This window comes from Cheilinus undulatus, linkage group 18 (assembly GCF_018320785.1).
Source record: "Cheilinus undulatus linkage group 18, ASM1832078v1, whole genome shotgun sequence".
Classification (NCBI taxonomy): domain Eukaryota; kingdom Metazoa; phylum Chordata; class Actinopteri; order Labriformes; family Labridae; genus Cheilinus; species Cheilinus undulatus.
Window position 1 is genome coordinate 37,836,616 of NC_054882.1, and position 134,002 is coordinate 37,970,617.

The 134,002-nt window shown below is 38.8% G+C and overlaps 4 protein-coding genes across 4 annotated transcripts; 3 read left to right on the forward strand and 1 right to left on the reverse strand.

Annotated features, from left to right (window-relative positions):
- Nucleotides 1–218: 218 nt before the first annotated feature.
- On the forward strand, nucleotides 219–8,668 carry ldah (lipid droplet associated hydrolase). Its single transcript, XM_041812180.1, has 7 exons — nucleotides 219–300; nucleotides 3,001–3,147; nucleotides 4,667–4,801; nucleotides 4,887–5,056; nucleotides 6,871–7,111; nucleotides 7,816–7,898; nucleotides 8,035–8,668. Exons 2-7 carry the CDS (start codon nucleotides 3,009–3,011, stop codon nucleotides 8,221–8,223), a joined length of 957 nt encoding a protein of 318 aa, XP_041668114.1. The 5' UTR covers nucleotides 219–300; nucleotides 3,001–3,008; the 3' UTR covers nucleotides 8,224–8,668.
- Nucleotides 8,669–10,103: 1,435 nt separating this feature from the next.
- On the reverse strand, nucleotides 10,104–53,022 carry apoba (apolipoprotein Ba). The gene is made up of 29 exons (XM_041812323.1): nucleotides 52,906–53,022; nucleotides 47,642–47,683; nucleotides 46,951–47,063; nucleotides 46,692–46,837; nucleotides 42,292–42,439; nucleotides 41,874–42,026; nucleotides 38,677–38,801; nucleotides 36,856–36,932; nucleotides 35,977–36,433; nucleotides 35,027–35,171; nucleotides 33,748–33,894; nucleotides 33,445–33,656; nucleotides 32,751–32,943; nucleotides 32,482–32,652; nucleotides 30,073–30,276; nucleotides 29,424–29,597; nucleotides 29,127–29,332; nucleotides 28,867–29,046; nucleotides 28,270–28,400; nucleotides 26,787–26,997; nucleotides 26,484–26,656; nucleotides 25,920–26,095; nucleotides 24,921–25,042; nucleotides 24,423–24,796; nucleotides 14,539–22,107; nucleotides 14,325–14,436; nucleotides 11,900–11,932; nucleotides 11,611–11,797; nucleotides 10,104–11,520 (listed from the first exon to the last, which is right to left on the reverse strand). The coding sequence occupies exons 1-29, from the start codon at nucleotides 52,961–52,963 to the stop codon at nucleotides 10,336–10,338; spliced, it is 13,224 nt and encodes a 4,407-aa protein (XP_041668257.1). The 5' UTR covers nucleotides 52,964–53,022; the 3' UTR covers nucleotides 10,104–10,335.
- A 4,159-nt stretch (nucleotides 53,023–57,181) lies between these two features.
- Nucleotides 57,182–78,920, forward strand: LOC121526683 (D-glutamate cyclase, mitochondrial-like). Its single transcript, XM_041813367.1, has 15 exons — nucleotides 57,182–57,305; nucleotides 58,051–58,133; nucleotides 61,487–61,640; nucleotides 62,304–62,390; nucleotides 65,481–65,631; nucleotides 66,008–66,158; nucleotides 66,235–66,357; nucleotides 66,442–66,684; nucleotides 67,521–67,638; nucleotides 70,648–70,790; nucleotides 70,893–70,992; nucleotides 72,614–72,762; nucleotides 73,012–73,131; nucleotides 73,468–73,622; nucleotides 77,582–78,920. Exons 2-15 carry the CDS (start codon nucleotides 58,058–58,060, stop codon nucleotides 77,741–77,743), a joined length of 1,932 nt encoding a protein of 643 aa, XP_041669301.1. The 5' UTR covers nucleotides 57,182–57,305; nucleotides 58,051–58,057; the 3' UTR covers nucleotides 77,744–78,920.
- Nucleotides 78,921–96,237: 17,317 nt separating this feature from the next.
- On the forward strand, nucleotides 96,238–114,325 carry LOC121526235 (D-glutamate cyclase, mitochondrial-like). Its single transcript, XM_041812717.1, is given in 15 exon segments — nucleotides 96,238–96,464; nucleotides 98,299–98,452; nucleotides 99,105–99,191; nucleotides 102,107–102,257; nucleotides 102,621–102,771; nucleotides 102,848–102,970; nucleotides 103,055–103,297; nucleotides 104,132–104,249; nucleotides 107,560–107,669; nucleotides 107,672–107,701; nucleotides 107,804–107,903; nucleotides 109,525–109,673; nucleotides 109,922–110,041; nucleotides 110,378–110,532; nucleotides 113,188–114,325. Coding segments are annotated over 15 exon segments (1,956 nt in total). The 5' UTR covers nucleotides 96,238–96,361; the 3' UTR covers nucleotides 113,350–114,325.
- Nucleotides 114,326–134,002: the final 19,677 nt, after the last annotated feature.

Consider the following 134,002-nt stretch of genomic DNA (forward strand, 5'->3'; position numbering starts at 1 on the left):
TGTTAGTTTAATTAATACAGATGTTGATATTAGTGCGCATTGTAGTGAGTTTGTTTCGTAAAATATTGAACTTCTACAATTTATTCCTACACATTTCCGCCACTTTGATAGTATCTAAATACCCTCATGTCGTTAGGGGGCAGTATTGGGGCGTTCAGTCGAATTCTAAGCCTCTTTTTAATAATGAAGAAGTAATGACCAATCAGAATCGAGGTGGAGCCGAAGCAGGAAGTCACGCCGTGAGGACAGGAGAAATAAATACATGGGAGATGTCTTCTTAATCTTTATCGTTAGATAAAGGTAAGGTGTTTTAGACCGAATTAGTTCACTGACATTGTTTGAAAAATGACCATTAGCACTCAAGCCAAGCCACTCTGGTACACTGTTATTCTAGATGAATTAAGGGCCGAATAACGTTTGCTCCGCTGTCCTACCAAACTACGTTGATAAATAACCAAATTTAATATTTTTACGGGTGCATACCTCATCAAAATTGCTCTGTATAAAAACTGAAAGTTTAAAAGCACCCTTTCTTCTATTCGGCATCGTCACACTGATAATAAATGTGAATTTGAAATGCCAACTAAATAACATTATTCACCTTTTCACAGTTATCTTTCTTAGATTGCTGCTTCAGACGTTAAGTGTTTTGAAATGTAAGGATTTTAACCCCTTAAATATGGATTTAAAAGCAGCACCTGCACAACCTGCTCTTTATCCTCTGACAGACATGTTTTACCTTTGGACCCTGCTGATAGTCTGTATCACCTGTTGGAGCCATCTGAAATACATGATTACATCAGTGTAACACAGTGTTACAGCTGACTGTAACAGCAGTTCACAGCAGGGAAAACAGTTACTAAAAAATAGTAACTAACTAATAAACCAGGTAACAAGTAACTAACTGCTACATAATCTACATTAAAGTTGGTGTATTTATTTCTATACTATACTAAAAATAGTACATTTGCAAAATATCAAACAACAAATTGCTAGTTAACCAGGTGACAGTCAAGTACCTAACTGCAAGTAAAGCAAAACTAAAATGAGCAAATATACAAGGTAATGAATGAGTAACTAACTTCCAATCAACAAGGTAACAAATGAACTAATTGCTGGTTAACTAGGAAAATAATGAGTAGCCTAACTAGCTGCTAGTTAGCCAGGTATTGAAAATGCATCAGTTAGGTAATCTACACCAAAAATGGTAATTTTACGAGTAACTAGCTCCTTGTCAACCGGGTAACAAATAAGTAACGTCTTTTTAACCAGGAAATAAGTTTGTAACTATCTGCTGATCAACAAGGATGAGTATAAGTAACTAACTGCCAAGTCACAGGCTAACTTCTAGTTACAAACTGCTAGTTAATCTGCAAAAACGGACATATTTACAATACAATAAATCAGTGGTTCCCAAAGTGGGGGTCGCGAGACAGTGAAGGGGGGTCGTGGGATGCTTTCCAAAAAAACAGAAAAATGATTCAAAATCCTAAATTTTATTATTTATTGAAAAAACATTGTTAAAATGAGTTCAATTTAAAATAAAAACAGTTATCAAGTGATATTTGTGCCTAAATGTCAGTAAAAGTTTTTAAAACTACCTAAAATACAAGTTTTGTGCATGAGGCTTTGTGCAACATCGTGAACTTTATCTCCCTCCAGGGAAGGTGGGGGCCCCCAATCTCTGACGCTGTTATTTTGGGGTTCACAGGCTTAAAAGTTTGGGAACCCCTGCAATAAATGAGCAACTAACCCCATGTTAACCAGGTAACATATGGGTGACTAACTGCTAGTAAATTAGGCATCAATCAAGTAATTAACTCATACTTAATCTACACTAGGATTGGTGTATTTACTTGGTAACCAATGAGTAACTAACTGCTGGTTAACCAGCACTAAAGTTGGTACATTTGGTAACAAAGAGGCAACAAACTGCTAGTTAATCTACATAACATTGTCATACTTACAAGGTAATGAATGAGCAAATTACCCCAAAGTCACCTGGTAACTAATGAGAACATGATTCCTGGTTAACTAGGTAAAGAATGAGTAACTTGCTGTGAAAAAGTGTTTGCCATCTTCCTGATTTCGTATTTTTTGCATATTTGTCACACTTCGGATCATCAGACAAATTTTAATATTAGACAAAAATAACTAGAAAATACAAAATACAGTTTTTGAAATATGATTTTGTTTATTAATGGAAATAAAGCCATCCAAACCTGCCTGGCTCTATGTGAAAACGTAATGGAAAGGGTTACAAAGCCTCTAAGGCTATGGGACTCTTGCAAGCTATGGTGAGAGCCATTGCCCACAAATGGAGAAAACTTTAACATTGGTGAACCTTCCCAAGAGTGGTAGGCCTACCATAATCATTCAAAGAGCACACCAATGACTCATCCAGGAGGTCACAAAAAAATCCAGAATAGCATCAAAAGACCTGCAGCCTTCCCTTGTCTCAGATAAGGTCAGTGTTCATGATTCAACACAAGAAAGACACTGGGCTGCTTTGCTGCTTTAGGATGGACGACTTGCTATAATTCTGCTCTCTACCAGAAAATCCTGTGGGAGAATGTCCAGCCACTAGTTCATAATCTCAAGTTCAAGAGCATTTGGGTTATGCAGCAGGATAATGATCCAAAACACACCGGCAAGTCAACCTTTGATTGGCTTATAATAAAACAAAATGAAGGTTTTGGAGTGGCCTAGTCAAAGCCTGGACTTCAATCCGATTTAAATGCATGCCCTTAACAGGCTCTCCAGTGTGGCCGAATTTAAACAATTCTGCAAGAAGAATGGGCAAAAATTACTCCATAGCAACGTGAAAGATTCATTGCCAGTTATTCCAAACGCTTGCTTGCAGGTGTTGCCTCTTCATTTAACATGTAGTAACTCATTCATTTTCTGGTAACTATGCCAAGTTTTGTGTATCTTATGGTTAAGTGTTTCCATATTAGAGTTACTAACAAAAAACTTTTGTTTCTCCTTTGTTTCTCAAAGCTAAAGAGATGGAAAACATGGTGACAGACAGGAGAGATGAGCCACAGACGGACTTCATCTACTGCTGTGGAGCTGCCACTGAGGTTCTTAAATTTGGCTCCTGTCAGTTACACTCAGGACACAAGGTGCTTTTTCTCATCATTCCAGGTGAGTCGGACCAATGCGTGGATATAATGTAGAGGGTTCATGGGTCAAAGAACCCGATATAAGACGTGCAGTATTTAGCTTGTAATGTGCTTTCTTGGTGCATATTTCTGAGTAAACTCACCCAAAGGCTTTGTAGCAAAAATGCTGTGACTCTTTTTAAGTTAGGTTGTATTTCTAGAGCATATTAGAATCAGTGGGCTGCAAGGTGGAGCTGCGGTTAATGCTGTTGCCTCACATCACAAGAAAGTGTGTGGTTTGAATCCAGATACAGGGCCTATCTGTGTGGAGTTTGCATGCTCTGCTTGTGCATGCATATGTTCTCCCTCCCACAGCCAAAAGACATCCTCGTTAGGTTAATTGGAGACTCTTAATTGTCAGAATCAGAAGGCTCTGTGGGTAGTGGGTTAGAGTCAGTAGGAACACTTGCCAAATTTAATCTCAGAATTTGTTCACATTTTGGCTGAAAATAGTCTGTTCTGGCAGGTTATTTTATTTTAGAGTATTTTCATATGGAATCGGTCAATGTATTTCACAGTATATCACGTTTTCCCCCTGATATTATGTTGAAGTTAACATTGGGAAGGATGTGTAAGAATTTAACATGTAGTCAAAGCTGAACATCAAAACCCTTTTCGTCCTACAATACAAGTCTGCCAGAGCATATCTCTTCATTTTTACATACTGCAGTGCCATTTTTTGGAGTACTTGGATTGGCTATACATCAATACAACCCTTAAAACCCAAATTTTAATGATATGTATGATATAAGTCCATAGTAACCAATTAAATTGCTCAAAAGTGCAAAAAACCACAAGAAAAATGAAAAGTGTTTTTTTTTTTTTACACATTTTCCCTAAATGTCATAGCTGTATCCCTTAAAATTGTGATTGTAAAAAAGCTGCACAAGATCATTTCAACCCATAAAAAAGTTATTTTGAGTATGTTCAGAACTTCATTTTTGAAATACACTCATTTTTATAAACTGGCAAAACGAAAATAAAATGAAATTGTACTCAATTTGCAAATATACAGCATCTTTTTCAAAAATAAACTATTTACAGTAGTGAAATCAAATCTCGAGGGTGCCAGATACTTTTGAGCATACATGTGTTTGCAGAAGACCATGCTGAATCAATAACAAGTGGGACTCATGACTTGCAAGAAATTAACACATTTATAGCCCAGATTATTTTATATTATATTATTTTTGATGTGTGCGCTTCATACTAAATTTCTGCAAAAGAAGGAAGGATATTTCTAGAAGTGTTACTCCTCTGGTTTTATATGCAAAAAGAATTATTGCTCTATCTCATTTGGTTACAATTCTACTCGCAGTTAAAATAGATATGTAAATGGGAGCACCGGCGATCCCGTAGGTTTTAAATGGTTAAAGGAAGGTACATTTGTCAGCTGAAGATCCTTGGATTAGCGGTTTTTCTAAGGAATCCATGTGTTTAATATTGAATATCACTTTTCCCTACTTTACTGTCATGCTAAACTTTTATTTCCCCCCAAACAGGTAACCCAGGTGTGGTTGGTTTCTACAGAACCTTCATGCAGACCATTCACAGTATGTTTGGATACCAGCACCCAGTGTGGGCCGTCAGCCACGCTGGCCACTGTGTGCCACCAGACTCTATGGACATGGTGGAAGGTATGGAAACCCTAAAACACACAGGCATGGAGGGAAAACTGATTAAATCACTGCAGAGATTGTTTTCTTCTTTTCTTTAATACAGATAGCTCCTCAGCAACAGAGGGTGATGTGTTCGGTCTTAATGGTCAGATTGAACACAAGCTGGCATTCCTCAGGAAACATGTTCCCAGAGAAACCAGTCTGGTACTGGTGGGACACTCCATCGGCTGCTACATTATACTGGATATGATGAAGAGAGATCCTGAGCTCAAGGTTGGAGCTGATGTCTCTTTTGATATTGTAAATTGTTTACTTGCAGCATAATCCTTAGGTAAAATAACGGTGAGTTTGAATTTGCATAACACATGAGTTCTTCGCGTAGCACTTTCTCATTTTCACCATGTTTTTACAAGGTATTAATAGGGACTTATATCTTTGGTATTTAGAGTGGTTGTGGTAATCCTTAAAAGGAACATCATCATAGATATTTGTATTTCTCATATGTATATTGAACTAAAAAAAACACTAGATATCTGCATTTTGAGTAATTTGAGTTTACACACTCACCAGGAGACCGCCATGTTTTGGTCCGCACTGTGACGCCACTTAACCACAGCACTCCTCGCCATTTCTATGCAGTAACCGCTGTTTACAGACTAGTAGGCAGTGTTGGAGCTGATCTCACACCCTGTAGAGACGCTGCAAATCTTGCAGAGAATTTTGACAATTGAGGTGTTGTCTTTTATAGTCCTGGCACCATGAGCGGTTATCGGTCAAACTAGACAGGAAAATGATAAATACAGAGCCATATTTACCTTGTTGTAGCAAATATGTTCGTCCACATCGGTGGAATATGTTTAAAATCTGTTTCCCGATGAACCAGATGAAGGCCACGAGCTAAGATGTGTCTGATTAATAAAGTTGTTCCCCAAACTTCAACTATTTATGAAGCTTTTTGTTTCCACATTGTTCAAAATTTGCAGGTAATGATAAACACAGTACAAAAACACTTCTGGCTTGAGCTTTCAAAGTAAAAGCTCACTTGGGCATTTCTTTGGAGAAACTCCCTTGTATGTACACAATGCTTTTATTTTGAAAAGCTCCAATGCAGATATCTAGTGAGTTTTTTGTCCAATATGCATATGAGAGCTACAAATATCTATCCAACAAGATGAACTTGTCTGATCATGCAGAGTTTCTTTAAAAGCTTTGTGTACTCAGTATACACTGAAAACAGAAATATACAAAAGCCCAGTCTACATACAGAGATGGTCTAGGATCCCTTTGTCCAGATTTGTTTGGCTATAGAGACACAGTAAGTACTAAAGCATGTGTTAAAGACTGCACTTAACTGGCATGATCAACAGTATATGCCTGTGAACAAAAGTTATGGCTATATTAATGTTTGTCCAGTGTCACTGATGGGAACTGAGGCTTGTTTTAAAGATTTAGATGTTATGGCTCAGCTCAGAGCCAGTCGTTCAGTTACCTAATGGCTCCTCATGTGGTACCATCTCACCATTTTTATATCTAACAAATACGGCTGCCAAGATTAATTGCATTAACTGCAGTTAATGCCCAAATTTTGCATTTTGTAGTTTTAAGTCGTAATTAATCACATGCTTTGTTCTCCCTCTCAGGACAGTGTAGTTAAGCCACAGGGATGTAAAATAATTCCACCACTGCTCCTTAAATTCTCATTTCACTTTGAAAAACTCCACACCACTCCCCTCTCGTTACTCATTGTCCTGAGTGGAGTTGTCATTTCAGTCTAAACAGTTTAGATGTGTATAAACAATTAGAACATATCTAAAACTTTCTTTACCTCCTAGTCACTGAGACCCATTAATAACAAAGCCAGAATTAAAGAATACCAAAATTGGCTGTACCTACTCATCACGCTTTAGAAAGGATTGCATTCTTTATCTTGGTGTCATGCATAAAAGTAGCAGATTATACAACAATGAAAACTCTCTTTATAAATGCTGTTTCCAGGATTGACTTACCCTTAACTCAGTGTTTCTGATGTGTTTTTTTTTTCTTTTTACCCGATTCCTTTGTGTGTTTATCGAAATTTTCTTATCCAGGTTTTAAAGGCTGTCATGCTGTTTCCCACCATCGAGCGTATGGCTCAGACTCCTCAGGGGAAGGTCATGACCCCGGTGCTGTGTCAGATGCGTTACATTGCCTACCTGCCTGTCTTCCTGCTCTCTCTGCTGCCAGAGAAACTCAAAACCAGTTTGATCAAACTGGTGTTTAGTGGGATCATATCTTTAGACCAAACTGTGGTCCAGCCCACTGTTGGACTTCTCAGTGGAGACTGTGCAGGTGAGGAATGCTTTATACTTAAATCCATGTAATGTATACCTCATTATAAAAATGAGTGATATAATAGAATAAATAAGATTATAATAATGATAGTAACAATAGAATATGAAGTGTGTTTTGATTTACTAATAAATAGAAAGATTTGTTTTTTACACAACATCCCAGATTGTGTGGCCTTTAAATTCCCACAATGGATGGACTGGGGAAATGGGTTTCAAACCACGTTACTCTGTTGTTGTCTGACTCCGCCCCTCACTCCGCCCATCTCAGGAAATGGATGTGGCTCCCCTGATCCTCCTCTCAGCTGGAATCTGAGAGGAGGATCAAAGAGGAGGGTGGAACCTTCTTCCAAGCAGGGAGGGCCAACCCAACCGGGGGGTGGGGCTAACTCCCCACATGACATCATAAGGGGAAAATCTGAGAACTGCTCCTATCAGCACACATTTTCTGAATGGTGGAGAAAGACGGGGGGAAGGGAATAGATTTTTCTGATTCTTGGAGAGATTGGGGACAGACCAGGGGCACATATTTTGTTAGATAAGCCTAAAGAAGTGTATTTTGCATAATATGTGACCTTTTAGTAAAAGTTTCATATGTTTTATAGTAGAAGGTAAAATGATAAATTGTACTTTTTTGAATCTTGATAATGAAGCCTGTAATTCTAGTATCTTAAATTAGTTTCAGTGCAATGTGTTTCTCTACAGCCAATGCTATGTATATGGGAGGCCAAGAAATGAGGAAAGTTCTGGAAAGAGACAATGTAACCATCAAGAACAATCTAGAAAAGGTGAGTAAAAGAAGACCTACATTATCACAGAGTAAAACTTCTTTTAATAGACAGATTCTAGTCTTACTTGATGATATTAAAGCTTTAAATGTCGTACTTCATTTATAATGTTTTAAAATGGTTGTTTTTGTTCTAGCTGATATTTTATTATGGAGCAACAGACCACTGGTGTCCAGTTCAGTATTATCATGACATCAAACACGACTTCCCATGTGGCGATTTCAGACTGTGTGAAAACGGGTACAGACACGCCTTCGTCCTCGACACTGGAAGAGAAGTTGCTGAAATGGTGGTGGAATGGATCCGCAGAGATTTAAGGACATGAGTTTAAGTCCTCCTGTTGTCTGATATAAACACTGAAGAAGAATCTTAACGCTCTGAGGCAGAGAGAGGGCTTTTTTTATCAGTGGTCAGACAGTTAAATTAAGGATGAGAGCATGGTGCTACGAAAATAAAAGATATTAATTTGCTAATATATTTTTATTGTTATGATATCAAGGTCATAAAAAGCACAATGAAAGCGATTATTTGAACTCGTATCAAGAGGTTTTTATTTATCATTCTACACACCACAAGCAGCATGGTAGCACTTCTCATGTTGGTGCCTGGCAATGCAGGTTTTCATCTTTGCCAAATAAACTCTACATTCCTCCTTACAATAATGTTTACAGTTTGAGTTTTTAAATGCTCATATAGGATGACTTTAGCAGCACATGCTGTTAAGATTATAAAAATGTTCAATACCTCATAATCTATATGTTTTAAAATGATACAGTCTCTGTTATTTTGATAATAAATGACATCACTTGGGTATGACGTACTTGGCAGCAGTGGTGGCATTAGCCTCCAACGGTTTCAGTGTGTTTCCCCTTTAGGAAGGACTCACTAGTTGTACCGACAGGGAGGCTAGGCTATACAGCATAACAGATGGATACAGTACAGTCCCTCCACATAATTAGGCAAATTTTGTTCATTGTTTGTCAACCCTTTAATCAGATTGTGTTAGGAGAGGCTGGGCTATACGGCCCTACATACGCCTAGATCAGGCATATGGCAGTCAGGAAGGAAAATCCTTTGGTCTAATGAGACCAAAATGGTGCCTTTTGTCCATTGACACCAAACACTGCACTTCACCACAAACACACCATAACCACTGTGAAGCACAATGGTGGCAGCATCATGCTGTGGGGATCCTTTCCAGCAGCCAGCCCTGGAAGGCTTGTAAAGGTAGAGGGTAAAATAAATGCGACAAAATAAAGGAAAATCCTGGGTGACAATCTTGTTCAGTCTGCAAGAGAACTACGGCTTGGGCAAAGATTTATTTTCTAGCAAGACAATGACCTGAAGCATGCAGAGAAAGCTACACAGAAATGGTTTAAAGACAACAAGGGGAATGTTCTGGAGTGGCCAAGTCAAAGCCCAGACCTTAATCCAGTGGAGAGTTTGTGGCTGGACTCGAAAAGGGCTGTTCACGCCTGATCCCCGTGCAACCTGACAGAGCTTAAGCAAAGAAGTATGGTGTAAGATTGCGGTGTCCAGATGTGTGAGACCAATCCACACGGACTCAGTGCTGTGATTGCAGCCAGAGGTGTGTTTACTAAACACTGACTTGAAGGGGGTAAATATTTATGCAGTCACTTATTTTACATTGTGTATTCATAATTGACATTACTCTGTAGAAAATGTGTTCTCTATGACATTAAAGAGGATTTTTTGTACTTTGTTTGTTCAAAAAAGCCCAAAAAATATGGACAATAATTGTTTTATTCAAAGCAATAAAAGGCTAAAATATCCAAGAGGTGTACCACTTCTTGTAGGTACTGTTCGCATGCCGTTGATATTAATTTTCATTATTTCAACTCAATTTTCCTGTGATAACATTTTCATTTTGGCAATTTTTCTCAAGTCTTGATAAATTACCTAGTTATCAAAGGGAAACCAGCTTTTTTATCCACATCATAGGAGATAAATTAGTTGAGATCTCAAGAAAACAACCAAAAAATAGTCTATCAGAAGAAGGCAGAGTTAAACAAAATATGCCCTCTTAGGGCTCCTGTAAAACAGACCACACGTTTTCAGCTCTCCATTCACAGCCCATTAAAAATGTATCAACCCAGGTTGATTCTGCCGACCTTCATTTGTTGATCTTTGAGTGTCACATTAAAGTGACAAGTAAAATGACACAAGTACTATGACACAAAAACATGCGTTCAACTTTGTTTTATTGAACTTCGTCATGAACAATTTACATGCAAAACATTTGTTGGTCATAATTGAATGAATTGTCAAATTTAAATAAATCTTACATAAAACAAGCTGCATTTCATGCTGGTTAAACACATTTAAACTGGTTTCATTGGCATCAAAAAATGATATTTTTTTCACAAAGACTGTAAATTTGGTCAGACAAACTGAAAACACTCATGAGCAGCCTGTTTCACTGCCTAGATTGTGTTGGCCACTCGTTGAAAGACTTCCAAAAGAAGGGTAAAGGAACTTCAACGTCTATCTTTTTGTTGCTCACTCTGATATATGGTGCTGTGCTTTGAGATGCTTCTCTCATTAGATCTGCGCCTTCACCAAGTCTTTTGTAGAGGTTTATCTGCAGAATACTGATATACTCTACAGCACCATTATATACTCGCTCCCTACTTAAAGCACTGTAAGCCTGATGAATCTTTGTTTTGGTTAGATCTTTATAATCAGCTACAAATCCCTTTGCCTCCTCTATACGTTGTTTTGAAAACTGCAGGGCTTTAGTGTGCAAGGCTTCAATTTGAGGACCAATTTCCACAATTTCATCTCTTAGATTAATGATGAAATTCTCCCCTTTTTCAGTAATGACCTCCATGAGGTTATTAACTATCCTTTGAAGCCATTCAAACCCCCTCTGCACTGCATGTCTCAGCCGATCATACAAAGACGCCACAAAAGACTCCAGATTATCCATGAGGTCATTTCCACTAACAACAACCTCAGTTCCAGGTATAGTGAACTCTATTTCCCTGATGTGTGTAAAAACATTCTGCATGAGGTTGAAGAACCTTTTCTTTGCCCTGGTAGTGGCCTGTGAAACAGAGCGTCGAGCTCGCTGAAACATCTCCAGGCCTGAGAGCTTCTCTTCGGAGCCCGGCACTGGAAACTTTAACTCACTTAAGAACACTGCAGCTGCATCTATCAACGCACCGATCTTGTCTTCACTGCGTTTCAGGACTTTCATCACGTCACGAGCCAACCCCTCCATAAAATCCTGCATGTTTAAGGACATCAAGCCGTCAGATGCCCTCCTGTATGCATCTGCACCTTGGTCAAAAATGCTTTCAACTGAATTCTGCAGTGTGTCAAAAGATAAAGGGACCTCGTGATAGGCTCTTTCTATGAGATTGGAAAGTGTGTTTTTCAGCTTCATGCCACCACGGTTGATATCGAAACCAAAGTGTGCCATGTGATACTTGTTTATGAACTTAATAACAGGGTCAGTCATTTCAGGAATCTTCTGCTTTATGCCCTCAATCAAATCATGGAAGAATTCCCAATTCCATGATGTTTGGAGGATCAACTTCTGGGAGTTTTTCAGAGTTACTTTGGCAGTCAAAACATCCGTGTCCTTTTCAGGAGTCGACTGGGTAAGATGGAAATGATAAATACAGTTAAAACAGCATAAAAGTGCAGATTTTAAAGTAGAGAGCAAGAGTAAAGAGCTTTATCTCACCAGGTAACGACTGAACAGTTTCCCAAACAGCTGTGACGCAGACCGCCGCTGTAGATGCAATCCAAGGAAACCCGCTGACGGTGAAGACACTGATGCAGTGAGGCCGTCTCTCCGGGAAGCAAAGCGGAAGTTCACATCAGCAAATGTTTGGCTGGTGATGTCGACATTGAGAGTGTGACGAGGCTCCCTTTAAAACAGGGAAACAATCATTAGTAAAGGTAACCCATGGTGTATTTTGCAGTGATTTATTTAAAGGAACATTTTCAATGCAAAAATTTGATCCACTTACATTGAATCAGGCGAGGGGGCTTGTCGCTTCATTCTGAGGGACAAAATATGTGGTATCATGTTATTTATCTTGTTTTTATAGAGCATTAGAGCTAATAAAACCCAAAATTCCAAAAAAATTGGTACACTGTAGAATGTAAATAAAAACAGAATGCATGATTGTCAAATCTCTTAAACCCATATTTTACTCAGAGTAGAACATAAACAACATATCAGATGTTGGAACGCAGACTTTTTACCATTTCATGGAAAATATTAGCTCATTTTGAATTTGATGGCAGCAGCACAACTCAAATAGTGGTGATTGAGAAACAAAAGGCTGGAAAAGTAAGTGGCACTAATGGAAAAAAGCTGGAAGAACATTTTGCAGTAATTAGGTTAGTTAGCTACAGGTCAGTAACATGTTTGGGTATTAAATACGCATTTTAGATAGGTAAAGAACAATGGAGATTCACCTATCTGAGAAAAACTGTAAAAAATCTGCAGACATTTCAGAAAAATGTTCCTCAGTGTAAAGCTGTAAAGACTTTGCATATCCAACCATCTACAGAACATAATATCTTCAAAAGATTCTGAGACTCTGCAGAAATCTCGTTGAGCTGTGGCAAGGCCAAAGACTGCACTTCATTCAAAACAGGCATGATTCTGTCCTGGATGTCATCAAAATCACTGCATCCAGAGATCACTGTCTGCCAACACAACTGGCTGTTGGGGTTTAATTAGTGCCTATGGTGTGAGCAGCTGACTCATCAGAAAGGCACTATCAATGCTGAAAAGTAGAGAGAGGTTTTAGAGCAATATATGCTCTCATCCAGTCAATGGCTCTTTCAGGGAAGGCCTTGCATATTTCAGCAAGACAATGCTAAACCACATACCACATCTATCACAACATCATGGCCTCACAGTGGAAGAGTCTAAGTGCTGAACTGGCCTGCCTGCAGTCCAGACCTTTCACCAACAGAAAATATTTGGAGCATCATAAAACACAAAATCCAGCAAAGAAGACCCAGAGCTGTTGTGCAACTAAAATGTTACATCAAACAAGAATGGGACATCATTCCTCTCCCAAAACTGAGACCAGTTGGGCTTTTTAAATGTGTTTTAAGCAGTTAGCCTCTAAGCTCAGTACAAGACTCCTCCAGACTTCATCTGGATATGCGATGCTAGACACAAGGAGGTCTGCAGGAATGTGTAACTACCTCTGCCAAGGAGGTTAGGTGATTGGGTGGGTTTGTTTGTTCGTTTGTTAGTTTGTTAGCAACATAATTTTAAAAGTCATGGATGGATTTTCATGAAATTTTCAGGAAATGTCAGAAATGGCATAAGGAAGAACTGATTAGATTTTGGGAGTGATCCGGATCACCGTCTGGATCCAGGAATTTTTGAAAGGATTCTGTACTATTGGGAGATAGGGCTGCACTGTTACCACTTTACACCAGGAGATGGCAGACATGAGGAACTTATCCAAAGTTTTGGAGTTTCTAGAGTTTGAAAGATGCACGCCTGGTCAAGGAGACGAGTCAGAGCATAACAGAGAGAAAGACAGCAAATTGTAGCAAGAATACTCACAATGCTGGGAGGAATAGAGGAATATTCACCCTCTGTCATGACTTTCACACATAGCGAAGCCAGTGCTTTGCCTCACTGTGTCTCCACCCCACCAGGGCGGGAGTAATCGGCCAATTAGATTTTGGGAGTGATCCGGATCACCGTCTGGATCCAGGAATGTTTTTAAAGGATTCTTCACTGTTGGGAGATAGGGCTAATGGCAGAGATCTACGTTCTCTGAGTGCTTTCCTAGTTTGTAATGATCACTTCCACAGCAGGTTAAGTGGTTAAACCATGGGAAGAATCACTATTTTGAAAAATGTAGGGATCGTACTCAGCGTATATAGAAATTTCCTGATGACAATTGCAGCATACAGGTCCATTAAGAGCTTTAATGTACTCTTTTTCTTCCATTTCTACTCATATTCATTCCTAACAGATGTTCTTCATTTCCGGTCCCCCATCAGGCATTTGCATGTTACTGACTTCAAACAATCTATTGCTGGGCTGAGCTAGATGATCCGGATCTCTAAAAATAGCTGGACTTCCCATCACTATGAGTGAGGCCAGGCAGACTTATTTTGTTTGCTAATGGCCTACCACAGACTACTTCAGTTTATGGGGCTGTTGTTAATGTAGGCCAGGACATGCATCACATACACTACCAATCCAATATGGCTGAAACCATCCCAGACCACCTCTGTATGCACACGGAGTCTCTAAAATCAAGTTGCCTTAAGTGTGCATTAAGACACATCCACATCTAGCATCAAGGACTGCCATTTGGTATCCAAATGCCCAAAATGGATGTTAATCCACATTAATATAATGCAAGGTGAGGAAAGTGAAGGAGTACAAAATATTCAGTAAATATTTACCTCAGGTTATGAGTCAAAACATGTTGCCAGTCAACATCCACATCGCTGTGAATCAAGTTTCCCTTCCCATTTAGGCTGAAAAGTCCATTTTCGAATCCAAGGTTTGCAGTAGCTGAGGAGAGAGAGAAAATATATTGAGTATTTCCTAACATCTCAGAGCCTGTGTAATACAAAAATGACAAATCAAATAAACTAGGGTGTTATCTAGTCTTACCAGAGAGATCATACTCCAGGAAGACCATGGTAGAAGTACAGACTGAAGTCAGTGAAGTCAAAAGGCTGGAGTCCTTGTTCTCCAAATTGGCAGTTGTTGAAATGTTGTAAATGGGGGTTGAAATCTTGAAATTGGCATGGAGGGCTCCAAAAACTGGGATAAACACACCTGAGGGCAGGTGTAGGGAAAACTCAGGGATTTCAATTTTTTGTTCTGGAATGACAATGGTAGGGAGCTCAAAGTCTGAAATCTGGGTTGTAATTTCATTCAAGTTGATACTGTGGTCTCCAATAGTTAAAGACTTTGGTAGTGTGAAAGAGGACACCATGATTTCATATTGTGGTATCTTGAATGACAGGGATGGCATTTTTCCTTGTAGATACTCCGTGTTAATTTGGTAGCTTGGCACGTACATGACTGGCAAGCCAGGCAGCATAATATCAAAAGCTGTCGTGGTGATCACTTTTGGGATGTTGATATTTTTTGGATCAATTGTAAAGGACTCCACTTGCAAGTTTGTAAATGGAACAGTAAAGGCAGGGACTGAGATAGCAGGAGGGAAAGTCACATGATTGGGGACTTCAGGGTTTTCAAGTCGATTATCGATTTCTCTTAAGGAGTCAGGAATTTCTTTAACCCAAGAAGGCACAGCAATATGAATCTCAGGGATGCTTAAAATGACACCATCATCAAATATCATGTTTGGTATTTCATATTTAAAGCCATCCATGCTCTTTGTGTATACAATGCTGGAAGAGATGTTAAGGAATTGTAAGTCATCCATATTTGTGGCCTGATCAAACTTGAGTACATCCCAGAGGGTCTTCTGATACACAGGAAGCTTAACTGACTTCAAGAAAGCTAGGTGGCCTTCTACTGAACTAGTCAACTCCAAGCGTACTTCAGATTCATCATTGGACACGACTAAATCACAAGCATGGATTGCAGACACTATCTGTTCCTTTCCACTCCATGTAAATGACTGCTTCTCTGAGCTGATGGAGAGGTCGATGTTCTGAACGAGTCCAGCATAGCCCATACTGCTCGGCTGAGTTGCATCAATGTTCAACACCATCTTTAGGTTTGTAAGTGGAACAAATTCTAGTTCTCCTTTCACAACGTGCTTTCCAATGGTTTTAAAAGAGTCTAAATCAACTTTGTTATTGCTTGTGTAATCTAGCCTAGCAAATATACGACGTAAGGAGACTTCAAGAGCCAAGTTTTCATTCAAGTCAAGCTGGAATATGTTGTTAGAACTTCGTTTGAGTTTCGCCACTTTGTCAATGGTTGAGTCTAAGGCAGTCCTGATAACTGAACGCAGGCCGTTAGCACTAAGGTATAAACTGGCCTCATTACCTAGGTCTCCAGCAAAGTTATAATTATCCAATAATGTTATGTCTGACTTTCCTTTGGCAGAGGTCTCCAGTGATATGTAAGAAGTAAGTGCTTCCAAAGCCCAGTTTACATCAAGTGTTCCTTTTCCCATGGTGTCAATCAGAGGAATGTGAAACATGTAACTTATCATTTTCTTGGACACAACATTTGGCTTGGTGTTGGTATTTCCAGTGAGTTCCTGCTTCAATTCTAGATTAAGGAAGGGTAGACTGATTTTTGCATTGTTAGCTACAGTAGCTTCCATGCTCCTTTTGGTGAGGCTAAGAGTGCATTCATGGTTTGCTTCCACATTTCTGTGATCCAGGGTCACAGTGGTGGCCAGTTTAATTCCTCTCGTCTTTGTCAAACTGGTGGTGCCATCCAGTTTTCCGCTTAAAATGTCAAACACAGATGAAGAGGTGGCGCTAAAACGAGCAACAATGTCAGGCTCGTTGAGAAGGTCAGCATTAGCATTCACAGTAATCACAGGGGATTTGAAGACAAATGAAGAAGTGATTTTGCCCATGGCTGGAATCTCAATTTTGTTCTGAATAGCCGGTAGAGTGAAAGTGGGGAGCTGTATGTTATTTAAAGATTCTGGAACATGCACAACAGGAAGCTCCAGGGATGGCAACACAAGCGTATACGATGGCACAGAGAAACCAAGTGCTGGAATTTTGAAGCTGGGAGTGCTGACCTCTTTGGGAACAAAATAGCTAAAGGCGGGCATCTCCGCACTGAAAGAAGATACTTCAATATTTAATATTGGTATTTTGTATCCTGGCACGGTAAAGATTCTCGGAGGCATGCCAGATGTGTCAATTTTGTGTTTGATATACTGTGTCTTTGCTTGGTTGTATGAATCTTTCAGGATTTCCAATACTTTGTCTCTGCGGTCTTCAAACTGAACCTGGATGGCTCGGGCATTATCACTGATTGCGTTGTATAATGGCTCGAGGTGTAATTCAAAGCTGTGCACATCTGGATTCTTCTCGTAATTAAGCTTCAGGATCATATCGAATGTCTGCTGAGGAGTAGTTAGCAAAGTTTGTAATCCAGCGTGTTCCCACAGTGAGAAATCGCTAACCTCAGGCGTCGTCATTTCAAGATAAGGTATAGTTGTCTCAGGGATGCAAAGAGGAATAGTCAAAAAGTCCAGATTAGCCTCTCCACTAGCTGATGCATCTAAGAAGATGTTCATTTCATTGTTTTCCACAGTTAAGTCATGCTTGTACTTGTACTGATTGAACCTTGCCAAAGCAATCCAACTAGATCGCTGCTTTTCAGAGTTTAATGTGATGCCATAATCGTTCTGGAGATCCACCTTACCCGTAAGTCTTAGGGGCAAGAAAACCTTTGTGTTGGCTTTGTTCTTAATGTCAAGCTCAAGTTCAAATGGCTGGGCCATGAATGTCAATGAGTTGGTCATGGTTCCAATCAGGTTTCCAATGAATTCAGCATCATGTGAAGCAATCACTGCAACCTTCAAGTCCCCAACATTAGCCTCTCCGTTTAAAGTCATTATGCTCATGATGGAAGGAGTTTCAGTTTCACATCTTGCTTCGACAGTGATGTGGCTTAAGATAACTGATTCAGCTGTCAGTGTTTTCTTTGATTTCAATGCCCCGCACTGTGTTTCTCCATTAAAAGTCAATTTGGCAGTGTTAAAATCAACACTGAACTCTACATTGCTTTTGTGTGTACCTTCATCAGAGTAATCCCAAATGGACCACTTTCCAAATCCAGTTGTTTCACCAAACACAAGAACTTTGCCGGATTCAACTGTGGCTGTTATATTCTGAGTCACTGATGCCTGACTCAAGGTTTCAAAAGAGGGAATCTCCAAGACATGGTTGTAGACTGTGTCTGCAGATGCAGATATTCCACTGCTGAGTGAAAGCGCCATACTGTTGACTAAATTGGCTGTGTATATTGCAGTTGTAGCTTTGGTAGTCGTCTTCGCAGAGGCCTCAACAGAGGAGCCCGTGAGCATCAAAGATCCTTCGTGATCAACAGAGAAGGCCATATGTGAAGCTTTCATTCGCTCTGTGAATTGCAGTTTCTTCATTCTGGGAGCTTCCAATACAGCAGTGGCTTCAAAGGTGTATTCAAGGGGCTCAATGGCTGATTTGGCATTGGAAGTGATGGAGGCTGTGAACTGAGGGTTTTTTGGTGTTGTTGTTGAGTTCTCAATCTTTGCTGTGGTGACAAGAGTGTATATTGGAGAGGTCACCATAAATTCTCCGTGGAGTCTGCCAAAAACTGGGATGCAAATTTCACTGGGAACCTCAGGCAGTTGGATGTCTGGAATTTGAAGCATTGTGATCTCAAAGTCCTGTAGGTTCAATTTAGGGATTACAATAGTTGGGACTCTTATTTCTGAGAGTGTTATTTCTGGGATGGTGAAATCTGGTAGTTCAGATAGGTAGAGAACTTTCAAGTCACCAAAGATTTCCTCAGGGTCAGGCCACTGGATCTTAAAGTCCCTGAGGTTTTCAATGATCTCAATTATCTTTGCCTTGATATTTTCAAAGTCTATGTTAAAGCCCTGGATGGTGTAAATGTTAAGGATGGTGAAGTCAGGAAGGGAAATCTGAGGTGGGATGCTGATCTCCTGAAGCTTGTTCAGGTTCATTGTAAATCCTGGAATGACAAGGTCAGTGAGAGGTACAGTAAAAGTGGGGACTTTGATCTCAGCTTTCTTCAGTGCATCCATGACAGTATCTACAGTTTGTTGAATCTGGTTGACAATCTCGCTGTCATCAGCAGCTTTTCTGATCTTTTCTATTAGTTGGTTTATCTGGGCAGAAATATAGGCAACAATATTGGTGTAGGACTTGCTTGCTCTTTGAAGGTGAATGTAAATTTCATTTCTGATATCCATGTCAAGGATTCGTTGTCTCATGTCGTCAAGGACATCCAATATTTTCATATGGACATCATTGATAAATGTAGTATCAAGCACATTTTTCAGTTTCTTTAGTGCGTCGGCCACCCTTGTGTTTTTTAATCCTTCCAGGTATGCAAAAACGGAACTTTGGAACTCTCTGAGAAATTCACGAACAGCCTCAATTTTTTGCACAATCTCATATCTTTTGATTTGCTCGTTGATGTAGTTTGTTAGTTCAGCAATCTTCTCATTGGTCAGATCAACAAATGCATTGTAGTCAAACTCCTTCATTGACTTAAGCAGTGAAGAAATGCTTTCATTAAGGTCCTCAATGCTCTTCTTAAAGTCAACAGCTCTGAGCTGGTTTGTCAGGTTTTGTAACATCTGCATGATTTTTTCATAAACAAATTCAAAGTTAATAGATTTCAGGGCATCAACCACTGACTGCAGAGTCTCATCAATTTTGAATTCATTGATGAGAACCAATGCCTGATCCATCAAGTCTTTAAATTTATCATCCAGCTTGTACTTTACAAGGACGTCCCTTATGAAAGTATACACTGCATTTAATTTGTTGGGGATTTCATATTCATCAATCCAATTTACGATCACATCATTCATTGAATCGATCACCTGTGCTATCTCCAAAGAAGAGAGTTTAGAGGAAATCTGCTCGGCATACGCAGCAAAGTCAATGGAGAGGAGGAAATTCTTCACGTCTTCAAAAAACACGTTGATGTCGAAGTTTTCAATGAGCTGTTTCACTTCGGCCAGTTTCTCCTTTATTTTCTCCAAAACTCCATATTTAGAGTCAAGCTCCTTCAGCCACTCTGCGCTGTTTTCTGACAGCTTCTGTAAATCGATCTTGCTGATTATGTCGTTAACGGCTTCGAGTACTTTGACAAGAGACTGCTTGATGTTATACATGTCATCGAATTCCTGAAGCTTGTTTTCAATCTGCATAAGAATTTTTGTTATCATCTGCTCAAGCCGGCCGTCGTTGGCAAAATCTTTGACATCAGAAATGAAGCTCTTGATATGATCGACTACGTCCATCACTGTATTTTCTATATTTTTCTTCAAATTGTACATTGCAACCTCCAAGTCATCCATTGTTATCAAAAACTCATTGATCAAATAGTCAAGTCGTGCTTTGACTCTGTTCACTTTATTCTCCAGATCTAAATCCCGGATGAAGTCATTCACTTGCATTGGTAGCTGTTCTAACTTGGCTCTAAAATCAGCGATGACCCGATCAATATCCAAGTTATTGATGTTCTGTTGAAGCCATTCTAATGCGTGTACCAGTGTGTTCTTGAGCTGCTCAAAGGCGGCAGGAAAGCTTTCAATGAATGGGATCTCAATGATATGACAGTCGCTGTTCTTGTCATACTTCAGGAGAGCAGCCATGCTGAATTCTTGCCGTTCTGGCAGTGATCTCTTTGCTCTCCTTAATTTGCTAAAAATGTCTGTGGACAGTACTCCTGAAAACTCAAATCCATTTTTCTCAGGATTATTGAAAGCATTGATATCCTGACTATAAGAATGATCATTTAGATTAGATTTTAATTTCCATGTCAGAAACTGGTCACTTGGTGTCAGAAGACCTTCAAATTTGTTGTCTAAACTTGTGGAAGTTGGCAACCCCCTTGGAATTTTGTGTGTGGTCGATAACCGGCTGTCATGAGAGTACCCGAAAGCAAGGGGCTCGGCTTTTACCAACAACTTGCTGTACAGTTGACCAGTGTGTTTTCCGTGGAGCTTGAACTCCCAGTCACTGTTGACGAGAGCATTGATAGCAAGGCTAAAAGGCTGTGCCATTGTGCGAACACTGCTGTCAAAACGCAGAGGCTCAGAATTTATTCTTGTTTCACAGACTGCTTTGGCGGAAAGTCCAGCAATTTCAATTTCGCAGTTGTGACTCAACTGTGCATCCATTATATCTCCAGAGAGGGTGTTTTTCATCATACCAGCCAGGTTGTCATAGCTGAATTCATACGTGTTTTTGATGTTGTTGTCTCCATAGGCTCCCTTTAGAGTTCCACTCAGATCCACTTTAGTCGGCTCAAGCTTCATGTGGCCTTCATTGATCACACTGGCTTCATAAAACTTCAAATCATTTATCATATCAAATGACATTACAAAAGGCTTCATATCCAACTTGATGTCTTGTTTGTAGTAAGCATCTTCACAGATGAAGTTGTTAGTCTTAGATTGAATGGCGAGGGTCCAAAGAGTGAGGGTCAGTGAGTGACTATTTTCTGTGCTCATCTGATTCATTGTTCCCACTGAATTGCTTTTAAATGTGAGCCCCCTTCTGTCCAGTAAAACATTCATGTCGTTTCTCGTGGTTGCATCATGAACATGGCCCTTCAGGACTCCATTCAAAGAGGCTTCGGCAGGCGTGATTTTACCCTCGATGTTGAGCTCTCCTCTGCTCTCCTCAGCCATAGCTTTAGTTGTGGAGGACAGAGATGCCCCATTGATGTTAATAGCCCCATTGTAGACATTCTCCACTGTAACCGGACTGCACTGGATGCCATTTGTTCCACTGGTGGTCAGGCCTTTCCTGGTTATTGTAACTGAAGCTTTATGCAGTCCACGACCCATGTCAGAGGTAAGGGAGCCCTCAGAGTTTACCTCAAGTCCATTTGAGTCCAGAGATCCTGTTACAAGTGAGTAGACTCTGTTTTGGTCATCATCTGCCTGTGATTCAATCCTTAGGATGGCCATTTCACTGGATGCACCAAACTCGACCTTGTTATTAAGGGATTTACCCATTGCACTGGCGACAGAATTGCATTTCAGAGTAAGTTGTGAATCTTTGTACTTGAGCTCTGCCACATGTTTGAGGATATCATCTTGGGCGTTGGTTTTAGACACAATATTCAATTCAGAGTTTGCATAGACTCCTTGGATCTTGTTGTGGACTTGGATGAATGGAGCATTGAAGTGTAGTGTGGACTCTCCTCTTCCCTCTCCAACAACAGGACGCACAATGTAGCTGTTGCTGTAGGTGGCATTGGCGAAATATGAGCCTATTTCAAGTAATAAATCATAAGTGCCATCTCCTGAGACTTCTTCTGCATCTAGATCTGACGCTGCCTGAGCAGAGTAGTGGTAGTGGGCTTTCATGCCGAGAGGACTAGAGACATCAAGCTTATAGTTGGCCCTTGCATTCATGTTGTCTGTCACTCTTGCGGTTTCTATGGCACTTAAGCTTGAGGTGATGAGACTGTGGGTAAAGGAACTTTCCAGAACATACTTCACATGTTCACTAGCCATTCCAGATATCATCCCAGTTCCTTTAAAGAAAAAGAGAGAAAATGCACTTTTAGCATCAAACTGCATCTTTAACAGACAAAACAAAGACCTAAGGTAGTAAATGCTGAACTTTATGAACAGCTCTATGAACTTAAAACTTTGTGCTCCTGCTGGGCAAGGTACTGTTTACTCAGCAGTGGTTCTAAACCTTGGGGTTGGGACCCCCTTGGGAGTTGCAAGACACTGAGAGGGGGTCTCCAGATGCCACGAAAAAACTAAGAATATTTTTAAATAACACTGTTGCCACTTTACACCAGTTTTGTCAAAATGTTACCCCTTTTCATAATTTTTCCCACAAATCTTAAGACATTTTTGCCATTCAACACCTATTTTTGTCAGTTTTAAACAATTTCCACCACCTTTTTTTGCCTGTTTTTGCCACTTCTAAACCAATTCTTGCCACTTAAGCTTAACGTTGCCTTTGTTGACCCGTTATTGCTACTATTAACCCCTTAAAACCACTTTATATGCACATTTTTCTCATTTAAACCCCATTTTACTATCTGATATTCCCATTTTTGCTAGTTTAACCAATTTCTGCCAACATCTGCCTATTTTTTCTTTTCAAGTTAACCATTTTTTGCCAGTTAATAGTAATTTTTAATCCCATTTCATCAAATTTCCACCCCTTTTTGCCAATTTAAAGCAATTTCAGCCACATTTTAACTCCTCTAGCCACTATTTATTCCCATTTTTGCCACTTTAACCCATTTTTGCCTTTTTTTGCCATTTCTATCTAAGTTTTGCCACTTCTAACCCATATCTGCTACTTTTAAAATGTAATAAAAAAGATTGGGTATAGAGGAGCTGGGGGTGCATGGCAGGGACACTCTGGACATGGCAGCTGGCGAGCTTGAGGTTTGCGCTCCATTTTAGCTTATAGGTTTTTTTTTTGTTATAAAAGCCTTTTTTTATTCTTTCCTCAGTTCAACATGTTAAGATAGCTGGGTTTTGTTTCAGTTTGGGCTGTACGTCCTGTTTTCACTATTTCTTTTCACTTTTGGTTAGTTAGCTTTTTGGTTAGGCAGCCGTAATGGGAGGTGGGGTGCTTCGATGGCCCATTGCAAGGTTGGCCACGTCTGTCTCCCTCTTTTGTTCATTTTGGCCAGCGCCTACAGCCCCTTTTTGCTCTATAAGTTTATTTTATGAGTTGACTACATTTTTCATTAATAAAGCTTGGATTTTTGTTAAAACCTTAAAGTCTGTGTTGGTGTCCGTTTATATGTTACTGGTCTCTTTGTGTGTTTGAGCCATTGTTGTTTAGAGTAATTTGAAGAGGCCATAACAGAGAATCTGGAGATACCTCTCTGCGCAAGGGACAAGGCCGAAGGTAAATATTGGATGCTCATGATCTTTGGCCCTCAGATGGAATTGGATTAAAATAAGGAATAATTCTGTTTTCTTGAAATTACTACATGGGCAATGCAAGTTAAAGCTGCATCATGCAAAGAAAAGACACTGACGTTGTGTCCTGCAAACTAAAGAGGAGAGGGAACATCCAATTTGTCATCATACACAGTTCAAAAGAATGCATCTCTGATGGTATGGGGTTGCATTAGTGTCTATGGCGTGGTCAGGTTAAACACCTGGAAAGGCACTATCAATGCTGTAAGGTATATAGAGGTTTCAGAGGAGCATTATGCTCATATCCAGACAACATCTCTGTCAGGGAGGGCCTTGCATATTTCAGCAAGACAATGTTAAAGCATATACCGCATCTATCACAATATCATGGCTTCACAGTAGAAGAGTCTGGGTCCTTTCACCAATAGAAAACATTTGGCGTAACATAAATTGAAAATCTGGCAAAAAAGACCCAGGACTGTTGAGCAGCTTCATCAGAGAAGAATGGGACAACATTCCTCTCCCAAAACTCCAGCCACTGGTCTCCTCACTTCCCAGACATTTACAGAGAGTTGTTAAAAGAAGAGGGGATGCTACACAGTGGTAAACATGGCCCTGTCCCTACTTTTTTGAGATGTGTTGCTGCCATCAAATTTAAAATGAGCTAGTATTTTTTATGAAAAGGTAAAATATATATGGTTTATGTTCTACTGTGGATAAAGTATGGGTTTATGAAAGTTGCAAATCGCTGCACTCTGATTTTTATTTTCTGTTTATTTGTTTTCACACCGCACCCCAACTTTTTTGGAATAAGGGTTGTACTTAAAGCCACTGGCCATTAACTCTTACATTGCCAGTTGGACAGATTTTGACTCTTAAATCAACGGATCACATCTTGTGCCGTTTCATGAATTACCATTCTTTAAAGCTGAAAACTAAAGCTAAAACTCACCTTCAAGCTCGTAAGACAGAAGATTGAAAGGTGATTGGGCTTTGGCCTTGTACTGTGCAACATAGCTAGGTCCATCAGCGGTGTTGTTGCCCCCGGAGATGGAGCCCTCCCAGCTGTAGAAGTTGCTGTTTATCTTGGAGGATACTTCTGCCAGGCCGAGTAGGGGGACAGTGAAATCCAGAGTGAGTGGTATGGTGAATGATGGTATTGGGATGTTATTGGCAGGGACATAGAGGCCTATCTCTGGTACATTGATGGCAGGCATGGATAAAGTTGTTGGGATATTCAATTCTTCTGATGTTTTGCCTCCGTGTGGAAGAGGAAGCGAGACGGGGATCCTGTCCTTATTGAACTGGTATCGGAACAAGCTGTCACTGTGGAGGTACAAACAAAGGAGCATCAATATTTGTCCATCTGCAGACTTTGCAACAAATAATTTATTTGTAAATAATACTGAGATGTGAATTCAGTTTCTAGATCTCTTAACACCACACTTACATCTGCAGAAACAGTTTCTCAGGCAGAGCTGGCAAGGTGAGATCGGAGATGCTCCTCTTACTTCGTAAGTTTGCAAGATAGGGGATGTGATCTGTCAGTTTTCCCAGCCATATATCACCTGCCTTTAGGGCGACATTAAGATAAACATTAATTATTTTCTGAACCCAGCCGTCTGTGACAACCTCAATCAGAGGTAACTACACCAGACGGCTCGGTTCTGCAGCCGTACTGTACATGTGCGTTTTCAGAAATTGTCGTTTTCCCTGTTTACACGGAGACAGAGGCGGGGCATTTTGAAAAACTCTACTCTTGAGCCCATTTCCAAATTGTTACGTTTTCAGGCACCAAAACACTGTTCTTATATAAACGGACAGCCAAAAAAAAGATTTGCATTTTCACCTGAAAACGTCATGTAAATAGGGCTTTAATTTGCAAGAATGTTCCGTCCCTGCACGAGTTACCTTCAGAGGGACATAAAATAACATGAGAAACCCCCTAAAGTTGATGATTGCGGACGCGCAGCTGGTCTAGTGGTTTAAGGCGTGCACCATGTACGCGGTCAGCCTGGATTCGAATCTGGCCTGTGGCTCCTTACAGCACGTCTCTCCTCACACTTTTCCCTGTTTCCGAGTCTATCTACTGTCCTCCTCTATCTAATAAAGGCATAAAAAGGCTCAAAAATAAATCTTAAAAAAAAAAAAAAAAAAAAAAACGTTAACGATTGCAAGTGCATTCTGCCCTTTTACTTTAATGACCAGACTCCTAACCTCAATCCAGCTGTTACTGAGGGCCAGACATGTCATGTCCATTCATTCTTGTGGAGCTGTAGTGTTTTAGGACTTTTAAAGCAAGTTTTCGGTAAATTTTTGTCTCATTCACTTTTGCTGATCGAATTGATTTTGGTTTAATCTGCACTTAGGTCCTCTCTTCATATTTTAGTTTTTTACATATCATGACAGCTATGAAGTGTGGTGATACTTTAACAAGTTAAAGCCCCACCTCAATTCCTTTGGTGACGATGTGACGCAGTTTCATATCAGTCTTGGCCACTTTTTGGTCCAGGATGTGATCGATGAGCTGCTGCAGCTGCCTGTGATGATCCTCTATATTTGGGATCAGTTTCTGGATCTCTGAATTTAGGTCTGACTTCAGTTCCAGTTCCATTTTGTCTTCATCTACAAAAAGAAACACCCAATTTACTCACATTTGGCTGTAATAGCTATTAATATTAACTTTATAAGTAGGGCACTTTTGAAAAAAAAGGCTCAATTCCTTTGACATGTGGAGAAGCAAACATAAGACTAAAGCTACAGGGTCGCTTCCCCAACAACAACAACAACAGAAGACCAAGACAACAAAACAACCAACAAGAGAGGCACCCAAACAACATCGACAACACCCTAACCATATAAAAACCAAAACAGAAACCCGACCGACAGATTTTATTCTAACACAATATAAGACATCACTAACACAAGAGCCCAGCTGCATAAGTAGAGACCAAGATGATCAAGATTTAAGAAGATATGAGCAATTAATGAAAGATAGATCGCTAACAGTTACCGTATTTAAGTGTTGCTTTTTGTTGAGAGGAAGTTTCGGGCAGGTTGACAGCTGTCTCTAAGTCCAGGATTATTCCCTCTTCGCTCCTTAGGTTTGCAGTAAAGGAGGCATCACTCTTCAGAGAGGGGATGGTCATCTCTAGTTGCAGCATGGCGTCCTTCATCATGTTGAGCCTGAAATTTAAACAAATAGTCATAAATGGTAGGGCTTGACTTATGTTAAGTATTACCTTCTTTTCTATATACTTAAGATAAACTGTCTAAAGAAAAACAAACATCCTATTGGCAAATAAACAGCAAGTACCTTGTTCGTGCAACCAGACTCAGCTGTGGGATGTTCTTGTTGGTGACATCGATGGTGATGCCTCGCATCTTCTTTCCTTTAGCCTCACTGTCGGTCACAGCCAGCTTTATTCCTGCTTCCACATCATAATCAGGAATAACAACCTCTGTAGTGACAGTGTTCTTATTGTGGTTGTATTTCACAGTCGCAGTGGCCTCTGTTGAATCATCTCCTGGAAACCGAAGAGATTTTATTCAGACATTTCAGTTCAAGAAACAGCAACAACAAATGCATGTAAATGTAGCTCAGGTATTCAGGACAGACCTTAAAAATCTGTTGAATGTATTTTCCTTTGACTATATAAAGATAAAAGTGTCAAAAAGTCTTAAAATTAATTAAAAGATGCAAAAAACAGTTTAAAAAAAGTTAAGAAACATTGAAGATCATTGTATGTATATTTTCTCTAAGATAAAAAAACAGTTTTAAAAGGAGTTAAAGTAAAAAAAAAAAGACCAGTTGTCAGAACAAATACTTTTGTTCATGTAGTTGAGCACAGCACCCCCTGCTGGTGTAACTTAGTAAAGAGGATGAGTGTGCAGCTCATTAGTTTTACTTTTCCTTATGAGCTTGATGAGAGGGCAAGTTATGCACGTGGTGGATTCTTTAGAGAGATATTTAGTTTCTAAAAAGTGATAAACTGCTTATTTCAGTCATAAGCAACCTTAGACAACCTCTGCAGGTTAAGAAAGACGTTAGAAGGAGCGAAACGCAACGCCTCACGGAGGAGTTCTTTGTTTGAGTGTTTTGCACGCTGATTTTCCCGGTGAGTAAGCTAAACTAGCTAAACTGCATGTTAGCCTAGACAATGTGCTGGCTTTATAATGATTTTAGCTTGAATATGTTTAACAAAAATCAGTCGGGAAGAGCTAAAACTAAGATTTATTTAGAAAGGAGAATAAATAACTGGTAATGCATTTCATTTAATTGAGTTTAGAGTAGCCCAAGAGTGCAGATGTAACGGTAAGCTAACCAAGCCAGCTGGTGATAATTCAAGATACAGTTTTTCCTCAATATAATCTTAACCATTGTGGTACAAAACAATTCACCCATGTACAGTGAGAGCACATAAGACATTAGCTAATGAGACCCACTTTTTGAACCAGACTGTCAACCATTTTTTTTCTAGTGCAGAAAACAGCTTTTTAAAATGTGCTGTGTACATGATTTTTGGTGTTCCTGCAGCCAGCCTCAAGTGGACACTCGCCGTATTGCAGTTTTTGCACTTCCGCATTGGCTTCATTTTTCAGGACTGTAGGTTGCCGGTTGGGTGCAACCCAACAATGACACAGCTTAAGTTAGAGCTTGACTATTCTTGACATAGAGTTTGCATTATGGATAAGAAACATAAAATAGTTCCAACATGGATACATCCCACATATACTGGACTGATTGACACACTTACAAACAAACACACACATACAAAGGTACTTCTGAAAATACAAACCTTCTGCTTTTAAGGTTAGCTTCAGAGAGTCAACTTTATTACGACCCTTTCTACCCTCTCTGAGTGTTTCTTGAGTGATGATGGCAGTGTACTCAGACACTTGTCCTGTGGGCTGGATTTCAATCGCAAACCTGAGAAAACAACACAAGTTTCAATCCTGCATTCTGGTTAAAGGTGCGATATGTGGAGTTTTTGCACTGATATTTCTACATGAATCAAAGGACACTGCCCTTTAGGTTTTGTGTTCTTTAGGTTAGCTGATACTAGAAGGGTTGTATAATGGCATAAGAAGCACAATGCAGTTTTACTTCAGTGCTTAGGCAGGCCATCTACTTTTAATTAATTTACATTTTGTGACATAACAGGGGAAATACTCGTAACAGCCTCAAATTGACCAGTAAGGGTAACCTTCTGCATGTGTAGTAAATAAAACTCAGTTTTTTTGTGTTTTCTGTCTTTTCATTGCTGTTTCATTACTGCACTTCTTCAGCAGATTGATACTATAACACAGAGTTAAGTCCTCAATTAAAAACAAGAAGTAAGCAGTAAAGGTGGGCAGAGCTGCAGTTCTGCCGATGAGCTGTGGTCTCATTTTACCTGGCCTCTCCAGTCAGAGGGAAATAAGGAGCCTGGTCGGTGGAGGAAGCGCTGGGGTATCGTGTTACTGTGCAGAGATTAAGACCGCTTATTAGAGGCTGGCAGTCAGTAGAGTGAGTGCGGTCGTCCATCAGAGGAAGCGCCTCAGTCTGACCAGAGGAGACTGACAGAACTTTGTTGCTGTATTTGTAAAAGAGAGAGGAAGCATGCTGTTAACAAGTCTGATGCTAAGTTGAGTAATGTGAGGAAATGCTACCAACCTTAAACTAAGCAGCTGTGTGTTTGACTTTGGAGCAGGGATAGACAGCTTCATCTGGTTTCTGCTAAAGCTGACTTTTACATTGAGGGAGCTCTCGTGATACATGTTAGTGTGCATCTCCAGCCCTGCATCCGCAAAGTCTGGGACGTGAACACCCATTTGTGTGATGAATTCAAGTCCAACCGATGGCATGAAGGACAATTCAGACTAAAAGACAAAGGAGACAGAAATGCTGTAATTAAAGATTCATATGGGGAAAACGTGTGAAATCACAGTTTTATTTTAAAAGCTAACTTACCATTCCGTTAGCCTGTGAGTGACTCAGGCCTCCTTTGGCACCAGGCGCGAACACTCCTGCCAGGGAGAACTTCAGAGGGAAGCCAGAGGCGGTGGGCAGAGAGAAGGAGTTCTCCATGAAGATGTAGTGCGCAAAGAGTTCATTGTCAGAGCTGGATGTTAGAGCAGAGAGGACCTGTTGGAAAGAAAACAAACAAGATGGATGGAAATATCAGCTGTTCAGCTGTAAACCTCTTTAACCATGACCAGTGATCACAGACTGTAAAATACAGAAGTAGTCTCACAAGCAACAGTTTCTGAGGAGGCTTAATTAAGCTCAACATTTAGGAAAAGCCAGTTCTAACTACAACCCAATTCCCAAAAACTGGATGCAAAAAATAAATGCAGTGATTTTCAAATCTTATAAACCCATATTTCAATCACAATGGCACAAAAACAACATAAAAGATGTTGAAATTAAGACTTTTTACCATTTCATTGAAAATATAAGCTCATTTTGAATCTGATGGCAGCAAACTTTAGTGGCTTTAAACCTTTCTAACTTGATAAAATGCAGTGAATTCATTTTTGAGGACTTCACAATCGTTTCTTTCAGTTGATCTGAAATGAAACACTTCGTTTTTCAAACAAAGTTCATCAGATTGTCTTACATTGAAAGGCAGGATCCTGACGAAAACATGGAAGTACATGAACAGAGCATCAGCCATCTTTCTCACATCCCCAGGCTTCACGTATCCGATCTCATTTCCCAGAAGCCGGAGGAAGGCGACAGCTTCAGGTTTTGGAGAGGAACGAAGATCATCAATAAGCTTCTTGATAACAGAGATGATGTCCTTCAGAAGATCATCTGGAATCTGCAGAGATATTACAAATTAATGAATCAGTTTCTGTCTTAAAAACAGAGTTAGCATTAATGCATAGCTTTCACATATCACACACTCTCTAGGAACTGACTCCTAGTGGACATAAAGTGCTTCCTCCTATTGTTGAAAATGGTCACCTTGTTTTAGCCAGTTTGCTTTTAATTTTTTTATGAAACAAAGCTGTTTTTCAACAGGATGCAATAACTGAGTAGACAAACATGTTATACTTGGAGAGAATGTCGTCTGAGAAAGAAAACTCAAAGAGGAGCGAGTAGAAACTAACTGACAGTGATCCTCATAATATTGTTAAGCAACATGAAGTACCTGATTAGCAATAACCTATGCTTAAATAATGCATATTTTTTTACCCTTCATGTGAAGAATCACAGGCCCAAACACATTGCAAAGAATCAAACTTTTTGTACTTTTGGCTTTCATCCTGCTGACGGTGTAAGGAGAAGGATTCTCCTCACTGTAGATACAGGGCGGTGGAAAAGTATTTCCTGATTTCTTATCTTTTTCCATTTTTGTTGCAGTTCAGTGTTTTAGATCATCACTCATTTTGATATTACAGAAAGATCACCCAAGTTAATTCAAAATGAAGTTTTTAAATGATGTTTTCATTTACTTAGGGGAAAGAGCCATTTGAGACTCCACAGTGAGAGCCATTATCCACAAATGGAGAAAACTTGGAACAATGGTGAACCTTCCTAGGAGTGGCCGGCCTACCAAAACTATTTAAAGAGCGCATTGACAACTCATCCAGGAGGTCACAAAAGAACCCAGATCAACATCTAAAGACCTGCAGGCCTCACTTGACTCTGTTACGTCAGTGTTCATGATTCAATAACAAGAAAGAGACAAAAATTATCTTGATGATCCCAAAGACTTTTGGGAAACTATTCTGTGGAATGATGAGAAAAAAACGTCTAACTTTTTGAAACGTGTGCGCCCGATTATATACCATAAAACTTGATGCATTTCATAAAAGAACATCATACAAACAGTCAAACGTGGTGGTGGTAGTGTGACGGTCTGGGGCTGCTTTGCTGCCCTCAAGACTTTGACCACTTGCTGTGATTGATGAAACCATGAATTCTGTTCTCTACCAGAAAATCCTGTGGGAGAATGTCTAACCATCAGTTTTTAACCTCAAGCTCAAGTGCACATGGGTTGTTACAGCAGGACAATGATCCGAAACACACCAGCAAGTCCACCACTGAATGACTTCAAAAACAAAAAAAAAAGTAGGTTCTGGAGTGGTCTAGACAAAGTCAGACCTTTAATCTGATCAAAATGCTGTGGCATGACATTAAAAAGTCTGTTCATGCTCAAAAACACTCTGTTGAGGCTGAATTAAAAAAATTCTGCCAAGAAGAGTGGGACAACATTCCTCCACAGCGATGTGTAACGGTTGGTTGGTGGTTTTAGGTGGAGAGGCTAACAGCATCAGAAGAAGCTCCAGGATAGCAGACAACCGACAAGAGGACAGTATGGGGATTTCCACATGGCACTTTATTCTACAAAACTGAACATAGACCATACAATGCCAGGTCTCCTTCACATGGGGCCAGGTAGGTTTGGATGGCTTTCTCCTTTAGTAAATAAAACAATCATGTTAAAACTGGATTTTGTACTACTCGTGTTAACTTCTCTGCTTAACATTAAATTGTTTGATCTGAAACATGAAAGTGTGACAAACATGCAAAAAAAAAAAAAGAAATCAGGAAGGGGCCAAATACTTTTCACAGCACTGTGTACTGGTATGTAAACATTAAGGTCTTAATCAGTGTTTCCAAACCATTTTTCCTTGGACACCCCCCCCCCAAATCATATACCTAAGAAAAGCCGAGCCCCCCAAGGACCCAAGAGGGAAGAAAAAGTGATACATTGCTGGCAAAAATCAACATAGATTTTAATTGTTTCAATGATAAAACCCTAAAAAAAGCCTGTGCATGCTTTTTCTTATCAGAAGACCTTTGTAAAGACTACTTACTAACTGCTTTATCATGGTTTTGGTCAATATTTGCAAATCTAATTTTGGCATCCTCAGAGCAGACAAAGCCTCGCACCCCCCATGATCTTTGGTGTCCCCCATGGGGGTTCCTGGACCCTTGGTTAATGGTAGCTGCCTAAGTTCTACGGTGGTGGATGGTCACGTGACTGAATAGGAACTCTATAATCTTTGTGTTTTACCTGTCTCTTCATTCTGTTTCTGTCAGAGGCGATCCTGTCTAAAGTCTCCCGCAGCCTGGATGCTCTGCCTTCAGCCCAGTACAAGACTTTGGAAATGGCGTCTGGGAAGAATCCGTTTTCTCCAAAGAGAGCCTCAATTGTCGGTTCAAATCCTGTTCCCTCAATGCCAACCTGAAATGATGAGCAAGATGTAAACTACACTTTTTAAAAATATTTTCAAGGCCTAATTTGTGTTATTTACCAAAGTCCAAGAAGGGACGAGGACGTACCTCAAAGATGTCAAACGTGTAGTCAAAAACTTTCAGAGTGGTCTCCAGCATGACCTCCTTTGGTAAAGTGTTCATGTCATCTCGGATGATGTTTCCCTGAACCGAACCCAACGAAGAGTCCAGTTTGAAGTTTTGTGACATGCCGTCTGCTACTGCCACATCCTGTAAGGCCGAATCAATGTACTCTTTGAGTCTGTAGTGGAGAGAAAACAAAGGTTTTAGTACAATGACATATTACTAAAACATAACCTTCAAACACTTGTAGTCCTTAGATATCAATCCTTTTGATGTTTAATGTTAGCACTATTTTATTGGCCAATTTATATTTTCATGATGCTATTTTTAAAATGTATACATGCATCACTCATGTGAAGCATGTCATTTCATTACACAGCTTTGCAATGCCTAAAAAGACACCCTGATTCTGATTCTCTTTGTTTTGCAACATTAGGAAAGTAACTCTACTTTCAGCCCTTATTTCTTTGTTTCCAGTTCCAAAAAAGCCTTTTAGCTTCTAATTCTTTTGATTTCCAGCTTCTGCTGAGTCTCTTAATTTGATGGTAGGAGTATTTGCATAATTAATGTCACGATTTATTACAAAGAAGACAATAAATTGAATAAATATCTAGTTTGGGTTGAGAAACTATTCATTTATTTCATAAATAAGCTTAAATTTTGATCTGTGGACACTCACGCTTTCATTTCTGGGTCGTTGGATTTGTGGATGTTTCTCAGGTGGGAGATCACGAAGCTCCACAGGTGTCGATCGTTTAGGCGCTCCAAACTGGTGATAACGTCTTCAACCAACTTCTGGTCTGGGCTCTTCATCAGGATCAGGTAGGCAGCGATGCGTTTTTCAACAGGGCTCTGATCGTCCAAGTACACTTGTACCAGGACTTTTTTGATCTGTGGTGATAGATGATAGATAAATCATTGTAGTACATGCTTTAAGGTGCATTCAAGATTTGGTGGCATTGATAAAATGAAGTGTATGTACCTCATCGTTAATACTCATCAACCTTAAGGCCTGGAGAGCTGCCTTCTGGTTTAACAGAGGGGTGTCAGTTTTCTGAGCACACCGCAAAACTGAGGAGATCAAACTGGGGCTGACATCCTGCATGGCTTGACCCATGACACCGACAACCTGCAGAGCAGAGATGAAGTTTAGCCTCCTGAGAGCTGAGCTGTTAGTTGGTAGACATTTTTGATTTCTTTTTGATAAGTAGGACCTAGAAAGTATCAAAAAAAAACTAAGCATTGTATTTCAACAGGATGTAGTAAAAAAGATGGTCTCATATGTGGACAGTGGGTTTATTTTTTTAATTAACGGTAAAGATACCACTGTGTAGCGTTATATTTTCATTTTAAAAAACAGCTAAAAAAACAATGCTGAAAAAAATAATTGTTAGCCATTTTTTATGTGTGCACATTGATAAATGTTCAAGGTACACATTTCTACAATCAGTCCACGTAAATCTTGCTTCTAAATATCCTAATATTTGCGTCTTCCAGGATTTGTCACTGGTACAAAAAGTTTTTTTATGAAAAGGATTTTAAAAAGCTTTTTAAATTTTGTTTAAATCTACATTTAGAATATTCTACAATTAATTAATAATTATTATTAAATACTGATTTAATTAATAATTATTAAATTATTATTTCAAAAAATATCAATTTAATGCCAAATTTTTATTAACATAATAATATAATTATACATTTAATATGCAATTTCTACTATACAATATTTTAAATACTTTAAGTGTTACATGGGGGATTTTTCTCCATAGGTTATCCTATTTTTGTTGTTAAAAGCATAAATTTAGTTGCACTTAGTTCAAAATTAAGAATTAATCACTTTAAGCCAACATTTAACTAAAAAAGAAAACACTGAAAAAAATGGTAATTAATGGCTCTAGATTTTCTATTTGTGGTAGTTACCATACCTCTTTTAAATAGTTAATTTTAATCAACAAAACTAAGAAATTATAAAAACTCTACATGTTTACTTACATATTACAGACCACAACTGAAAGCAAACACCATGACTTAAAGACAAAAATATCAAATGATGGATGAAGACATTTCTTGCAGGATTTTTTGCCAATCTTGTTTTTTTTAAATGTGATTTCTATCACTTATATTTAAACTGCATCACAGGTTTTTTTTTTTTTTGAAAAATGCAACAGAAAATTATGCAAAATTCATGACAGTGCTATTCTCATGGGACACTGAACCTCTTAGACAAAAATAAAGGGATGAGAAATGTAAATCAGTACCCTTAACACAAGGAAGGACAGCTCCTCGGGGTCAGCAGGAAAGTCAGAATCAATATCGCGGATTTCTCCAGAGCAGTCGTTTAAAAGCATTTCCATAAACTCCGACACTTCTTTTACCTGTGGTGTGATATATCCTTCATGGAACCTGAAGATGATCATTAGAAACTTTAATTAAAAACACAGTCTTGTTCAAATAAAGATTGTGTCAAAAAGTTGACTCCCTCTACAATAAAAAAATAATCTAATAAAGTCAGAAGAGATTTTGTTGGCTGTCTGGCTGGTCCAGGTCCTGGTTCAGGTTCTGAAATTCACACCAAAACACTTTCATGATCTGCAAAATAAGCCATGCCTAAGTCTGCATCTTTCAGTGGAGTACAGAGGCCCTGGAGGTCAAATGCAAAAAACATTTAACTGATGCAATAACATTTTGCAAGATGCAAAATTATTTCTGAAAATGCAGATATATTTCACTAAAGCAGTCATATTAAAAGAATGCAAACATATATTTAATAAGATGCACAAAAAAGTACTGTAAAGTACTGACATTACCTTATTGATATCAAGGAGTTGTCATTCATACATTTCTCATAATGAGGGAGTTATGCACTTAAAAGTGCATTTGCAAATGAGCACTGAAGCAACGCTAGGGTGTATCTCCATCTGGGGATCTTTATATTGGGTATATTTACCTGACAGGACTGCTTTACTGTATTCACAGCCTGCTTTGTTTCTACTTGAAAAAGCAATTTACATGAAAAGTGACAAAACTGTTTTATCTAGTAAATCAGACTCTTGTTAAATTAGGGCTCAGGTATAAAAACGGCAAAATGACTCTTTAAAAAAACTCCCAATTTAAGTCTGAATCAATACCTTATTTTTATTCCTTTTACTGAATAAGGGTGTGTGACATAATTATTGCTCATATCTTCACTCTTGTATATTTGACTTACTTCTTGACTGTGTTGGCGAGAGCGTATAGGATGGCTCTGCTCTGTCTGTACTGAGCCATGCTGAGCATGTCTCGGACTCGTGCAGCATCGGGGTCTCCCTGCAGACTCAGCCCGTACACCAGAGCGTCCACCTCCAGAGACACTCCATCCAGGGCCCAGATGGACTGCATGATGGCACTGGTGCACTCAGAGGTCCCACACTGGACCAGGGCCTGCCAGGTGAGCAAGCGGGACACCCCCATCATCTCAATGACCGTCGGGCTCAGGGTGTCATTCTTCAGCCCACGCAGGCCGGACACCAGCTTATGGAAGAGACTCGCCCTCGTCTCACCCTGATCTGTTCCTGTGAGATCCACCAGGTCTTGCAGCGTGCTCAGAACGGCATACTTTGTCTGGACGGGAGCTTTATTGTCAGGGTCTTCGAAGTGGAGTGGTTTGCTTTGGAGGGGGTCCACATCTGTGTTCACACACGTAAATTAATTGAAAGCAACTTTGAGGGGGTTTTAGCTGGTTATTAAATCGATATAGACATGCTTTGATAAGATGACCAAAAGCTAAGACTGTTTATTATCTCTTTTTATTAATTTGTAATGTCTGAAACTGCCGGTGGTGTGTTTAGCTGTGAGCTGCTTTTTACATTTTCAGTGGCAAGGAGTGTTGACTTTTAAAGCAAGCAAGATTTAAAATGAAAAATACCTAAACATACAGGGCAAAAGCAGCAAAGAGATACCCTTTGGCAACATAAAATCAACAAAAACCATAGACTGCATCAAACATAGACAACTTTGGGTCCCGACCCACCAGTTGAGAACCGCTTCCATAGGCATTTACAGCGTGACAAAGAGAGTTCTTCCTGGGATCATTAAAAAGATCACTCACCAAACATTCTGTTGCTGATCCTTCTGGAGTTCTGGAAGGTGAGATCCTGTGTCACCACTGATGATAAACCGTTCTCCCTGTGAGGTAAATGAGACTGTTATGCAGGGCTGCCCCAAAGTGAGGTCCTAAGCAGACTCTGGTATGAGGCCCCCCAACATATTCACTTAACATTACTCATATAAAATTACCTTAAATAACTAGAAAAATATATTACTACAATAATAAAAAAATAAAAGTTTTTGCAATAAAGCCTGAGATAGTTGCAACAACACAACTTTTAGTTATAATTAAGTCTTTATCAAGAATAACATACCAAAAACTACCACAGACCTGTGTTTTTGACCAAAACTAACTTTATCTGAAAGAAAATCACAAAATGATGATTGATTTATTGATCATATTCTTTGTTGCAAGAAAAAAAGAGGATTTTTAAAATTTGCATATATTTAGAAATAATGGTCATCACTTGGGGTACCTTAATCTCATCATAACATTAATCCTACTTTGTTAGCTATCTGCTTGCTCTTGCCCCCCTCATCCCCCCTCACACACACCCCTGCATCCCTCCCCTTCCCTCACAGACAGCAGCTCATACAGTGCTTAACAAATTTATTAGACCACCTGTCTCAGAGACCATTCAGCATCATGAAGTGCTTTAATGCGAACTCTTTCATTTTCAGTCAGCTCTCCACGTTTTACCATTTTGAACAGGAATGAGGGATTTCAAACTGAATTCACCTTCTTATACCCAAATTTGAGCCGGCTCACTGGGCTTCTCTGAGAAGTCAGAAATGAATCAAGCATAACATTCAACCACTAAAACTAATTTTTATGTTCAGGAATGCAATAAATAACTACAATTTGACATAGTCATCAAGAAATAATAATGCGCTTTACTATTTTTTCACTTTTTTTGTAAATCAGTAAATTTGAAAATTCATGGATAACACAACAATTATATTTTAGCATTAAAAATATCATTTGGATTAAAGCGCTTCTACATATTGGTGTATTAACCATTGCAGAAACATAAAAAAGGATTTTGGTTTTACCAATTTTTACCAGTGCTGTTAATTTAGGGCAGCTGTGGCATAAACCTTACTTTGGGTGGTGGTCTAATACATTTGTTAAGCATTGTACATTTTGCTTCTTTCTCTTCCTCACTGCTTCAGTGTAAGCAGCAGTAGACTTTCTTTTATTGAAATATCATAAATCATACGTCTTCATTATTTGTTTTCACCCGTGACCTGATTTCAAAACAGCTGATTTGCACGAGGAAGTTTGACGATGTCATTTAATTCCTGATCAGAACCAGCTTGGAAACTTTACGGAGTTTTATCATAAATTCACAAACTAAACAATGGTAGAAAGTGACGTTTGACAAGAGAGATTGCACGACAGCAGGTGAAATTACGGGACAGACCAGATGAAAGTGTCTGTGTAACAAAGAGAGAAAGCAAGAGAGGCAGAGCAAGTGGATACTGCACGTACATAACTGACCACGGATGGCATCGATCTCCAAAAAGAAGGTATCTTGAGGGTTAATTTACAAAGGTGTGATGACCAAGTAAAGTTTATGTTTAGGCAGCGTTGTATAAACATACCTTGATCATATTTATCATACACACACCAGTCTGATGTACAGAGAGCGAGAAAGAGAGAGAAGGAAAAAACTCTCAAAGTGAGGCTGCCCCTGGGTGATGAGGCCCTACGTACTTTGAGTAGTCTGCGTATAGGCAGGGGCGAGCCTGCTGTTATGAACAACAGGTGACTGTGCATTTTGCACAGTATTTACAACAGCATAATCTCAGGGGGACTTACATATAAGAAAAGATCAGGTAGGTGTGTGTCTCCTCACACGAGGCTGCCGTGATGTGCTTCCCCTTGTTGTCGAACTGATAATGGCAGTTTTGTGTGCCTGTGATCAGCTTTGAGATGGGGCGATGCTGGAGATAAAAGAACATTTTGGTTAATGTTTGTCATTGTAAATGTTTTTTACCTTATAGATACAGAAGCATGAGATCAAAGAGAACTTAAATAAGCTTATTAGGCTCGGTCCAAACGCAGTTCTACCACATACTCCTACCCATATGTTTTGAACGGCGCTGTACATATGTGTATGTTATCACGCTTCCAAAACAAACTGGGATGAACAAAGTTCACTTTTCAAAGCTAGAGCAAAAACAAATGAACCCCAGTGACCGTTCAAACGTTTTTAAGCTTTAAAGGGATACTTCAACATTTTGGCAAATTCGCCCATTGCCATAATTCCTATAGTCTTAGTAATACGTTCGTTACCTTCAGTTGTCGGTGCAAGCTATTGCATGATGAATGTACAGGTCACAACTTCTCCATGAGAGCGTTTTGGAGTTGTTGGATTGTGTATCTGATGAGTTTGATGAGGGAAAGCCGGAATACTGTCTGCTTAAGTTGAGTTGGCACAGCAGGTCCGAACTAACAATCTAAAAATAGCTTGCACCGACAACCAAAGGTAACGAACCTATTACTAAGACTATAGGAATTATGGCAATGGGCGAATTTGCCAAAATGTTGAAGTATCTCTTTAACTAGAACAAAAGCTGTGATACAGTGTAGAAGTTATCAGAGATTATTGGATCAAAATTATAGATTTTTACAATTTCAGCTTTTAAGATCAGTTCAAGCTCTTCCCCCCACTGAAGTTTAGTTCATGTTTGAACTAAAAGGATGTTTCGACATCTGTGTATCAGTGCACGGGCTGCAACCTTTGATGGATTCTTTTTTAAAATAGAAAGTTTAAAACATGGTCATAACCTCAGTGAGAACTGCAGTCTCCACCTAAGATTTGTTGTATAAAGAACGAGATGCTTTTGTTTTTACAACTCACAAACTAACATAACTGCACATTCATCTCAGTCAAAATCTCAATCATATCTTATTGCAAACAGCGAGGATTTCAGTCATCCTCCATGTTTGTTTTCCTTCTGAATTTGATTAATCACACACACGGACTCTCCAAAGTGAGATTATTACAAACAGCAAGTGTGTGGTCTCATGGTTTGGCCATGTAATCTAGTGTGTACGTTCAAAATCAAAGGATTTTAAGGTGAAAAATCATCGTCCTTCTGTATGTGATCTCCATTGTTTTTAAGATCAGTTAGGATTTGAAAATTGTCTGGTGTGAGTCCCGCCTTAGTTTATGCTTTTAATCATGCAGTTATATGTTCAACTCTTAGGCTACACATCTTGTTCCAAATTATTATGCAAATGACATTTTCTCTGATTTTCCTAAATAGTTAATGCAAATGATGCAAATATAATTTTCAAGTCATCAATCATTAGAGCATAATTCAGACTTTAGTGAACAAACCTCCCAATGATAACTATTTTATTTTTCAAAAATAAAAAACTCAGAATGCACTGTTACAGATTATTATGCACAACGATGTTTCAAAACATTTTATAGGTTGTAAAGAACAGAAAATAGTCATTTGTTGAACCTGCAGCATTAGAGGTCTTATTTACTGAAATCAAAAGCTATTTCAATCAAAAACATCTTAACAGGCCAAGTTCTTGCATCCATTGAACTTGTGAGTTTTTGGAGAGTTTCTGCTTGAATTCTTTACAAGATGTCAGAATATCCTCCCAGAGCTGCTGTTTTGATGTGAACTGACTCCCACCCTCATAGATCTTTAACTTGAGGATGCTCCAAAGGTTCTCAACAGGGTTGAGGTCAGGGGAGGATGGGGGTACACCATGAGTTTCTCTCCTTTTATGCCCATAGCAGCCAATGACACAGAGGTATTCTTTGTAGCATGAGATGGTGCATCGTCATGAATGAAGATAATTTTGCCACGGAAGGCACTGTTCTTCTTTTTGTACCATGGAAGAAAGTAGTCAGTCAGAAACTCTGTATACTTTGCTGAGGTCATTTTCATACCTTCAGGGACCCTAAAGGGGCCTACCAGCTCTCTCCCCATGATTCCGGCCCAAAACATGACTCCGCCACCTCCTTGCTGATGTCGCAGCCTTGTTGGGACATGGTGGCCATCCACCAACCATCCACTAACCATCCATCTGGACCATCCAGGGTTGCACGGCACTCATCAGTAAACAAGACTGTTGAAAATGAGTCTTCATGTATTTCTGGGCCCACTGCAGCCATTTCTGCTTGTGAGCATTGGTTAGGGGTGGTCGAATAGTAGGTTTATACACGACTGCAAGCCACTGGAGGATCCTACACCTTGAGGTTGGTGGGACTCCAGAGGCACCAGCAGCTTCAAATACCTGTCTGCTGCTTTGTAATGGCATTTTAACAGCTGCTCTCTTAATCCCATGTATTTGTCTGGCAGAAACCTTCCTCATTATGCCTTTATCTGCACAATCCAGTCTGTGCTCTGATCAGCCACAAATTTCTTCACAGTACGATGATCATGCTTAATTTTTTTAATAAAATATCTAATGTTTTCATACCTTGTCCAAGGCATTGCACTATTTGACGATTTTCAGCAGCAGGGAGATCCTTTTTCTCTCCCATATTTCTTGAAACCTGTGGCCTGCTTAATAATGTAGAACATCCTTTTTATATAGTTTTCCTTGAATTAAGCTCACCTGGCAAACTAAATATCACAGGTGTCTGAGATTGATTTCAGTGATCCAAAGAGCCCTCAGTACACAATACAATTCATGAGTTTAACTGAAAAACAAAAAACTGAATGTTTATGACACTAAAATCCAATTTGCATAATTATGTGGAACATGGGGTATAATAAAAATGGCTGGGTTATGTTGGCCAGTTTATGCTGATGCAAACAGGAACTCTTCCATATATGAAACCATCTCATTTTGGTCAGGCCTAAGCGGCCTGTGCAGGCCATGAGGCATGCATTCTTCATAGCTCAGGTCCTTTGAAGAATACAGCACTTGATTTGGGACAGAACTAATGTTCACTTCAGACATATTTTCTGAATCACATAGTAAATATCATAAAAAAAACATTAACCATTTCAAAGTGACAGACAGAGATTCATTTGTCTCACCAGTTTCTGTAGCAGAGCGAGTGGACTGCTGGCTGATTCCCTGCTGGTGAACTTGTCACAGTTGGGCAGATATCTGGATACGCTCACATCTGTGGGAATGTCCCTTCTCTCATTTACGTGGTAGTATGACTGACACTGGCCGAATACAGTGCTCTGAAAAAAACACAAAAACAATCACAAGTTTCTAAAACTAAAATTTTGACCAGCATTTTAGTGCAAATTAGACATCATAACCTGACAACCCTGATTGATATAAATGTCTTTATAAAGATTCATTTATTTATAGTTATTTATTGCCACTCAGTCCCATTCTGAATCTTTTTTAACTGGGCTTTATTCTTGCTCCAGTTGAACATGTTATCAATAGCTGTTAATTGTCAGAGAAGCCCCTTTGGAATGTTAAAAGTTGCTAACTAACCATGACTTTGTTCTGACTGTCCTCCAGGAGCGGCACCATAAGAGCTGAAATGATTCCTCTCTTGATGTTGAGGATGTTGACTGTCTCATCTGTCTCAGGGAAGAGCTCAACTCCTGTGGCATCTTCCACCAAAAACTTCAGAGTGTTCCTGGATAAAAAAATATACATACCACTTAGTCTTTAGACAACAAGAGTTGCACAAAAGCTTTACGGTGTCCTCATTTTTTCATGTGTGTATTTTTAAACATCAGAACAGATTAAAAAAAGGGACTACACAACAACCATTAAAATCAACAAAAGGCAACCATGGGACTGCTTGGACAGCTGCCTCAGTGAGCTGTACTCCAATGTACCGTAAAGAATGCTCAACAAACCAAAACTAACAGGTATCACAACTAAAGCTGCAAAAATATTTGGTCTCACCTGAATAATAGGGCCATTACATTCATTCTGGCTCCAATAGAACAGGACATCACATATCCACTAAACATCCACCTCCCCAACTGCCCACTGGTTACAGACACAGAGGACTTTGGTGCAGGAAGGCTTGCTTTGGCACGATATTCCCTGCTGCCATAACTGCGCCAAACAAAAGTCCTGGCTGGACAGGCCAGAGTGTGAACTTTGATACTGTTTGCTTTCTGTTATAGGATTTAGAAAAGTACTGTCTCTTGATTTGTTTGTTAGGTATACAGTGCTTTGAAAAACAATTTCCCCTTCAGAGAAATAAAGTCTAAGGCCTAGTACAAATGTAGGCGGGCATTTTCAAAGCAGGTGTTTTGTTGCCTGTGCAGTTTTGGCCTTTCGTACACGGCCAAATGTTATCTTGGGCTGGTAACATCACACTGTGTGCCAGTTTCTCCTCTGTTTGACGTCACTGGCGTGGGATGGTATCACTTTCAATGATATGGAAATGGCAGACATAACCAAACTTGTGTTGTTTTTGACACTACTAACTGCTTAATAGAGATGTAACACTATTGTTAATACTGCAGTTTTGCAGTGACAAGACCTACAGCTATTTTCAGTGCTAGATAGCAAAAGTTTTAGAAGGTCAACACAACGGAGCCAGCGTGCATACTTTTTTTAAGCTCAAAGCATACACGCAGCACTTTTTTTGCCATATTGTAATATATAAAGTGCAAATGTTGTTTAATAAATAGCAATCACTTCTTCCAAGTCTGCGTTTGTTGTTTTGAGGTTTTATAATACCATGATAAATACTGTTTTATACTTATATAGTGGGCTGTTAACATTAACGAGTTAACGCTTGTGATTAATCTTGAAACCTTAAAGCGTTACAAAATAATAATGCAATTTAATCGCACGACTAAGTCTGACCACAACTTGTTCCCGTAGTCCTCCAGCACGGATGTTTACGTGCCTGGGGGTGAAGAGGTGAGAGGGTAAGACACAGCCAGCAGTGATGAGTGAGGAGACAGACCCAGATCTGCTTAATGGACATTTTCTTTGTAAGAAGCTGGCAAATGTTAGTTAAGATAAAACCAAAATTATGGGTACATGTTGCAGTGATGAACTGTCTTTACAATGAAGCACAAGGAGTCTTAAGTTCCACCTTCAGGCAAAGCACATCTTTTTCAAATCCTTTCCCAAACGCTCTGTATTGAAGGTTTCTTTCAGATGGATGTGTGAAACACATCCATCTGGTGTGTCAGGTTACGCCACGGCCTGATACCCAGAAACCTTCTGAGGCTCACCAAAACCCTCCTACAACCACTAACACCAGGGTCAAAGTAGTTGCATACATATTTTCAATTCATAAACAGAATTTCAATGCAAATGTAGTTTGAAAAAACATGGAAAGGTTACCTGGAAAGCAAAGAGTTTTTTTTAATCAGGTATCTGCAGACACTTATATTTTCCTTTAATCTCTTTAAATATACTTTGCAACTTTGTCAACTTTTTCCTAGTAACATTAATTCCCAGAGGGCACAAATACATTTTCAAATTCGGGAGCCAAGTGCATAGTAAAGTGTCACAAGTTAATTCAACACCAGTTAAACCATGACACCGGTTCTGTATATCAGTCAAAATCAGAGATAAAAAGGTGACATAATTTAAGTCCTCCAGTGCTTTTCAAATAGTATAAGTATTAATGGGCAGACCCTGATTGCAATTTTTAAGAAAAATGGATCTTTAAAAAAAATACACATCTATTTGAGGACTAGTTCAAAGGTTAGGGGCATTTACACATTAGGCATGATTATTTCATACCATGCCCCAATGCAAAGGTTTAATTTCTCCCCTGATGGTCCTGGTCCACATCCGTGCCTGAGCACACTTGTATGTATTCTGTCCAACACATGGGGGTTGGTTTGCAAATCTTCCAAGCAGAAGAAAGAAGAGACAAGCATAGCAACTACTCACAGAAACATTTTTTAAGCTCCGAACTTGGGGGTGAAATGTACTGAGTGGTGTTTATAACCCCTGTTGCAAAAAAAAGATTACTATGGAAAATACAATTTAATGCTTTATGAAATGATTTGCAAGTATTAAATACTGATATTTCAAATTCTGGAGGTTTGAAAGTACAAAATATGCAACACAAAGATTACATAAGGGAACTTGTGAACAGGAGTATTTATTTAGCACTGGATCCAAGAAGTAACAGACCCCTTTTATAGTCCTGGCAGAGGCGGGACAAGGCAGCACTTACTGTGTAATGATATGATATGAAAAAGCTCCATACTGTTAGTTTAAAATTAGACCTCCTGAACCTCAGCCTGAGAGCAAACATGTATGGAGTGTACATGTTCAGTTAAGATAAATAAAGGCCTGGGTCAGCTTATGAGCAAACTCATCACCCCCCCCAAAAAAACCTGATAGGTTTCAAGGGAAAGTTTGCATTGTCTGCAAAAATATGACACACATTCATGTTTAAAGTAGGTCATAGTATAAATGTATAACACTGTTCTGATTGCACTAAGATTATTTTGCTGCAAATCTGGCTCACTTCATGTCTCCTCATTGAAGCACTATGATATTTTGTCTGCATTTAAACTTTGAAAGGCCTTTTTTTAATTGCTCAGTTATTTACACAATGTGATGCATCATTATCTAATCATAACACAATCCCTGTATCATGGCATTATTATGATAGGTCATGGTTTGGGTATTGAGTCATATGGCATCATATGAAATGGTAATCGCATTGTAACATATTATTCAGCAACATAAAGTATTGTGTTGTATTCCATTATATTAGATTGTACTAAATCATACAGTATTATGATTACTGTATTATTACTGTATTATTGATAGGAACTCCGGCTCTTCTGTGTTCTAGTGAAACGGCTCATTTGGCTCGACTCTTCAACACGCCAGATGGATTGGATTCACACATCCATCTGGGAAAGCTTCAACGGGAAACGTTTGAGAAAAGGCAGAGGCTTTGAAAAAAACTCGGAGGGTGATTGGAGGAACGTTCTGTCTATCACATCTCTACAGGTCAATCAGAGCAACAAAACACAGGACGCAGCAGCTATCGAGCTGCGCGTGTGCAGCTACCTTGGAATAACACGAAACATGGCGACTATAGACATGTCAGTACTCGACTTTTGTCGTTTTTAAAAAGAAAACAACTCACTGCTGTTCTTTGTTCGTCTTTTAGCAAAGAAATGTCGTCAAGAGCTGATAAAAGTTACGCTTTAGCAGCATCCATGTTAAGCTCTTCCGCCATAATTGCACCGGCCCCTTGTTGCTGATTGGTCCTGTCACTTTCTAATTGGGCCCAAACGGTTCAGATGGGAGAATTGCAAGATGGATTCGCCAGTGAGAAACAAGGAAATGGGCATATCTGCTTTGCAAGGTTAGTTGCATTGTGTTGCATTTGCATCATTTTGTATTGTATCATTTCATCCCATATTGCATAGTATCGTGACTATTTTCATGTTGTAATGTTTTGTATTGCATCCTTTCATATTGGATCATATCCTATGTTTCATGTAGCAGTGTTAATGTTGACACCTACTTTTAATTTTAGTCTCAGTCTTATTCTTCAGATTACGTCTTTTAGTTTTAGTCACATTTCAGTCACTTCTACCATTTACAGCTTTAGTCTAGTTTTAGTTGACAAAAACTCAAAAACATTTTAGTCTAGTTGTAGTCCATAATAATAATCCTCACATTTTAGTCTTAACTTTTATTCCAAGCATTTATTCTCTTGCCTGACTCTTGTACCAAATCATGGTAGCGTGTTTTATGGACGATGCCAAACCTGGGGTCCCTGCTGAGAGGCAGAATAGCTACAGATGCATTTTAGCAATGTGATGTACCCTGTCATTTCACATCATAAGGTACCTAAATATCTGCATTACATGTACAGCATGGTATCATAACATTTGTAAACTTGTGTTTGTGTATATTTTATTTCTACTAACTTTTCCATGGCAGTCTTGAAGTCGTCAGAGTTGGAGGCAGGACTGTAAACTTGCTGGCCCCCTGGATCCATGGCAGACAGCTCGCTGAGAGCACAGTCTCGGGTGTGCATGATGAACCTACATTTCCGAGGGACTTCGATCTCAACCTAAAGATATGTGACAGCAGGCAAAGGATCAATAGAGAGACAAAGAGGGCGCTCTGATAAGAAGACCCCTTTATCAACTGAACTTTTAAAGTGGGGCATCATCAGCTGAGTACCTGACAGGAGACTTTAGGCCCATTTTTCGGGCTGGAAGTGCCAGCAACATCATTTCTGCTCGCTGCTGTGTACTGGTACAAATATTTCCTATGGGCTTTGAATCTGGAGGCCACTGCAATGCAATAAATGTCATACATGATTATACAGACTTCATCTTTTGTGCACAGAGCTGTGATGGCAGCCCTTAAAGAATAGGTTGTTTTCTCCACTCTGTATCCGAGGTTCAATACCAAGGCTCCACATCATCACCACCTTCGCACCCAGACAAAGCTAAATGTTCTTTACGGTGAAAAACTGCTATTGTACTCAATCATAAACAGTAAAGATCAAGAGTCCATCAGCTCCTGCAGTTATCTCTAGAAGAAAACAGGTCATGTGTTTATTAGTTCAGCAGTGCTGCCATCGATTAGTGAGGTCAATGTTTCTGTTTGCAAAAACAAAGCACGTACACACCACTTCTATCTTACTAGACTAGGCACACATTTAAACACAAAATGAGTCCACATGTGTTTTAGTGACTTCAACATTTCATGCATCAACGACACAATTACTCACACGTGCAATTTCAACTCTGACTCCTGCTTGTGCCAAAAACAAAAGGGTGCTGACAGAAACAGCCCCTATAATCTTTAGGGACTGATTTTGTTTATTTTCTGTAAATGTGTGACTGATGTGTTGACAGAAACTTACACAGACACACTGAAGTTTGTTCAATTTCATCACCGCCATCCTCTGAAAAAAACAAAAAAAACATGATATAATCAGAACAAAAAACTACAAACATGAGGTAAAAGATAATGTTAACTATGTTAATGTTAATTAATCAACTTGACAGTTGGTTTAAAAATTTTTTGATTAATTTTTCTTGTTATTAAAAGTACAAGATATAATACAAAAAAATACATCTTCAGAAACACCTTAAAATAAGGTATACACAAATTGGCATAGTTACCAGGTAAGAAAAAGCTAGTTAATCTATACTATCTTAGTTATCTCACATCTTAATTACTGGGTAACTAATTAGTAACAAACTGCTAGTTGATGAGGAAACAAATGTGTAAAAACACTGCTTGACAACCAGGGAACAAATAAGTACTGGACTGCTAGTTAACCTAACCTGACACACCAGATGGATTTGTTTTGCACACCCATCTGGTAAACTTCCCATAGACAGTGTTTGGGAAAGAGCAGCACCTTTAAAAAAAACTCGGAGGGTGATTGGATGAACGTTCTGTCTGTCTGTCACACCTTTACCGGCCAGTCAGAGCAACAAACGTGATGTCGTAGCCACTATCGAGGTGTAAAGTCCATAGAGAACTGCATAACGCAAACCATGGCGACTGTAGACATGTTAGTACACGACTTTGTCGTTTTTGAAAAGAAAACAACTCAATGCTATTCTTTGTTCTTCTTTAATGAAGAAATGTCATCAAGTTCTGATAAAACTGATGCTTTAACTAACCTGACACACCAGATGGATTGGATTCACACATCCATCTGGGAAAGCTTCAACAGGAAACGCTTGAGAAAAGGCAGAGGCTTTGAAAAAAACTCGGAGGGTGATTGGATGAACGTTCTGTCTGTCACATCTGTACGGGCCAATAAGAGCAACAAAACACAGGAGCAGCTATCGAGCTGCGCATGCGCAGCTACTGAGGAATAACGCGAAACATGGTGACTGTAGACATGTGAGTACTTGACTTTTGTCGTTTTTGAAAAGAAAACAACTCACTGCCGTTCTTTGGTCTTCTTTTAACAAAGAAATTGTGTCAAGTTCTGATAAAACTGGCGCTTTAGCAGCATCCACGCTAGTCTCTTCCTCCACAACTGCACCTGCTCTTGCTGCTGCCTGTTTACGTCACGACTCTGCTGCGCCTGAAAGTGCTGCACCTCGTCACTGATTGGTCCTGTCACTTTCTAATCGGGCCCAAATGGTTCAGATGGGAGCTTAACAAGATGGATTCACCAGTGAGAAACAAGGAAACGGGCGTATCCATCTGCTTTGCAAGGTTATAGTTAACTGAGGAATGAATAAGTAATTAATGACTCATTAACTAGGCAACAAATACATATTAAACTGCAAATAAACAAGGACAGATGAGTAACTTCTAAATTGCTTGTTTAACCAGGTACCAATTATCCAGCAGATCAAACTGCTGATTTCAGGGAAATAAATGAAAAACTGACATATGGTTAACAAGAAAATGAAATAGTCATGAACTGCAAGTTAACCAAGACAATAATGACTAATTAGCTAGTAGTTAAACGTACACTAAAACTGGTGTGGTCAATTTGCACAGAAAGAATAAATAACTGCTTTTAAGCCAGGGAATGAATGAGTGTTAATTTGGCAGCTATTTTTAATTTCAGCCTTCGCATTGTACTAGATGTTCTTTAGTTTTAGTCACATTTTAGTCATTTCTACCGTTTATAGTTTTTGTCCAGTTGTAGTCCTTAAAAAGTTATTACATTTTAGCCTTTACTTTTTGTCAAGTCATTTATTCTCTAATCCTGAATCTGGTGCCAAATCCCTCCAGTGTTTTTTTTCTATGTACTCTGCCAACCCTAAATCTCTGCTGTCTATAGCTGAGCAGCAGAAGAATAACAGAATTATTGTTTTGATGGATTTACCCTCAGGGGAAAAAAACAGGGGAATCAGACATTAGGGTTAGGTTGCAGAGGGTCAGGCCACCCTGAACCCCAACATTTGGATGCAACATCCAGATATTAGGCATCAGCCTAGTGGAATCAAAGATGCACTTTTAGCAAGTTTTAGTCTCATCTTCGCCATGAAGACGACAAAAATTGTAAGTCATAATTTTAGTCAACCAAACTAACAAATGAATGAGTTACAAACTGCTACTTAACAAGGAGGGATGAGTAACTTAATGCATGTTAACCAGGGAAAATATGAGAAACAAGACAAGGAAACAGTAACTAGCTGTTAGTTAACCACTAATGACTGACTGCAGCCAGTCAATCTACGCTCAATTTGGCATATTTTCACAAAAGAATAAGTAAGTGCTCATTAGGAATTGCATTGCATTGCAACACAATGCAACAGCACATGATAAAATACTTTTGCGGATACTCCATAACTCTTCTCCATGTGAACGGCCCCTACCCTGATAAAAATATTCAGTCCAACCTACTTAGAAAAACCTGAGGCATATATTCTTTTTAGCCAGATTAATCTTTGAAAAAACTACTACTCTGTTTTAGTTCAAGAACAAAGAAATTGGAGTGGAATTCACTTACATTTTTCAAGTAGATTCAACATGACTAATCTTTGTTTAACTTAACTTTTTCTTTGAAGTACATGTAATTTCAATTAAACTCAGCTTGTAAAAGACCCGTGCTTCCAATGCAGTTTAACACAAAAATTTAAATTGTTTAATTTACAATTCCCTCCCACTGGTGGTATTCTTTAGAAACCCCTTTGACAGCGCTTACAGATGGAGTACTTGCATATGTTTCCACACCTCTTGATTTAAGCTCATTACTGAAATGATCAGAAATTAGTTAAATTATTGACTATAAAAGTTAGACAGGCAGTCAAACTCATTTCCAGGAAGTACTCTTCACTCATGGTGCAAAATTGCTGACCATCAAAAAGAATAACAATCCATCAGAAAGATGAACAAAGGAATCCAAGCAGTAATCTCTGTACAACATTCAACATCCAAACTCACCTGATCACATTTAAACATATATAAACACATATATAAACACTCTGCCCCAGGGCATCATGGGAAAATTCTCCCTACATATCCCCAGATTTGAAACCCAACAATCTGATCTATCATCACTGCCATGTCTTCAGTTAGCAGTTCATCTATTTCTGATTGAATTTGAAATACCCACAATGCATCACAGGTTTAGTTTTGTGTAGTTTTGAAACACAGAATGAAGCTGACTAAAGGTAACAAAGTCAGGCTTAGTTATGTGGATAAACTTTGGAAGATTGGCTTGCAATAAGAATAAATTATTCTTGTTTAGGAAAAATTCACAGTGTCTTGTATTTTTACCAAAAAAAAAACTGACTACAAAATTAAGCTGTATTTATGTCAAGCTAGAAACTTGGATTTTTTTATTGTTGATATCACAGATTTAATTAAATCTTACTTTTTTCCAGATTCATTTTTTCACTGTAAGTTTTTCATTGTAAGACTGAACACTTGGAGGATTTTTTTTTTTTTTTACAAAAATGAGTTGAGGTAACTTTAAAGTTCTATTTTTCTGAATTGATAGGAGGACACATTTCTTAGTTTTAAGTAAACAGTACTAAATCTCTTGAAATCATTTTTTGTAATATTTGTCAATGATTTTTTTTAATTTTCAGAGTTTTCCCAGAATTCCTTTGGGCATTAGACACTTTTACAGCATGACTGAAGTTACTGGCTCACTTACAGAAGTCCCTCCTGTGATGAGGATTCACAATATCCTGAGGATGGTTTAATGAACATGATGGAAGATGACTTAAAACTTAAAAAACTAGGTTAACACAAATGTAAAGTAAAACTGAGTTAATTTAACAGATAATTAATTAATGGATAAGTACTTGCTACTAAACAAATACTACTTTTTCAGGTACTAAATTTTTCATGGAATCAATAACCCTCTAATGATAGGATAGTAGTGTAAATTAAACACTCAAAAATTCATTTTCACCATTTAAAAACTTCAACTTAATCAGTTTCAATAAATATTGTATGTTTGACATGTTCAGTTTTACAGTGTAGTCAGTTACTAGCTACCTATAGGTAACTTTTTTGCATTTGACTGAGTGTATTTGTGTTTCAGGATTTATTTCATTTGCAATTCAAGTAATATTTTTGTGTTTAATCAAATATTTTTATTGTTCATTGAATACATTTTGTGTTTCAAGTCTATTTTTTTTATTATTTTGCGACAGGTTTTTGGATTAAATGAAGTTTTTTTATGTTTTCTTGCATACTGTGAAATGTTTTTGCAACGAACCCTCAGGGCTAATGTCATATGAATACTACAGCAACAAAAATAAAAATCTTAAGCACCCAATATTGTGAAATTTCTTATTTTCAGTTACTGAAATCCTAACTGCATGAATACATTAGCAACCTTTCATTACAATTAATTCAATATCACCTGAGCTGCCACTTCCTCTGCTGTCTGTAAGAATAAAAAAGTTAACTTTTTGCATCTTTCTGTGATTCCCAAATTAGCTGATTCCCAATGAACTTGACAGCCTGTGGATTTTACAGCAGCACTGTTGCTCTCGCTTGCAGCAGCTTTGGAGTAGGGCTGACCAATTTTGGAAAATAATCTAATTGCAATTATTTTCCCTAATATTGCGATTTGATATGCAATTATCTCTTAATTTTCTTTTATTCCTAAACAAGGGCTGAACAATTCTTTAGAGATATCTAATTCTGATTATTGTGACCCTTACTGTAAATTTGACCTGAATTTTTGCATTGAAGGGTTTTTTCATTCTCATATTGAATAAGAAAAAAGTGCAAAAATGAAGGTAGGATTTTTTTTAGACTTTTCTACACTTGAATGATTGCATGACATGTCATGCATAACATCTCTGGTGCAAAAATAAAAGTTTAAACCGCTATTTTGACACAAATTTCAGGTCAAAGAAAAATTGCACCTTCTTCAGCAGGCCATATTGCAATTTAATCTAATTTTCGATTAATTGCCCAGCCCTACTTTGGAGTTCAAAAATATTGTGAAAAATCAGACATTTTTTCTGACGCTTGGTAATTTGAATACTTTTTAACAAAAACATGAATAAGATTGTAATGTTGTAAAAACTTAGTATTGAAAAAGTATCAAATTACTGAAACAACCTTTGTCCCTAAACCTATTCTGCTCAAAAGGTAAAACTGTGTCTTAATAAAGCTTGTACTTCACAAATTAACTAGTTAAAATGTCACCAGATTGAATCAGAAGCATTTCCTACTTACGAGCCAGCGTGTAGCTGCTCAGCAGCAGCAACAGACACAGCTTAGTGTAACCCATCATGGGCTAAAGAAAAGGTTTCCTCTGTGTTTCTCAGCTCTCTGTCTTCACATTTAGAGCTTCAACGTCCTCCTACGTCTTTTATAAAGTCCCTCTTTGCTGTCCCTCCATAACCCTGCCCATCATCATCATCATCATCATCATCATCATCACTATCATCAGGAGAACACAGACACACAGAGCCAGAGGGGCCGCTCAAAGGTCGAACTCTAACTAAACAACTGTTTTGTAGGTGATTATGACTCCACACCTAAGATACTGGAGTTTTTGTAACGTTATCTCTTCTTTACATTTGACATTATTTAAAAGTTTTGTGCGTAAAGCAGCCAGACTAAGGTGTAACAACTTATTTTGTTTTAAGTTTCTCCTGTAGTATCAGAATCAGACAGATTATTCCTGATTGTCTGCCTATGTTCTGAAATGTACTAGGCAAACATATTATCCAAAAATAAGAAAAAAATGGAGCTTGTCCTTTCAAAATTGTGCAAAAACTATGAAACTGCCTACTATAGGAAGAATGCAAAATCTGTGGAACATACTTTTACAACTTGCTGCCATTTGTTCTTTGTTTTATTTCAAAATCTTTGTAGCATTTTAGAATTTATAAAGGTCTAAATACATAATTCAGTCCTACAGGTCTTAGTTTTTTTGCATAAACAGCAACCTTGCATACATAACACATGTGTTTAGACACACATTTCTTCTGAGGGGCTTTACATTTTTTTCAAATACATATCAGATGAAAGCCTATCATATAATACAGTACTCTTTAGCTTGAGCAAATCCACCAGCAGCTGTTCTAAAACTGATGTGACATCTAATGAGAAGACTGTCTTAACGATGTTTACATTTCATATCAATGCTCCACATGCCCACTCTGACATGAGCTAATTTACCCTGGTGAGTCACATTTGCTTGCAGTCACACTGACCGGCTCACTGTGTTCACTTTGTTTGAACATGCAGATGTTTTTGTCAAAGCTAATAAACCCTGAGTGTTTATCCCTCAGCTCCTCCACCAGCCCATAAAAAAAGGGGATTTGAGTGTAAAAGTCAGAGACAATGATTAACAACTTTGTCTAATTCATGTTAGGACATGACAAAGTAGACCGCTTCAATGCTGGGACAACAGCATTAACTCCCATTTCTGATTTCTTTCTTTGTATTTGTCACACTTGAATGTTTAAGATCACCAAACAAATTTTATTAAACAATGATAACCCCAGTAAATATAAAATGCCATTTTTTAATGATGATTTCATTTATTAAGGGAAAAAGCCATTCAAACATACTTGGCCCTTTGTGAAAAAAGCAACTGCCCCTAAATCTAACAACTCGTTGTGCCACCACTGGCAGCAACAACTACAAAGAACTGTTTGCAATAACTTTCACATCACTGAGGAGGAATTTTGGCACTTGGAACTGTTTTAATTCAGCCACATTGGAGGGTTTAACAGCATTATCAGCCTGTTTAAGTTCATGCCACAGCAGCTCAATCAGTTTTAAGTCCAGGCCTTGGAACTCTCCCATGGATGCCATTTTTGCCCAGTCTCTTTCTTATTATTGAATCATGAACACTGACCTTAACTGAGTTATGTGAGACCTGCAGCTTCCTCAGTTGTCGTTCTGGGGATTTTGTGGCCTCCAGGATAAGTCATCCATGTGCTCTTGGAGTAACTTCGGTAGGCCGGCCACTCCTGGGAAAGTTTATCTTTGTCCAAGTTTTCTCCATTTGTGGATAATGGCAGCAAGAATCCTACATCAGACAAAAGATGGACAACATCCACCCCAAAAACTTGAACTTCCCAGAAGTTTACAGACTGGTGCTGAGAGAAGAGGGATGCTACAAAAGGTAAACATGGCCCTGTCTCTTCTTTTTTTAAGATGTGGTGCTACCATCAAATTCAAAATGATCTTATATTTTTCATTAAATAATAAAATGTAGATATTCCCAGGCTTGAAGCTTTGCCATGAGACATTTCTCATAATTCCCTAATACTCCTCCTAGTGACCTCATGAGAGATTCTCTAAGTCCGAAAACAAATAATAAAGGTCCCATCTCGATATCGTATATTATTCAGAATATAACCCCTCCAACATTGGCTAAAACTAGGCCTGCATGGGAACAAGATTTAAATGAAACAATCCCTGATATTACTTGGGATTTGGCAATTGACCATATTCATAATTCATCCATTTGCATATGACATTAGAGTTTAGACTTTTCCATCAGCTTGATCCACTAAGAATAACTTTCTAAAATTTACCCTACTACTGATGCCAGCTGCCCCAGATGTCAGCTCTCACCAGCGACAAAGGACCATATGTTTTGGTCGCGTCAGTCGTGTATCAATTTCTGGATCTCAATATTTCATGTATTCTCCTTCAACTGTAAAAAAAAATAAATGAATAAAAAAAAAAAAATCCAAATCCATTTATGGCTATAATTGGTGCTCCTACTGTGGAGCACAGACTAACATCACACCAGATGACAGCAATAGCATTTGCTTCATTATTAGCTGACAAACCCCCTTCCTTCATACAATGGGTTAAAGAGGTTATGATGTGTCTCCACACTGAGAAAATGAGATTCACCTTAAAAGGATCACTTAAAAAATATAATAATATCTGGTCTTCATTCATTGAATATTTTGGAAATTTATCATTCCCAACATCCTGACTGTAAAAGCCCTCCATAGGCTGTCAGTCATTTGGATCAGTCAGCTATTTTTTTCAAGTTTTGGGATTATTGTTCATGTTGTTTTAAATTCACCTGTTATTTTACTCAATTATTATCCATTTGCTTCTTTTTTCTATTGTTGTTTTTTTAGTAATACATATCTATTTATTTATTTATTTTTATCCTTTATCGTATTTATTTATTTGTTATTTTCTTTTTCCTTCTTATGATTTATTTAGTCTTAATTTATTTTATTTTATCTACTTAAATATTTTTAATTTGTGGTTTCTGCCATATATCCCCACTCTATGTTTTTATACCTATTTACATAGGGTGATCAAGAGCACACCAGTGTTAATGTCGCCGACTAAAACTATTACTAAAAATGTTCATCGACAGCTTTTTGCTCCATGACTAAAACTAGACTAAGACTAACAAAAACAGGTCTTTGATGGCCAAAACTGACAAAAACTAAGTTAAGTCTTTGTCAAGATGACTAAAACTAGACTAAAATGTAATGTAGTTTTTGTTGGACTTTCAAAATCAGTGATATTTCTCCACTGTGGGTAAATCTGTCAACAAAACAATGCATCTGTAGCTATTCTGCCTCTCAGATGTAGAAAGCAGGGACCCCAGGTTTGACAGGGTGCAGAGAACACACTGCCATGATTTGACCAGGTTTAGGCAAGAAAATAAATGCTTGGACTAAAAGTAAAGACTAAAATGTGAGGACCTTTTATGGACTGAAACTAGACTAAAACTAAAAAGGATAGAAATGACTAAAATGTGACTAAAACTAAAAGGCATTTGATTTTGTGAATTTTGACTAGAATTAAAAATAGCTGCCAAAATTAACATTGGTGTACACCATTAGACAGACTTGTCCAGTCACTGGAATATAAAAAAGCAGAAAGCTACAAGTGATGTTGACAAATATGAGGCACCTGCCAATACAGTATCTATTCGTTTATTTATTTATCTGCTTCTGTCTTTGTATCGTGTTTAGTGTCAACACTGTGAAACAAAAAATATAAAGTGTTCAAAAAGTAGTAAAATGTCTCAGTTTCAACATCTGATATGTTAATTATGTTCTATTGTGAAGACAAAAAGGTTTTTGAGATTTTCCAATTCTTGTATTCTGTTTATATTTACATTTACAAAGGGCCCACATTTGGGGGGAATGGGGTTGTACAAAGAATAGAAGTGTAAGATTATTGTTTTTGACTGAATTTTGAGGCATCTTGGAAAAACTTGTGAGGTGAAATCAGCGCCTATATATCTTTATTCACATTTTATCCGAATTTATTTTTATTTTTAATGTTATCAATATTTGAGGTTACTGAGCATATTAAAACGTGATGTAATATTTCCTTTAAAAACAAACCAAAAGATTAATTAGTTAATAATTTATTTTAGCGTCGATGCAAAAAGAAACTTGCATTAATGTGAGTTGACTTAAGGAGTTTAATTTAAACCAAATCCGCTCCTCTGTCCTCCACAACGGTAGGTGGCAGTGTGAGACTCGGTTCAACAACACTAACACAAGAAGGAGAAAAAGAAGACGGACTTTCGGTTCATTAACAAGTCCCTACTGGTATTAAAGTGTCCTTGGATTGATGCTAAAGCCTTAACTTTGTTTTTTGTCACTGGAAAGACAGCAAGTAAGGTAAGAAATGTTTAAAAGGTAGAGAATACGGAAGAGTTAAGTCCTAGCTTGTCACGTTTCGTACAGTTGAGCTAACTAACTGTGAGTTAGGCCTACCTGTTTTGTTGAGACGTCAACCGCTGCTTAAATCTTTGTTGCGCGTCTTTTTGGCCTAACGGTATTTATAATGTACCGGTGCTTGGAGGGGACAAAAAGGCGAATGAAACACCTAGCAGCTGAAAATAGTACACTTCACATAAAACATCCGTTTATAGTTAATTAAATAGGAAATTCTTACCTCGTAAGCTGTAATTTTCCATACTGTTCAATAGCGTCTGCGTAGTGAAATCGTATATTCTGCTATAAATGGTCGATTGTATAGAAATAACGAAAAATGTATAACGTTTTACTCCTGCACTGGAGAGGAATGAGTTTATTTAGAGCAACACACTGTCAAAACATGTACAGGGCAATCTCACAAACTAAGAATAAATGATTCCCAATATTTGGTGTTCAGGACTTTTATTTATTGCTGTATCAAAACATGCATGGATGTTTTGGGGGTTTTTTAATACTGACGTTAGGAATTGTGGTATTGTTACTAGAGTTGTCACAGTATCTGAAAGATTTAAGTGTGAATGATTTGGAAATGCAAATACTTAATATTGTGTATTTTTAAATAAAATTAGAAAAATATAAACGAGAAAATTAATTAATTTTAGGAATTAACATCCTCTTTTATCTGTGTTTTTATGCTGATACTTAGCTGAGGCATGCAGACTGCCATCAGAGCCGCCAGACATTCCCTCAGATACTTCAGGAGTGTCTCTAACACAGCCATGGACTCAGGTAAAACCCTCATAAACATTAAACATACATTTACTGTTTCTATACGGTCTAGTACGGTCATATAGACAGTACTGTAAGGTGCCGCAGAGCAGGATTGATGCGCCTGTCTACCTGTGACAAAGGTAAAAGAAACAACAGCATATGGGCAGCATGTCCTTAAAGCTGAAAGTGCTCTTTTTATGGTTGAACATACACAGAGCTGTCCCCTGGTATCAGTCAGAAACAACAGAAGAAGAAGCAGCTTTTCCTTCCTGTTGATGTAAAGGAAAAATGTTCTCAAACTTGTAAGACACTGATGTCCTCTTTACAGTATAACGTCATCAACAAAGTGGGTAGCAGAAGCATGATATGCTTAAGTATTAGCAAAGTGCTTGTTTGCACTGGGAATGATCAGTCACTATTGACAAAAAAGTGTTTGAAATCCAGTTTCTCCCAGAATGGGCCACATCGGATCAGAATATTCTGGTTGGCATTCTAGCTTGAATCTTTTTTATCCTGACCAGGCTTCTGTCCTGATTGTTTCCATGTAAACACTGCTATTATTGTCCTTCATGGTGTCAGATCAGGTCACAGAGTAATACCACAGTAAGGCCACAGAGTGGCAGCAGAGAGCAGAAGACCTGTTTAGTTGACTTATCCCTACTCTTCTTTTTCTTCATCTACCTCACCATGTCCTGTTTTCTCTCCATAACATCTTTATTTCTCCAACAATATGTCATAATGCATTTTATATTATTCATTGTATTACACTGTTATCACATTGTACTTTTATACGAACCTTCCAGAGGCATGAATGACAGAAGGTGCTCTTTGCAAAGCACGTACGGTAAATAAGAAAAAAACCATCAAACAATGAAGTTAAATATATTTTTATAACAGCAATCATGGCATGTAGTATAAGGGTGTTAAAACACCACATAAACTCTATGTATGAGATAAGGATAAGAAAAACTCCCTTTTTGGGCCTTTAGAGTCTTAACAAGACCAAATACAGAAATGTAACTATAAGATTGAATGAGGAAACAACACAAAGAAAGCACACATGAATGGCTAAGGATCTTTTGTGGTGTGTTATGTCTCTCTCCCTTTGTTTTTTGTTTTTTTTTTGTTCTGACCCTCTCCAAAACTCTTTACTGATCACTTATCAAAGATTAACCAAATCCAAGTCTCCTCCTCCTGAACATTAACCCGAGTGAAACAGTAAAGAGTGGTTAGGTGATTTGGTTTGACAAAAATGATATAAACTCTTCTTCTTCCTTTGTGGTGACCCGCTGGTCTGTTAAACAAGTTTTTCCTGCTCGGCTGATCTGCATTTTGCATCGACTGAGTTGCTGGGACTTGCAGGAAACTGATTTGTCTTACTTGGACAGGAGAAGAGAGTCCTACTATTAGTTTGAGAAGATAAAATTGTGTTTGATCAGTGATGGATCACTTAAATAATTTAAAATCTCTGAGTCCTGGTGAGCTGAGGTTGTTGATCAGACAGGAGGACCACAGAATAAAAACCACATCTGGGTTTGCTGACGGTAAGAACTGATCACCTGAAGGGCTGAACATTCCTGAGCTGTTTACTTGGATTTGGAGATCTTTGCATTTATCTGTGCTGCTGATTGCATTAACTTTTGTAGGTTACAGTCAAATACATTACCAAGTCTCAACAATTAGAGTAAAAAGAGTAAAATATTTAACTGAGATTTTTAATACCAATATTGTGGAATAACTTGGTGCTATTATAAAAAGTCCAGGACCCTCATTTATCAACAATGTGTGGAAATGTCCTAATTAGTCTTATGAGTAAAATGTAGATTGGACTGGAGTAAAAAATGAAAAATCACTTTAAGAACTCAAGAAGAGGTTTTATAATGAGCGCAACAAACAAACAAAGCAACAAGTCACAGCTCTCAAGAAGGAGGAATAAGCAGCAGGAGGACAAACAGAATATCACAGATTTTCATCCAAGGATGTAAATTTTTAAGCACCGGATCCAGCTTGCTGTTTAAAAACTCACTGTCTGCAGAGAGCTTGGTTTACCAGTTCTTACAATTAGGCATGACGACCTTTGACACTACAGTTCAAGGGCCTTGACAACTGTCTTTTAAAGGTTTTGACACCAGACATTTTGTTTGTTTCAAACTTGAAAAAATTTTTCATGTTCTTCACTAAAGAAAACACAGAATATAGTCTCACTTTACAATTTAGTCTGTCCTTTCAGATAAACCTTTTTTTATTTAAACTAATTGTATTAGCCAAATATTGAAATTAATATAAATGTAAAACACTTAACGCACTATGAATGCTTGAATTAATTTAAAATACACTGACAATAACTAAACCTACTTTTTGTCTGAGTTTTTTATAGAGTAATATCTAGTTTTAACTTTAACTTTAAAGCTCAAGAGCTCTTGGGTTATGCAGCATGACATTGACCCGAAATATACCAGCAAGTCCACCTCTGAATAACTAAAAAAAACAAGATTAAGGTTTTTGAGCAGCCAAGTCAAAGTCCGGACTTAAATCCAATTGAGATGCTGTGGTATGACCTTAAAAAGGCAGTTCATGCTGGAAAACCCTCTAATATGGCTGAGTTAAAACAATTCTGCAAAGAAGAGTGGGCCAAAATTCCTCCACAGCGAGAAAGACTCATCACCAGTTATCACCAACGCTTGATTTCCAAGGATGGCACAACCAGTTATTAGGTTCAGAGGGCAATTACTTTTTCACATAGGGCCAGATAGGTTTGGATTTTATTTTCCCTTAATAAATGAAATCTTTATTTAGAAACTGCATTTTGTATTTACTGGGGTTGTCTTTGTGAAATATTAAAAGCCGTTGATGATCCAAAACATTTAAGTGTGATAAACGTGCAAAAAAAAATCAGGAATCAGAGAGGGGGCAAATACTTTTCACGGCACTGTATTTGGTACTCTTAGCCCGTTTTTCCACGCTATGCCCATTGTGTAACTTTCTTAGATTAATGAATTAATGAGCATTTTTAGTTCAACCCCATCAAAAGACCCAAGATTTTTTTCATATATATTTGTGAACTGGTGGACTACTGGTGTGGTAAAACAGTTTTTAGTAATTAAAATGTATGATTTGTGACAAAAGAATCAGGAATGCACTGCACAATATTGTCAGCATGATATCATCATCGGCAGATCTTGTCTTAAAAAGTATAATATCAGTATCAGCAGATATGAACAGCACTAAAATAAGAGATTTTGGTTGTTGTTCTATGAAAACAGAGAAGCCAGTCTCACTTTGCATGGGGTATCTATGTGAATTATGCTGTCTCTTTTTTCATCTTTTATAAGCTGATTCATTAAATGTGTGTCTTTGTGTGTGCATTTCAGGATACCAGCAGGCAAATGTGGTCATCCTGCCCAAACATCTCGCTGACGACTTTGAAGATTTCTGTCAGAAAAATCCAGCTCCGCTGCCGCTACTTTATCGCAGCCAACCAGGAGAGACTTCCTGTCCGCCTCTCGCTAAAGATGCTGACATAAGGTTCACACATACACCAAGTGTCCTGTAGATTTCCATAATGACATGTGGTTTTCTTTTGGTAATATTCTTCCACTTGCTCCACTGTAATAACAGTCATCAACTACAGTCGTTTACTGTTTGATTTTAAAGTACAATTAAATACAAAAAAATGAATTCTTTTCCTTTCATGTGGTTAAAAAAACTGGCTTCTGTTTTGTTTTGAGAGATTTTTTTCACAGTGACTAGAGTGTGTATACTCTTTTCAAACAAATCAAGCAGATTTAACATTAACTAAGTCTTAGCTGATGTTTATGTCCTTTTTTTTGCTGCAGCTCTCGTTCAATGGTGACATTTTTTCTTCTACATATCATGCATTATGAAAAATGACCCACTGCATTTGTCCAAATAAATGTAGTGAGTTTTAATAGTTGCAAATAAAGGCAAGTAACATTTAAATTTTCCAGCCATAACTGGATTTGAACTAATACAACATATATTCAGATAATATCCTGATTTTTAATCTCTAAAGCTACTTCCACTGAAAATGCTCCAACTTTAGTGAACATTTCTTTAAGTAGAATAGGCATTCATTAACTCATTTTAACACTTTCTTGCTTTAATTTTCCTAACAAAGAAAAAACTTACATTATGACGTGATGTGTCTTTGTGTTTTTGTGTCTTCAGGTCAGACATTTCTCAGTACTGTGTGTATGAAGAGGGCCGGATGGTGAAAACTGTCTCCAATCTGCAGAGCTACGTCTCTCAGCAGAGGTATTTAACCAATTTAAGCCCACCTGCGACAATATTTGCCACATGTCATGACTGACATTTCCCTTCTATGAATACACTTTTTAAATGTAATTCGTGCTTTTTCTATCAATGACAAGCCAATAGGCACCTTTTGTAATAGTCTTGGAAAAAGAAACAGAAGTCTCCTTGCACTTCCTGTCACATGGTGTAGTTGGATCCCTGATGCATTTTATCAATGGCAGAACAACGACAGACCCTCAGAAAAAAACTGTCATTTTGACATATTAATGACGTTTTTGTGTTTGTTATTTTACATTAGCTTATCATGAAAGTCTTAAAAAGTACATAGATATTACGTCGGATGTAAGGTTTTTTATGGGTGGAGTCATATGTCCAAGCGGCATCTGCTGTTGCTGGTGGGAAAACACCTTATCAGCACCAAGTTTTTTTTTTTTTCAAATTATCATCTGTACACTTTAAAGTGTATTTTGGAGACTTAAATTTGTTCATTTGTTCATTCAGGATTGAATTTTTAGCTACGCTTAAATATCGGTATCAGCCAAAAGTAATTTGTAAATATCGGCATATCGTCAAAAATCCAATATCATGAATCTCCAATATCATGATAGTGGCAGAGTCAAATTATGTGCTAGCAACAATAGTTTGCAATCATTTAAATAAGATTTTCTAGAAATAGCAGCACAGAATTTAAAAAGTAAATGCAGAGCATGTTCATGTGGGACCTAATTGAAATAATTGTGTGCATAAAAATATTGAGAAAAATGTGGGCACAAATGGGTTAAGCAAAGATGCACACAGCAGATGGATATAGATATATTGGCCTTTTGCAAATAATGTGAATAGAATCATCAAAGACAAGATTATTATGGACAAAATAAATCATCTTTGGAACAGACTTTGGTTTGTTCTCTTTTCAAACTTAAGAGAGGATGCTGGTACAGTGGGAGTCTTTATACCAACAAGTATTGAAAGAAAACGTCAGTATCTACTGGGGTGGGAATCACTAGTGGCCCCACGATACAATATAATCATGATACTTGGGTCACGATTCGATATCATTGCGATTTGAAACATTTTGCAATACAGGTAGTATTGCGATACCATATATTGCGATTAATTGCGATCTATACCATTTTTTCAACTGTTTAGCTGAATTAGCATAAGTCTTGCCCTCATGTTTGTCGTATCTTCGCAGTATTTTAATGTAGCACTTCTTGCAAACCTCATGTATCATGTCCATCTCATTCTTGCCCTAACCTGACATGGCAGATGGATTAAACGCAGTTTATAAAATCAATCATTTGACAGCCAAAGCTTTCATTAAACACGTTTACCTCTCATAACTGATATTGAATTTAAGAAAATTAAATGCATGGTTATTCTTAATAATTGCAGGGATTAAATAATCTCATAAACTAACCTTGTCCACAGTCGGCAGGTTAGCGGCCCAGTCCTGCAGCTGGTGTTCAGGCGTTGTGAGTCCCAGTCCTTTCTTCAGGTATCTGTGATGGGAGGGGCAGGTGTGGAGCAGGTAGAGCCCGCAGGCCACAGCATAGCCGCCCCAGTTAGACACACCTGCAGGATGGAAGCACCAGAATGAGTCCAAAACTTATAAATGGCCAGAGTTAATTCCATAATCAAATAAAAGACTGTTAAAGGCTGCAGAAAATGGACAATACAAGCCAAAAGTTGACGGGTGAATATAAACTTTATATCTTACATGTTTAAAAGAAATATCTTTAAAAGAAGACAACAGAATCTGAGATCTAAAAAAGTTAATAATTACAGTTTTTTCAGGTTGTAGCTCAGTCAAGAGTTAAAAAAGCCACATTACATAAATAATAGTAATAAAGCCACTTGAAAGTGTTTTCACAGCATTTAACAGCTACTATGATCTTTGTCCATCTGTACCAGCAGTGATGGCGAAGTCAGCAGGAACATCACAGGCTATGAGACTCCCTTTGGGCATCAAGTCCACCACCTTTTCCCTCACTTTACCCATCCCTAGCTCATTACCTCTATCTTCTTGGCAGCAATAAACAGATCATCAATAGGATCCACTAGATGTTTGATGTTTATTCCTCTCATGTTGTAGTAGTTTCCATCTGAGGCTCGTCCAGTGCGCTCTATCGCCACCAGGTGGTCGTACCTGAAATTACACAAGACTGGCAAATTATTAAGCTGCACTAAAGCTTAGTAACTGTCATGCCAGATGGATGTGTGAAACCTTACATAGACGGTGTTTGGGAAATTGCAGAGGATTTGAAAAAAAAACTCGGAGTGTGATTGGATGAACGTTCTGTCTGTCACATCTCTACAGGCCAAATCAGAGCAACAAAACACAGGACGTAGCAGCTATCGAGGAAACATGGCGACTATAGACATGTCAGTACATGACTTTTGTTGTTTTTGAAAAGAAAACAACTAACTGCTGTTCTTTGTTCTTCTTTTAATGAAGAAATGTCGTCAAGTTCTGATAAAACTGGCGCTTTATCAGCATCCATGCTAAGCTCTTCCACCATAATTGCACCGGCCTCTTGTCGCTGCTCGTTTATGTCACAACTCTGCCTTGTCTGAAAGTACTGTCCCTTGTCGCTGATTGGTCCTGTCACTTTCTAACCGGGCCCAAACGTTTCAGATGGGAGCTTAACAAGATTGATTCACCAGTGAAAAACAAGGAAATGGGCGTATCCATCTGCTTTGCAAGGTTATTCTTGACCTGCTTGCATTCCAAATGTCCTTTCCCTGGTGCAAACAATTGATTTTATTTTTCCATTATCATAGACTTCAGTTCATATTAGCAATTAATTTGACAAAAAAATAGATACTTGGTGGACGACACGATATGACATATCACCAGACAAAATATCACGATACGATGATGTATCTATTTTTTCTCCCACTCCTTGTATCTACCCTGATTTTCTATATTGGTGCATCTCTAACCCAGCCACTCAATCTCTTTAATAAGGTCTGGCGTGTTTTCCAAGCTGCCCCAGATCTAAATCACATCTTAACTTCAGCTCTACATGTTTTATCCTTCCAACATTGTTTTTTTTTTTTTTTGTTTTTGTTTTGTCATGTTTCCAGGACTGGATCGGAGCAGCAGGTTGATCCTGGGTTTTGGTCCAACATGGTGTGTTTCTATCAGGGCTGCAGCTTTGGTTTTGAAGGCCGACTGAACGAGGCTGGAGTTCCTGTCAGAAATGTGGAGCAGGGCAAAAACGTCAGCATGTACAGGGTACAGTTCACATCTTAAAGCTATTTATGGGTAGCTAATTGAATTTAACTGCAGTTTATTTGTGGACCTTTTCTGTCAAATTCACTAGTGTACCTTGGTCAAATTATGTCTAGCATAATTTTGGGAGTTTAAAAGGACGATATGACGATTGATTTCTTCTCTCATTGATGTTCATATTTATGAATCACATGGTTGGGTTGGTGGGGTTAGCCTTTGGTCTGCGTGCAAAATTACAATTGTGTTGTTTCATTCATGTAGTAGGGTTAGTAATGTTAGCATGTTTTGAAAAAATATGTCAACACTGTCTGCAAATGGTTAAAAACATTCAGGGTTATATAAAACAAAACTTTCTCTGTTTTTATGTGCATGTGTGCAGACTGCAGTTCCCTGTGTTCCTGCAGGAGCGTTCAGCTGCCCTCTAGTGGTCACCATGCGTCCCATTCCTGCCGCTATGTTGGATGCTGTGGTGGAGATTACACACCTCAACCCTCTGGCCCATGGAGCTCCCATCCACATTGGAGACCCAGGTACTCAAACGCATACATGAACAGTATAATAAGCCCAGGTGTGGTGTTTTCAACGTCTCATTGTTTATGTGTGTAGCTTTCCTGGGCATACAGGATCTGTCCTCTCCAAGCTACGGGGATGAAGTTGAACTGCAGACTGGAGACGTCCCAGTGTTCTGGGCCTGTGGAGTGACAGCTATAGAAGCAATACTCAGCAGCAGTGAGTGAGATGATTGGTTAAAATTCTTTGCATCATATTCTCAATAGTCTCTTATCATCATTCAGACCTTTGTGTGTTTTTCAGAGCCTCCTCTGGCATTCAGTCACTCTCCAGGCTGTATGTTCCTCACTGACGTCCCAGACTCCTCAACCTCTACCACCAAACCTTCAGTCAGTGATGGTGTGGACTCTGCAGCCTCGGATCAAGACCCTGAGATGATCCCGCTCAGTTTTTTAGTGTCCCATAATCCTTTGATGTACAGTGTGGCATCAAAGAGGGCAGTGGCAATAATCAGAAAGCTGGAGAAGATCATCGGTGAGGATCCAGGTAAACATGAGCAAATATTTACTTTGTATGGGTTTTTGAACAACATAAGCGGTTTTTGTGCTATGATTTGTGTTATTAACCTTAGCTGCACTGGCCCTGACTTGTTTGCCTCCAGGGCACCTCACTTAGGGGGCTATCTGGGCACTTGGGGCAGGAGACCTTGGGGTAGACCAAAAGCTTGCAAGAGGGATTATGTAGCATATCCAGTTTGGACAGTGATGGTCTAAGATTTTTGGAAAGATTTTAAAATGCTTGCAAGCAATCTATTATCTTAATTAAACATTGTTTCAATGCATTCTGGTCTTTTTTTATTTGAACTAGCATGTCAAAACCAATCAAAGCAGATTTGTCCAGTAACTGATGATCTATCGGGAACTTGGAGGGTCGTCCCATTTCACAGGGGGAGATTTCACCAATACTCCACTACAGATTCAAGGAGGCACTCAAAACGAGGACAAGGGGTAATAGGTAGAAATGCGACTGAGTCTCAGTGTCAGCTGAATAAAACCCACAAAAACTCAGAGGTCTTTGGGAAACTCTGCAACTAACTCTTTGGTCATGAACACCACAAGAGAGTGTGACATGATAACAAATGTACAAGAGGTTACCATGCTCAACCCTAGCTGGAAACCCCTGGAGCAGCATAAGAGCAAACCAAGGAAGGGACTGGGGAGAGGGGACAGTCATGCTTCAGTACAGTACTGGGCAGGTGGGCCCAGGGTGATTGCACCCCAGGGACTCTCTGGTTTTTGGCAGAAATGTCCAGTGGCATGGTGGTGTGTTCTAACATCAGATAGGCTGGGGGTAAATGGGAGTTTGTCACTTCATGTCTCCAGGTCAACGAGGGATTGAAGCTTTATTTGTCCAGGATGAACTTCTGCGCTCCTGTCTGGCTCTGTCACACGCCTCCTCTGTTGCCATAACAACTGGATTCCCCACACACTTTATGCACAGGTAACTTACACACATACAGTGCTTAACAAATTTATTAGACCACCCTAACCCTAACCAAAGTTAGGTTTATGCCACAGCTGCCCAAAATTAACAGCATTGGTAATTACCAAAATCATTTTTTATGTTTCTGCAATGGTTAATACACCAATATGTAGAAGCTCTTTAATCCAAATGATATTTTTAATGCTAAAATATAATTATTATTGTTATCCATGAATTTTCAAATTTACTGATTTACAAAAAAAACTGAAAAAATAGTAAAGCACATTAATATTTCTTGATTAATATGTCAAATTATAGTTATTTACTTGCATTCCTGAACAAAAGAAATAGTTTTAGTGGTTGAATGTTATGCTTGATTCATTTCTTACTTCTCAGAGAAGCCCAGTGAGCCGGCTCAAATTTGGGTGAATTCAGTTTGAAATCCCTCATTCCTGTTCAAAACAGTAAAACGTGGAGAGCTCACTGAAAATGAAAGAGTCTGCATTAAAGCACTTCATGATGCTGGATGGTCTTTGAGGCAAATATGACAGGTGGTCTAATAAATTTGTTAAGCACTGTACAAGAGACATACTTATATAAAAATATATCTGGACACTGAAATGCTGCTTTCTAAGACCAAACAAGCCAGTATTTACAGATGAGGATTCAGCTCAGAGTACACTGCTGAAAATCTTTGATACCTACTGAATTATTTAGTAAGGGGCCTCAGGAGCCAGGCTTCTGTTTTGTTTTACTCCCATAGAGCAAAACCTCTCTAAACTCCAGCCAAAAGTGAGAAAAGAGAAAGAGTAGAGTGCAAACACCTTTTGGTAAACCATGCAGTAATGTATTCCTCAGGTAAATGCTGGCAAATGAGGAAAAGTAACAAGGAGTAATAATGACATTTTAAAAAGTAATATGAAGCTATATAAATATTAGAATTGCACCAGTTGAAAAAGTCAAGGCAAATGCCTGTTCCAATGTTTAAAATATCAGTTTAGCTGACAGCCGATACTGATGTTGTTTTTGTGCTTTGTTTGTCACATCTTTTGGTGTAATAGTCCCCCAGTGTCAACAATTTCCCTTATGGTTAACCATGAAAACAGATCAGAGTTTGTCCAACAGGTCCCGTCTTCTGCTCAATAATAAATCTTGTCCCTTATTGTTCTAAATGCCAGCATTTAGTAAAAAGTATTTGATTTAAAGTTTACTGTAAGTACTAAGTACCTACTGAGGAGTTGTACAGTTAAAGGAGACATAATAGTCAAAAATCACTTTTTCAGGCTTTTCTAACAAATATATGTGCCCTTGGCCTGTCCACAATCCCCTCATGACCTCATGTGAGGAGTTAGCCCCCCCCTTAAAAGGGTAAAATATGTCCCCTTTAAATCTCTCTTAAGGGAGGAGATCAACAAGAGAATGGATCTAACCAGGTTGTTCAGGTAATAAAGTAAAATAGACAGCAAAATTGACAGTGTTAATTAAACTCATATCGACTTAAATTTAATATTTTCTATGTTGGTCTGCAAGTTAAATTGTAATTTTTAAAGGTTTACAAACTGTGGCAGTGTGGGTCTCCTCTGGCAAGACCAAAGCAGAGAGTCAGCTTCATAGTAAGGCAATGCATCCCTATGAAAAATAAGCTATAGGCATCCTTTATGAGCAAGTCACAGGCTGGATCTCTAGCTCAGTGGATAACTTCACTTAATGTGCAAATGTGTCTCACATCAAAAACTACAGTCTACCAGAAATATGAGCAAAGGAATCCCAGCAGGATTCACTGTCCAACAAGCAACATCTAAACACAACTAAAAACATTTCAACTAGGGCTGAACAATTTGAGAAGAAAATGGAATTGCGATTTTCCCCCCCAATATTGTGATTGTGATTTAGTATGCGATTATTTTTAGGTTCCTCATCTTATGTATTATTAAGCAAACATAAGCAATAAATCATTTAATATTATAACCAACACTATAAAGATAAATTAAACTGGAGGCGAAAGATTTGACAAACAATATCTAATTAGGATTTTGGCTCATATAGCAAATTTGATATTGATTACTGTACTGAAGGGATGATAAAATGTAGGATTTGGGTAAACTATTCTGAAAAAAGACACTTGTATGTATGCATAATGCGTAGAACATAAAATCTCTGCTGCTGATGCAAGAAAGATCAAATCGGTATTTTTGACACATTTCAGATTAGAAAAATATTGCACCCTCTGCGATTTGAAAATAGCTGAAATCACAGTGGGCGGAGTTCAGATTAATTGACTCATTATAGAGTTTAACTAAAACTAGTGGATCAATATTGTCAAATAACTCCAACACTGAAGACCATTTAACTCAGAATGGAGTTAAAGTTACATTTTAGGAGTTAAAATCAACTCTGAAATTGGGATGAGATGTGGAATCGTTCCCTTGATTTGTGCTTCTGTGTAGTCAGCAGAGGTGGAATATATACAAGAGTTTTATACTAAAGTAAAAGCACGATTATTCTGGTTAAAGCCTACTTAAGGAAAAGTAAAAGTACTTAAAAAAAGTACAAGTACCCATCAAAACTACTCAATTGTAGTAAACAAATGTTGTTTTTTCTCTAATACGGCATGTTTCTCAGAGGCAAGACCTAAAATGACTCGAGAAAGTGAACATCATACCATTAAAAAAATCAGATAGGCTTGGTCAGCTGAGGAAAGGTTTGGGTGGCCAAACATTTTCTCTTTAATGCCAGAGGTTAGATATGATCATTAAACCTTCTGCAATGAATGAGCCCATCTAAAATGTGAATCACTGTGCCTGAGACAAATAATGAAGAACATGCCAGTCTGTCAACTTGGGACAAAGACTCAAACAAAGGATATTTGGCTCTAATTTCATTTTATTTAAAGTTAATTTTCAAACTGTCATTACAGTTTTAGTTAAATGTCATATTCATGCCAATGGTCAGTCACAATGACAGATGTTAGCTATTGGTGCATGACTAATAACAATATGAATATTTAATATTTTATTTCCTCCTAAGCCCACCTGATGAGACTGACGGCCCTCCTGGAGCCATCGCCATGGCAACAATGCTGTTGTCTCTTGGGAAAGAAGTGACGTTGGTTATGGACAAGAGAGACCTAGAGATGAACCGGGCGATTGTTGATGAGGCTGTGAGAAAAGGTGGGAGAGATGTCAAAATGAATTCAGTTACACTTTTATTTTTGTTCATATTACATCCATCAACTTCTTTTGAGTATATTAATTTTAGAATTCCACTCCTAGGTGTGCTGAAAAGTACAATCCCAGTGGTCACTTTTGAAGACAGCGGCCCTGACTCTGCTCTGCACTTCCTGTGTCACAATGGAGACCCCAGTAAGCCCAGGTGGCTGACCTGTTTAACTCTTAGCGATGCAGGAAAGACACAATGAAGTGCATGTTAGCCTTAATATATATATTTTTTAAAGTAAAGGTTAAGTATTTTAATACTTTACCTCGCAGCAGTTTTTTAGTAGAGGTCATTTTTAAAGTCATATCTTGATTGTTTTTCTTTAATCCATTGTGGTGGTGAACAGGAGCAAAAGGCTAAATATTGTGTCGCTGTACAAATACTTGCAAACCTAACTGTATAAATGAACAGAGCATGTGTCTTTGTGTTGCATTTGGTTGACATTGTTCAGTAGTTTCAAGACTTGCTAGCATGTTCATATAAGTACAAACCTCATTCTCAAAAGCCTGCACTCTTACAAACCTTTCCTGCTCCATTCAGGGAGAAAGCTTTGTTTAAAAAAAAGTAGAAGTCATGTTGCAATTTTCAAGTAAGGAATCAAAATAAGACCTAAAACCCTTGCTCTTCTAGCTCTGCACAGAGTTAAGAGAGATAAAGATGGACAGACAGCTTCTCTTCTCTGAAGAATGACAATTTAACGGGCGTGGTTTCAGCTGAATTTAATAGCACTGTATGCTGAGAAAGTAAGACTGGGCAGTTAGCTGTAGCAAATGATTAACATTTTATGTAACTATGCAGTTGCAGTTTGTTCTTGGAGAATCACACCTCAAACCAGTTATTAGTAACAAAGCATCTATTTACTAAATTTTATACACATTTTTCTCATTTTGTGCATCTTTGTGGATCTGTGTTTGATCAGTGTTTCTGTTTACGGTTCTGTGTACACATCTCTGGATCTATTTAGCATTTGTGAATTGTCTTGCAGCAATAATATCTTCACTGGTCCACAGAAACATCAAATATTAACAGAGTCATAGACAAGAAGCACAAACCCAGGACAGACTTTTAAAAATATTGACCTCAGGAGTTGGTGTTAAAACTTTTTCAGTGTTAAAACTGCAGCAGCACACCTGCACAGTGACATGAATGGGTAATCTTAAAATTTCACACCGATTCTTTAAGCTTCTAACCTTGCAAAGCAGATGGATTCGCCTATTTCCATGTTTCTCACTGGCAAATCCATCTTGCAAAGCCCCCGTTTGGGCCTGGTTAGAAAGTGACAGGACCAATCAGCAACAAGGGGCAGTACTTTCAGGCACGGCAGAGTTGGATGTAAGCAAGCAGCGACAAGAGGCCAGTGCAATTACGGGAGTGGAGACTAGCGTGGATGCTGCTAAAGCACCAGTTTTATCAGATCTTGATGACATTTCTTCATTACAAGAAGAACAAAAAACAGCAGTGAGTTGTTTTCTTTTCAAAAATGACAAAAGTCATGGACTGACGTGTCTGCAGTCACCATGGTCCGAGTTTTGCAGTTCTCTATGGAAATTTACTGCTCGGTGCACCTCTGTAGCAGCTACGTCACATGTTTTGTTGCTCTGATTGCCCCACAAAGATGTGACAGATAGAACGTTCATCCAGTCACCCTCCGAGTCCTTTTTTAAAGCATCTGCAATTTCCCAAACACCGTCTATGTAAGGTTTCACACATCCATCTGGCATGTCAGTTACTAAGCTTTAGTGCAGCTTAATAATTTGCCAGCCTTGTGTAATTTCAGGTACGACCACCTGGTGGCGATAGAGCGCACTGGACGAGCCTCAGATGGAAACTACTACAACATGAGAGGAATAAACATCAAACACCTGGTGGATCCTATTGATGATCTGTTTATTGCTGCCAAGAAGATACCAGGAATCATCACAACAGGCAACTTAACACTTTTTACATCATTATTACATTTAGTCCTCTTCATATATTAGTCTTTATTATAATCTTTGTTTCTGTACATTAAGGATTAAATCTGTAGACTGTCTTTTGTCATTTTGATGCTGCAGCTCATGAAGCACATTCACAAAGCTTGACCAAAGAGAATTCAAGTTCAATGAATTAAATTTGACAATGGCTGTAACATGCTAATTCCTATCTTTACGAAGACATATATTTGTGTCTCTGTAGGAATCGGTGATGGAGGTAATGAGCTAGGGATGGGTAAAGTGAGGGAAAAGGTGGTGGACTTGATGCCCAAAGGGAGTCTCATAGCCTGTGATGTTCCTGCTGACTTCGCCATCACTGCTGGTACGGATGGACAAAGATCATAGTAGCTGTTAAATGCTGTGAAAACACTTTCACGTGGCTTTATTACTATTATTTATGTAATGTGGCTTTTTTAACTCTTGACTGAGCCACAACCTGAAAAAGCTGTAATTATTTACTTTTTTAGATCTCAGATTCTGTTGTCTTCTTTTAAAGATATTTCTTTTAAACATGTAAGATATAAAGTTTATATTCACCCGTCAACTTTTGGCTTGTATTGTCCATTTTCTGCAGCCTTTATCAGTCTTTTATTTGATTATGGAATTAACTCTGGCCATTTATAAGTTTTGGACTCATTCTGGTGCTTCCATCCTGCAGGTGTGTCTAACTGGGGCGGCTATGCTGTGGCCTGTGGGCTCTACCTGCTCCACACCTGCCCCTCCCATCACAGATACCTGAAGAAAGGACTGGGACTCACAACTCCTGAACACCAGCTGCAGGACTGGGCCGCTAACCTGCCGACTGTGGACAAGGTTAGTTTATGAGATTATTTAATCCCTGCAATTATTAAGAATAACCATGCATTTAATTTTCTTAAATTCAATATCAGTTTTGAGAGGTAAACGTGTTTAATGAAAGCTTTGGCTGTTAAATGATTGATTTTATAAACTGCATTTAATCGCTAAATGTCAGCAGCTTTATTAGGTCTACTGTTATGTTTAAAATTCCGTTGCTGAATGTTTCTAATCAGTTTTTAAGTCCATATAAGCCATGGGATTCTTCCCATATCCATGATTTGTGAATCAATTGAAAGCAAAAAAATAGGAGTTATGATCATTAGTTTTAAATGAATGCTGCTCTGCTACACCAGTGTGATCTGAAACGCCAACTCAAAGGTGTTTAGAGGAGCAGAAGTGTCTTCCTGAGAGCAGGAAGATGCTACCATGGCATTGTATAGCAAAACAGCACAAGCGTTAGGCAATTAAAAAGAAGCACAAATTTCAGACCTCAACAGCATATGATTAATCATATGTGAGTAATCTCTTTGGACAGCATCTTTGTTTATTCCACATACCTGGAAGGAAACAGAAAGATCACCTTTAGTAGACCAAATAAAGCAGCTAGCAGTAGCTTTCTGTTTCCATCAAGACCTTATTCATCCTCCATGGACAGCTGGTGAAGTTGTGCCAGAATTACCTGCTTCTGCTCGGCTTTATTCCACATGCCAACATCTGGATGAATGATGGTGATTCATCCTCAGCTTGTCTTCCTTTCTTGTCCAAGAGTTTTAAACATTACAACATTATGACCGTCTATGGTACTCAAATGTACCTTCAGTCCGGTGTTAATTTCATCAATTAAAACTATGAGTAGGTTTAGTTTTTGAGTAAAAGGCACTAAAATGGTAGTGCTAGGCGTTTAAAATGTATATTTTTCTCTTCTGTGCATGTATAGTATGTCCGTATTTTCATCGGTGCATTTTAAATCAATTTATGTATTTGCGGTGCATCAATATGAGTTAATTTTTCAGTTTGGCTAATTAAATTGCTTCCAAAAAATGTGAATAAAAGCAAAGGCTAAAATGTAAGGACTTTATTGACTAAAACTGGACTAAAATATTTGAGTTTTTGTTCTCTAAAACTAGACTAAAACTATAAAGGTTAAAATTGATTAAAATATGGCTAAAACTTAAAGGCATTTTAATCATAAAGGGATATTTCGGGAAGTTTGAAGCCAGGTGGTATGAGGTACTTGGCTTTAGTAATGGCATTAGCCTCCAGGGATTTCTGTGAAAGTTGATCCTGTGGTTATTATGAGCTCAGAGAGATCCACGGCATAATGGTTGTCGATGGGTATGTTTTATCTGTGTAGTTGAAGAGTTTAACATAAAAAGAGGCCAAGAAAATATGTTGGCTCGCCTGTATGCTGTGTCGAAAATGTACAAAGCAATTCATTTCTTCCCAAAACCTCCTCTGTGTCAGGCACTAATTTACGATGCAGCTTTCTGCGTTTTGTCTGCTTCTGCCTCCGCGCACTGATCCTCTGATCAGCTGTGTGTGTCTGCCAGCTTCTACAGGAATAATAACACCACACCAAGCTAAAACAAAGATAATATGAGAGATTTCGACTCGAATGATGATGATGTGCCGTTTACTGTGGATACGAGAGGACCCACACAGCTGATGGCGCACAAAGCATTTGTTGGCTTTGGTCTTCCTCTAGATAAGCTAAGCTAAGATTAAGTTTAGCTGATCTCCCTTTTTTCAGCAAACGAGCACCTTGAAAAAGGCACCCGAAGCAGGTCTGTAACTGTATCAACACTTGCTGTCAAATCCAGCGCCATTCCCATTATATCTGGCTTACAATGCGTCATTACGCTGCACCTGCCCATGGGCCAATCACCTCTGCTTATTTGAATGGCAACAGGCCAGGACAAGAATCTCCACTGACCCTAGGGCAGTCTGTCATTAACACATCAAAATTTGATTGGCAGATGACACCGTCACTCAATGTTGTAACCCAATAATAACGCCCAGCTTCAGCTCAGGGCTTGCAATGGAACAACCGTTGGCCCAGGCAGAGGAAAGGAGCTGTGATGTGTTCAGGACAAGGTTGTTATAGTTAACTAAAACTAACTAAACAACTAAAACAAAAATTAAAAAATCATTTTAGTTAACTGAAACTAAATAAAAACTAAGCTTTATCAAAAAACCAAAAACTAACTAAAACTGTATAGTGTGCTTATAAAACTAAGTAAAATAAAATAAAAATGGAGACAAAATATCCTTAGTTTTAGTCTTTGACACAACCATACTGGCTGGCACCTACACACAAGTCTTGGGAGTGTAAAGCTGCCTGATCTGATCGGTTAAGACTTCACACAGTGGTAGTTTTATGTCTGGAGTTGTATTCATCATCATCATTAAGTAAATAAAATGAAAAGTGAAGAATGTATGACGTTCACTCAGCTACGACATCTATCCGTACAAATCTAAAACTAAGACTAAAACTAATAAAAACTAAACTGAAACAAAGCATTTTTGCAAAATAAAAACTAAACTAAACTAACAAACCAGCAGTCAAAACTAACAAAAACTAAACTGAAATCAAACACAGAAAGTGAAAACTAAATAGAAATAAAAACTAATGAAAAATCCAAAACTATTATAACCTTGGTTCAGTACGTATGAAATTTCTTTTCAGCACCATAAAATATAACTACCATAATTTCCGGACTATAAGCCGCTACTTTTTTCCCATGCTTTGAACCCTGCGGCCTATACAACGATGCGGCTAATCTATGGATTTTTACATAAATTAGTTACGGCTAACAGCCACTAAGGGACCTTCTAAATCTATGGATTTTACAGGTCACGGTCCCCTACCTTTAAACTCTATGAGCTCTATGGCCGGTCCACGTCCCCCACCTTTAAGAGGCGGGCTCCAGCAGGAAATGCTGGAGGCCAGAAAAGAGTGAGACAGACAGACATTATGAGAGCGAGACAGTTTGCGGAAAGGAAGTTTTCATGCACAAACCCTCATTATGGAAAACAAACGAAGAAATGCATATGATGCAGCTTTTAAGTTAAAGGCAGTCGATCTGGCTGTCAAAGAAGGAAATAGAGCTGCTGCACGTACCCTTGGCATCAGTGAATCAATGGTGAGACGTTGGAGACGCCAGTGTGAAGAACTGGCTCAATGCAAAAAGACGAAAAAGCTTTCAGAGGTAATAAAAGCAGATGGCCCGAACTTGAAGACTTTCTTGAAGATTGGCTGAACACACAGAGAGTAGATGGCTGAGGTGTTTCCACCGTGCCACCATTCCACCTGCGGCTTATAGTCCAGTGCGGCTTGTATATGTACACATTTGGTTTTTTCCCTAAATTTAGCTGGTGCAGCTTATATTCAGGTGCGCTTTATAGTCCGGAAATTACAGTATTTGTTTTCTGGATAGAGTTGCATACTAAACAAGGAATTCCACACACTCTTTGGAATAACTTTAAATTTGAAAAAAAATATGTCATTTTCACTTTTAACAACACATCTCTGGGTACAAGGAATATTTAAGTTTCACCAAACAAAAAACATTTTTATATAACTTTAAGACACTCATTTAGCTGTATACCATTGGGCCTCATTCACCAAGATCTTCCTAAGATTTAAAAAAAAAAAAAAAATTGTTTTTAAGAAATTTTTAAGAGAACCTACCAGGGACTCATAACATGTTCTTAAACAACTGAATCGTTTTCTCCTTTATTCTTAATTTGATGAATGCTAGGTGCTCATAAAATGGAAGCCCTTACACATTTCTCCTAACTAGCACAGAGAAACGCCCCTTTTATGCCCATATAAGGACATGAAACCACAGGGCAGTGTGCAAACACAGAAGGCATACAGGAAGAAGAGGAGGAGTAGCAAGATAACTGTGACTTCCGAGCAATGATGTTACTTATAAAGCTAAAAAGAAAAAAAAAACGTCTTTGTCCTGCAGGAGGAGTCGATTCTCTCCACACTGATGAGTTTTGGGATAAGAAGCGGGAAAACTGGAAACCTCGCCATGGAGGTGGACGGTCTGACATTTCATCCTACGCACTCTGACATCATCACCAGACTGCTGGACGTCACAGGGGCCTCCCCACCAACAAACGCCTGATCCAGTTATCTGGTCCATCTGCTGTATTTAAAACCAACAAACCCTGATACTCACCAGTGTTGGTAAGCACTGCTTGAGCTCAGTGAACTTGAACACATAAACAATCATGGTGCTACTGTGTGAAACTTTCGCACACTCCTTCTTTTCTCTCACTCCTTTTGGGCGTCTGAATAGAGAGGAAACGGAGAGCGGTAATTTTGACCTGCCTTAGTTTCCTTTCACTCATCTTCCTTGGTGACTGGGGATGAAGACGTCAGCTCACATAAAAGCAGCTCTCCTCTCCTCCTTCTGCAGTAATGATTGCTAAATCACAGCCCTAGTGCCATCTTAATACCATAAAATGTAAAAATGTTGTCAAATGTTAGAAGTTATTCTATGAACCATATGTAGAAGGGCTAATAAAGGAGTTGATGTCTGTTTCATTGAGAGATAATCAGAGCCCTTTTAAACCTGATGGCTGTGGTTACACATTTGAGGCCTTAATGACCTGCATGTACAAAAGGTGTCACAATATAATGTTTATAATTTAATGCCTCTAAATCAAAGTATATGCATTCCTGTCTGGGTGACCAGGCAAATAAAAAAGATCCTGACAGCCAGTATTTGGTTTCCTGTTTTAATCACCAAAAGTTGCAGACAAACTCCTACAATCTTTATAAATTGATCTAAAACACTGACCAAGTTTGACCTGCAGCAGCCTATATATAAAAATTTCACTTAATTTCTGATTTTTTGTTTTAACATTTCACTTCATTTGAATAGGATTTATCTCCAAAATAACAGATTGCTTCATTGTAGAAACCTGTGGTATTCTCTTTCGATAAGTATTTAGACCACATGATATGTACGATTAGTTTGTTTTTTGCTCATGTAGATTGGATAAGTTTAAAACAGACTTTACTTTGTTTCTGAATTTCTGCTGTGTATTTGTTTGTATTATTAAAATTAGAATAAATATTTTTTATTGTAATGGATGTCTTCTTTTCTCCCCCAAAAACTCCACTTTAGCCAGATATTTGATCAGTGTTGAACTTTGTTGTTAATTATAGATTTATAAAATGATCTGATTTACATTGTTGCTGGATAAATGATTTTGTACAGATTAGAATGTATGTTACAGGGAAATTATGTTACTAATCACAATTTTGTTTGATAAATGTGACTTTTAAAATCTTAATTGTTCCGTTGCTCTTCTTTTGCACTTAAATCACATTGTTAAAAAGTCTAACCATTATTTGCACAAAAATATAGCAATAATGTAGCGCTCAGTATTAAAAAGTAGATGTTAATCACTCTAAAGGATTTTTATCAGAGAAATACCATTATGGGAAGTGAAAAATCACCTTGTTTTTGTTGTTAAATTGGTTCCCGGTCGGCAACACCGTAGTAATGACAGAACAGAACAATTTGAGTATTTAGAATAAAAAAAGACAAAACATTAACTTATGATTTTTTTAAAGCCAGACTATTTTGGCTGGTGAAGCCATGTTAGGGTTTCCTTTCCTGTGTTGCATTTACGTCTACAATATAAAGACTGTCAATTTTTTCTCACTGTTCATCTGAGTCCACAGTAGACTCTATGTACAGTGCTGTGAAAAAGTATTAGTCCTCTTCATTTTTTCACATTTAAATGTCTCCTATCATCAAACAAGTGTTATATTAGACAGAAATAACCTGAGTAAATACAAAATACAGTTTTTAAATGATGATTTTATTTATTAAAATCAGTTTAATAAAATGTTAGTTTAAATGCCATCCAAACCTGCCTGACTCTATGTGAAAAAGTATTTGACCCTCGTGTTAAATCATGAATTATTATACATTATTTGGAGTTCAGTTGTTCTAGCTACACAGGCCTGATTACTGCCAGAATTGTTGACTCAGGGATTACTTAATAAGAACCTGTCTGACAAAGTGAACTAGGCTAAAGGATCTCAAAAAGCCACAAATCATGTTCATGATCTGAAGAAACTGGAAACAGATGAGAAACAAAGTGATTAGCCTGGAAACGGTTACAAAGCCATTTCAAAGACTTTGGGACTTTGGGACCATGGTGAGAGCCATTCTCTACACTGCGCTCCAGCGCACTTCATTGATCACGGATGGCACTGGTTTCCAAAAATAGGCCTAGATATCTTGAGGGTTGATTTACTAACGTAACGACCAGGTAAAGTTTTTGTCTGGTCAACATTGCATAGGGGAGACTAGGGACAGTTGCAACAAGGGACAGTTGCAACAAGCCTTATTCCTCCAATCAGAAACATGCTAGAGTGATGACACACTGCACATGCTCAGTTAGACCCTCTGCCCACCAAGAAGAGAGAGGCCATATTGAGCATCTGGTCCTGCTTGTATCAAGACAAAGTTGTTTTGGGGGTATGAAAGTAGCTTTTTCATGAGCTGTATTTTTGTCATACTGTCCTGATCTTTTGTATGAATTAATCCAAACTTACCTAGTTTGAGTCATTGTTTTGTTGCCTATTCAGTGACATGGTTAGCATGTGTTATGTCAGTTTGGCTAGCTAGCACATGATGTTTTGTCATGACTGATACCATGGGGACGGTTGCAACTATTGCAACTAGGCTAGCCATATCAAAACAGACCACGCAAAAATATTTTTAAAGATTTTTAGTTCAAAATAGGCACAATTAATATATTTCATTGCTCATGATGAACAGAACAGGCAATCATAATATACAACAATGAGAATTCCCATTCTTGTTGATTCTTTCTGGGAGCCAGCAGAAGTGTTCACGAGCCAGCAGAATTGTTGGGGAGAGGCGAGTGTTGCTCTCTTATTGTGTAATTATTTGTGTGCCTTTAACAAAACTTAAAATCAAAGTTCATAGTCACTGGAGTTTTAAAACAATTTGAATTTTGTTCACTGAAAACATGTTTAATAAATGATTTTTGTATTGCAATTTATTCCACTCTTTTTGTCCCACACTGAAATATTGAGTTTTTATAGCTTCAGTAACATCTGCACATTGACTCAAGGTTGGCCTATGTTTTACTCAAAACAAAACTTATTTAATATATTATACTTTAATATTGTAGGAGTACTGTGCTTATTGAGACAAAAAGCAGAAGTTAATTAGTGAAATTTAATGTTTTTAATCTGTTGCAACCGTCCCTGATCCGTGTTGCAACTGTCCCCAGGTTTGGGGTCAGTTGCAACATCTGAATTCCTCTATTCAAATAAAGATTGTGATTGATATGTCATATGTAGCCATCTTTAAATGTTATGGGTAATTAGCAGACACAGGTAAGTTTAATATGTGAAGATTTGGTGTGCCTAGTCCAAATAATCTCTGAGTAGCTGAGAGTAATGTAAAAAGTGTTGCAACTGTCCCCAGTTTCCCCTATACATTACCTCGATCATACAAACACTGGACTGATGTGCAGAGAGAGAAAGAGAGAAGAAAAATGCTCAAAGTGAGGCCCCCTACGATATTAAGGCCCTACGCACTTTGCGTATTTGTGTCTCGGCAGGGCCTGCATATATGTGCTTTAAACATTACTGGAACATTTGACACGCATATATTTATATAAAGACAATAGGAACAATGAAACTTTAAATGAGGTTCACCAAACTGTTCAATAAAAACCTGCAGACAGATAAGAGTCTCTAAATGAAAACTCAGAGTGCTGAACAGATGTTGACAACTTTGACTAATGTGATTTCAATGCAGCAAATCTAAATCATCTATTATTTCAACATAAATTTTAAAGCTTTATTTCACACATTTAATGACACTTCCACCATAAATGATGACACAAATTTCTTCTCATACCAGACGTGCACAATTTAGCATGGCACAGCGTTTCCCAACAACAGCATTTTGGCTAGTAGAAACGCTGAGTGGCTAGTTACTTTGAAAAACCACTAGCCATGGGGGCAGGTGAAAAGTTAATGTCAAGCCCTGTATGAAGGATATGAGAATGAAATAAGCTGCTATAAGCTGTGTTGTTGGGGGGATTGTTGTGAGCAGATGTCTGCTGTGTTATCGTCCAGTGAAAGTTTGCTGCTTACCATTACTTTAGGACAGGGGTCATCAAGAACATTCACACAAGGGCCATATTTAGTCCCGACAGAAACTCTGGGGCCAGATTTTCAAATACACAAAAAGCAAATAAATATTTTGGGTTTAATCAAAACATAATTGTAGTAGTATTTGTATTTTCTTTCAAAACGCAGGACATTTTTAGTCATTACCAGTGAGATCTATCCCAATTATCTAAAATGCAGCAGGCCACAAGGAGCCTGACAACAAAATATGCTGGACCCCTGAAAATCCCAGAGAATGGACCCTCCACATTTAGTACTAGTATTAATCCATTTTTGACACGTTTAACCCCGTTTTGCCTCTTTAAACCCAATTTTTTTTCAAGATTTTAACCCCTTTTAAAACCAATTTTCTTGCATGTGTTACCCCTTTGTGCAAATTTTATAAATTTTTGCCACTTTTCTTCTATTTTTGCTACTTTTGAATCCCTTTTCTTTAAATTATTTTCAACAATTTTTGCAACTTTAAAACCAATTTTTGCCACTTTTAACACATTTTGCCTCTATAATACATTTTTTGCCATGCTTTCACCCATTTAAACCACTTTGTCTGCATGTCTATCCCCTTTGTACCACTTTTTTATAAATTTTGCCATTTTTCTTCTATTTTTGACACTTTTTAACCCCTTTCCATTACTTTTTTACACTGTTTTTTATCATTTGTAACCAATTTTTGATACTCCTTGCCCTTTTTTTCTCTTGAACCAATTTTGCCACATTGTAACCTGTTTTCACCACTTTTTCTGCCAATTGATGTCCTTTTTTGCCACTCCAAAACCAATTTCACCACTTATCACCTATTTTGCTACTCTCTTAACACCTTTTCACTGCTTCAACTGGTCATTTTTGCAGCACTTCTGCCAACCTTAACTCTTTTTTAAAATATCTACTTATTATGACAGTAAATGTCAGCGAAAACAGGTCAAATGTTCAGTCATTGTAAAGTTATTTCAATATTAACTGTTTGTGGGATTGATTTAACAGCTGCAGAAATTTAAAGCAAAGGGACAGTCTTAAAACCACAACATCTATTTTTCCTCCTTTTCTGAATCTAATGATCTTCTGGGGGCCAGACAGGAAGCTTTGGGGGGCCTGATATGGCCCCCGGGCTGCCAGTTGATGATCAGTGCTTTAGGATTAGTTATGATTATTAAGTTTATGGTGTATTCTAAAGGCCTCTAATTAGAAGTTTGCTACTGATTTATAAGTAACAGGAGTTATTACAAGTGACTAATACATTTTAGGCTTATTGTTAATTATTTCAGACTACTGTGGCAGTGGATTATTGCTCTGAGTGGATTTTTGCTAACTCAACTGAGTTAGTTGATGTCTTCCTCTTGACCACATTTTTTAGATTATGTTTGTGGCAATACAGTTTTCTAATTTGAACAATCCTGCCTCCATTCCTACAGCTGAGTTAGGTTTTTGATGTAGTACTTTGTTTTATTCAAAATAACCTTAATATGCAAAACAGGACTAAATGTAATGTTAACTATCCTTTAAATAATCTAATGCTTTATAATGATAAACAAGTTAACACCATACATAATTTAACATGAGAGGTTATCATGACTGTAGCCTTTTTTGCTTGTTAAGTGTAATAGACTGTGGTATGTTCCTGGATCATCTAATAGATTAGGAACCTCTCCATCATAGATTGGTCGACTAGGGGCCCCCAAACACCATCTTGCACAGAGCCCCCACAACCATCAACCATCAGCGTGACGTCAGAGCAAATAATCAAAATATTAAATTAAATTATAATTTAGTGTGAACTGTCATGGACTGAAATGAATATTTTGTTAGGTCGGTGCTGATCACACAGTGAAGCAAATTTTCAAGTCTTTTATTTCCTGGCCTGAGTGATTAAATTCCTGAGCAGCATAAGAGTCCCCAGCAAAAAAACAAACAAACAAACAAAAAAAAAAGATTAAAAAAAAAAAATACAGTCAACTGTGAGGCAAATTTCAGTTGAAACTGATGGCTTGTAAGGATTTTGACAACTTGAAGCAAAAAAGACTTTTCTGAACCAGAATGAAATAAGTCCACTATTACAAATTGGTCTACATATCTAGATTAGTGCAAGCATTTGTATATCTTTGTATAAATTTGCAAATCTTTGCATACATTTGCAGATCTTTACACACATTTGCAGATCTTTACACACATTTGCAGATCTGAAATCATATTTGCAGATATGTGCACGTATTTTCAAAAACAAATTTGTGGATTTGTTCACGCATTTTCAAATCTACCGACGCATTTGCAATTTCATGCACAGATATTTGTACGCATTTGCAAATGTTTTAATAATAATAGCTCCCTTAGTATCAGCACTTAGTTTTTTGTTTTTTTTTACAATAAAAGCACTGGGAAAAAAGTAAATCTTTTCATTAATCTACTTAGCACTGATTATAAAATTTAAAAAGACGTTCAAAACGAATAATTGCTTTCACAAAATACTCAGACTTTAATACTTAAAAAAACCCATATCAATAAATAAAATAAAATAAAAATAAACTAAAGCTTTACTTGGAAAATGATAAAATATCACGCCTGGTGCGTGCACTCACATAGACGTCATTTGTTGTCATGGAAACGACCTGAGGGTATATATAGGGCCTCGAACCTTCACTTCTCCCCTTTGCAATTAAACTTTGAGCGAGTTGACCTGCAAAACAGAGCTGACCGAACTTTGGAAAGCGCACAACAAAAACTTCAGAAGACTTGGACCGGACATCTGCGAGGATTTTAAATATTTTACTTCATCTAAAAAGTCAGTAAAATGACTATCGGGGCTCCACTCAGCGACGCCGGATGCCTGCTGCACCTGCTAGTAGATGGTGTTGCCCTTGTGCAAGGTAAGACAACTTTAAATGTAGCTTGATTTATCTAGACTAGTCATTACTGAACAGCGTAGTCTGTTTTCATTTCTAATCCACTTGAAAAAATATCAGTAGGTCTACAGGAATAAGCCAAACTTTTAAAGACTAAGCTAGCTTAATTAGGCCTGTTCGGATGAAATAACCAGCAGACTTGTTGATGTCAGTTTTTCACTCGACGATTTTTTCCATTTAATTGACTTGTTTTCAAAGATTATTAGTTTTCCCATATCCCGGGAAAAAGTGGAGGGAAATTTCAGTGAATATTGTGATTTGAAAGCATTTTTATTTTTGTTTGGGTTCATCGTTTTTTCAATATGTTCAGACAGAGCTAGCTTAAAAGCGACATTTGAAAATTGCTTCGAACGTTGACGGCCTGGTCATCTGATTTTAGAACGTCGTGGTCGTGACGTACACAGGCAGGGTCACGTGCGTAGAATGTCTATGGTCACATGCTCTTGTATGGATTTAGATCTGTGTTAATGTATGCGCAGCTAAAGGAAACTCACATTCATGAGCCAGAGAGTTAAACATTATTTATGTTCTAAGGCTGTCCCTGTTGAGACAGATCATTTTTTTGTTTTTTTGTTTTCTTTTAGTTTTTCTTTAGTTTTGTGATCATTTTGGCTGTGTCTAGTCCCTGGTTATGATATTTGGGGAGAATGTGTGTTTTTCATTAAAGCATTAAGTAGTATATGGTCAAATCTGGCTTCTGTTTTTTTATGACAAATTCATGATATACATTCAATAATTAGCCCTCAGCAAAGGAAATGAGGAAAAAAAACAGAAATTTTGGTTCTATCACGATTTTATTGCATTCTGACTTCACAAAATTTGTTCCTAACAGTAAATGTGCAGTTATTTTGTTAAATCTGTCATTGTTAGTGATCTAGATCAGTGGTTCCCAACCTGGGGTCCACTGGGGTCCAGGGACCCCCTAGGGGGGGGCGTGGGACCCTGTCTGCTCTGACATTGTCAAAATTAGATGCTCATTTAAAAAAAAATCATGAGTACAAACATAATGTACAATAGAGTATAGGGGCCAACCTAAAAGATTAAAATATAAGGAGGATCTGTAGATTTCTAATAGAAACGGTCAAAACTTTGTTTGGAAAGATATCCAAATTTTGAGATTTTAAAGTGTTATATTTACAACATTTCAGTGTTTCAAAACTCAGGAATTTACAAGAAAAATCAAAATGTCATAATTTAAAAAGTCTTAAATTGACATTAGAAACTTTTTTTAGGTTTAAATGTTTTTCAAATCCTAATTTTACAACAGTGTAAAATCAAAAATGTACAAGAAACCAAACTGAAAACAGAGGTCAGATTTTGACTTTTGTGCTTAATAATCTTAAAAATTCTTATCCAGGGTTCAGGGACATTTACTGCTTTTAAAGTCATAAAAATGCCTTTTTAAAAAATGAATTAATTTTTTAAACCTGAGTTTTTTCCCCTTGAAATTAGTCTTTCTTTTTTCCAAGGGTGGTCTTAATGCACTGTAATAATAATGGATAGTTTGGACATAGATCTTTAGTCAAGATCAAGTCTATATAGGTCTGTTATGTTGGGATTTTGTCAATGAAAACAATTTCAAATGATGTGTACTTTTTCTGTGTGGGTACAAGGGGGGCGTAGCTTTCTTCGATGAGAGTAGGGGGGGCCCTGAGTCAAAAAGGTTGGGAACCACTGATCTAGATCATCATTTTGACATCCAGTGGTAATAATAAAAAAGTAAAATTGAGTTGATTATTAGCATATTTAATTTGTGTGATTTTTCTATTAAAGTTTATTGGTTTATGATCAAAACTGACATCTAAAGTAGGGCCCGACTGATTGTTCAGCCCACTGATTTAATCTGCCGATTCTAGCCCATTAAAAATAATTTTTAATGGGCCAAAAAAATGGCTGATTAACGATTATTCATAATGTTCAGGAAGAAAGAGAGAAAATGTGAATGTACTTTTAAAGGGCATCAGAGAGGCACATTTCAAATCCTGTTTTACCTCTCACCTATTACCTACAGATAATGATAATAATGTCATCATTTGTAAATACACTCACTGACCACTTTATTAGACACACCTGTGCCATGTACTGTACACCAATAACAACATTTTTACCATGGATTCTGCTTTAATAAATGTATGAAAAAGTTATTTATTCTGAACAGGGCATAAGGGTTAGCTGTAAAAAGGCCTCATTATGTGCAGGTAGATTAGTAGAGTAGTACAGCTGCAGTAAGCGAATGTAATACTTCACCTTTTTATTGTTTATTTACTTGAAATCAGTAAAAGTTTTTCTTCATATTTTTAAACACTGACTTTGTCTTTTACAGAGGACGGACGATTCTTCCTGGTCAATCCTCTTGGAGATTACGACCCAGAGATCATCATCATCCCTGATGAAGAACAGGAAGCAGGTGAGTTTGAAGGTGAGTTTGAAGGTGAGTTTGAAGGTTGGTTTGAAGATTTTTTATTTGGTGGAGGTGCCTTGATCTCTGACGAGGAATTCGATGATGGGATCAAAAACATCATCACCTTAAATTGTTGGGAGGATGATGAGGATGACGATCATCCTCCTGCAGGACCTTCCGTCTCCTCTGGACCTTCTGTCCCAGAAGAGTCTGGTCCATCCAGCTCAGGCCTGGGCCTGAAGAGGAGCAGGGAGGAGAGCTCTGCAGTAGAGCAGTGTGCAAAGAGGCAGATGATGGATGAAGATGTGGAGGGTGAGCAGCCGTCCACCTCTGGAGTCACCTCCTCTTTGCAGAGCAGGTCCTGGCACTGGAAGCCTCCGTGTGACGACAGCGACTCGGATTAAAACCGACGACCTGTCTGATGAGACAGACTTTGTGTCCAGCAGGCTCCAGGGGTCTCCTTCAACCTTGGTTTTTTGTAATTTTACAATTTTCATTGTCTTTTTAAATTTCATGTTCCCCTTTTTTAAATTTCAGTGTAGGTTTAATTATTTTTCAATTCCAGTTTGTAAGTTTAGTTTTTAATTAAGCAAAAATTGAATTATTCGTTTTAGATTTTTTTTCCAGTAATTTGGGATACCTGTGAGACCTAAACGGTCAAAAAAACAATCTATTTAAGTTTGATAGTTTAATACTTGTCAAGGCTTAAAATGACCATTGTTTTAAGTATTTATCAGTCAAATCAGGCCATTTTACATCTCCAGCCTTGGGTGTACATGTTAGTCAGTAAAAGCACATTTATATATTTATGTATTATATAGTTTAACAATAAAACAAAGGGTGATGGCGAATTTAGATTATTAAAAAATGATTACTGTCTAGTTTAACAATTTAAAAATTCAAGTAGCTTTAAGAATTTAAAAAGCAGAATATTGTATTTATTCAGCAAAAAAAAGTAATTTAGTTGTAGTTTTAAAAATTAAAATTAATTTGGTATTTCTTTATTTAGAAAAAAGTAATCTGTCCTCCAGTGATGGGAGTTGGTGTAGGGATTAGATGAAAACACACACTAACTGTCTAGTTAAACAAATAAAAATTGAATAAATGTAGTTTTAAAAATAAAAAAACGTCAAATATTGTATTTTTTCACTAGAATAAAGTTATTTGTCCTCTGATGAAGGGGGGTGGTGGCGGGCTTACATTAGAAAAGATAATGATTGTATAGTTTAACAATTAAAAAATAGAATAAAAGTAGTTTTGAAAATCGTAAAGTCAAATATTGTATTTTTTTACTAGAATAAAACTATTTGTCGTCCAGTGAGGGGTGGTGGCGGGACTAGATTGTAAAAGATAATGATTGTGGCAGGTTTTGATGACAACACACACTTCTATGTATGTATTTATTTATTTCTTTATTCATTTATATATTTATTCATTTACTTTAGTCCCTGCTAACTAAAATGATTTTCACATTTGTAATTGTAGTTGTTTAATGTAGTTGTTGTGAACTCTAATTACTTCACACGTGTCTGACATGGTTGGAGACTACTCAGGTCAGGCTGTTTTGGTTTCATTCATAATTATTCTGCTATTTAATGTGATTGTTTTAATGACTTTGACAAACACAGGTAAGTTAACAATTCATGACATTACTACACTACTTAAAATATAAGTCAGATTTCTATGGTGTACCATCGCTGTCAAAAGTCTGTATGCATAACTTTGACACTTTGTATCCGTGTTTGAAAACTTTTTGTGTAAATAAATGCTTTGTACCCCAAAAAAATGGTTTTGTATATATGAGTCAGCGAATTACGAGTGTTTTATATGAGGATGAATCTAAAAGCTACGGCTTCAAGCAGTCACGAATACGAGTCTGATTTCTACGCATACAAACTCGAGTCCTTGGGTATGGGGCAAAAAAAGCGTTCAAATGTCACAGGGGTCACAGGCAGGTCACAGGGAGACGAATCGAGCCCCAATTCCACATGTGCAATGATGGCTGACAATGGGGACGCTGCTGCTGCCAGCTCTGTCTCGGCATCACAGGTAAAGTACATAACGTGATATCTTATCGACATTTCCAGTATTATTTTGATAACACTTCATAATAATAAAGATTTTTTAAACACGTACAAGTTGTAGAATCAGCCCACTAGGTCGCAAGCTAATGTTTTCTCACATGTAAAACGAGCGGTCAAACCCTCGGTGTGAAAGCGGGAGGTTTGTAACGTCAACCACCCCCTGCTGCTTAACGCCAAATGCTTTTAGAAATCAGATTCATATTCGCGACTGCTTGAAGTCGTAGTTTTTAGATTCATACATAAAAACACTCATAATTTGCCTACTCATATATACCAAAACATTTTTTGGGGGTGCCAAGCATTTATTCACGCACAAAGTTTTGAAACATGGATACAAAGTGTCAAAGTTATGCATACAGACTTTTGACAGTGATGGTACACCATAGATTTCACTTATTCAGAAATGAAGACGTTGTTCCTACTAACTCTTTTATACCTGTAAGATCCCCACAGAATGAAGCCCCAGCTTGACGCTCCTACGAAGATTCCATTTTTGTTCCGATCCAAAGAAAAATCCACATGACCACTTAAAGTTTAAAAGTGTACTTCAGAAACAAAAAGTAGTTACAAAAGATTACGAAAATGTTCTTATTTCCACACTTGATACAAAATTCAAACAAAAATCAGTCCACCACCGGGTGGCGTGGGCGTGGCTAACTGGCCTAAAACTTTCCACTCACAAATCTATGACACAGTGAATGCAGATGTCAATAAATTACCTGCATTTAGGCTCCTACAATACCATTTATCTTCATAAAGTGTTGCTGAAGACAACGCTAAGTCGGTCAGAAGAGGTAAGGCTAAACTTTTAGAAGAATTAAATGAAAATTTGCTTTAAGAAATTTCAATTTTATCTGATTTGAAATATTTACAATTTTAATTTAAATTTGGTTTATTGTTAAAGGAGTAGATGGCTGTAACTAGTTGGCCAAGGAAGAGTTATGATTTAAAACAACTTAAACGAAATTCTCTCATCTTAAATGTGATGTAATAACTCAGCTGTTGTGATTTCTCACTCACTGTGTTGTATCTTTCTCTTTTTTAGATGCTGACACAGAGAGAAAGGCTCAACATGGAGAGAAGTGTTTACCCTGGACCAGATCAGAAGGATGGATGCCTACAGGACCAGCTAGAGAACCATGGCCGCCTTTTTTTTTCCACATGTCAGAGTAACTAATCCCTTCAGTCAGTGTTCAGTTGTAGCAAAAGTTACATCAATAATCAAAAGCTGTTGTAAATATTTGGATTTTGTTGATTATGCTGTAACATTCCTGGAAGGCAGATTTAACATCAGATCTCTCAACACAAAGGTGTTTACATTTTGTTCTAACGTATTCAAACTTGTCTTTCTGTCTCACAACACAGGAACCTTCTGTGTTGTTGGTTTTTGTGGAGCAGCTCAACATGAGCCGATGGATCAAACCTCCTGCCCCTCCATCTTCACCCCTCTTCAGCCAGCAGCCCAGTGACAAGGAAGGCTGTTCAGTTTGGGACGTTCCTCACACACCATCCAGGAATCTTTGATGTAAACCCCTCACAGAGAGACAGAGACTCAGAAACTACTGACTCTAAACATCCAGAAGTCTGTAGTTTGCACTCAGGGACTGCTCATCTGGAATCTGGATTTTGACCATCACAGGACTGTCTCTGGACCATTTGGATCTTCATTCTTGTCCTATACCTGTAAAATACAGGGCCTTTTTATTAAAATGCTACTTTTTACATCAATGATTGTCACATAGTCTATTTAAGTTTTCCTGTCTTGGGGTAAGAGGCCAGGTTGCAGTCATGTCATTGTGAGTAGGATGTGACGGCTGACAGCCTGTATAGGTCCAGTATACGGTGTTCTTGCCCTTCTACTCACTGGGATTTGAATCCCCTACTGACAGTAAATAAAAGCACAGAGTAGTTTCTCTTTAAAAGAAGAAACATAAGGAGTAGCTCATGCCCACAGGTGGAGAAATATCCACGGGGGGAACAATGGCTGGGAAAGAAGGAGAATGGCAGCCTGTCACTCACAAGAGCAAAGATGAAGGGATGCAACTCACAAGATAACAAGAAAGGTGGAGGGGAAGGAAGATAAAATATCAAACTGGAAGCTGGGGCAGCAGGCTTTGGACAAGTTAGCCTACTAGAGCCATCAGAGGCACTCAGAAAGGAATTGGGGCACATCAGCAACCTCATAGTAGCACTTTAAACAATGGAGTACTAAAAATAGTTTACAAATCATCAGGAGCCAAGTGCACCAAGGGTAGCATAGGACTGTTAGCTACACCTGGCCATATCAGGTGTGTCCATGTAAACATTTGTTAGCTGAGTGCACTCCCACTCCCACTCTAACTTCTATCAGACTACCGTCAGAAGAATTAAATAAATAAAACAGACAAAAAGACAAGAGGTCATTATTCTTTGTAGAGCCACAGAAAACAGCTCTTATAAGCTGGCATGATGTCAGATAAATATTAACCTGTTTCTCTGAGGGTTTAACGTGCCCCTCATGCCTGCCCTGCTCCGTCTTAAGCTATAGAGTCTTTTCTATTCAATAGGAAACCTGTACTGTTGCACCTAATGTGACTCCTGTCCTATATTAGGTTTCACAGCCAGCTAAACTCCCCGTTGCATCTCATCCTCCAAGGAACAGGCAGGTGTTGTGGTTGAACAGGATTTAATGCAAAAAAGGTGTTAAACTGAAATGATATACAAGAGCGCAAAAGTATTGATTTACAATCAATATAAAAGGCATATCACATCAGGTAAGTACTGGATGTAAAATTAACAATTGAAGGTGACTATAGGGAGGTAAATCATAATAATTCAAATAAACATTGCTGTATGTGCGACAAACACAAGTCTCCATGCGCTCTCTAACATGTAAACCACACTAAATGCTCAAAGTGCTGCAAATATATAACATACTTAACAATATACACTCTAATAACAATCTTCAACACAGTACTCATATTGCCACTCAAAAGGCTGGAAACAAACAGATGGTTGACGATGAAGATTAAAACTCACCATCTCTTGTAGGAACATGGAGAAAACTAGTCCCTGTGACATCAATTCCCTAACTCTGTTGAATGAGACTGCTCTAACTGAAAGACTGTGCCCCTAGAGGCCTGGAAGAACATAAATAAAGAAATTGTTCCAACACACACCCCACCTGGCATTATTTTAAAATGCCACAGTAACATATTTACATATACTAATCTTTTGGAGACAAGAGAAGGATACACTCTGAGATAGGATAAAGTCTTTGTGGTCTTGCTGCGGGTAACTTTGACTTCCACTTTCCTGACAAGTCCATCTTTGCTCGGCAGAGCCTTGATGATGATCCCTGTTGGCTATTCATTCCTCTTCAGGTGTTTGTCTTTCAAAAGAACAATGTCCCCTCCCTTCAGGTTTGGCTTGTTATGCTGCCACTTTTGACAACTCTGGAGCATGTTGAGATACTCATTCCGCCATCGAGCCCAGAAGATGTCAGCAAGAACTTGAACTCTCTTCCACTGATGTTTAAACATGACATCCTTGGTGAAGTCTCCGGATGAAAGTGAGACTGTGCCAAACTTCTGGGTGAGGAGAGTTGAGGGGGTCAGGATCAGAGGTGCCTCTGGGTCAGAAGAGACTGGCACTAAAGGTCTAGCATTAATAATAGCCGTAACTTCAACGTTAATGCTGTCAGAATTTCATGAGTGATCCTGGACTGTCCTGCTTGTAGCAGCATTGAATGGAGGATGCGTCTTGCCACGCCTATCATACGCTCCCATGTACCGCCCATGTGAGACGAATAGGGAGGGTTAAACACCCAAGAACACCTCTGCTCAAGTAGGTAGTCATCTACACTCCTTTCACCTGGCTTCGGGGATCCAGCTTCAGCTCTCTGGATGCACCGACAAAGTTGGTCCCACAGTCGGACCTTAACTGTCTAGCAGGGTCTCTGATCGCAAAGAATCGACGAAGCGCATTGATGAAGCTAGAAGAGCTCAGACTCTCAATCACTTCAATGTGTACAGCCCTAGTGGACATGCATGTAAACAGAACTGCCCATCTTTTATTGTTGGCTTGCCCTCCTTTGGTGCAGCGTGCAATGACCTCCCATGGTCTGAATACATCGAGGCCAGCATAAGAAAACGGGGGATCAGTCTGCAAGCGTTCAGCAGGTAAGTCTGCTAAGATTTGCTGTTCCTCTCTGCCCCGCAGCTTCCTGCAAGTAACGCATCTGTGAATGATGCTGCTGACGGATCTCTTGGATCTGACTAACCACAAACCACTTGCTCTCATGGCTCCCTCTGTGAAATGTCTCCCTTGCTTTGTTGCTTCGTGATGATGACAGACGAGCAGTGTAGCAATATGGTGCTTGCCTGGGATGAGAAGAGGGTTAACTTCATGGCTTGATAACTTTGACTCATCCTCCTAACCGCAGTAGGCCGTTGTCATCAATGACTGGGTGAAGCTTGAGAAGGGAACTGTTAGATGGCAGGTCTCGCTTTGCCATGATGCATTTGATTTCCTCTACATACACTTCACGCTGAACACATCTGATGACTGTGTGTTCTGCCTGCATTAAAGCTTCAGGTGTGTGACTTGTCTTGCAAAGGTGCCAGCCTGCACAACTGTGGTTGTCTTTTGATCTGACAAAGCTGTCAGAGATGTGACAAAGGTGGGCCACTGCTTTAATGAGTGACGTCCACTTTGAGAAGCGTTCAAAGCATGCTGAACCCAAATTATTTGTAGATATTGTGGTGTTAAGCACTGTCACACTGGAGCGGAGTTCAGCATCTGATTCAGGGTTGACAAGTTCAAATAGGCCATCCTCAGGGGTGCTGCTCTTGGGCTGCAGAAGAAATGCTGGACCGTGCAGCCATGTGGTACTGACAAGGTTTTCTGCTGCTACAGACCGGGAGCCATGATCGGCAGGGTTGTGCTCTGTTGGTACGTACCTCCACTGGTCTGGAAGAGAAGATTGCTTAATTCTCTGGACACGATTGTTTATATACACATGGAACCTCCTGTGTTGGTTGTTTATGTATCCTAGCACCACCTTGCTGTCGGTGTAGAATGTGAGTCTGTCTGTTTTTATGTCAAGTTCAGTTCAGTTCAGCACAGTATCTGAAAGATTTAAGTGTGAATGGTTTGGAAATGCAAATACTTAATATTGTGTATTTCTAAATAAAACATCCTCTTTTATCTGTGTTTTTACGCTGATACTTAGCTGAGGCATGCAGACTGCCATCAGAGCCGCCAGACATTCCCCCAGATACTTCAGGAGTGTCTGTAACACAGCCATGGACTCAGGTAAAACCCTCATAAACATTAAACATATATTTACTGTTTCTATTTTTATGGGACTGTCATAAATAGGGCTCATATAGACAGTACTTTAAGGTGCCATAGAGCAGGATTGATGCGCCTGTTTATCTGTGACAAAGGCAAAAGAAACAACAGCATATGGGCAGCATGTCCTTAAAGTTGAAAGTGCTCTTTTTATGGTTGAACATACACAGAGCTGTCCCCTGGTATCAGTCAGAAACAACAGAAGAAGAAGCAGCTTTTCTTTCCTGTTGATGTAAAAAAATGTTCTCAGACTTGTAAGACACTGATCTCTTCTTTACAGTATAACGTCATCAACAAAGTGGGTAGCAGAAGCATGATATGCTTAAGTATTAGCAAAGTGCTTGTTTGCACTGGGAATGATCAGTCAACTATTTACAAAAAAGTGTTTGAAATGCAGTTTCTCCCAGAATGGGCCACATCGGATCAGAATATTCTGGTTGGCATTCTAGCTTGAATCTTTTTTTTATCCTGACCAGGCTTCTGTCCTGATTGTTTCCATGTAAACACTGCTATTATTGTCCTTCATAGTGTCAGATCAGGTCACAGAGTAATACCACAGTAAGGCCACAGAGTGGCAGCAGAGAGCAGAAGACCTGTTTAGTTGACTTACCCCTACTCCTCTTTTTCTTCTAGGGCTGACAGCTTTAATTCGATTGGTTGATTAATTGGTCGAAAAGCTTTAGTTCAACTAAGATCACCCTGGTCAGCGAATCGCCCCGCCCCCCAAGACGTTGGTCTGTGGACAAAAGCCTGTGAGCAGCTGACAGAGAGAGACGTGCTGCTGCAGACAGGAGCAATGCAGCTCTAGGAATTACAGGAAGAGAAGCACACAAAGCTAGCAGAGTTGGATATTTTCTGATATTTTACAGCATTAACGCTCAGAAACAAAACATCAACTCGTCACAAAGATGCAGGCTGTTTGTATTGAAGTGGCGCTGCTGAGTCTCTCTGCTCTGCCCTCCCTCACTGCTTCAACTCCTACAGTCAGTTTAAATTACCTGTCGGAAAATAGGCTGCATAGTATCATCTTTTTTTATAATCCCCTTTAAAGTGTTCACGTTAGCGTCAGCTTCTCTTACAGCCACACAGAAAGGAGAGGTGACAAACATCTTTATTTTCTCCAACAATATGTCATAACGCATTTTATATTATTCATTGTATTACACTGTTATCACATTGTACTTTATACGAACCTTCCAGAGGCATGAATGACAGAAGGTGTTCTTTGCAAAGCACGTACGGTAAATAAGAAAAAAACCATCAAACAATGAAGTTAAATATATTTTTATAGCAGCAATCATGGCATGTAGTATAAGGGTGTTAAAACACCACATAAACTCTATGTATGAGATAAGGATAAGAAAAACTCCCTTTTTGGGCCTTTAGAGTCTTAACAAGACCAAATACAGAAATGTAATTATAAGATTGAATGAGGAAACAACGTAAAGAAAGCACACATGAATGGCTAAGGATCTTTTGTGGTGTGTTATGTCTCTCTCCCTTTGTTTGTTTTTTTTTTTGTTCTGACCCTCTCCAAAACTCTTTACTGATCACTTATCAAAGATTAACTAAATCCAAGTCTCCTCCTCCTGAACATTAACCCGAGTGAAACAGTAAAGAGTGGTTAGGTGATTTGGTTTGACAAAATGATATAAACTCTTCTTCTTCCTTTGTGGTGACCCGCTGGTCTGTTAAACAAGTTTTTCCTGCTCGGCTGATCTGCATTTTGCATGGACTGAGCTGCTGGGGCCTGCAGGAAACTGATTTGTCTTACTTGGACAGGAGAAAAGAGTCCTAGTATTAGTTTGAGAAGATAAAATTGTGTTTGATCAGTGATGGATCACTTAAATAATTTAAAATCTCTGAGTCCTGCTGAGCTGAGGTTGTTGGTCAGACAGGAGGACCACAGAATAAAAACCACATCTGGGTTTGCTGACGGTAAGAACTGATCACCTGAAGGGCTGAACATTCCTGAACTGTTTACTTGGATTTGGAGATCTTTGCATTTATCTGTGCTGCTGATTGCATTAACTTTTGTAGGTTACACTCAAATACATAACCAGGTCTCAACAATTAGAGTAAAAAGAGTAAAATATTTAACTGAGATTTGTAATACCAATATTGTGGAATAACTTGGTGCTATTATAAAAAGTCCAGGGCCCTCATTTATCAACAATGTGTGGAAATGTCCTATTTAGTCTTATGAGTAAAATGTAGATTGGACTGGAGTAAAAAATGAAAAATCACTTTAAGAACTCAAGAAGAGGTTTTATAATGAGCGCAACAAACAAACAAAGCAACAAGTCACAGCTCTCAAAAAGGAGGAATATGCAACAGGAGGACAAACAGAATATCACAGATTTTCATCCAAGGATGTAACTTTTTAAGCACCGGATCCAGCTTGCTGTTTAAAAACTCACTACCTGCAGAGAGCTTGGTTTACCAGTTCTTACAATTAGGCATGACGACCTTTGACACTACAGTTCAAGGGCCTTGACAACTGTCTTTTAAAGGTTTTGACACCAGACATTTTGTTTGTTTCAAACTTGAAAAAATTGTTGCATGTTCTTCACTAAAGAAAACCCAGAATATAGTCTCACTTTACAATTTAGTCTGTCCTTTTAGATAAACCTTTTTTTATTTAAACTAATTGTATTAGCCAAATATTGAAATTAATATAAATGTAAAACAATTAATGCACTATCAATGCTTGAATTAATTTAAAATACACTGACAATAACTAAACCTACTTTTTGTCTGAGTTTTTATTGAGTAATATCTAGTTTTAACTAGTCTAGTATAAAGCTCAAGCGCTCTTGGGTTATGCAGCATGACATTGACCCGAAATATACCAGCAAGTCCACCTCTGAATGGCTAAAAAAAAAAACAAGATTAAGGCTTTGAGCAGCCAAGTCAAAGTCCGGACTTAAATCCAATTAAGATGCTGTGGTATGACCTTAAAAAGGCAGTTCATGCTGGAAAACTAATAATATGGCTGAGTTAAAACAATTCTGTAAAGAAGAGTGGGCCAAAATTCCTCCACAGCAATGAGAAAGACTCATCACCAGTTATCACCAACGCTTGATTTCCAAGGATGGCACAACCAGTTATTAGGTTCAGAGGGCAATTACTTTTTCACATAGGGCCAGATAGGTTTGGATTTTATTTTCCCTTAATAAAAGAAATCTTTATTTAGAAACTGCATTTTGTATTTACTGGGGTTGTCTTTGTGAAATATTAAAAGCCGTTTGATGATCCAAAACATTTAAGTGTGATAAACGTGCAAAAAAAAATCAGGAATCAGAGAGGGGGCAAATACTTTTCACGGCACTGTATTTGGTACTCTTCGCCCGTTTTTCCATGCTATGCCCATTGTGTAACTTTCTTAGATTAATGAATTAATGAGCATTTTTAGTTCAACCCCATCAAAAGACCCAAGATTTTTTTCATATATATTTGTGAACTGGTGGACTACTGGTGTGGTAAAACAGTTTTTAGTAGTTAAAATGTATGATTTGTGACAAAAGAATCAGGAATGCACTGCACAATATTATCAGCATGATATCATCATCGGCAGATCTTGTCTTAAAAAGTATAATATCAGTATCAGCAGATATGAACAGCACTAAAATAAGAGGTTTTGGTTGTTGTTCTATGAAAACAGAGAAGCCAGTCTCACTTTGCATGGGGTATCTATGTGAATTATGCTGTCTCTGTTTTCATCTTTTATAAGCTGATTCATTAAATGTGTGTCTTTGTGTGTGCATTTCAGGATACCAGCAGGCAAGTGTGGTCATCCTGCCCAAACATCTCGCTGACGACTTTGAAGATTTCTGTCAGAAAAATCCAGCTCCGCTGCCGCTACTTTATCGCAGCCAACCAGGAGAGACTTCCTGTCCGCCTCTCGCTAAAGATGCTGACATAAGGTTCACACATACACCAAGTGTCCTGTAGATTTCCATAATGACATGTGGTTTTCTTTTGGTAATATTCTTCCACTTGCTCCACTGTAATAACAGTCATCAACTACAGTCGTTTACTGTTTGATTTTAAAGTACAATTAAATACAAAAAACAGAATTCTTTTCCTTTCACGTGGTTAAAAAATGGGCTTCTGTTTTGTTTTGAGAGATTTTTTCACAGTGACTAGAGTGTGTATACTCTTTTCAAACAAATCGAGCAGATTTAACATTAACTAAGTCTTAGCTGATGTTTATGTCCTTTTTTTACTGCAGCTCTCGTTTAATGGTGATATTTTTTCTTTTACATATCATGCATTATGAAAAATGACCCACTGCATTTGTCCAAAGAAACTTAGAGTGTTTTAATATTTGTAAATAAAGGCAAATAATTTTGAATCTTACAGCCATAACTGGATTTGAACTAATACAACATACATTCAGATAATATCCTTGTTTTAATCTCTAAAGCTACTTCCACTGAAAATGCTCCAACTTTACTGAACATTTCTTTAAGTAGAATAGGCATTCATTAACTCATTTTAACACTTGCATTCATTTTCCTAACAAAGAAAAAACTTAAATTATGATGTGATGTGTCTTTGTGTTTTTGTCTTCAGGTCAGACATTTCTCAGTACTGTGTGTATGAAGAGGGCCGGATGGTGAAAACTGTCTCCAATCTGCAGAGCTACGTCTCTCAGCAGAGGTATTTAACCAATTTAAGCCCACCTGCAACAATATTTGCCACATGTCATGACTGACATTTCCCTTCTATGAATACACTTTTTAAATGTTATTCATGCTTTTTCTATCAATGACAAGCCAATAGACCCCTTTTGTAATAGAAGTCTCCATGCACTTCCTGTCACATGGTGTAGTTGAATCCCTGATACAGTATATCAATGGAAGAATAACGACAGACCCTCATAAAAACTTCATTTTAACATAATAATGAAGTTTTTGTGTTTGTTATTTTACATTAGCTTATCATGAAAACATAGTTATTACATCAGATGTAAAGTTTTTTTATGTGTGGAGTCATATGTCCAAGCGGCATCCGCTGTTGCTGGTGGGCAAACACCTTGTCAGTAACACCTTGAAAACACAGTTGGCAAGATTGCTCCTATTTTGCTCATACCAAGCTCTTTTGAAATAGTGAATATTTAATGTCATTTAAATTTTTTTTTTACTGTTATTGATTTATCAAGAGAGAATATGACACAGTGCTCTCCTTAACTGGCCAACAAAGCCACAAATGTTGCTTCATTGTTCCAAATATCTATCCATCTTAATGTATTTTTGAACCATAATTTCTCCATTTACGAGTAATATTCTTAATATGGTTAAATTAAATTTACTTGGACTACACCATTTGGGCATTTTTAAGGGAGCAGCCCTGGAAATTTACTCTGTATCAGCAGAGCTTTGTCAGCTGAAGTCTCTTTTTTAAACAATCATCATTCTGTACACTTAAAGTGTGTTTTAGGGACTTAAATTTGTTAATTTGTTCCTTCAGGATTGAAGTTTTGGGTGTGGAACTACACTTAAATATTGTTATCAGCCAAATTAATTTTAAAATATAGCTATATCTGCTAAAATTCAGTATCATGTATCCCCAGTATCACTATAATGGCAGAGTTAAGTTATGTGCTAGCAGCAATAGTTTGCAATCATTGAAATAAGATTTTCTAGAAATAGCAACACAGAATTTCAAAAGTAACTGCAGAACATGTTCAAATGGGACTTAATTAACATTGCTGCATGAAAGTATTGAGAAAAATGTGGGCACAAATGGGTTAAGCTAAGATACACACAGCAGATAGATATAGATAGAGATAGATAAAGATATGGATATGGATATACAGAGCTTAACAAATTTATTAGACCACCTGTCATATTTGTCTCAGAGACCATCCAGCATCATGGAGTGCTTTAATGCGGACTCTTTCATTTTCAGTGAGCTCTCCACGTTTAACCAATTTGAACAGGGATGAGGGATTTCAAACTGAATTCACCCAAATTTGAGCCGGCTCACTGGGCTTCTCTGAGAAGTCAGAAATTAATAAAGCATAACATTCAACCACTTAACCTCATATTTCTGTTCAGGAATGCAAGTAAATAACTATAATTTGACATATTAATCAAGAAATATTAATGTGCTTTACTATTTTTTCAGGTTTTTTTGTAAATCAGTAAATTTGAAAATTCATGGATAACAATAATAATTCTATTTTAGCATTAAAAATATAATTTGGGTTAAAGAGCTTCTACATATTAGTGTATTAACCATTGCAGAAACATAAAAACGGTTTTGGTAATTACCAGTGCTGTTAATTTTGGGCAGCTCTGGCATAAACCTTACTTAAGGTGGTGGTCTGTAGTGCCACATTATGTAATAACGCCACATTATGTAATAATGTAATACATTTTCCATCCATCATGTAATAACGCCTCATTTTCTTAGCCACTAAGCAACTAGGGTTGGGCAAGGTAGTAGGGTAGGTGTTTAGTCTAGAGCCCTGAAGGGGGGTTAGGTTTAGGCATAAGTCACTAAGCGGTTAGAGTTAGGGCAAGGTAGTTGGGTAGGGCATTTCCTTGGAGCCCACACTAAGTCCTATGGTTAGGGTTATTACCTAATGCGGCGTTATTACATAATGTGGCTTTACATGGTCTAATAAATTTGTTAAGCACTGTAGATATAGATATATTGGCCTTTAGCAAATAATGTGGATAGAATCATCAAAGACAAGATTAGTTTGGACAGAATAAATTATCTTTGGGACAGACTCTGATTCGTTCTCATGGTCAAACATGAGAGAGGATTTTGGTACAGTGGGAGTCTTACATAACCATGCAAAGCAGATGGATTTGCCTGTTTCTGTGTTTCTTACTGGTGAATCCATTTTGCAAAGCTCCCGTCTGAACTGTTTGGGCCCGGTTAGAAGTGACAGGACCAATCAGTGACAAGAGGCAGTACTTTCGGGAGCAGTAGAGTCATGATGTAAACAAGCAGTGACAAGAGTCCGGTGCAATTATGGTGGAGGACAGTAGCATGGATGCTGCTAATGGTCAGTGTTATATGAACTTGATGACATGTTTTCGTTAAAAGAAGAACTAAGAACAGCATTGAGTCTTTTTCTTTTCAAAAACGACAAAAGTCGTGTACTGACACATCTACAGTTGCCATGGTTTGCGTTACGCAGTTCTCTGTGGAGTTTACTCCTCGGTTGCCGCACACCTTGGTAGCGGCTACGACGTCACGTGTTTTGTTGCTCCAATTGGCCGGTAAAGATGTGACACACAGAATGTTCATCCAATCACCCTCCAAGTGTTTTTTCAAAGGCTCTGCCCTTTCCCAAATGCCATTTATCGGAGGTTTACCAGATGGATGTGTGAAATGCCAGGCTAAGTCTTACACCATTTGGGGTTGAAAAAAAACGTCAGTATCTGCCCTGATTTTCTGTATTGGTGCATCTCTAAATAAAAATGAAGCACCCACTCAATCTCTTTGATAATGTCTGGTGTGTTTTCCAAGCTGCCCCAGATCTAAATCACATCTTAACTTCAGCTCTACATGTTTTATCCTTCCAACATTGTTTTTTTGTTTTGTCATGTTTCCAGGACAGGATCGGAGCAGCAGGTTGATCCTGGGTTTTGGTCCAACATGGTGTGTTTCTATCAGGGCTGCAGCTTTGGTTTTGAAGGCCGACTGAACGAGGCTGGAGTTCCTTTTAGAAACGTGGAGCAGGGCAAAAACGTCAGCATGTACAGGGTACCGTTCACATCTTAAAGGCTATTTATTGGTAGCTAATTGATTTTAACTGCAGTTTATTTGTGGACCTGTCCTGTGGATTAGCACAATCAGAATTTTAAATGCAATTTATTTTTGGTTCATAAATCCACCTCATAGATTTCTTCTCTCACTGATGTTCATATTTATGAATCACTTGGTTGGGTTGGTGGGGTTAGCCTTTGGTCTGCATGCAAAGTTACAACTGTGTTGTTTCATTCATGTAGTAGGGTTAGTAATGTTAGCATGTTTTGAAAAAATATGTCAACACTGTCTGCAAATGGTTAAAAACATTCAGGGTTATATAAAACAAAACTTTCTCTGTTTTTATGTGCATGTGTGCAGACTGCAGTTCCCTGTGTTCCTGCAGGAGCATTCAGCTGCCCTCTAGTGGTCACCATGCGTCCCATTCCTGCCGCTATGTTGGATGCTGTGGTGGAGATTACACACCTCAACCCTCTGGCCCATGGAGCTCCCATCCACATTGGAGACCCAGGTACTCAAACACATACATGAACAGTATAATAAGCCCAGTTGTGGAGTTTGTAACGTCTCATTGTTTATGTGTGTAGCTTTCCTGGGCATACAGGATCTGTCCTCTCCAAGCTACGGGGATGGAGTTGAACTGCAGACTGGAGACGTCCCAGTGTTCTGGGCCTGTGGAGTGACGGCTATAGAAGCAATACTCAGCAGCAGTGAGTGAGATGATTGGTTAAAATTCTTTGCATCATATTCTCAATAGTCTCTTATCATCACTCAGACCTTTGTGTGTTTTTCAGAGCCTCCTCTGGCATTCAGTCACTCTCCAGGCTGTATGTTCCTCACTGACGTACCAGATTCCTCCACCCCTACCACCAAACCTTCAGTCAGTGATGGTGTGGACTCTGCAGCCTCGGATCAAGACCCTGAGATGATCCCGCTCAGTTTTTTAGTGTCCCATAATCCTTTGATGTACAGTGTGGCATCAAAGAGGGCCGTGGCAATAATCAGAAAGCTGGAGAAGATCATCTGCGAGGATCCAGGTAAACATGAGCAAATATTTACTTTGTATGGGTTTTTGAACAACATAAGCGGTTTTTGTGCTATGATCTGTGTTATAACCCTTAGCTGTACTGGCCCTGACTTGTTTGCCTCCAGGGCACCTCACTTAGGGGGCTATCTGGACACTTGGGGCAGGACACCTTGGGGTAGACCAAAAGCTTGCAAGAGGGTTTATGTAGCATATCCAGTTTGGACAGTGATGGTCTAAGATTTTTGGAAAGATTTTAAAATGCTTACAGCAATCTATTATCTTAATTAAATGTTGTTTCAATGCATTCTGGTCTTTTTTATTTGAACTAGCATGTCAAAACCAATCAAAGCAGATTTGTCCAGTAACTGATGATCTATCAGGAACTTGGAGGGTCGTCCCATTTCACAGGGGGAGATTTCACCAATACTCCACTACAGATTCAAGGAGGCACTCAAAACGAGGACAAGGGGTAATAGGTAGAAATGCGACTGAGTCTCAGTGTCAGCTGAATAAAACCCACAAAAACTCAGAGGTCTTTGGGAAACTCTGCAATTAACTCCTTGGTCATGAACACCACAAGAGAGTGTGACATGATAACAAATGTACAAGAGGTTACCATGCTCAACCCTAGCTGGAAACCCCTGGAGCAGCATAAGAGCAAACCAAAGAGGGGACTGGGGAGAGGGGACAGTCATGCTTCAGTACAGTACTGGGCAGGTGGGCCCAGGGTGATTGCACCCCAGGGACTCTCTGGTTTTTGGCAGAAATGTCCAGTGGCATGGTGGTGTGTTCTAACATCAGATAGGCTGTGGGTAAATGGGAGCTTGTCACTTCATGTCTCCAGGTCAACGAGGGATTGAAGCTTTATTTGTCCAGGATGAACTTCTGCACTCCTGTCTGGCTCTGTCACACGCCTCCTCTGTTGCCATAACAACTGGATTCCCCACACACTTTATGCACAGGTAACTTACACACATACAGTGCTTAACAAATTTATTAGACCACCCTAACCCTAACCAAAGTTAGGTTTATGCCACAGCTGCCCTAAATTAACAGCACTGGTAATTACCAAAATCATTTTTTATGTTTCTGCAATGGTTAATACACCAATATGTAGAAGCTCTTTAATCCAAATGATATTTTTAATGCTAAAATAGAATTATTATTGTTATCCATGAATTTTCAAATTTACTGATTTACAAAAAAACCTGAAAAAATAGTAAAGCACATTAATATTTCTTGATTAATATGTCAAATTATAGTTATTTACTTGCATTCCTGAACAGAAATATGAGGTTAAGTGGTTGAATGTTATGCTTGATTCATTTCTGACTTCTCAGAGAATCCCAGTGAGCCGGCTCAAATTTGGGTGAAATCCCTCATCCCTGTTCAAAACAGTAAAATGTGGAGAGCTCACTGAAAATGAAAGAGTCCGCATTAAAGCACTTCATGATGCTGGATGGTCTTTGGGACAAATATGACAGGTGGTCTAATAAATTTGTTAAGCACTGTACAAGAGACATACTTATATAAAAATATATCTGGACACTGAAATGCTGCTTTTTTAAAACCAAACAAGCCAGTATTTACAGATGAGGATTCAGCTCAGAGTACACTGCTGAAAATCTTTGATACCTACTGAATTATTTAGTAAGTGGCCTCAGGAGCCAGGCTTCTGTTTTGTTTTACTCCCATAGAGCAAAACCTCTCTAAACTCCAGCCAAAAGTGAGAAAAGAGAAAGAGTAGAGTGCAAACACCTTTTGGTAAACCATGCAGTAATGTATTCCTCAGCTAAATGCTGGCAAATGAGGAAAAGTAACAAGGAGTAATAATAACATTTTAAAAAGTAATATGAAGCTATATAAAAATTAGAATTGTACCAGTTGAAAAAGTCAAGGCAAATGCCTGTTCCAATGTTTAAAATATCAGTTTAGCTGACAGCCGATACCGATGTTGTTTTTTGTGCTTTGTTTGTTACATCTTTTGGTGTAATAGTCCCCCAGTGTCAACAATTTCCCTTATGGTTAACCATGAAAACAGATCAGAGTTTGTCCAACAGGTCCGAACTTCTGCTCAATAATAAATCTTATCCCTTATTGTTGTAAATGCCAGCATTTAGTCAAAAGTATTTAATTTAAAGTTTATTCTAAGTACTAAGTACCTACTGAGGAGTTGTACAGTTAAAGGAGACATAATAGTCAAAAATCACTTTTTCAGGCTTTTCTAACAAATATATGTGCCCTTGGCCTGTCCACAATCCCCTCATGACCTCATGTGGGGAGTTAGCCCCCCCCCCCCCTTAAAAGGGTAAAATATGTCCCCTTTAAATCTCTCTTAAGGGAGGAGATCAACAAGAGAATAGATCTAACCAGGTTGTTCAGGTAATAAAGTAAAATAGACAGCAAAATTGACAGTGTTAATTAAACTCATATCAAGTTAAATTTAATATTTTCTATGTTGGTCTGCAAGTTAAATTGTCATTTTTAAAGGTTTACAAACTGTGGCAGTGTGGGTCTCTTCTGGCAAGACCAAAGCAGAGAGTCAGCTTCATAGTAAGGCAATGCATCCCTATGAAAAATAAGCTATAGGCATCCTTTATGAGCACCTAAAGTCACAGGCTGGATCTCTAGCTCAGTGGATAACTTCACTTAATGTGCAAATGTGTCTCACATCAAAAACTACAGTCTACCAGAAATATGAGCAAAGGAATCCCAGCAGGATTCACTGTCCAACAAGCAACATCTAAACACAACTAAAAACATTTCAACTAGGGCTGAACAATTTGAGAAGAAAATGGAATTGAGATTTTTTCCCCCCAATATTGCGATTGCGATTTAGTATGCGATTATTTTTAGGTTCCTCATCTTATGTATTATTAAGCAAACATAAGCAATAAATCATTTAATATTATAACCAACACTATAAAGATAAATTAAACTGGGGCAAAAGATTTGACAAACAATATCTAATTAGGATTTTGGCTCATATAGCAAATTTGATATTGATTACTGTACTGAAGGGATGATAAAATGTAGGATTTGGGTAAACTATTCTGAAAAAAGACACTTGTATGTATGCATAATGCGTAGAACATAAAATCTCTGCTGCTGCTGCAAAAAAGATCAAATCGGTATTTTTGACACATTTCAGATTAGAAAAATATTGCACTCTCTGCAATTTGAAAATTGCAGCAGGCCATATTGCGATTTAATTTAATTTGTGATTAATTGCCCAGCTCTAATTTCAGCACATCCAAACACTCTGCCCAAGGGCATGATTAGGAATTTGTCTCACATATCCCCATAGAGCTGAAATCACAGTGGGCGGAGTTCAGATGAATTGACTCTTTATAGAGTTTAACTAAAACTAGTGGGTTGACACTATCAAATAACTCCAACACTGAAGACCATTTAACTCAGAATGGCGTTAAAGTTACATTTTAGGAGTTAAAATCAACTCTGAAATTGGGATGAGATGTGGAATCGTTCCCTTGATTTGTGCTTCTGTGTAGTCAGCAGAGGTGGAAAATGTACAAGAGTTTTATACTAAAGTAAAAGCACGATTATTCTGGTTAAAGCCTACTTAAGGAGAAGTAAAAGTACTTAAAAAAAGTACAAGTACCCATCAAAACTACTCAGTTGCAGTAAATAAATGTAAATTTAGTAACTTTAAACCACTGGATATCATACAAAAGATAAATATCCTTGGTTCATGCCAATACTGTTAGCCAATGGTGAAGGTGACAGTTGTTGGGGATTTTTCCTCAGTTTGTTTGTTTGTTATCTGTGTTTTCAATTTTATATTTGTTTTAAGGAGTTTTAGCTGTACTATTTTTTGTTTTTTCTCTAATATGGCATGTTTCTCAGAGGCAAGACCTAAAATGACTCGAGAAAGTGAACATCATACCATTAAAAAAATCAGATAGGCTTGGTCAGCTGAGGAAAGGTTTGGGTGGCCAAACATTTTCTCTTTAATGCCAGAGGTTAGATATGATCATTAAACCTTCTGCAATGAATGAGCCCATCTAAAATGTGAATCACTGTGCCTGAGACAAATAATGAAGAACATGCCAGTCTGTCAACTTGGGACAAAGACTCAAACAAAGGATATTTGGCTCTAATTTCATTTTATTTAAAGTTAATTTTCAAACTGTCATTACAGTTTTAATTAAATGTCATATTCATGCCAATGGTCAGTCACAATGACAGATGTTAGCTATTGGTGCATGACTAATAACAATATGAATATTTAATATTTTATTTCCTCCTAAGCCCACCTGATGAGACTGACGGCCCTCCTGGAGCCATCGCCATGGCAACAATGCTGTTGTCTCTTGGGAAAGAAGTGACGTTGGTTATGGACAAGAGAGACCTAGAGATGAACCGGCGATTGTTGATGAGGCTGTGAGAAAAGGTGGGAGAGATGTCAAAATGAATTCAGTTACACTTTTATTTTTGTTCATATTACATCCATCAACTTCTTTTGAGTATATTAATTTTAGAATTCCACTCCTAGGTGTGCTGAAAAGTACAATCCCAGTGGTCACTTTTGAAGACAGCGGCCCTGACTCTGCTCTGCACTTCCTGTGTCACAATGGAGACCCCAGTAAGCCCAGGTGGCTGACCTGTTTAACTCTTAGCGATGCAGGAAAGACACAATGAAGTGCATGTTAGCCTTAATATATATATTTTTTAAAGTAAAGGTTAAGTATTTTAATACTTTACCTCGCAGCAGTTTTTAGTAGAGGTCATTTTTAAAGTCATATCTTGATTGTTTTTCTTTAATCCATTGTGGTGGTGAACAGGAGCAAAAGGCTAAATATTGTGTCGCTGTACAAATACTTGCAAACCTAACTGTATAAATGAACAGAGCATGTGTCTTTGTGCTGCATTTGGTTGACATTGTTCAGTAGTTTCAAGACTTGCTAGCATGTTCATATAAGTACAAACCTCATTCTCAAAAGCCTGCACTCTTACAAACCTTTCCTGCTCCATTCAGGGAGAAAGCTTTGTTTAAAAAAAAGTAGAAGTCATGTTGCAATTTTCAAGTAAGGAATCAAAATAAGACCTAAAACCCTTGCTCTTCTAGCTCTGCACAGAGTTAAGAGAGATAAAGATGGACAGACAGCTTCTCTTCTCTGAAGAATGACAATTTAACGGGCGTGGTTTCAGCTGAATTTAATAGCACTGTATGCTGAGAAAGTAAGACTGGGCAGTTAGCTGTAGCAAATGATTAACATTTTATGTAACTATGCAGTTGCAGTTTGTTCTTGGAGAATCACACCTCAAACCAGTTATTAGTAACAAAGCATCTATTTACTAAATTTTATACACATTTTTCTCATTTTTGTGCATCTTTGTGGATCTGTGTTTGATCAGTGTTTCTGTTTACGGTTCTGTGTACACATCTCTGGATCTATTTAGCATTTGTGAATTGTCTTGCAGCAATAATATCTTCACTGGTCCACAGAAACATCAAATATTAACAGAGTCATAGACAAGAAGCACAAACCCAGGACAGACTTTTAAAAATATTGACCTCAGGAGTTGGTGTTAAAACTTTTTCAGTGTTAAAACTGCAGCAGCACACCTGCACAGTGACATGAATGGGTAATCTTAAAATTTCACACCGATTCTTTAAGCTTCTAACCTTGCAAAGCAGATGGATTCGCCTATTTCCATGTTTCTCACTGGCAAATCCATCTTGCAAAGCCCCCGTTTGGGCCTGGTTAGAAAGTGACAGGACCAATCAGCAACAAGGGGCAGTACTTTCAGGCACGGCAGAGTTGGATGTAAGCAAGCAGCGACAAGAGGCCAGTGCAATTACGGGAGTGGAGACTAGCGTGGATGCTGCTAAAGCACCAGTTTTATCAGATCTTGATGACATTTCTTCATTACAAGAAGAACAAAAAACAGCAGTGAGTTGTTTTCTTTTCAAAAATGACAAAAGTCATGGACTGACGTGTCTGCAGTCACCATGGTCCGAGTTTTGCAGTTCTCTATGGAAATTTACTGCTCGGTGCACCTCTGTAGCAGCTACGTCACATGTTTTGTTGCTCTGATTGCCCCACAAAGATGTGACAGATAGAACGTTCATCCAGTCACCCTCCGAGTCCTTTTTTAAAGCATCTGCAATTTCCCAAACACCGTCTATGTAAGGTTTCACACATCCATCTGGCATGTCAGTTACTAAGCTTTAGTGCAGCTTAATAATTTGCCAGCCTTGTGTAATTTCAGGTACGACCACCTGGTGGCGATAGAGCGCACTGGACGAGCCTCAGATGGAAACTACTACAACATGAGAGGAATAAACATCAAACATCTAGTGGATCCTATTGATGATCTGTTTATTACTGCCAAGAAGATACCAGGAATCATCACAACAGGCAACTAACACTTTTTACATCATTATTACATTTAGTCCTCTTCATATATTAGTCTTTATTATAATCTTTGTTTCTGTACATTAAGGATTAAATCTGTAGACTGTCTTTTGTCATTTTGATGCTGCAGCTCATGAAGCACATTCATAAAGCTTGACCAAAGAGAATTCAAGTTCAATGAATTAAATTTGACAATGGCTGTAACATGCTAATTCCTATCTTTACGAAGACATATATTTGTGTCTCTGTAGGAATCGGTGATGGAGGTAATGAGCTAGGGATGGGTAAAGTGAGGGAAAAGGTGGTGGACTTGATGCCCAAAGGGAGTCTCATAGCCTGTGATGTTCCTGCTGACTTCGCCATCACTGCTGGTACGGATGGACAAAGATCATAGTAGCTGTTAAATGCGGTGAAAACACTTTCAAGTGGCTTTATTATTATTATTTATGTAATGTGGCTTTTTTAACTCTTGACTGAGCCACAACCTGAAAAAGCTGTAATTATTTACTTTTTTAGATCTCAGATTCTGTTGGCTTCTTTTAAAGATATTTCCTTTAAACATGTAAGATATAAAGTTTATATTCACCCGTCAACTTTTGGCTTGTATTGTCCATTTTCTGCAGCCTTTAACAGTCTTTTATTTGATTATGGAATTAACTCTGGCCATTTATAAGTTTTGGACTCATTCTGGTGCTTCCATCCTGCAGGTGTGTCTAACTGGGGCGGCTATGCTGTGGCCTGTGGGCTCTACCTGCTCCACACCTGCCCCTCCCATCACAGATACCTGAAGAAAGGACTGGGACTCACAACTCCTGAACACCAGCTGCAGGACTGGGCCGCTAACCTGCCGACTGTGGACAAGGTTAGTTTATGAGATTATTTAATCCCTGCAATTATTAAGAATAACCATGCATTTAATTTTCTTAAATTCAATATCAGTTTTGAGAGGTAAACATGTTTAATGAAAGCTTTGGCTGTTAAATGATTGACTTTATAAACTGCGTTTAATCGCTAAATGTCAGCAGCTTTATTAGGTCTACTGTTTAAAATTCCATTGCTGAATGTTTCTAATCAGTTTTTAAGTCCATATAAGCCATGGGATTCTTCCCATATCCATGATTTGTGAATCAATTGAAAGCAAAAAAATAGGAGTTATGATCATTAGTTTTAAATGAATGCTGCTCTGCTACACCAGTGTGATCTGAAACGCCAACTCAAAGGTGTTTAGAGGAGCAGAAGTGTCTTCCTGAGAGCAGAAAGATGCTCAAGCAACAGATGCAAGATGCAACAGCACAAGCGTTAGGCAATTAAAAAGAAGCACAAATTTCAGACCTCAACAGCATATGATTAATCATATGTGAGTAATCTCTTTGGACAGCATCTTTGTTTATTCCACATACCTGGAAGGAAACAGAAAGATCCCCTTTAGTAGACCAAATAAAGCAGCTAGCAGTAGCTTTCTGTTTCCTTCAAGACTTTATTCATCCTCCATGGACAGCTGGTGAAGTTGTGCCAGAATTACCTGCTTCTGCTCGGCTTTATTCCACATGCCAACATCTGGATGAACGATGGTGATTCATCCTCAGCTTGTCTTCTTTTCTTGTCCAAGAGTTTTAAACATTACAACATTATGACCGTCTATGATACTCAAATGTACCTTCAGTTCGGTGTTAATTTCATCAACTAAAACTATGAGTAGGTTTAGTTTTTGAGTAAAAGGCACTAAAATGGTAGTGCTAGGCGTTTAAAATATATGATATTTTTCTCTTCTGTGCATGTATAGTATGTCCATATTTTCATCGGTGCATTTTAAATCAATTTATGTATTTGCGGTGCATCAATATGAGTTAATTTTTCAGTTTGGCTAATTAAATTGCTTCCAAAAAATGTGAATAAAAGCAAAGGCTAAAATGTAAGGACTTTATTGACTAAAACTGGACTAAAATATTTGAGTTTTTGTTCTCTAAAACTAGACTAAAACTATAAAGGTTAAAATTGATTAAAATATGGCTAAAACTTAAAGGCATTTTAATCATAAAGGGATATTTCGGGAAGTTTGAAGCCAGGTGGTATGAGGTACTTGGCTTTAGTAATGGCATTAGCCTCCAGGGATTTCTGTGAAAGTTGATCCTGTGGTCATTATGAGCTCAGAGAGATCCACGGCATAATGGTTGTAGATGGGTATGTTTTATCTGTGTAGTTTGATGAGTTTAACATAAAAAGAGGCCAAGAAAATATGTTGGCTCGCCTGTATGCTGTGTCGAAAATGTACAAAGCAATTCATTTCTTCCCAAAACCTCCTCTGTGTCAGGCACTAATTTACAATGCAGCTTTCTGCGTTTTGTCTGCTTCTGCCTCCGCGCACTGATCCTCTGATCAGCTGTGTGTGTCTGCCAGCTTCTACAGGAATAATAACACCACACCAAGCTAAAACAAAGATAATATGAGAGATTTCGACTCAAATGATGATGATGTGCCGTTTACTGTGGATACAAGAGGACCCACACAGCTGATGGCGCACAAAGCATTTGTTGGCTTTGGTCTTCCTCTAGATAAGCTAAGCTAAGATTAAGTTTAGCTGATCTCCCTTTTTGCGGCAAACGAGCACCTTGAAAAAGGCACCCGAAGCAGGTCTGTAACTGTATCAACACTTGCTGTCAAATCCAGCGCCATTCCCATTATATCTGGCTTACAATGCGTCATTACGCTGCACCTGCCCATGGGCCAATCACCTCTGCTTATTTGAATGGCAACAGGCCAGGACAAGAATCTCCACTGACCCTAGGGCAGTCTGTCATTAACACATCAAAATTTGATTGGCTAATGACACCGTCACTCAATGTTGTAACCCAATAATAAAAGCTTCAGCTCAGGGCTTGCAATGGAACAACTGTTGGCCCAGGCAGAGGAAAGGAGCTGTGATGTCTTCAGGACGTCGGAAATTTCTGTTCAGCGCCACAAAATATAACTCTTTGTTTTCTGGATAGAGTTGCATACTAAACAAGGAATTCCACACACATTTCAGAATAACTTTTAATTTTGAAAAAAATATATCATTTTCATTTTTAACTGCACACCTCAGGGTACAGGAAGTATTTAAGTTTCACCAAACAAAAAAACATTTTTATATAACTTTAATACACTCATTTAGCTGTATACTATTGGGCCTCATTCACCAAGATCTTCCTAATATTTAAAAAAAATGTTTTTAAAATTTTTTTAAGAGAAACCTACCAAGGACTCATAACATGTTCTTAAATAACTGAATCGTTCTTTCCTTTATTCTTAATTTGATGAATGCTAGGTGCTCATAAAATGGAAGCCCGTACACATTTCTCCTAACTAGCATAGAGAAACGCCCCTTTTATGCCCATATAAGGACATGAAACTACAGGGCAGTGTGCAAACACAGAAGGCATACAGGAAGAAGAGGAGGAGTAGCAAGATAACTGTGACTTTCGAGCAATGATGTTACTTACAAAGCTAAAAAGAAAAAAAAAACGTCTTTGTCCTGCAGGAGGAGTCGATTCTGTCCACTCTGATAAGTTTTGGGATAAGAAGTGGGAAAACTGGAAACCTCGCCATGGAGGTGGACGGTCTGACATTTCATCCTACGCACTCTGACATCATCACCAGACTGCTGGACGTCACAGGGGCCTCCCCACCAACAAACGCCTGATCCAGTTATCTGGTCCATCTGCTGTATTTAAAACCAACAAACCCTGATACTCACCAGTGTTGGTAAGCACTGGTTGAGCTCAGTGAACTTGAACACATTAACAATCATGGTGCCACTGTGTGAAACTTTCGCACACTCCTTCTTTTCTCTCACTCCTTTTGGGCGTCTGAATAGAGAGGAAACGGAGAGCGATAATTTTGACCTGCCTTAGTTTCCTTTCACTCATCTTCCTTGGTGACTGGGGATGAAGACGTCAGCTCACATAAAAGCAGCTCTCCTCTCCTCCTCCTGCAGTAATGATTGTTAAATCACAGCCCTAGTGCCATCTTAATACCATAAAATGTAAAAATGTTGTCAAATGTTAGAAGTTATTCTATGAATCATATGTAGAAGGGCTAATAAAGGAGTTGATGTCTGTTTCATTGAGAGATAATCAGAGCCCTTTTAAACCTGATGGCTGTGGTTACACATTTGAGGCCTTAATGACCTGCATGTACAAAAGGTGTCACAATATAATGTTTATAATTTAATGCCTCTAAATCAAAGTATATGCATTCCTGTCTGGGTGACCAGGCAAATAAAAAAGATCCTGACAGCCAGTATTTGGTTTCCTGTTTTAATCACCAAAAGTTGCAGACAAACTCCTACAATCTTTATAAATTGATCTAAAACACTGACCAAGTTTGACCTGCAGCAGCCTATATACAAAAATTTCACTTAATTTCTGTTTTTTTGTTTTAACATTTCACTACATTTTGATAGGATTTATCTCCAAAATAACAGATTGCTTCATTGTAGAAACCTGTGGTATTCTCTTTCGATAAGTATTTAGACCACATGATATGTACGATTAGTTTGTTTTTTGCTCATGTAGATTGGATAAGTTTAAAACAGACTTTACTTTGTTTCTGAATTTCTGCTGTGTATTTGTTTGTATCATTAAAATTAGAATAAATATTTTTTATTGTAATGGATGTCTTCTTTTCTCCCCAAAAAACTCCACTTTAGCCAGATATTTGATCAGTGTTGAACTTTGTTGTTAATTATAGATTTAGAAAATGATCTGATTTACATTGTTGCTGGATAAATGATTTTGTACAGATTAGAATGTATGTTACAGGGAAATTATGTTACTAATCACAATTTTGTTTGATAAATGTGACTTTTAAAATCTTAATTGTTCCGTTGCTCTTCTTTTGCACTTAAATCACATTGTTAAAAAGTCTAACCATTATTTGCACAAAAATATAGCAATAATGTAGCGCTCAGTATTAAAAAGTAGATGTTAATCACTCTAAAGGATTTTTATCAGAGAAATACCATTATGGGAAGTGAAAAATCACCTTGTTTTTGTTGTTAAATTGGTTCCCGGTCGGCAACACCGTAGTAATGACAGAACAGAACAATTTGAGTATTTAGAATAAAAAAAGACAAAACATTAACTTATGATTTTTTTTAAAGCCAGACTATTTTGGCTGGTGAAGCCATGTTAGGGTTTCCTTTCCTGTGTTGCATTTACGTCTACAATATAAAGACTGTCAATTTTTTCTCACTGTTCATCTGAGTCCACAGTAGACTCTATGTACAGTGCTGTGAAAAAGTATTAGTCCTCTTCATTTTTTCACATTTAAATGTCTCCTATCATCAAACAAGTGTTATATTAGACAGAAATAACCTGAGTAAATACAAAATACAGTTTTTAAATGATGATTTTATTTATTAAAATCAGTTTAATAAAATGTTAGTTTAAATGCCATCCAAACCTGCCTGACTCTATGTGAAAAAGTATTTGACCCTCGTGTTAAATCATGAATTATTATACATTATTTGGAGTTCAGTTGTTCTAGCTACACAGGCCTGATTACTGCCAGAATTGTTGACTCAGGGATTACTTAATAAGAACCTGTCTGACAAAGTGAACTAGGCTAAAGGATCTCAAAAAGCCACAAATCATGTTCATGATCTGAAGAAACTGGAAACAGATGAGAAACAAAGTGATTAGCCTGGAAACGGTTACAAAGCCATTTCAAAGACTTTGGGACTTTGGGACCATGGTGAGAGCCATTCTCTACACTGCGCTCCAGCGCACTTCATTGATCACGGATGGCACTGGTTTCCAAAAATAGGCCTAGATATCTTGAGGGTTGATTTACTAACGTAACGACCAGGTAAAGTTTTTGTCTGGTCAACATTGCATAGGGGAGACTAGGGACAGTTGCAACAAGGGACAGTTGCAACAAGCCTTATTCCTCCAATCAGAAACATGCTAGAGTGATGACACACTGCACATGCTCAGTTAGACCCTCTGCCCACCAAGAAGAGAGAGGCCATATTGAGCATCTGGTCCTGCTTGTATCAAGACAAAGTTGTTTTGGGGGTATGAAAGTAGCTTTTTCATGAGCTGTATTTTTGTCATACTGTCCTGATCTTTTGTATGAATTAATCCAAACTTACCTAGTTTGAGTCATTGTTTTGTTGCCTATTCAGTGACATGGTTAGCATGTGTTATGTCAGTTTGGCTAGCTAGCACATGATGTTTTGTCATGACTGATACCATGGGGACGGTTGCAACTATTGCAACTAGGCTAGCCATATCAAAACAGACCACGCAAAAATATTTTTAAAGATTTTTAGTTCAAAATAGGCACAATTAATATATTTCATTGCTCATGATGAACAGAACAGGCAATCATAATATACAACAATGAGAATTCCCATTCTTGTTGATTCTTTCTGGGAGCCAGCAGAAGTGTTCACGAGCCAGCAGAATTGTTGGGGAGAGGCGAGTGTTGCTCTCTTATTGTGTAATTATTTGTGTGCCTTTAACAAAACTTAAAATCAAAGTTCATAGTCACTGGAGTTTTAAAACAATTTGAATTTTGTTCACTGAAAACATGTTTAATAAATGATTTTTGTATTGCAATTTATTCCACTCTTTTTGTCCCACACTGAAATATTGAGTTTTTATAGCTTCAGTAACATCTGCACATTGACTCAAGGTTGGCCTATGTTTTACCCAAAACAAAACTTATTTAATATATTATACTTTAATATTGTAGGAGTACTGTGCTTATTGAGACAAAAAGCAGAAATTAATTAGTGAAATTTAATGTTTTTAATCTGTTGCAACCGTCCCTGGTCCGTGTTGCAACTGTCCCCAGGTTTGGGGTCAGTTGCAACATCTGAATTCCTCTATTCAAATAAAGATTGTGATTGATATGTCATATGTAGCCATCTTTAAATGTTATGGGTAATTAGCAGACACAGGTAAGTTTAATATGTGAAGATTTGGTGTGCCTAGTCCAAATAATCTCTGAGTAGCTGAGAGTAATGTAAAAAGTGTTGCAACTGTCCCCAGTCTCCCCTATACATTACCTCGATCATACAAACACTGGACTGATGTGCAGAGAGAGAAAGAGAGAAGAAAAATGCTCAAAGTGAGGCCCCCTACGATATTAAGGCCCTACGCACTTTGCGTATTTGTGTCTCGGCAGGGACGGGCCTGCATATATGTGCTTTAAACATTACTGGAACGTTTGACACGCATATATTTATATAAAGACAATAGGAACAATGAAACTTTAAATGAGGTTCACCAAACTGTTCAATAAAAACCTGCAGACAGATAAGAGTCTCTAAATGAAAACTCAGAGTGCTGAACAGATGTTGACAACTTTGACTAATGTGATTTCAATGCAGCAAATCTAAATCATCTATTATTTCAACATAAATTTTAAAGCTTTATTTCACACATTTAATGACACTTCCACCATAAATGATGACACAAATTTCTTCTCATACCAGACGTGCACAATTTAGCATGGCACAGCGTTTCCCAACAACAGCATTTTGGCTAGTAGAAACGCTGAGTGGCTAGTTACTTTGAAAAACCACTAGCCATGAGGGCAGGTGAAAAGTTAATGTCAAGCCCTGTATGAAGGATATGAGAATGAAATAAGCTGCTATAAGCTGTGTTGTTGGGGGGATTGTTGTGAGCAGATGTCTGCTGTGTTATCGTCCAGTGAAAGTTTGCTGCTTACCATTACTTTAGGACAGGGGTCATCAAGAACATTCACACAAGGGCCATATTTAGTCCCGACAGAAACTCTGGGGCCGGATTTTCAAATACACAAAAAGCAAATAAATATTTTGGGTTTAATCGAAACAGAATTGTAGTAGTATTTGTATTTTCTTTCAAAACGCAGGACATTTTTAGTCATTACCAGTGAGATCTATCCCAATTATCTAAAATGCAGCAGGCCACAAGGAGCCTGACAACAAAATATGCTGGACCCCTGAAAATCCCAGAGAATAGGCCCTCTAGAATTGTGATTTTGTACTAGTATTAATCCATTTTTGATATGTTTAACCCCTTTTTGCCTCTTTAACCAAATTTTTTCAAGATTTTAACCCCTTTTGAAACCAATTTTTTTGCATTTTAACCACTCTTTTATACATTTTGCCATTTTTCTTCTATTTTTGCCACTTTTTAACCCCTTTTCATTACTTTTTTTGCATTATTTTTTGTCATTTGTAACCAATTTTTGATACTCTTTGCCCTTTTTTCTCTCTTTTACCAATTTTGCCACATTGTAACCTGTTTTCACCACTTTTTCTGCCAATTGTTGTCCCTTTTTGCCACTCCAAAACCAATTTCACCACTTATCACCTATTCTGCTACTCTCTAACACCTTTTCACTGCTTCAACTGATTATTTTTGCAGCACTTCTGCCAACCTTAACTCTTTTTTAAAATATCTACTTATTATGACAGTAAATGTTAGCGAAAACAGATCAAATGTTCAGTCATTGTAAAGTTATTTCAATATTAACTGTTTGTGGGATTGATTTAACAGCTGCAGAAATTTAAAGCAAAGGGACAGTCTTAAAACCACAACATCTATTTTTCCTCCTTTTCTGAATCTAATCATCTTCTGGGGGCCAGACAGGAAGCTTTGGGGGGCCTGATATGGCCCCCGGGCTGCCAGTTGATGATCAGTGCTTTAGGATTAGTTATGATTATTAAGTTTATGGTGTATTCTAAAGGCCTCTAATTAGAAGTTTGCTACTGCTTTATAAATAACAGTAGTTATTACAAGTGACTAGTACATTTTAGGCTTATTGTTAATTATTTCAGACTACTATGGCAGTGGATTATTGCTCTGAGTGGATTTTTGCTAACTCAACTGAGTTAGTTGATGTCTTCCTCTTTACCACATTTAATAGATTATTGTGATGTGAATGAACACTGGGACTGATTGACTGAGCTGGCACAGGTGTGCCTGATTGCAGGGAGGAGGAGAGACTCTGGGTTGTAGAGAAAAGGCTAGTGGGTCCAGGCATTCGTTGTTGGAGCACCCATCGCGGCGGTTCGGCACTCTACGGGCGGGAGGGTGTCGTTCGTAGCTGTTTATGGCTGCTGGCGACGAAGACAGTTAGAGCAGGGGGTAGCTGTTCCAGTGAGAGGAGGGGAGGTTTGATGCGCTCTGTAGATAGTCAGGGCCGGGTGTAGAGAGTGCTGTGGCCGCCATCGCTCCTCGCCTTGAGCCCCGTCACACGCCAGTCGGGCTCCGTCCACGCCGTCCAGCGAAGCCGCTTCCCTGGGGAGTTGGACAGCGTCTTAAGCGAAGACCCCGGGGGGGGGTCTCGCCGACTGGGCGAGCTAAGTATTTCTGAACATTTTATAGTGTAGCTTTATGTGTGTGTGGGGTAAAATGCTATTGATCATAGGTAGGTTAGAAGTCTAATGGGGGAATACACTGTGACCTGTGCAGAGCAGCCAGAGGGTTTTTACCTTGAGTGGTGACGTCACGTGTGAGTTGCTGTATGAACAAGCCGCGTGTGTAAATTGCAGTGCCTCCAGTAGAGGGCGACAGCGTGCCGTGTTCATTGGTGTGCCTTAAACCAAGAGTCTGGCCCTGTGCTGAACTGTTTGCAGTGGGTAACCGTAAAAGCTCTCTTGAGGGTGTCTCGTCAGGTTGAGGAGGTCTCCCATTACAGTTGCTTGCTTATTTTTACGAATTGTGTTATTTTTACCATGTTAATAAAGATTGCTTATTGCGTTTTGTAAATTGCATCCTGTGCTTATTTGACGGCTCTGACTCAGTGGCAGTAAATTCCTGCCACACCCTTTGGAACCCTCAATTTATTAGACTGGTGGCAGCGGTGGGATCAAAATGTCAGAGCCAGAAAATAATCCACTTCAGTCTGCAGAGGCAGGCTCAAGTCATTCAAACACCCCCCCTCTTCCCAATAGTAACAGTCAGGCTTTAACTCCCCGGCCAATCTTTATGCCTGAGACTTTTACTGGTGCTGGACGGGAATGATCAGATTGGGCTGAGCAGTTTGAAATGGCTGCTGATGTTAATAATTGGGATGAACGTTTGTTAAAGTTTATGAGCCTCCTTTTGTCAGGCAGAGCCCGTGAAGTTTACAGTGGGTTGTCAGCAGCAGCTAAAGCTAATTATGTCTCATTGAAGGAAGCAATGGGTAGATGTTTGGACCCATGTGATAGTGATGACTGGAATAGGGCAAATTTTTCTTCTTGGTGAAGGCTGCACAACGAGACTGTCAGAGAATTTGGCACTGCATTGCGACATCTGGTGGTTAAAGCATATCCCTCTGCAGATATTCACACCCAGGATCTGTTAGCTAAAGACCATTTTGTTGCACATGTGGGGAACGGGGATTTGCGCGTCAGTCTTCGTAGTGCCATGCCTGTTACACTGGAAGATGCATTCAATCTTGCTGCGGAGCTTGAGCTTATCAGAGGCTTGGAGAAAGGTTGCACAGTCTCTGATGCTAGGGTTCGTGGGGTCTGTGAAAAGTCTGAAAGTAGCGAGCGAGTTGACACCCTGCTCGCAGTTGTAGAAGGTCTACGACAAGAAGTAAAATCTTTGCAAACAACTGTACAGGCACTGATAGACCCAAATAAATCTGTCTCTGCCCCTCCAGTGTTAAGTCCTTCCCCCTCCTTAACCAACGAGAGGTTGATCTTAGGGGGGGATGCTGGGAATGTGGGTGTAAGCGTCACATAAAACGCGACTGTCCTTATTTGCAGGGAAACTAGTGGGGGCATGCACCGAGGGCCAAATGTCCGCCCCCTCTTCTCCGTCCACTATGGCCCCTGACAACTTAAAAGGTGGTTCCGGCTATCTTAAAGCTAAACTAGGTGGGTTTGACTGTTATGTTCTTGTAGATACTGGAGCCTCACGCTCGGTCATCCCTAAACGATTGTGGCTTTCTGCTACCAAAGGAGGGTGTGATTTGGTAGACTATCCTGGCAGTGCAATAGCAGCCAATGGTGGGGGGATGCAGATAGTGGGGTGTTGGCAGACAGTATGCCAATTTGATTCTCTTGCTCTTGTTGCCAACCTTTTAGTCTCTGATATTCCTTCGGAAGAGATTCTGCTTGGGTTTGACTTTCTGTCCCAGTATGGCGCCGTGGTTGATCTGGGGGAGAAGACCTGTCAGATAATGGGAAAGCTGTTTCCCTTGGTTGATCTTAATCCATCCTTAGAGCCCCAGGTGGTCTCTGTCCAGTCTGATACTGTTGTACCCCCGCGCAGTGAGGCCATAATTTGGGGCCAAGTTCAGAGTGGGTGGGGAGATTATGCTCAGGGGATGTTGGAACCTTCTACTTCCCTCTCTAAACACTGTGACATATTGGTAGCTCGGGTAGTTTGTAGAGTTGAACAGGGTTTGCTACCAATACAAGTTATCAATGTAACCAATGATGCACTGACATTGAAGAGTGGCATGAAAGTTGGTACACTGTTCACTGATATTGAGGTGGGGGAAGAAGTGGAGCAGGGTGGGGGCAGTGAGGAAGGAGGCAGCTTACAGCCCTGGACAGTTGATGCACTTATGAGCCAGTTCGGGGTAGAAGGAAAGAGTTTTTCTCCTGGGGAACTAAAAGCTGTTAGACAATTACTGCACCAAAACATCTCTGTGTTTAGTCGGGGGGAGACTGACTTGGGCAGGACTCATTTGACTTTCCATGAAATTGACACCGGGGACGCCAAGCCCATTAAGATGCATCCACGTAGAGTCCCTCTCCATCTACAGCAGGAAGTGACTGATAATTTAAAGCAAATGCTCGCTAGTGGTATAATTAGTCCTTCCTGTAGTCCGTGGGCAGCCCCTGTAGTACTTGTGAAAAAGAAGCAGGGAGGGCTTTGGTTTTGTGTTGACTATAGGAAGCTTAATGATGTCACTAGAAAGGATGCGTACCCTCTTCCTAGGGTTGATGATGCCCTTGATAGCTTGAGTCATGCTTGTTGGTTTTCCACCCTTGATTTGGCGAGCGGATATTGGCAGGTGGAAGTGGATCCCAAAGATCGCCACAAAACAGCTTTTATTACACACCAGGGACTGTTTGAGTTCAATGTTCTGAGTTTTGGGCTTTGCAACGCACCCAACACTTTTCAGAGGTTAATGGACTTGATTCTTGCAGATTTACAGTGGACTACGTGTTTGGTTTACCTTGATGACATCATTGTTTTCGGCTGGACCTTTCAGGAGCACTTGATACGGCTAGGTGGTGTGCTTGGAAGGCTCCGGCAGGCGAATCTTAAGGTTAAGCCATCTAAGTGTAATTTGTTTTCCACACAGGTCCATTACCTTGGGCATGTCATTTCTGCTGAGGGAGTGATGCCAGATCAGACCAAGGTGGAGGCAGTTAGGGAATGGCCCGTCCCTAAAAATCAGACAGAGGTTCAGAGCTTTGTAGGGCTAGCGTCTTATTATAGGTGGTTTGTAAAAGGGTTTGCAGATATTGCTCGTCCTTTGCATCAGCTCCCTGAGAAAGGGAGGCGCTTTCGGTGGAGTGATGATTGTCAGAGTGCTTTTGACCAGCTTAAAGCTAGTCTAATTACAGCTCCGGTGTTGGCATATCCTGACCCTAACAAACCATTTATCCTGGACACAGATGCGAGTGATGTAGGGATTGGGGCGGTGCTGTCTCAGGAGGAGGGGGGATTAGAACGAGTCGTGGCGTATGCTAGTCGGGCCCTCACAAAACAAGAACGTAAATATGCCACAACCAAAAAAGAACTTTTGAGTATGGTGACTTTCACGAAACACCTCAAACACTATTTGTTAGGAGAGGAATATGTGTTACGCACCGACCATAATTCTCTGCGGTGGCTGCACAATTTTCAGGGTTTGGAAGGGCAGTTGGCTCGCTGGGCAGAATAGCTTTCCAACTTTCAGTATAAGATCATTCATCGTCCTGGTAAACTACTCAGTAATGCTGATGCTCTTTCCAGGCTTCCAGCTTTCCTAGAGAAAACCCAGCAGTCAGGTCAGAATCCCTCCCAGGTAGTGACAGGTGTGGCCACCCCGAAAGTGTATGTAGTGCAGGAGACCCTGCCTTCTATAGTGTCTGATCAGGAAGGACAGTTGGATGAGTTGTCCCAATCGCAGATGGATGATGTTGTGTTGCGGCAGATAATTGATTGTAAAAAGCAAGCAGATAGTTATATGCCAGAAGCACATGAGCTGCAGAAATATGCCCCTGTTTGGAATCAACTTCAGTTACAGGGGTCTAGGCTGGTGAGGGTTCCTCCGGCCAATTCCGATGCTACATCCCAAGTACAGGTAGTACTGCCCCGGTCGATGGTGCCTAGAGTGTTAGAACAGCTGCACAGTGTTTCTACAGGAGGTCACTTGGGTGTGCAGAAATTACAGGGGAAGGTTAAGGATCGTTTCTATTGGCCAGGATGGTTCACAGATGTGAAAGCATGGGTCAATGACTGTGTAGACTGTGCATCCCGTAAGACTTCAGGGAGGCAGCCTTGTGCCCCTTTGCAGCCGTCAGTCACCTCAAGACCTTTTGAGCGGGTAGCACTTGACATCCTTGGACCCCTCCCAGAGACTCCAGCAAAAAATAAATACATTCTGGTTGCTGGTGACTATTTTTCTAAGTGGACAGAGGCTTTTCCGCTCCCCAATCAGGAAGCCCGTACAATTGCTAAAGTTTTAACAGAGGAGTGGGTGTGCCATTTTGGGGCTCCTTGTTGTATTCACTCAGATCAAGGTCGTAATTTTGAGTCTACACTGTTTAAAGAATTGTGTAGGCTCTTGCATATCCATAAGTCTCGCACATCACCTTACCATCCTCAGTCAGATGGGTTGATTGAGCGTTTCAACCGTACCCTTTTGTCTATGCTGTCTCTTTTTGTAGAGGATAATCAGTCAAACTGGGATGTTCTTTTGCCTTACGTGATGTTGGCCTATCGGAGCAGTGTACATGCTAGTACCTCCTTTACTCCATATCGAGTCTTGTTCGGCTGGGAAATTGTGTTGCCTGTTGACATTATGTTAAATGTAGGCAGTCAAGAGTCATTCACCTCAGTGGACGACTATGTGTCGAAGCTAAGGGACACATTGTCTACTGTGATAGAGGCAGTTAAGAGGCACCAGGCGAGGGCATCACAGCAACAGAAAATGTCCTATGACTTTAGGGCCAGCGTTCAGTATTATTCTGAGGGAGACCTAGTTTGGGTGCAGAATAAGGCTAAGAAGCGTGGGGTGTGTCCAAAACTACAGAGGCGATACAAAGGTCCCTTTAAAGTGATTGAGAGAGTGACTGAAGTGTTGTATAGGCTAGTACCAGTAGAGGGAGGTCCAGAGAGTGTCGTTCACTTCAACAGACTCAAACCCTTTACTGCTTCTTTTCCAGTGCCGTCACCTCCAGCTTCAGGGTCCGGAGAAAGACAGACAAACTCCCTGACCAGATCCAGCCGACGTCAGTCTGCAGGGGCCCCATTGGGGGCCAGTTGGGTTTACCATCGCCAACCTAATCGGGGTGCCTCTGCAGGAGGGAGGGTGTCGATGGCAGGTCAGGGGCACGGGAACCCTGTTGTGAAGGATACCGGACAAACTGAGAGAGCTCTGCAAAGGAATCAACCAGCCATGGAACCTGCCACTCCTTCGGATGGCCCCCCAGTTAGACAGTCATCTTCTGCGGAGGCGGAGACTGGATCCTGTTTGGGACAATTGGAGGACCAAGCTGCAGGAATACCATCAGTGGAAGAGGGATGTCCAGCACGACAGCGGAGACCCCCTGCATGGTCTCGAGATTATCAGATGTTGTCATAGTGACTCGAGGACGAGTTTTTCGTCAAGAGGGGGGGAAGTGTGATGTGAATGAACACTGGGACTGATTGACTGAGCTGGCACAGGTGTGCCTGATTGCAGGGAGGAGGAGAGACTCTGGGTTGTAGAGAAAAGGCTAGTGGGTCCAGGCATTCATTGTTGGAGCACCCATCGCGGCGGTTCGGCACTCTATGGGCGGGAGGGTGTCGTTCGTAGCTGTTTATGGCTGCCGGCGATGAAGACAGCCGACTGGGCGAGCTAAGTATTTCTGAACATTTTATAGTGCAGCTTTATGTGTGTGGGGGGTAAAATGCTATTGATCATAGGTAGGTTAGAAGTCTAATGGGGGAATACACTGTGACCTGCGCAGAGCAGCTGGAGGGTTTTTACCTTGAGTGGTGACGTCACGTGTGAGTTGCTGTATGAACAAGCTGTGTGTGTAAATTGCAGTGCCTCCAGTAGAGGGCGACAGCGTGCCGTGTTCATTGGTGTGCCTTAAACCAAGAGTCTGGCCCTGTGCTGAACTGTTTGCAGTGGGTAACCGTAAAAGCTCTCTTGGGGGTGTCTCGTCAGGTTGAGGAGGTCTCCCATTACAGTTGCTTGCCTATTTTTACGAATTGTGTTATTTTTACCGTGTTAATAAAGATTGCTCATTACGTTTTGTAAATTGCATCCTGTGCTTATTTGACGGCTCTGACTCAGTGGCAGTAAATTCCTGCCACACCCTTTGGAACCCTCAATTTATTACATTATGTTTGTGACAATACAGTTTTCTAATTTGAACAATCCTGCCTCCATTCCTACAGCTGAGTTAGGTTTTTGATGTAGTACTTTGTTTTATTCAAAATAACCTTAATATGCAAAACAGGACTAAATGTAATGTTAACTATCCTTTAAATAATCTAATGCTTTATAATGATAAACAAGTTAACACCATACATAATTTAACATGAGAGGTTATCATGACTGTAGCCTTTTTTGCTTGTTAAGTGTAATAGACTTTGGTATGTTCCTGGATCATCTAATAGATTAGGAACCTCTCCATCATAGATTGGTCGACTAGGGGCCCCCAGACACCATCTTGCACAGGGCCCCCACAAAGCTATATGGCCCTGAAGGACCGTCATTGATTTTAATATGAAGTACAGCCGTTCCCCTTATTTTTAACAGCAGAGAGAAAAGGAGAGCAGTCATTCAGTTACTTTGCGTTTCCTGCAGCATCTTCCCGCCCTGTTTGAGAGGAAAGCGTATCTTCACATCGTGGGCAATGTTATTTTGCATGTGTGGTGATTAACAGAATCTGCACATGCACGGGCGGGAGTCTGCGGTAGAGGTAATCTTCACTTGTTTCATCAGCAGTAAGGAGAGGTAGGCTGGTGATGCACAGGTCAAACCTCCAAGCTCAACAATAGATAGTTTGTTCTAGTCAATGAATAGAAACGTTGTCTGACGGAGTATACTCTTTATTAAATAGTGGATCCCTCCCTGTTGTACACTGGGGACACAGAGACATCACGCTGGTACCGTTTTGTGCTCCAGGTTCAGGATCAGCTGGGCACAGCCAGGTGACTCTGAGGTCTCTAGTCTCAGAGTTTTCTCTGGTAGCCACAGCAGAACTTTATCAATGACGTTTTTATGTTGGGATTCTTTTATTCATGGGAGCAGAGTTTTTCTAGCTGACGGAACCATTGGCGTGACGTCAGAGCAAATAATCAAAATATTAAATTAAATTATAATTTAGTGTGAACTGTCATGGACTGAAATGAATATTTTGTTAGGTCGGTGCTGATCACACAGTGAAGTAAATTTTCAAGTCCTTTATTTCCTGGCCTGAGTGATTAAATTCCTGAGCAGTTTGGACATAGATCTTTAGTCAAGAACAAGTCTATATAGGTCTGTTATGTTGGGATTTTGTCAATGAAAACAATTTCAAATGATGTGTACTTTTTCTGAGTGGGTACGAGGGGGGCGTAGCTTTCTTCGATGCAAGTAGGGGGGGCCCTGGGCCAAAACTTACATCTAAAGTAGGGCCTGACTGATTGTTCGGCCCACTGATTTAATCTGCCGATTCTAGCCTATTAAAAATAATTTTTAATGGGCCAAAAAATGGCTGATTAACGATTATTCATAATGTTCAGGAAGAAAGGAGAGAAAATGTGAATGTACTTTTAGAGGGCATCAGAGAGGCACATTTCAAATCCTGTTTTCCCTCTCACCTATTACCTACAGATAATAATAATAATGTCATCATTTGTAAATACACTCACTGACCACTTTATTAGACACACCTGTGCCATGTACTGTACACCAATAACAACATTTTTACCATGGATTCTGCTTTAATAAATGTATGATAAAGTTATTTATTCTGAACAGGGCATAAGGGTTAGCTGTTAAAAGGCCTCATTATGTGCAGGTAGATTAGTAGAGTAGTACAGCTGCAGTAAGCAAATGTAATACTTCACCTTTTTATTGTTTATTTACTTAAAATCAGTAAAAGTTCTTCTTCATATTTTTAAACACTGACTTTGTCTCTTTCAGAAGACGGACAATTCTTCCTGGTCAATCCTCTTGGAGATTACAACCCAGAGATCATCATCATCCCTGATGAAGAACAGGAAGCAGGTGAGTTTGAAGGTGAGTTTGAAGGTGAGTTTGAAGGTGAGTTTGAAGGTTGGTTTGAAGATTTTTTATTTGGTAGAGGTGCCTTGATCTCTGACGAGGAGTTTGATGATGAGATCAAAAACATCATCGCCTTAAATTGTTGGGAGGATGATGAGGATGACGATCATCCTCCTGCAGGACCTTCTGTCTCCTCTGGACCTTCTGTCCCAGAAGAGTCTGGTCCATCCAGCTCAGGCCTGGGCCTGAAGAGGAGCAGGGAGGAGAGCTCTGCAGTAGAGCAGTGTGCAAAGAGGCAGAGGATGGATGAAGATGTGGAGGATGAGCAGCCTTCCATCTCTGGAGTCACCTCCTCTTTGCAGAGCAGGTCCTGGCACTGGAAGCCTCCGTGTGACGACAGCGACTCGGATTAAAACCGACGACCTGTCTGATGGGACAGACTTTGTGTCCAGCAGGCTCCAGGGGTCTCCTTCAACCTTGTTTTTTTGTAATTTTACAATTTTCATTGTCTTTTTAAATTTCATGTTCCCCTGTTTTAAATTTCAGTTTAGGTTTAATTATTTTTCAATTCCAGTTTGTAAGTTTAGTTTTTAATTAAGCAAAAATTGAATTATTCGTTTTAGATTTTTTTTCCAGTAATTTGGGATACCTGTGAGACCTAAACGGTCAAAAAACAATTTTTTCAAGTTTGATAGTTTAATACTTGTCAAGGCTTAAAATGACCATTGTTTTAAGTATTTATCAGTTAAATCAAATCAGGCCATTTTACATCTCCAGCCTTGGGTGTACATGTTAGTCAGTAAAAGCACATTTATATATTTATGTATTATGTAGTTTAACAATTCAACAAAGGGTGATGACAAATTTAGATTATAAAAATGATTAATGTCTAGTTTAACAATTTAAAAATTAAAGTAGTTTTAAGAATTTAAAAAGCAGAATATTGTATTTATTCAGCAAAAAAAAGTAATTTAGTTGTAGTTTTAAAAATTAAAATTAATTTGGTATTTCTTTATTTAGAAAAAGTAATCTGTCCTCCAGTGATGGGAGTTGGTGTAGGGATTAGATGAAAACACACACTAACTGTCTAGTTAAACAAATAAAAATTGAATAAATGTAGTTTTAAAAATAAAAAAACGTCAAATATTGTATTTTTTCACTAGAATAAAGTTATTTGTCCTCTGATGAAGGGGGGTGGTGGCGGGCTTACATTAGAAAAGATAATGATTGTATAGTTTAACAATTAAAAAATAGAATAAAAGTAGTTTTGAAAATCGTAAAGTCAAATATTGTATTTTTTTACTAGAAAAAAACTATTTGTCGTCCGGTGAGGGGCGGTGGCGGGACTAGATTGTAAAAGATAATGATTGTGGCAGGTTTTGATGACAACACACACTTCTATGTATGTATTTATTTATTTATTTATTCATTTATGTATTTATTCATTTACTTTAGTCCCTGCTAACTAAAATGATTTTCACATTTGTAATTGTAGTTGTTTAATGTAGTTGTTGTGAACTCTAATTACTTCACACGTGTCTGACATGGTTGGAGACTACTCAGGTCAGGCTGTTTTGGTTTCATTCATAATTATTCTGCTATTTAATGTGATTGTTTTAATGACTTTGACAAACACAGGTAAGTTAACAACTCATGACATTACTACACTACTTAAAATATAAGTCAGATTTCTATGGTGTACCATCTCTGTCAAAAGTCTGTATGCATAACTTTGACACTTTGTATCCGTGTTTGAAAACTTTTTGTGTAAATAAATGCTTTGTACCCCAAAAAAATGGTTTTGTATATATGAGTCAGCGAATTACGAGTGTTTTATATGAGGATGAATCTAAAAGCTACGGCTTCAAGCAGTCACGAATACGAGTCTGATTTCTACGCATACAAACTCGAGTCCTTGGGTATGGGGCAAAAAAAGCGTTCAAATGATGTCACCGGGGTCACAGGCAGGTCACAGGGAGACGAATCGAGCCCCGATTCCACATGTGCAATGATGGCTGACAACGGGGACGCTGCTGCTGCCAGCTCTGTCTCGGCATCACAGGTAAAGTACATAACGTGATATCTTATCGACATTTCCAGTATTATTTTGATAACACTTCATAATAATAAAGATTTTTTAAACACGTACAAGTTGTAGAATCAGCCCACTAGGTCGCAAGCTAATGTTTTCTCACATGTAAAACGAGCGGTCAAACCCTCGGTGTGAAAGCGGGAGGTTTGTAACGTCAACCACCCCCTGCTGCTTAACGCCAAATGCTTTTAGAAATCAGATTCATATTCGCGACTGCTTGAAGTCGTAGTTTTTAGATTCATACATGAAAACACTCATAATTTGCCTACTCATATATACCAAAACATTTTTTGGGGTGCAAAGCATTTATTCACGCACAAAGTTTTGAAACATGGATACAAAGTGTCAAAGTTATGCATACAGACTTTTGACAGTGATGGTACACCATAGATTTCACTTATTCAGAAATGAAGACGTTGTTCCTACTAACTCTTTTATACCTGTAAGATCCCCACAGAATGAAGCCCCAGCTTGACGCTCCTACGAAGATTCCATTTTTGTTCCGATCCAAAGAAAGAAGAAAAGAAGAAAGAAATCTTATTTCCACACTTGATACAAAATTCAAACAAAAATCAGTCCACCACCGGGTGGCGTGGGCGTGGCTAACTGGCCTAAAACTTTCCACTCACAAATCTATGACACAGTGAATGCAGATGTCAATAAATTACCTGCATTTAGGCTCCTACAATACCATTTATCTTCATAAAGTGTTGCTGAAGACAACGCTAAGTCGGTCAGAAGAGGTAAGGCTAAACTTTTAGAAGAATTAAATGAAAATTTGCTTTAAGAAATTTCAATTTTATCTGATTTGAAATATTTACAATTTCAATTAAAATTTGGTTTGTTGTTAAAGGAGTAGATGGCTGTAACTAGTCAGCCAAGGAAGAGTTATGATTTAAAACAACTTAAATGAAATTCTCTTGTCTTAAATGTGATGTAATAATTCAGCTGTTGTGATTTCTCACTCACTATGTTGTATCTTTCTCTTTTTTAGATGCTGACACAGAGAGAAAGGCTCAACATGGAGAGAAGTGTTTACCCTGGACCAGATCAGAAGGATGGATGCCTACAGGACCAGCTAGAGAACCATGGCCGCCTTTTTTTTTCAACATGTCAGAGTAACTAATCCCTTCAGTCAGTGTTCAGTAGTAGCAAAAGTTACATCAATAATCAAAAGCTGTTGTAAATATTTGGATTTTGTTGATTATGCTGTAACATTCCTGGAAGGCAGATTTAACATCAGATCTCTCAACACAAAGGTGTTTACATTTTGTTCTAACGTATTCAAACTTGTCTTTCTGTCTCACAACACAGGAACCTTCTGTGTTGTTGGTTTTTGTGGAGCAGCTCAACATGAGCCAATGGATCAAACCTCCTGCCCCTCCATCTTCACCCCTCTTCAGCCAGCAGCCCAGTGACAAGGAAGGCTGTTCAGTTTGGGACGTTCCTCACACACCATCCAGGAATCTTTGATGTAAACCCCTCACAGAGAGACAGAGACTCAGAAACCACTGACTCCAAAGATCCAGAAGTCTCTAGTTTGCAGTCAGGGACTGCTCATCTGGAATCTGGGTAAATGCCGGAAGGGCTGCCCAGCTACGGGCTGTTTGTGACCATCACAGGACTGTCTCTGGACTATTTGGATCTTCATTCTTGTCCTATACCTGTAAAATACGGGGCCTTTTTATTAAAATGCTACTTTTTACATCAATGATTGTCACATAGTCTATTTAAGTTTTCCTGTCTTGGGGTAAGAGGCCAGGTTGCAGTCGTGTCATTGTGAGTAGGATGTGACGGCTGATGGCCTGTATAGGTCCAGTATACGGTGTTCTTGCCCTTCTACTCACTGGGCTTTGAATCCCCTACTGATAGTAAATAAAAGCAGAGAAAGCAGAGAGAAAGGTGGAGGGGAAGGAAGATAAAATATCAAACTGGAAGCTGGGGCAGCGGGCTTTGGACAAGTTAGCCTACTAGAGCCATCAGAGGTACTCAGAAAGGAACTGGGGCACATCAGCAACCTCATGGTATTACTTTAAACAATGGAGTACTAGAAATAGTTTACAAATCATCAGGAGCCAAGTGCACCAAGGGTAGCATAGGACTGTTAGCTACACCTGGCCATATCAGGTGTGTCCATGTGAACGTTCATTAGCTGATTGCTGCAAAGTAACACTCCCACTCTAACTTCTATCAGACTACTGTCAGAAAAATTAAAGAAATAACACAGACCGAAAGACAAGAAGTCATTATTCTTTGTAGAGCCACAAAAAAAAAAAACAGGTCTTATAAGCCGGCATGATGTCAGATAAATATGAACCTGTTTCTCTGAGGGTTTAACGTGCCCCTCACGCCTGCCCTGCTCCGTCTTAGGCTATGGAGTCTTTTCTATTCAATAAGCAACCCACATTTATTTACTGAGTATTGTATTCCTAGTGTATTTAAATAGATGATTATGACACAGCGTACTGAGAGAGAAAAGTTGGCGCACACTCTGAGAAAATCTGCCCCTGCGGCGGGAAAATGCCGTTTTACTACCAGACACATCTTGTATTTAGAGGATATTATTTTGTTTTACTTAAACAGAGCTTATCTGATAAAACAAAGCACCTGTCTGACTAAACATCGTGGTTTCTAGTCTGGTCACAGATGACTTTTTTCTTCATGCTTTTTCATTGATAAATCTTGTGTTTCTTCTATTTTTGACTGTTACTGTGCGGTCTCTGTTCACAACACATTGGTTCATTTTGACTTTTAAATTTACACCTGCTCCAGTATAGGCGTACAATTTACAACCAGGCAGAACTCAAACACAATGCAGTCAGACAAGTACTGTTCTCCACAAAACCCAGCCCCGTCCATCAGATTGCCAGATGGAGAAGTGATTCGTTACTCCAGAGAACACTTCTCCACTGCTCTAGAGTCCAGTGATGGTGTGCTTTACAACACTGCATCCACAGATTTGCATTGCACTTGGTGATGTATGGCTTGGATGCAGCTGCTCGGCCGTGGAAACCCATTCCATGAAGCTCTTTATGCACTGTTCTTGAGCTAATCTGAAGGCCACATGAAGTTTGGAGGTCTGTAGTGATTGACTCTGCAGAAAGTTGGCAACCTCTGCCTACCATGGCCAGCTCCAGCTCCCCATGATTCCAGAATAAAACATGACTCCGCCCCCTCCTTGCTGACATCACAGCCTTGTTGGGACATGGTGGCCATCCACCAACCATCCACTACTCCATCCATCTGGACCATCCAGGGTTGCACGGCACTCATCAGTAAACAAGACTGAAAATGAGTCTTCATGTATTTCTGGGCCCACTGCAACCGTTTCTGCTTGTGAGCATTGGTTAGGGGTCGCCGAATAGTAGGTTTATGCACGACTGCAAGCCTCTGGAGGATCCAACACCTTGAGATTCATGGGACTCCAGAGGAACCAGCAACTTCAAATACCTGTTTGCTGCTTTGTAATGGCATGTTAGCAGCTGCTCTCTTAATTCCATGAATTTTTCCGTCAGAAACCTTCCTCATTATGCCTTTATCTGCACAAACCAGTCTGTGCTCTGAATCAGCCACAAATTTCTTCACAGTACAAGATCACACTGAAGTTTTCCTGAAATATCTCATGTTTTCATACCTTGTCTAAGGCATTGCACTATTTGAGGCTTTTCAGCAGCAGAGAGATCCTTTTTCTTTCCCATACTGCTGAAACCTGTGGCCTGCTTAATAATGTGGAATGTCTTTCTTAAGTAGTTTTCCTTTAATTGGACTCACCTGGCAAACTAATGATCACAGGCGTCTGAGATTGATTTCAGTGATCCAAAGAGCCCTGAGACACAATACCATCCATGAGTTTAACTGAAAAACAAAAAACTTAATGTTTATGACACTAAAATCCAATTTGCATAATAATTTGGAATGCGGTGTAATGTTTGATCTTTATAAATCATATAACAAAGAGTACAGTCAGGACCTGCCCTATTCTTATCTAAATAGGTGCTATACAAACCTGACTGACTGATGTTCTGCTGCTGTAATAAACATTATCACCGTTTCAGATGTGAGTTTGTTATTATTAAACATTTGATCAAACATCATCTTAAAAACATCATCCACTGGAAACAGCTCAGGTTTTCATTAGCAATAAAACAGACTTATATGTCTGGAATGTTAAAGTTATTCTGTGTGCAGTGTGAGGTGTGTTTATCTACAGTTATTTTCTCATTTGGCTTCACATTTTCAGTAGGGAAGTGTTAGTCTTAGTTGCATTTACGATTCTTTTCCTCATTGAATTACAAACCTCAAGAATGCTGCAGGCTGTAATGATGTTAAGATAGATTCAGACTGAATGTTTACAGCCATAATAAGGTGGGAGAGAATACAAACTGTGATGAAATGGCACTAAAGGAACAGCAAACATCCCATGAAATGTAGAATTATTACAGGCTGTAAAATGTGAGTACATGAGGTGTTAAAGTCTGAGTGTCTGGCTTTTTTTTGCCTGTGCTGGGCATAAAGTGTCCCTGTCTAAATGCATTACTCTGCTTTACACAGTAAGACATCGGATCAGCAGGACATTATGAGAATATGAATTTAGGCTACTTTAATTCAATTTGTATTCAGCCTGCAGCAGAAAATAAGCTTTAAATGGGCTCTCCATAAAGTATACATTTCTGATGTTTGTAATTTAGCCAACACAGAGTTCAAGCCGCAGAGAGGGAGAGGCCGAAGATGTAAATAGCTGAGCTTTGATTCCCAGACAAGCTACTTGCTTTAAAACATTACAGTATTTCTAGGATGTGAACAGTAAACAATCAGACTCTAGTGGGCACATCATGGTTCA

Excerpts from the sequence above, each read along its gene's own strand:
- ldah (XM_041812180.1), top strand. The coding sequence starts at position 3,009 with ATGGAAAACATGGTGACAGACAGGAGAGATGAGCCACAGACGGACTTC. Across the intron at positions 3,148-4,666 it reads GCTTTTTCTCATCATTCCAG|GTAACCCAGGTGTGGTTGGT; the intron begins GTGAGTCGGACC and ends CCCCCCAAACAG. Across the intron at positions 7,899-8,034 it reads TCAAGAACAATCTAGAAAAG|CTGATATTTTATTATGGAGC; the intron begins GTGAGTAAAAGA and ends TTTTTGTTCTAG.
- apoba (XM_041812323.1), bottom strand. The coding sequence starts at position 52,963 with ATGATGGGTTACACTAAGCTGTGTCTGTTGCTGCTGCTGAGCAGCTAC. Across the intron at positions 42,027-42,291 it reads ACAGTCAGAACAAAGTCATG|AGCACTGTATTCGGCCAGTG; the intron begins GTTAGTTAGCAA and ends TGTTTTTTTCAG. Across the intron at positions 33,657-33,747 it reads TGATGAGTATTAACGATGAG|ATCAAAAAAGTCCTGGTACA; the intron begins GTACATACACTT and ends CTATCACCACAG.
- LOC121526683 (XM_041813367.1), top strand. The coding sequence starts at position 58,058 with ATGCAGACTGCCATCAGAGCCGCCAGACATTCCCTCAGATACTTCAGG. Across the intron at positions 62,391-65,480 it reads AGCTACGTCTCTCAGCAGAG|GACTGGATCGGAGCAGCAGG; the intron begins GTATTTAACCAA and ends TCATGTTTCCAG. Across the intron at positions 67,639-70,647 it reads CCCACACACTTTATGCACAG|CCCACCTGATGAGACTGACG; the intron begins GTAACTTACACA and ends TTTCCTCCTAAG.